Below are 116314 nucleotides of genomic sequence, written 5' to 3'. Positions count from 1 at the left end.
CTTAAAACTTTTCACTAAGGATGATGGATTATTATCATTTGTAGAAAAAATTATGTTCTTGAGTTATAACTACAAGAATATATAGGTAAAAATATATTTTGTTTATACAAGGAATATATCTTCCTATAGTTAAAACTACACTCTATAAAAATATCTTTTGTTACAGTGAATATAAAATAAGCTTCTTTTTATGCAAAGCTTTCTTGAAACTCTTGAAATTTTCAATTGGGTATTCTTGAAAGATTTATTGATGTCATCATATCTAAACATTTAAATAACGTGATTTAATTTATAAGAACATGCGAACATATACGTCAAATCGTCAACATAAACAATAGGCATTGTCTTAGTAACATATTTTATAATTTTCTTCCCATGAAAGAATCAATATTTATGGTGCAAATGCAAGTATTGGAGAAATACACAAAGTTCAACATGCGAACATATTCTACAATCATATGTTTGTATAGTATATTTACCTTCGACATGGAGCTATATATATATATATATAGAGAGAGAGAGAGAGAGAGAGAGAGAGAGAGAGAGAGAGATTGGTATACAGCCCGAGCTATATCCTTACGCATAGGGTATGTTCCTCATGTTTCCAAGATAGCCCCTCGAATCCAGTGACCACAACCAGGGTATCTTTCTGGGTTTCATTCGAACGGCGTCTCGTCAAGAGGAAGACGGACAATGGGGCCCATCACTAGTTTTATGTTTTCCTCCGCTCCCTCACCGAAACGGTAGGACAGTGGCGATATCTCGGGTCTTCTGCACCAATCGCTCGTTCTTACGTTCCATGGGTTTGATCTCGGATCTTTCGTCGATCCAGTAAAAGGACTCTTCCGATCCAATCACAGGTTCTGAGCACAAGGAGCGGCCTACCGGGGATGGCGAATGATTCACAAAACTCAGGTGATCTTCCTTGCTCCCCTGTTTTTGCTCCTTTTCCGATCCTTAATCATGAATTTCCATCGGGATTTGACTTGTAAAGGTCGCTCCTTGGAGCGGATTCAGGTCGATTAGGAAGCTTAGATACGGGTTTCTGGTTTACAGAAACAACTCCGATCGGTGTTTTTGAGCCATTTGAAAGCCCTAGGTATTTTGAAGAGGATTCAACAGAGAAGTAGCATTGCGGACTGCCCCAAGTTCTGACCTTGCTTGGTGCTTCATCCGAAGTCCTTCGTACATCATCTACACCAACCTAGATATATTATGATGAAAGGATTATAAGCTTCTTGTTTATGTAGAAAACGAAAAGCTTTAACAATCCACATGGGTGCTTCATGATGATACAATCCGTAGTTGGTCTTGTCAAGTGTAATTGGTTCAGTTATACATTTTCATCTTTTTATATAATCTTGTGGACATATGATGAATGACAAATTTCATGGAGATTCATATACAGGGGGACTGAATGATAGAATGCTTCAATATCTTAGTGACACAAATATCGTGTTTTTCCTTTAGATGGACATTCTATATTTTAGATCTCTCCAATTTTCCTTTTTTTCTCTTTAAATATCATTTTGTGGCTTGTAGAATTAATTTGGTTAAAGAACTACTCAATATCTAGTGATATGCAGATTAATGGAATAATGTCAATGTGGTCTTAATATCTGAATCCACAAGTGAAAATAACAAGGTTACCTTGCACATGGCTCTGGGTCTTGACAAGTTGTTGGGCTTCTAAAATAGGTGACTATCACATACATGGATTTGTAATTAGCCACTAAAATCTTTGAGTATGTTCCACTACTCTATTAGTTATTGATAATTTGAGCTGCTGCTGCTGCTGCTTATCAAATGTAAATTATCTATGTCTGTTTCATCATGGAAAGAAAACTGTCGATATTATCAATAACATAGTTTTCAATCTGTAGCATCTGAGATGGCCAAGATAGTGGATGATGGTGGACATGAGGTCAAAGGAGAGACCGCCGATGAACCTTCATCAAAACCAATTCATGTGATTCGAGAACCAGTGAGGGATGAACAAGTGCTAAATGCTGTTAAATTTTTGTCTCATCCAAAAGTGAGAGGTTCTCCAGTGATATATAGGCGTTCATTTTTGGAGAAAAAAGGCCTTACAAAAGAGGAAATTGATGAGGCATTTCGCCGTGTACCTGTAAGATGTCCAACATATCTGTTTTTTGTTCTTTTATTAAGTGTTTATTCCTCTTGTATGGGGAATGTAAATTCATCTAGTGCTTTTAGATGCAAGTGAGCATGCTTCATTGTCATTGTAGGATCCACCTTCAAGTGTTGCAGCTGTTGAGCCAACCACAACAAACCAAGGTAATACAACATGTTCTTACTGTGCCAATCTCTAATCTTTTTATTGCAAAGTTGTAGAGGCCGATTTTTGACAAGCTTTTGAAGAACCTCGATATATTTGACAATTTCCAGATTCTTTCACCTCATTTCTGGAGCAAAGTAATTGGCCTTGGAGTTCGGTAATGATATCATGGTATCATGGCATATTCTGGGGAATATGCTTTAACCATGCCTATGTAACTTCATTATGTCTTCTGCTTGGAAGAATTTGTACTTTTGAAAAGTGGACCTGTAGGCCATTAGAGCCGTTATCATTCACCCAATCCTTGATGAGGCCTTATGTCTACAAAGTTGTGATCCTATGTAGACACATTCCTTTTCATAACTTTTGATAAAATTGTTCGATATCATGGGAAAATTTGTTGTAGACACTCTTATTAAAAACTATTGATGCTTGAGTTTGATTTTGCCATTTTGGAGCTACCACATGAAGCAATTAATACTCGAGAAGTTATTTTTGCTTTCTGTGTGCTCATCTTTTCAGTTTTAAAAAATTGGTAACCAGTTTTACAAAGTGAAGTTTTAAATTGGAATTATAAATTTTTTTAAAGAAGTTATGGTTTAGGATTAAGTAAAAGTCATTGTAAATTTCTATGTACCTTCGAGTAGATGCTGCTTTCTTACGTTTTTTGGATGATAATATTTAATATTAATGTCACTTTTTGGGTTGCCTTAACATAGAAAATGTATCATGAAGATGATAAGAGAATGAGTTGTGTACTTTTGCTAACAATTCACCTCTAATTCAAGCATAAGTAGTGTTTATGATTCTACTTTAGTTTTGTATAATCTATCCATATTAGAGGGTCGTCTTGTCACAGACAAAGCTATAAATAAGGTGTTCGATGTAATGCTCGTGTATGTCAGTGTCTTTCAGTTTTGTTCATGCTTTGCAGCAAGTAGAGGGCTTGTAGTGGACTTGGCAGCCTTATTTTGGTTGGCTTTTGTGGCCATTTCAGGCTTGTAAACGCAGGTCATGTGTAGTCATCGTGCATAGACAAAATTACCCAGAAATAAGCCATTTAGACAATCATTTTGAGGATTTTCTAACTCCGCAAAGTGGTGCAGAGTGTCAACCAACACAACACTCAGGATCTACCCGGGTGGCACATGGCTGGATGGGCTTTTGGGGTAGTGTCTAGGGTTGGTTCGCTACCTTGTTCTACAGTAGTGCCATGTGGGCACTTGTGGGGACCACCTTGCACCTTTTGTTGTGCGGTTATTCAAAGTTTGTGAAGTCTATGTTTGTAATTTGTATTGCCTATCAAGTGTTTGCTAAAATGACTATTTGTGGGATCTCGGGTTAAACGCTTCCTCTAACCTATTTTTCTTTTACGGGTCTTTAAAGGACTATAAGAGGTTTTAGGGAGGTTGATCATTTGCGGACGGACACATAAGGGTGCCACACGACTTAGGCAAAACCAACTAAGACCGTGATAGATGGTATCACAGCGGGACAAGCACACTTAGAAACATTTGGCATGTAAACATCTGATCGACAAGTTAGAGGACAAGGCCGAGTAAGTGGACATTGTTATCATGGACGCAAAGGAGAACAGGATCGACGTGAGCTCTATAATATGATGGCGAAGGCTATGTATGAGAGTTGTAGTTTGTTTTTCCATCAAGGGGAATTGCTCTGAGAACACAGAAGTGTTGAAGCAAGTGGCCAAAAGGGGTGAAAACGTGACTATGAGTCTAGAGGGACTTAGCTACCCAAAATATAAATGTTGATTAGAATGGAGGTGGACTCGGAGGAGTGTTACGGAGCTGCAAAGGCAGATCTATTGATTGTGAAGAAGAGGATGCAAATTGGAGATGACGGATAGTAAGGTCATGAACATGACAATGCCATAGTACTGCAAAGGTGGGACTTTTGTGGAGTCGTCGATCCTTTGCTCTGATAGAGGAAGAGCGCTTGGTCATGAAAGAAGCCGAGGAGGTGGAGAATGCAAAGGTAAACTCCAAGTACCGAGACAAGGCTGAAGGGCCGATGCCAAGGAATTTCGTAAGACTGATGTCAACGGGCTTCCCATCAAAATAGCTGAAAGTGGAGGACTTCATGTTGATGCAGGAGCGCTCGACCAAGGAACAAAGTATGCAGTATACGGTGCTGTACCTTTTCTACTTATAGTAGTAGACAACAAAAATAGTGGAGAAGAAGGTACAATCCTATAGGTGAGTAAAACTATTGGAGACTTGCTCTAACTCAGAGTGAAATTTTGCTCTTTTCGTGCAAAACTTCTTGCATTCTAGAAGTTTGATAGCAATGAGAAAGCAAATCGCAGTAGCTAACTCAACGCAATGAGTGCAAACACATCGGGTGCTTTGGAAGCATGAGTAGGGTAGGTGAAGACTAGTAACTAGCTCGATGTATGGAGTACAACACTCGAGGAGACAAGAGAAGTCGAGTAATCTTTGCCTTCTCAACTCATAAGAGAATGAGCGAAACCGAGTACCCTAGTTTTTTTATTTATCTAACAAAAGAGCTCTGTATAGGTTCAAAGACCCTTTGAAGAAACTTAGTGGAAGACAACGATTGTCAAATCCTCACCAATGGTGATCGGTGCTACTGAAAGTAGACTATCTGCTTCATTTTCCAATAGAATATTAATCGAAAACGGAAGTGATGTGAACCTACTTGAAGGCGACAACTAAGTGGAAATAGAGTCGATGAGCAAATTTCGTGAAGGAAAGACTTCAAAAACTTCAAAGTATGTGAGACAATGCTTGTTAAAGCTCCAATAGGCATCAACCTAGTTCAAGCGACGTGGGACATTTTAGAGATTGACGAATAACAAGGAAGTTGTTTTCCTTTATCTAAAGGATCCACAGGAACTAACAATTATTAACACAATTAGACCGACCCCACACTAGAGTCAGAGTTATTGGTGAGTTGAAACAACATAGCGGATCAATGTTCAATTGCTCAAACAACACAGGGAATAGTTGGCAGCCAGGAAGTGCATTGCAACTTGAGCAGAAGTTGAAGGTTTAGCAAAGACGAGGAGATGCAGCATCCACAAAGGCTTTGACAAGGACGTCGAAGGAATAAGCGGAGGAGAATGTCACCGACAAAGCTGTAAACAGGATGTTCAATATAATACTTGTGTATGTCCATGTCTTTCGGTTTTGTTTATGCTTTGCACAGTATATGGAGGGCTTGCAGTAGGCTTGATAGCCTCATTTTGGTTGGCTTTTGTGGTCGTTTCAGGCTTGTAAATGCAGGTTATGTGTAGTCGTCGTGTAGAAGCAAAATTGCCCATAAATAGGCTATCCAGGCAGTCATTTTGGGGGTTTTCTAGCTCCATAGAGTGGTGCGGAGTGTCAGTCAGCACAACACTTAAGAACTACCCAGGGGGCATATGGCTGGATGGGCCTTTGAGGTAGTGTCTAGGGTTGGTTCGTTGTCTTGTTTCACAGTAATGTCATGTGGGCACTTGTGGGGGCTTTTAGCTGTGGCGAATCACCTTGGACCCTTTTTCGTATGATTATTCAGAGTTTACAAAGTCTATGTTTGTAATTTGCATTATCTATCAAGTGTTTGCTGAAATGGCTACTTGTGGGATTCTGAGTTAAACACTTCCTCTAACCCATCTTCTTTTTTGCAGGTCCTTAAGGAATCATAAGAGGTTTCGGGGAGGCTAACCCTTTATGGACAGACATGCAAGGGTGCCACACAATTTAGGCAAAACCGCTAAGTTCGTGATAGCCTGATGCATGAATGCTGATCGCTTAGCACACTTACAGGGAAGAGATGGTCTATTCGCTACACTCACATGTAGGGTAGAGGCGTTTAGGTTTCAAGGGTCACATGTCGATGGATTTGGTGTGGTTGGTTTCCTTACCTAGGCTCGAACTCGGTTCGAACCAAATTAAGCACTTGCCTAAACCGTCCGACAGTTGGGCTAAGGGGCACTCTTGGACCACGCCCAACCAAAGATCTTGTCTGATACTTGGGTCTCACCTCACCTCACCCGAGCGCTTAGGCGAGTACCTCAGCATCTATTGACATCACTATTGATGTTTAACAGTGCATCGACACATAGTACACCAATATGTATTGAAGTGTGTTTTGCGAAGAAGAGAACTTATGATCACGAGCCTTAATTTCAACCATTTTAATTGATTTTAATGGTTGATACATACCGTTCTAGGCAAAAAGTAGTTCCATGGTTTGTTTCACTATATGATGGCTTGTTTTGCAAACTATAATTGTTGAGATCTTTAGATTTAGTTAGCCAAAAATTGAAAACCAAAATTTGCTTTTACAATGTCTACTCCCTATGCAACTCATGGAAACCTAATGTGACTTCTTTGTCTTTATTGTTTCATTTTATGACTTCTACTCCCATGTGCAACTAATGGATATTTGGACAAGAAAATGTTTTCATTAATCATATCCATAACTCATTTTTTTGTCGTCTCTTCTTTGGAAAATTCAAAACATCATCTGTACATCCCTGGAAACCTAAATCCTGGTGGCAATAAATCTCCATGTCCTAGAAATAATGAATCCGCCTGTATATAGAGCTGAACGACATCCCAGATTTTACAGAGTCCAATAGCATCCAGATTTGTAGAATCCAAGTTGAAGTTGCAGGTGCTGAAAGATTTGGAAAAGCATTAGTATGGATAGCTGTTTGAAATCCTGATAACCCTTTTGAGAAATCTATACTTATATTATCTAGGTAAATCTGGTCTTCAATTTGCCTCAGCTGTTCTGCATGTCATAATAGGATATTCACATAAGAACCAGCAATTCAAATCTCTACCAATTGTTAGTCATCGATCACTGCATGCTTATTTAATGGTTATTGTACCTGATTTCTGCACAAGTTTGTAACTTGAGTCATTTGGACTTGCCTGCATTGTTTATCTTTCCAATGTTAACTGGCTTTCTCCTTTCTTCTGTTGTTAGCTGTCCAAGAAAAATCATCTGGAACCTTGCAGCCACAAGTTGCCAATCAAGTTTCACAACAAACGCCTTTTGCTTCTGCAACTACTAGCTTGCGTCAATCAAGATTTCACTGGAGTATGGCTCTTTTTGTTGTTGGACTTGCTGCTTCGGGAGCTGGAACAGCAGTGCTTTTCAAGGTACCAATTCATTTAACTGACATCTATTCTTTTGCTAGTAGTGTTCAAACTGCTGATGCTTTGCTGCCTGTAAGCATAAGCTAGCTTCAGAATCTTTCAATGATTCTCAAAGTTCTCTTGTACCATTTGATATATAGAAAAAGATTGTTCCGAAGTTGAAAGCTTGGATTCGGAAGGTTGTGGCAGAAGAGAACGATCTCAAGTTTAATAAAGTATCAAAATCTAACATAGCTGAAGGAGCAGCAGAAGCTGCAAAAGCGGCTGCTTCTGCTGCTGCTGCTGTTGCTATTGCAAGTCAAGAATTGTTGAATGCCAAAAATGAAGGTCATCATCTGTGAACTATTCTTTTTACTGATCTGTAGATCATATTAAATGTTTAAACTTTTCATTTTCTGGTTAGAGAGGAAATACTTTGAGGCTTTTACTAGAATGTTAGATGTTCAAGTAGAAGAGATGAAATCCATGGGCAATGCTATCCGCAAAATGGAAATTACAAGGAGGGAATTTTCAGAAGACAAAGGGATACAAGAATACATGCAATCCCAATCATGGAAGGGTAAGTTAATGGAATAAGCACTCAGTTATACTTTTTTCCCCATAATATTACTTATCATTTGGTGATCCTGGAATAATGACTTAGTGACAAAGATAGCTATTCATCAATTGCTTGCAAATTGAAATAAAATACTTTGGTTTTAAGAAATGAGAATCTTGCTTAGTGAAGTTGTTATGATTTTCTTTTGATATTGAATGAAGAATGATATAACTTTCTTGATAAAGGAAGTAAAATCTTTTGTTTTTATAACCATAGAATTTATTATCTTTATGAATAGTATGATGGGCCCAGAGTACTTTAGAAAATGACTGAAGCATATCTTCCATTTAAAAGAATGATCTGGTGATGCCTTTACCCAGTTGGTATTAACCATCTTCCTGGACAGAAGAGAAAAGCATCACACCAATTTAGCATTTTGCTGACTGCAAGTAGTAACCATGATCCATGTATTATTTATCCATCAGCTATCCTTATGAGACTTACGAGATCTGTCTATGAAGTCTTGTCTAGAAATAATGCATGTCATGAGGACACAACTGATGGCATAGAGAGGTCTTCTTCTTCCTCTTTCTTTGAATCTCACTCTACTGCAGTTTGTTATTACCACTTCTTACTTCTTTCCTTGATACTCGTTCTTTTGCAGTTTGTTATTACCACTTCTTGCATTTCCACAACTCTGAACTCTGAAGTAGGACTAACTTTGTTAGTGATGTAGTGATCTATGATAGGCTGATGAATATGCTGGACATTTATATTTAGATTTGCTGCAATTGGGAAATCGAACACATACAATGTGTAATATGGTATCTTCTATATGAGTGTATTTGGGTTGGGTATTTGTTTTTTGTGAAACATGTTACTGCTGATTTTTCCATCTCCAGGTTTATTTCAAATAATTCTGTCTGTTCTGGTGATAAAAGATCATGACTGCAAAACCTATTGTTGATGACTTGATGTTGGTTTAGGATTGATGTTTTCTAGTTGTTCATATTTTTGGTGTAGTAATCTGTCCATTCTTTTTGAAGCTCAAAAACTATAACATAAATGAAAATTCAAAATCCTGCTACAGCTATGCATAAAACTATATTTGGCATAGTAATATGCATTTTTCATAATAGATACCTTGATTCCCTCTTTGTATTAGATAATTTATAGCTGTAGCAAGATTTCTGATAGCTGTTTCTGAGTTGTAAACTCAAGAAGCATTATGGTCTTAGAACAATAAGTTAGGCATCTTGGTTATTGGGTAATTGTTATCAAGGTTTGACATCTTGGGTATAGTACCTATATTGGTCCCTGGTCGAACTGATGAATCTAGTTCGTATCAGCAATACTGATACACAGTCCGTTGGTATATGCTACAGTAGCAAAAAGTGAGGGAGGAGGAGAAGAGAAGAAGTACGACAGTCTGGCTAATGGTGGCAGGCAGCTGGTGGCAATGGCATGCTCCTCACTCTAGGGGTTTGGGGATTGATAACAATCGGGAGAGAGAGACATAGAGACAAAGGGAGATGATCTTTTACGGACGGACACGCAAGGGTACCACACGACTTAGGCAAAATCAACTAAGTTTGTGACGGTACGACATTATCTAGTCGTTCATAAAAAACAATCTTATGCTAAGCCTATATGCATTAGGGTGATGAAGGAAAGCAATGGGATGAGAAAAGTGACGGTGGTCTAGGGGCAAACCACCCACTTTTGCCTGGGCACACTCTGTTCCATTCCTTGATTTCAGAACCGAAGTAGAATGAGTGAAAAGACTAATCTTTTCGGATCATCATATAGTAGGTTCCCTGTGTGCTTTTTTCTTATGGAAAGCATCGAAAAGGATAGCATGTATGCTCTCGACCCTGAGACAAGCCTTTACTTTCTCTTTCTCTTTCTCCTTTTGACTGAAATCAATGTTTTCTTTCTTGGACCTTATGAAGCAATCAAATCTTTAAGACTGATCTCCTCAGAACACTAGCCAGTGGAGTGCTATCCTGTTTGTGCCCTTTCCATGCTGACTACTTGACCTACCCCGTTGGCTATTTCTAAGTGGTATTAAGAACTTGGTAAAATCTGTCAAACTTGGTTGGTGTTACAACAACAAAAAAGAAAACCTATCTATATGAGATGAGGCATGTTTATGAATTATAGTACTACTACAGTTGTCATGCTTTTTCGTGTGCAACTAATGATCATATACGACAACAACGACAACAAAGCTGTAAGTCTCGACTATTTAGGATTGACTCTATGGATCTTTTACCGTCATTGAGATATGTAAAAATCTATATGTCATATGTCATAGCAAGGTCATCAATTTCGAATAATACTGTCCGGTACGGGCGGTACATACCGGTCCGTCAGCAGATCGGTATATGGACCACCCGTTAACGGACGGTATATATATATATATATATATATATATATATATACACATACATATATAATACATATATATACATACATACATATATATTACCGATGTCGCCTTTCCATTCTCCCACGCGGGGCGACGTCGCCGAGGCGATGCAACATCGCCTTTTATAAAAATATTTATATATAAAAAAATCCTTTATATATAAATATAAATAAATAAATAAATATATATATATATATATATATATATATATATATAGGTGACGTCTCCTTGGGGAGAAGAGAGAGGCGTTGTCGTCGTCAAATTTTTATTTTATTATTATATATATATATATATATATACACTGAAAGATATATCGCTCAGTATATTGTATCGTACCGTACTGAACGAATGTCGAAACTCCAGTATGGTACGATATTTCAATCCTTGTGTCATAGTATCAAATATTTTTGTTTAATATGCATATTTGTATGGCAATTTATTTATTTTTATTTTCGTCCAAGTTGATTTTCCAAGATAAATGCTGTTAGCAATTATGAAATTCTGATTCATCGTAGATGGCTGTACTATTTATTTCTCTGCAATCCTCAGGGACCACCAACAATCCATGGAGAACAAATCAAGTGAAGCAAGCAACTTCTAATTTTAATTCAGGCTCAAAGGTTTGTTGTGACTTTTGCTATCTGTATTCCTTACAATAAATGTATGTAACACTAAGTTGCTATTTGAAATCTGTAGACAATTTTTTAACTAGTTCAATCATTCTTTTCAGCATCTGGAAGTAAATGGTTCTCCTGATATGGATTCTGGAATAGGTTGTCATTCAAATTTTGGTCACTTTTAACTTCCAATTTACCTTGCAAATTATGATTTTGTTCTCTAATTCAATTTGTATACAGCGAAGCCATTAACAACCCCTGCTTCCATGGAACCACCCCATCCCAAATCATACATGGAGGTAAGCCACTTGGGGTTACTCTGGTAAAATATTATTTGTATCCATGAGAGAAGAACTGCAGCTTTTTGGTGCATTAACTAAATGCAGCAAAATTTTGTGTTTTTTTTTCTCTGGTGGATATCCAGCAATATCTATTGCTTTCTCTTGTAACTAGTTAATTCTGATTTTGACTTTGATCTTCTCATTTCTTCTTCTCTCTTGCTAACACGTTTATGTGAAATTCATGCCTTGAACTTAATCATAATTGTTTGACTATTATCTTTATTTCACTTTGAGTTAAGAGACTCATCCTCATAGTCATTGCATATATTACTATCTCAGAAAGAAATGGTTTTAGTTCCATTGTGTGGCCACAAGTGATGCTAAATTACCAAGTGTGTTTTTTGGCCTTTTCTTGTATTGTTCACATATCATATCCATGGGACAGCTGGGCTTTTCTTTCACTACCTAAATGACAGTAAAATTTTGTGGTATTCTTTAGTGGATATCCAGCAATGTCGATTGCTTTTCTTGTAGCCTGTCAGCTATAATGGTGCAAGTTTGGTATCCTTATTTCTTTTCCTCTCCCGCTAAAACATTTATGTGCAATTCATGCCTTGACTGTATTCATAATTGTCTGACGAGTTTCTTATTTTGCTTTGAGTTGAAGGCTCAATCTTCATAGTGAATGCATATCTTATAATTTCATAAAGCAAAATCTCTGCTGCATCATAGAGTTTAGTTCCATGTTGTGGCCACATAGTTAATTCTAAATATTCAGTTGGGTTTTTTGGCCTCTATTATTTAGGAAAATATGGAATGTTCAAATAAAGTAGTTCTAATGATGTGTCAATGGAATTCTTGATGGGAATTACAATTTTTTATGACCATTCAGTGCATTAACATATTTGCAGTTTAGGTTTAAGGAATTATCTATTGACATAAAAAATATTTGCAATTTAGGCATGGTAGGTTTAGATCTTCCGATCAATTCTAGATCTGAATATTTTATGTTTCAAAAAGCTTAATTAATTAAGTCCAAGGTTTGCCTTATCGTAACATATCGCTCGGTACGGACGGTATGTACTGATCTGATAGGGCATCGGTATGGCCGGTACATTGGTGCGCCTCCATATACAATGCGTCGGTATACTCGGTATGACTCGGTACATATCGTACCGACAATTGATCGGTACATTGGTATGGATTGGTAAGGCAAACTATGATTAAATCCTAATAAACTGATATTTGGTAAGAGCCAAAATATACAATTCAGTGCTTAACTATAAGAAGCTTATAGGTAGTTAATTAAGGTTCTATTTTGCACTAACAAATCTAAGATATCATAAATTGGTTTTCACAAGTTAAATCTAATCCTGTGGGCTATGTCAAAGTTAGTGATTCACAAGGATGAGGAAAAAGAATCCAAAGCAAGTACATGCTATTATTTTTCTCAGGAAGGAAAGAGAAAGTTTAAATAAAATAAAATAAAAATTCTCTCTTTATGAGCCTTCATTTTGAGCAGTTAAATATTTTTAAGGTTAACTTGCATTTTTTATCTGTCAAATCAATGAACACTGTGTATGTGAGATTTATCGCTCTTTTGCTTCTAAACTTTTGTGCTTTGGTACATCATTCCTGGTTTGCAGATTATAGAAATGATACAAAGAGGGGAAAAACCTCCAAACATCAAGGTGCATTGCTTCTTCCACTTGTTATCTATGTTAGACTTGTTTCGTTATGAGTCATTTTTAAGTGTTTTTGCACTTTCATGTTACAATGAACAGGAGATTGATGACAACCCTCCCAATCCTAACCAGCCAATATCTAAACCTCTTCTAGCTCCTAAGCGCAAGGTTTGGACTTCAAAAATTCTTACCTTTTTATACTACCTCTGTAAGACTACAAGGTTATATAAGAAGAATGTGGTTATAGATGTTACATAGACCAAGGACTCAAATATAGGTCTTGAATCGAGATTTCAAACCTTGTTGACACAGACGGATAACAAAAATTTATATATTGTAATATGTGCTTGTGGATTTACACTGTACTAGTCATTTTTGTTGGATTTCCTATTTGGACTTGAGCCATTAGGTAACCAATTTTTGTATGAAGTATATTGTTTTCTCAACACTTGTGATATTATAACTTGTCTATTTGGTTCCGCTTGAGCACAAATTGTATAAGGACTAGAATATGAGAACCTACCTGTTATTTTAATTCCTAGGTTTAATGGTAGGATTCTCTTTTAGGGATGTCAATATTTTTGAATTAGCATAGATTTGTCATTTTGGATTTTCTCTACCTACAATTTTATTTATTTACAGCATAGTATCATGGCATTGGTTTTGTTCTTTTAGCTTATTTTACAAATTATCCACTATTACTGTCACAGCCTTGGGAAGTCACTCAACAAGCTGAGCAGAGACTCAGTTATGGACTTCACTCCCAAGCAAATGGCCAAGGACTGAATTCTGAGGTCCGAGAGACCAATTCTCAGCCAAATGGGAGCCATTCCAATGGCTCAGAGCCTTGGTGGAGAAAGAAAACCATTAAGATCTCTGAGGTCGAACCTGAATCAGAGGAGCAGTTTTATGATGCAATGAGGGGAAATGCAAGTCCGATGAAACGAGGATGGGTTCCTCCTCAGCCACCAACACTCCTGATGCCAGAAGCTGCTGATGCTATCAGACAACTAAAACCATCCATTCAGAAGCAGCAGTCTGTAGACGAGACCTTGACGGTTGGCCCTAGCAATGGAGAAGACCTTGATGCAAAAGCATCCGATTCAACCATTGAACCAGAAATGCCCGGCAGTACAGGGATGGACTTCAGTCAAGCAAAAGATCAGGAAAGGGAAGTCAGTGTAGAAATCAACTGAACAAGTATAATGGTTTTAACCGTTGTTAAATGTATATCGATGTTCTTGCACACTATGGAACAAAGTCTTTGTCAGTCTAAGTTTACATATTTTTGTAAGTGTCAATAAATAACAAAACCTTACTAGATGAGAAACGTTGGAGTGGATGGGTATGTTGAGTACATTGCTGAATGTTTACTGCTTCAGATTTGCTTCCAGTTTGATGGCAGAACTCTTATTTTTTTTGGGTTCTTTTATTTGTTACACTAGTAACTAATACGAATTTTGAAATGAGTCTTTTCCTACGTCTATGGTTTTTCTGGCCTCTATTTTCTTGTCGATGAAGTCTATGACATGTTTCCTAAATATTTTGGTTGTAGCATTATTGGTGTTTGATGCAGAAAATTTTCATTTTAGCTGCTTGCTGCAACTTAGAATAGCTATCTATGTATATGACTGCAGTGAACTAACTGGAATGTTTTGTAAAGACTTTTGTGTCATCATCATGATTGCCTGTAATGAAATTATCTATGATGAGTTTCTCATTAATACAGGATGCATAATTTTATGCCTATGATATCGTGATTTGAGAGTTGATAAATTACTATGATGGATGAGAAGTCTTATCATAGCACTAATACTTCAATTCACTCTGTACTATATAGTCCGAAGCATATTTTGTTATTTTCACGAATATTTAAAATGTGTTGATTCTTGTAGCTATCGGATCTTAAAAGATATGATGTTCAACTGCCATCAGGATAGGATGCACATGCGGAAAGATCATTCTCATAATTCAAACTTCAAACTTTGATAATAGATATAAGACATGAATATTCGAACACCATGTCATCGTCAGTCCGATTGCTACTCAAAACGCTCTATACATATCAGCTGAAAGTGGTTATTGCTTAATAGAAGTTATGATTCTTTTGTAATTAATACTATTTTTGTTTGCCTTTGTGTGAGTTTAGGATCCAGTTAAGGTTTATTTTAGCTCATGGTTTTGATCATACGTCTCTTAAGCTCTTATAATTTATTCATATATAAAATAATCTTTATATTTTTTAAAACGTAGCATATAAATCCTATAATTTACTTACGTGACATATTTACTTACTATAAATCATTAATATAATAACATATATAATTTAAGTTCTCTTAAAATAATAAGACCTCCACCAATGACGGGAGGTGGCGTCATCGTGGAAGCGACCACCAACAGTAGCACTGAGTCACTACTATATAACAGGATGTCATACGCACACAGCATCTCCCGCGATGATGATAAGCTTAGGAGTTTCCTATCATGCCTTAGGTGGATGTGCGTCGACTAATTCGATGCTACACATACAATGGTCTCTTGGTCCCTCTTCATCCTCCTAGGCGTCTTTATCCCTATCGCTTCCTATTTCGTCCTCTCCTGCACCCTCACCCACTATGCCTATGATGTAATAGTTTAGCTCTCGCTCACACTCGCCTCCGGTCTCTCTTACCTCTACCTCTCCGCCTTTGTCCGCTACTACGGCCTCTATCGCTTCCTCTTCCTCTTCCTTGATAATATAGTCGAGGAGAGCGAGGGGGTGTGGGAGGGTTATATGGACCAACTCAACTGCTCCTTCCACTTGCTCTTTGTCTTCATGATGTCGTGCTTCATTGGGGAGGTGTCTTATAAAGTATGTTGGTACTCGTCGGGATCAAAACTGGTGTCGTTCACAGTGGTGGGCGACATGGTGGCATGAGCCCTGGAGTTGGCGAGTTGAATCTACCGAATGTCACTCACCAGCTCCAAGGTGCATGCCACCATGAATGACACCCACTTTGATCCTGACGAGTACCATCATACCTTGTAAGTCATCTCCCTTACGAAGCATGACATCGTGAAGACAAAGAACAAGAGGAAGGAGCGGTTGAGCTAGTTCATGTAGCCCTCCCGCACCCGCTTGCTCTCCCTGACCAACTTATCAAGGAAGGGGAAATAACAAAGGTCATAGCAGAGGATAAAAGTGGATAGGTAAAAGTATGAGAGGTCGAAGGTAGAGTTTAGGAATAGATGGACCACCATGTTGTAAGCGCGACAAGTGGGGGTATAGGAGAGGACAAAGTGGGAGGCAGTAAGAATGAAGATGCTTAGGAGGAAGAGGGACCAAGAGACAAATGCATGCCTAGCATCGAATAGGTCGACGCACGTCCACCTGAGGCAATACCAAAAACTCTTGAGCTCGTCGTCAATGTGGGAGAGGTTATGTGCATACGACGCTTTGCTAGACAACAACGGCTCGGTGTTGTTGTTGGCGGTCGCTTTCATAACAACGCCTCCTCCCGCTATTGATTAAGATCTCAATTTAAAAAAAAACTTAAATTATACATATCATTATATTAATAATTTATTATAAGTTAGCATGTCATGTGAGCAGACTAACATATGTTAACTTAGACTTGACATAAAGGACTTATATGTTACGTTTTTTAAAATGTATAGGTTACCTTTAGATAAGAGTAAACCATAAGGGCTTAAGAGTTCAATGATCAAAACCATACAGGTTAAAATGAATCTTAACTCTAAATTATACATATCATTATATTAATAATTTATTATGAGCTTATCATCATGTTTGTTAATTCAGATTTGATGGAAATGACTTATATGTTTTGTTTCTAAAAATATAAGAATTATTTTAAATATGAGAAAACTATAAATGTATGATCAATCATATAAGTCAAAATAAACCTACACTAAGTTAAGCCAAATCCATCTACCACCCTGCCATTGATCTTGCGATTGAATTGGATTAAAACGGTTGGTTTGACACATTTGACGATCAATAACTACCTTAGCAATGATCATTTTATAGAATAAGAAGTAATCTTTACCGTGACAACGTGGCTCAGGAATAGCTTGAAACTTACATTTAACTCGAGAATAAGGTTGACTCAGGATTAGTTCCGAATTCGTCCAAGAATCAAACGGATCCAATCGCCACATCACGATCGTCCATCATTTGGGGTGTCTCACACGCCATCGCCGTTGGACCCAACAACGAGCTCGAATCGTCTTGTATCATATCCACATATCCATCAAATGGGCTCGTCCTCGGCCCATGAACACACCCCTCACTACACGTCGCACCACGACAGCCACAAACAAGGGGGATAAAACTCTCCTGGTGCTTGATCGAACACCTCGGCCTCAAACCCACACACCGACCGGAGGAAGCAAGCAAGCCGAAGCCGCCAAGGCGATGGCGCTCTCTCTCAACACCCCCTTCCTCCCCACCGTCTCCATGAAGCCCTCCTCCGCCAAGCTCCCGCTTCCCGCCCAGGTAAACATCTTCTTGAATTGGTGGATTGGTTCATGGGCCGTGGCAATCCCATAGGGTGATGACTGCTGTCGTTTGTTTAGGTTGGCGGAGGGAGATGGGTGTGCCGGAAGCAGGGCGGGGTGCACCCGGAGTTCTACGAGGACGCGAAGGTGTACTGCAACGGGGAACTGGTGATGACGACGGGGGGCACGCGGAAGGAGTACGCGGTGGACGTGTGGTCCGGGAACCACCCCTTCTACCTGGGTAGCCGCTCCGCCCTGGCGGTGGAGGACGACCAGGTGGAGAAGTTCCGCAAGAAGTACGGCGAGCTCTCCTCCCTCATGGAGATCCCCGTCCTCAAGCACGGCGAGATCGTCCTCCCTCAGAGGAAGAAGGGCTCTGCCAAGGGCAAGGGCAAGAAGTAGTAATCCCTATCGACCCAGTTGTTGTCTCTTCTTCTTGTTCTTTATGCTGGTTTGGCTTAATTAGAATGGCTTGTCGACATCTCTCGACGGACATATGCCTGAATGCTAATATCTCTTGATGGCTGTTTGGTTCACAAAGGTGGAACTTCTTTCGAGATTTGCATCCAAAACCCTGACTTTGATGTGTGTCAGGCTTGCGGGAGCTCGATGGTCTCATAATGGTCTGTTCTTGTGATTGATCTCGGTGCCGGTACATGCGCAATTGACTTGCTTAATTCTTTTTGTTAGATGTCAGTTGTTGTGTATCTCATGTTGTTATGCACATCTATTGCTTGCAAACTTCGTTGTAGTCTGTATAAGCATTCCTCTTAGAATTCAAGTAATCCCATCAGTTATGGTGATCCTCCATGGGGTAGCAGACATGATTGGCGAATGCTGCATGTTATATATCGTCTTTGTCTTCAGTTTGTAGGCAATTAAATCGATCCAAAAGTTGGTAGTATGTTAAGAGTTCAGTGATAAGCCTGTTCTGAGATGAGGGGGTGGGGGGGGGTTTGCGGCGGGGAAAGAAAAGGTAAAAACTACTAGCACTCATCTCATAGAGATAAGCTTAAGACACTGGTGATTCTATCTTGATCTTGATGTATGCTTGGCTTAATTAGGATAAATTTTTAATTTCCTTTTTTCTTGGTTAATATCTCTTGATTAACATGTGATGGCTTCCATTACCCTGTAAGCCTGAATGTTAATATCTAATCTCTTGATGATTGTTTGGCAGAATGATGTTCAAAACCCTAACACTGGATGTGTTGGGCAAAGCATTATTTGATCTTCTCATATTAGTCTCCTCTTGTTTGCTTTTTTAAAATTAGTCTATGTACTATCAAATGGCTCACATTTTTTTTCAGATGGAATTTTTGTTTTTTTGATAGTCTTATATTGTTGAGAAAAAAACATGGGGGTTTCTCCTCTTCCAGGTTGTAAAATTTTGCTGGCATAAAACTTCTATATAGTTTGGTCCTTTTCGTATAAGCACCTTCTTAACAGAATATCTAGCCAACCTCGATTCTTTGATTCATGTTGTCATTTTTAAGGAAAGTAAGATGTGTGGTGTGCCTTTGCCTGTTTCTGTAGGTATTTCATATTGATGCCACCTCTTAACTGATTGGTCGCAGAACTTACATGCCCACCAAACCTCAGCACGAGGCAACCTTGCTGCATCGTCCCACTTTTCCCCATCCTACATACACAAAAATGAAAATGAAAAATAAATCACTCTTCTTTTTAATGACATGGAAACTGTGACTGGGTAATGTTGTTAGAAAAAACAAAGAACGGTTTGTTTTATCGTAGATGTATGAGTCAAGATGATGATAGATAGGTAAGCGAAAAAGTGCAAGTTCTCATTATCTAAGCAAAGCTTGAGCAGTTGCCGACTTCCGATACCTAAGTTCTAGTGCTTTGCCGTAAGTCTCAGGTTAGAACTTTATTGTTGCAAGTTCTTAGTAATGTTTTCATGCGCCCGTAGTTTTTTAGTTGATTGTTGATTCTAATTAATTCATGAACTCCAGAGAAGATTTGCATACATACTGCTATCAGCATGAATCTTGTGCTCGGTAGGGTTCAGACATATTTCTAAACACTTGGTAGGTACCCGTTAGATCTTTTCCATACAATACGAAAAATACACAAGTGAACCCCTCTGCCGTTACAGCTTTAAAGCATATAGTTTTTTTTTTTTCATTTAGCTAATCTGTGAGTTACATACTTATGATCTCTTAGCTACTGTGCTATTATGGACATCCTAAGGCCTGTTGGATATAGGGATTGAGGGTGTATATTTCATTCAAGAAATCATTTACGGCCAAACATTGCAGGGTTATTTTGTGAAGAAAAGGAAATAGAAAAACTTCGAAAACAATCATGCCAAAATAAAAGTCCAACTATAATGTTCAGTATTTAATGGTTCAATTAATGGTCAATATCAGAATGGAAAGTTTGATATAGGTATGGTACTATATATTTTTTATCCTTGGGAGCAGGTGTTGGGCAATCAGATCAAAGTTATTCTCAACCAAGTACAGGATGGATACCAGAGTAAAAGGTCAATAGGTTGACCAAATGGTAATGGACCAGGATTTATATCCAGGTATCATGAAAGTGACTATGAGTAAATCTCAGACAAACAAATATTTAGTTAACATGATAAATAGGTACCAACAGCTGTTTAAACAATGTGCATGTGTGGTAGTACAAAGCAGAATTATGCAACTTCGCAAGGTACAGAGTATTCAGCCACAGGTATGCATCTTCAACCTAAATATTAGATATCTCGAGAGATTAGGTTGCTTTCCAGGTTGCATACTGAATTATACCTCTTGTCATCCACTCTACTATAGCATTCAAGCCTATCAAATCAAATTGTATGTATACATACACCAATACACCGGTCGATTATGCTCGTTTTAATGTTTCAATTTCAGTTTCTCCACACCTTAAATGCTGCTATTGGGGAGTTTATTTCAGAATAAGAAGACATCAGTCATATATATATGTTGTCCATCGAACTATGATCGCTGATAAATTTTTAAACGAGAACAGCGCGAATATATCAACCATAGGTAGGTAGGTCTTTGGTCTTTAATTTTCTGGAACGGTTATGAGGATTTCAAGTACAGTTCAGCCAACTACTGTGCACTAGATATTTATATAGATTCGAATGTATATAAATGAGTGTAAATTTGAGGTATACCTTAATCTATATCATAGCAACAACCTATTTCTATATCTTAACATTGTTGCGGGATGCCAAGCGGTGATAGATAGACTCGGGAAGCAAAGCATCTGAAGCTTTTTTTTGTAGTAAACTAGTTTTAAAATTGATAAAATTTGAAGGTTATGGATCCATCCCAGCTTTATGATCTTCAAAATAATTTTGAAGGTGGAAGAAATATGTGGAAAGTTGTTGGATCTCAAGGTTGAGAGATCTTAAGCTAAGCGACTTGGCAACTGACAATGTTTCTACGGTATTCTTGCCATCGACTTACTTCAGTGTACCTTAATACTTACTGAGAGTAAGGGAGAGTGATCAAGTGTTTTGAATTGTTGCTCAGATGAACAATTTTTATCCAAGCATCCTCTGAAGACCATCCAACAAATAGTATATGAACCCCAATATATTGTCATAAAAAGGTTTTATCCAAAGTCCAACCATATTTGGCGGTGATGATCACTATACTTCCTGCTCCACCCACATATAATAAATAGGTTGTGCTTTAGTTGATCTCACTTGCCTTAAGTTTAATAATATAACTGTCGGAGTCGATCGCAATCCAGTCAAGTTTTTGCATTTGCCTTGCGCTTGTTCTTCGGTAAGGTTGCCTAGAGGGAACTAAGAAATTGCCTATAGTGCGAGAGCGAGGAAAAAAGCACATCGTCAGAAAAATCCTGCGTCAGAAGTTGGATTAAGCGTAATCCATAACACACCCAAACCATAGAGGAAAAAAGGGACCATGTACGTAAAGTCTGCAAGTGGGAGCTGTTGTACCAAAGCATCGACGGTCTCCATTCGGTCACTCCAGTGCCAGAGTAAAACACCACTTCCAGTGCCAGAGAAGATAAGTTATTACAATGAAATAGTGAATAGGGAGGGGTACAGCTTTATGTACGTTGACCATATCAAACATAATCATCAGTCTTCGAGAACGGAGTTTATCCTTTTATTTTTTTTGCCTATGCTGCTGGTGCGAAGCCAACTCTCAGATTGCCATAGTCGAATACGGTATGATAAACTCCCATGAAGACATCTCCCAGTATCCTGCAGCAATTTTACATGTCAGAAGACGTTGCACGCACGATTCCACATAAATTTATATAATATACACACCAGAGAGGGCCTCGTGGTGGTGGAACATCCAAGGCTGTGAACCCGCTGATGCACTGTGCTGCAGTGCCCTGGCCAACCTTGAGAATGTACTGCAGGCACCAACGATGAGGGTGAGACGATTGCCAATGTCAACTAAAGCTGTCTATGAAGACATTAAAGCAAAATTATCTCTACATTTTTCTGCATCTGACAAGAACAATGATTGTCTCCAATTCTACACATGTAACTTTGCATTTTGTAATTTATGCATTCCACCTGATTAATTATGGTACTGAGTTCATATAATCAAGATTCTCAATTTCGGTTCGTACCAATATACCAAGTCCTGTTCGATACAGGGTGTACCGAGGTATACCGACAGTATATCGGGGCATATCGACGATACATCCAAAAAGAACTAAAAAAATCTCCAAAAATATCTGGAGGTAATGATCCAAAAATACCGGGACATACCAACCGATATGCCTCGGTAACAATCGAATTTTGACTGTTACCACCCGGTACAAATCTCGTATCGGTTCCGCCTAATGGAGGGTGGTCCACATATCAGTATATTCTTGGACTGATACATGCCACCCGTACCGGACGATACACATCGAAGTTGAGAACAGTGGAATTTAATCATATTATACAGGAACACAGAACTCATAAGAACATTCTGGAAAATTACTAAGAACAGGATCATACCTGCTCTGGTTTAAGCTCAAATGTCTTATCACCGATAGTGAAAGAGACACTGGGCATGGAAGCTACAGATGCACAATCCACAGATGATTCTCCCATCGGGCTAGGCAGTCGCTCACATAGCTGTAGGTAGTTCAAGACACAAGTAAAATAAATAACTAAGAAGTGAATATAGCAAATGGTTCAGAATAATCTGACCTCGTTGATGTAATTTAATATGCTTTCTTGTGTCTGGTTCAGTCTTAGCTGATTCTGCATCCATACAACTGCCATCTCACAAGCATGGCACATACCATCACTATGCAGACCAGCTGAAGCATCCTCATTCTCATTGATTACACTCTCAATGCCAATGCTACATAAATAGAATACAAATAAATACATAAATTATGTGAATAACAATCGCAAAAGAGAAGAAAATATTATCACAAAAGCTTACAAGCTTAAACAAAAAAAGTCCAAGAATAACTGCTCACCTAACTCCATGAGTTCCATCAAATGTACACAGACCAACCTGAGAGCAAATTTTAGATGGTTGTGTCTGCCAAAATAAACCAGGATTAACAGAATGTTCTTTTTCTGATTCACAAATTGATTTGTGCAAGATAGACAAAATAAATGTCTAAGGCATCTATAAGTTCATCCATTTCTTCAGACCTGTGACATCAACTTTGCAAGAATTTGTTGCCCATATTGAGCTACTACTGCCTTGCACTCTTGGGAAACCACACCAGAAGCTCCAATTTTTTGATTAATTTCTGTAATAACAGTCTGCAAAGAAGATGCAGTTAAATTTTGTCATCAACAAAGTCTGTTTTAAAATTGCTCTATAATCAGTGGTTCAAAATGCACACTTTTATCATCATTGGTGGAATGAATTGAAAGTTTATTGCACAAATTTTGACTTTGGTCATGATTTGACAAGCCCACAGCACTAGATTTTCACAGCCAGGAAACTTCGTGACACCAACATCACAAGTAACCTTAATAAGTGTAAAGCTTCCCAACCTGAATAATGTTTTTTAATTAAAAGCTAAAAAATAAAGGTCTATTTCATCCCTATTAAAAGAAGTAAGATAACACCAAATGGACCAGTGTCAAGTGCCTCTTTAGGGAAACTAACATGGGGTCAATAACATAACAATTTTGCTCTGCCTTTGAACTATAAGCACTTCATCTCCATTGGAGATGTGGACTATAACCAATATATGGATAAACAAAATTTTAATATGCAAAAGTCAATGCTAAAGATTAATAGATTGCAACATAAATAAAGTAGCCACTATGAGTTCCAAAAAAATATACAAAGTGTTAAGAGAGACAGTGCATCAAGCAAGAATGAGAATATCAGTATCAAGAACCGGCAAAGGTTCTTCTAAATATCAAAATTCTGTTTCAATTTAATCTTTAATTTAAATAACCTAAGCTGACTTAAGTTTAATCAACTTATTTCTTGGGGAAAAAGCAAGAAAACAAATTGTACTTTAACAAACTCAGCATGGAAAGAGTACTACAATAACAGTTTATGGGTTCAGAATAAAGTTATCCATCTACTAGGAGTACAATGAATTCTATATGTATATTTTGTTCACCCATTAAGTTAATGAAATTTGAGATGTAACCAAATCTCATATGAACAGAATCTGGAAATAAAGCTCAGATAGAAAGTCACTCTGAATGTGGTCTAAAACACTATAGTTACAGGGAAAATTGTCTCCATGTTCTTGGACAAATTTTTAAGGTACATCAGGAAGATTTCTTTCCTGAGAAGTAGACTTCTATAAATGTAGTGACCAAATGAAATCTCTGATCACAAACAATAACCCAACAGTAGACTATGCACATTACCTGTTACATATACATTAGTCGATGATGGTTGCTTACAGGTAATGCTGCCATGGAACTGAAAATGCAGGTAATTTTTTCTCTACAAATTATGAAGCTTCCAATCTTAGAGTAGATTCATTTCCACAGACTTGGTGTTCACCAAGCTATCAAAGATTTTGAGAGCAAATTCAAACACAACATTGGTTGTTAAAACATTAAACATAAGGCATCCTTGACTAGTGATATTTATAACAACATCTAGATTGCACACTACAGCTGAACAATGGACACCTTAACCAGACCATTTTGACAAATGAAAATTATTTTAAGCAAGTAGTATATTCAGGAAAAATCTTGAGTTGTGTCCCCTGAAATACTTTTCTGAAATCTGTCCAAACCTCAGAAAATGATACTAAGACCACAAGATGACAAAGAGTATTTTAGAAGCTTTTACGCCACAAATATTTTAGAGTATTTTAGAAAAAATCCACCACAAATCTCTATTTATATGACTTTAAACTTTAGATTCTACAGCCACAGCATTCAAGAGAAGATATGAAAAAATGACAATTTATGTAATATACAGACTTTAAAGTCATAATAAAAATTGAACCCAGTAAAGGTAAAATGGAGCATAACAAGAAGTCTTATTAGAAATTACCAACATAGGAGGACTAGAAAATTTCCATTTACAACAATAAAAAACTTAGGACATTAAGATAAATTAAGAGAGAAATTTTAGGCATATGAAGAATTCAAAACTATCAATGCAGATGGTCATCACATGAGTTTGCTATAGATGCTTCCATTAAGACATTTGGAACAAATAACAGAAACCAGGATGGACACAATATCAGAAAGTTGACACTAAGCATACTGTTGGACCAGCAATCAAAGATGTTCCAGAATCTGCAATTGCCGCACAACCACCAGCACAAAAACCTGATAAACAGATAAAATATACAAAAATATATCATGGGTTAGAAGAGGTAGAGAAAAAAATAACTGCTGACAACAGAATAAACCAGTCCACTTGCAATACCAGTAGATTCATCACCAATAAGCACATCTCCCATGTTAAACTGCCAAAACAATTATAGGAATAACATATCAGTTGGTAAAATCAGTAAATTCTGTAAGCTATGTGCATGAATCTGTATCCAATTAATGAAAACACAAGCAGAATTCAGAAATACCCACCTGCCAGTAACCTTTCTGTGTAACAGGAACATAGACATGATCACCCTCATAATGATTTGGGTCAACTCCTCCAAAGACAATTTCACCTCCTTCCCCTTCCTCAGCATTTCGGTTAAACCAGAATGAGAAAACAGGTTCTTTAATAAGACCTTGCTTGACCAAATTATACCTACAAGGTAGAATTTGTTAGTTGAGTTGACCAAATTAAACACTTCTTTCATCAGTAATCACACTATGAATACAGAAGTTCAACAAGACATTATCATTACAAAATTGGAAGAGAGCAAATTTATTCATTAAGCAAACAAAGTGAATCAGGTATTGTTCAACTCTACCCAACATTATTCAACAAGGAACCTTTCAAAAGCATCATACTTGATGCCATAAAGGACTCCTTGAAAGCATTTCATCTATGAAAATATAAGCACCAGGTCCTTCTCAACTTCGACATATCTAGTAAAAACACATGCTTATTTAATGTTCCATTGTCACCGTTAAGTAACCTGAACTAATGTGCACCTTCACTTTGGAGATGATCGGCTGATATTTCTCATTTTAAAGATGTTAAGAAAGAAGAATTAATTCCTTTTTGTAAAATTTTACAGTTAAACATAACTACAAGCTATCTTTTCAGATGCATCTAGTATTTCATCAGTTCTTGCTAGCAAACAACTTGCAGATTCACCACATTTTCCAGCAGATAAAATAGAAAAATTGTTTGCAATCACTCAGAAACTAATATAATCCATGGTTTTAGTTATATAAATTAAATCGAATGAAATTTCCAGAAAGAATGTTTTTTAACACAAGATTTTGTTGTTTTTCTGGAAACTTGCATGGATGATAGTCTTAAAGAAATTACAAATTCATTGTCTACAACTGATAGATCTAGTAATCATATGCCCAATTGTTAAAAGAAATCGTGATTCATGTATACACATTATATGGTGCTATGTCCAGCATGTAGATAACAAATGAAGGGCTGCTGAATAAGTTACAAAATCATACAAAGAAAGCAGTCTACTGTATATGCTAAGCTTGAATGCACTATGGAACTTCATAAAATTGTTACAAACCACATCCTCACCAATCTTCAACAAATCATCCTGTAATTTATTGGGTACATTCTGGCCTTATTCATATTGGTTGGGTGCCTTGAAGACCCAAGTTGGACCACATCCAATAGCTGTGCAGTTTGGTTGTCACTTCCAAGGTTTAAGAGTGGATTCTGTTCACTTTCAATTCTGGAGAGCTTCTTGTTATGATCCTATTCACAGATCCGAACTTGGCATCAATGTTTGCTATCATCATTTGGCACAGATTGTAGATGTGCCAGACAAGATTGGAACGACTTGTTTTACATTTGGTGGGGTTTCAGCCACTACATGAGCTCACATTTCCAGGAATACCTACAGCTAGGCGAATTATCTGGAAGGCCTTGGATCACATATATGGCTTTGTGGCCTTAAAATTATAAACAAGTCCGAGGCAAAAATTGACAGGTGAAACAAGGCCATAATGGAAACTTACTGGTGCTTTTTATGTATTTTCTCACCCTTTTAGTGGATATTGAAGAGTCTTTATAGTATAGTTTGGACTTAATTTGTGTCTAATAATCCTAATATGAGCAGAAGTTAGGCAACTTATTTTGCTATTGGGACTTGTATATTGAGAGTTAAGAGAATTAGGAAGTTACTGAACAATGGGGTTAGCTTTTCTCAAACAATTCATCCAAGTTAACTTGTAAGTCCAAGAGGCATAATTAATGTCTGATATTTTTCATTATTGCAATATAGCTATCTTCTTCCCTCTAATATATTTGAAGTTAAGAGACCTAATTGGTGTTTTAAGTATTATTTTTTGTTTTTATATTGGGTTGGACAGGATGACCCAAAACGGCGTGATCCGCGTACCAATCCACACTCAGACTAGTACGTACCACCCCTTTGATACTGGTTTGGGCAAAACAGACTTCTTTGCAAATCATAGTTATATTTTTTGCACAATAATACATGTTTCACCATAATTCACTAATTAGTTTTGCTAAAAGATATTTGGCAAATATAGTTGTACCTTTTTCACATTTTCTAGAAGTTATGATTTTAACTAAGCGAAAATTGACACAAGCCCTTCAACAATAAGTTTTATCAAAGAATATTGAACAGTTATGGTTTTTCTCTATTGACACTTCTGTTTTTATTATTTGGTATCATTTCAATATTTCAACTAGTTTATCTAGACAGAAAGTTCATATTATTAAAAAAAAACAGCAACAATTAAATGGTTCTAAGTAAAAAAAAAAAGAAACTATTCAATTTTACAAGCAACTATCATGAGAAATTATTTGGAATGGGAATAAAAACGAAGCAATAGTCAAGTACCAGACAGGTGTAACATCCCCAACTGATATTTCCTTAAATCCAAGTCCAAGTATGCCATCAAATTTTGCAGCAAGGAACGTGACCCCTGGCTCTCTGGTGGCTTCAATAAAATCCTGAATGGATTATCTCTTATAAGTCAATAAAATCCCAAAACATATAAAGGGCTACAACAGGAGAGTTTGATGTAGAAGAAATTATCAAAATGTATGACCTGATCTTTAACAACCAAGTCACCAAGAGCAACATGATCTCCACTAAAGAAACCAGAAATTGATCCAGTACCATAATGGATTTCTGCAGTCTTCCCTGCTCAAGACAAAAAAATGTACAATTAGAATATCTTCTTCAATATATAACAAAAGATATAACAAGCTTGAACAAGTTAAGGTAGATTTGCCAAGGAAGTTTGATGGTGTAAAGGGCAATTTGGTGATTCATGTGAATGCTTCTTGTAAGAAAGTCTTTTGCAAGTTAAAAAGAACTTCAGAAAGATACAAGAAACAAAAAACAGAAGATTGATATTGTAGATGCATCCTAATGAAGTACATGATATCAACATAAATACATTCAAATACCAGAGTTGAAGAACTTGATATTTTGAATACAGGAGTTGCTTTCAAATGGTGAAAATAAAGGTGTGTTTTAATTTTCAAGCCAAGAATCATGTCACATGGTAAAGATTACTAGTTGGTTCTCCCTGACAATCCTTTACACATTTAACATGCAATCCAACAAATCTCCAACATAAGTAGATTGCCACTGTGGCTACAATTAAAATTATGTCCATAATTCATTTTTTTGAAGAAGCTTAATGCTACATTTCTTTCATGCAACACATGAACCGTCCGAACATCAAATGTTAGACACAGAAAGGAGTACAGGAACTCAAAGAGAACAACGATACAAGAAATTATAATGCATTTCATGCCAGAGACAAACCATTCTTCTCATAGGTGCTTGATTGGCTCGACTTGTACTTGGAATGGAAATAGCAAGAAATCTACAAAACATAGTTAGAATATGAATTAGCCATCTCGTAAACTGAATAATATTAAATTTTATAACCAAAGAGACACAAAGCTCACCGAGAAGTAGCATTTTGAAGAAGGAACCCACAGGTTCGAGCTACCCGTGTCAAAAATCACGGTAAACTTCTGCGCAGGGGTACCAATGCCAATCTCCCCAAAGTACTGCGCGTTCATGTAGTTCTTGAGAGAAATAATGTCGGCATCTTCATCATCACTCTCAAGACCGCCTTTTAATCCGTACCTTGGCCCCATCAAAGCCTTCCCTTCCTTCTCCAAAAGTCGGCCAGCAAGCCGGCTGTTCTCATCCAATGCTTTTTTCCTCAACCCAATGCGAATCAAGCCATCGGCGGCAGCGGAGGCCGAGAAAACCAATGGAAGCACCAGGACCGATAGCAAGAGAGGAATCGCGAAGCCTCCACGCGCCGTCGCCATGATTACCTGAGATCACGATGACGAAACCCTAAACTTCCTCAATCCAGGCCATTATCGGAGAATATAACAAAATATCAGAGAACGACGGGATTGCGGTGCAAACGAGATCAAGAAACGGCAGAGAACAAAAATCCCTCAACTAATCTAGAAAGAAACAATTACAAAAAGATTCCGAGATCGAACATACCGATGAAGGGGAATGAGGTCGAGAGTGGAGGCGACGGGAGAACGGGAGCAGTTTCCTGTTTTAAAAGCAGAAGATGGCACAACCACCTTTCAAGACAACGAAGCTCCATTCGACCTACCGGTCTTTCGTCTAAAAAAAAGTCCGTAGACGACGGAATCGTGTACTTATCGTGTCAACCGTTCGATCCCGCCTCTGAAACGATTCGAACGTCCGATGAGATGCCAACCACAATCTGTGGCGGATCCTCTCCAATTATTGTACGGCAAGAAATACGATCGTATGGTTTAAAATTAAAGTTGCAACAGGTGGAACCTGTGGATCTCGAAATCGAAAGCTTCTCCTTTAGAACCATAGTTGGAAAGGATCCAATACTCTCTTTCTGCGGCAATACGACGTTCATGCTCCGTCGTGATGGTGAGACGCGGTTACCGTTCAGGATCCGACGGTTCAGAAACGCTCGTGGTCGGTTTCCAAGGCCTGAACGGCCATCGTTCGGGATGCGACATGGAATAGGTTATATTTTAAGGCGAAAATCTAAGGAAACTCGTTCCACGAACCATCTGTCATACCAGGTAGGTGTCGTGTGGGGTCACGCAGGCATGCGTACTAAGTGTCGTTTGCGTGTACCATGGACTAACTCACTTACAGAAGACAAAAGAATAATAATAGGATATCTGGGTCCCACCGCACGTCAGAGAGAAGGGAGACAAAGGGGACGTTTCGGGGTGCTTATCGAGACACGGAGTTTGGGTGTCGTACAAGCAAAGAATGGGATGGGGGAGGCCGCAAAGGACTCTACGAACGGAAATGGGCTCCGCAAAGGGCGGAAGCGTTGCGGTTGGCATGGGATGGAGGTGAGTCAGAGAAATAGACAGTGGATTTGTGAATTGCCGAGAATGACAAGTAAATTTTCTTCTACATCAATTTAAATCGACTAGCTGTGGGTAGCTCAAGTTCTTCCCAATCCAATTCGAGTACTTACTTGTCTATTCGAACTTATTTTATAGAATTCGATTATAACATGCATCAGCAATTGGTATCGTAAGGCAAATTGTATTCTATATGAATTTAAATGAAAGTTTGCTATTTGTATTTTTTTTATTGACAACTCTGGAGTTGGTAATTCTTGAAAAAATAATAAAATTATATTTTATTATTTACGATCCCTCGATTACTAATCTTATTATTTTTATTTGCAACAACACCTTAACATCGCTCATCGCTTTGCTTGAAGAGAGGACATGGTGAGGTCGCTAGAAGAGCAATGTGGGCAAAACTTTCCCAATCTCCTCAATCATACTTGTGAAGAAGAGAATGAGGTATTTTAGGAAAGAGGAGGAAAAGAAGAAAAGAAAAAAAAGCTAAGTTCATTTGTAAAAAGGTATCTTAGGAATATTAAAAATTTTAAAATTATGTTGTAAATAGTAAAGGTTCTTACTATCTGTCAAAAAAGTGTTTATGCCGAAAAGGAAAATGCATAGGATTTCTTCTTGATTTATTGCAAAAAAATAGATGATATAGAGAAGTTTGCCGATCCAAAAATACATTAGATTAGATAATCCATTAGATTAGATTAACTATAAATTTAATAATAAATAATGAATGTCTAACTATTCGTTCAACCTTATAAAGTTTTTAATTTTTTTTTCTTTTATCTCTTGCACTTAAGGTACTCATTGAATTTTATTTTTTTTTTACTTTTCTCTTCGTGAGATGTCAGGATTTGTTCATTATTCATTTTCAAACTAATCAACTTGTTATTTTACAGGTCTTTCGATAAGTTGGCGTAAAGTTGCTTCACGATTAAGGTAACTCCAACTAAGTCCGTGACAAATTGCTATAATGATGCCTCACGACTTAGACAATTCTAACTAAATTCATGACATTATCAGTTAAAACTGAGATTGACAAACTTTCACAAGGCATGCTTATAGTTATTTTTGTTTCACATCGTATCATTGGCTTCCATATTTTGATTTGTTGTAGATACAATTGCTATATAGGTGGCAACTCTTTATACAATTCCTATTAGAACATTTATATACTTAATATTAATTAAGTGTAACTAAAGAAATTGTAATCGATTATATCAAATTTGGATCGTATGTCCAAGGTAGAAGACTAGAGTCATACAATAATGCCGTAAATTCTCGGGAAGGACTTTGGTGGTTCTTGATGGGCTAAGAAAAATTAGAGAGGTGTAACAAGTCAGGGCAAGCCTTAAATGAACATGCAAAATAGAAAGAACACATCATACCTTCTCAGAGTAGAAGGTAACACAGTTTCCAATTTCCACCTGTATATAGATAGAAGAAAAGTAAGTGAGCATCTTCATAACTGCATAATGCCCCAAAATCTTATCAAACTTATCAGATCTGTAACATCGAGTCTATGCATCATCATCTCAAATGTATCGAAGACAAAGCCAGTGTGAGTTTCCCAGTTTTCACTAACATTTTCAATTGCCACAAGTGCTTACCTATTGATGAATCTCGTGCACCTTCTCTTTGAGAAAAAGAGAAAGGAAATCGCAATGGTGTACCATCTCAAACATCTACAGCATTTCTATGCATCCAGTTGGTTTCCTGCATGCTGTATAGGCTCAAATGTAGGTTCTTTGAAGGGGTCAGGCATCCACCAAGTCTTTCTCAGCTCAATGTCAACTCCATCCGATGCCTTGGGCACGCGCCACAGTTTCTCTTGGACGCTCTTCAGCGAGGTCGGCATCCAGAATTCTCCAAAAAGAAGAGTCATCTTCTGCAGGACACCTGCATTCATCAGCAAGAACTCTACGAAAGGAATCGACAGCGGCAGAATCCTGTCCAGGTAAAGAGTAGCTGTCCGGAGCCGATTCCCTACGCACTCCGGAGGCGTCTCCACATCCCAGAGATGTTCAAGGGAAGGTGCGGCGTAGGCAGTAATCTCCATCTGGTTGCCACAAATGCATCGGTTAAATAGCGAAACCATCATACGACATGCAGACAGAGTGGACTTACGACGATGGTCAGATCCTCTAAGTTGGGAGCGCTGCGGAGAAGCTTCACCATCGGGGCTGATCCTCTTTCCATGAATTGCAGCTTCAGAAACAGCTTCTTCAATCCTTCCAAGCGGCTTCCACCGGGCAAGCTCTTCGGTAATGACGCTCCAATCTTTCAATTGATTGGAAGTAATAAGGAATCAAAGTGATCGACGGAAATCGGTAGGTAATCTGATAAGGAGGATGAAAGTAGCCGACCACAGAGTGTTCCTTGGACAAGTCCAGCGTGAGGCTGGTGATATACTTCAGACCTCGGAGCAGCGCGACAAGCCACTCAACCGCTTCGTCCCTCTGATCCTCCGGTACGCCATGGTTAAAGCGGATGGCTACCTCGGCCAAGAGGGGCGCCCGCTCGATCAGAATGCGGAATGGCTCGTTGGTGCTGACCTTCAAGCAAGCAAGATTGTTGCTACGGATCTCCAACTTGTTCGCATAAACAGGATTGCTGAGTACCAATTCCTTAAGTGACGAGCAGCACGAGAGTATCTTATTGAAGCCCACGTCCAAGAAGAGGAATTGGACGAGCAAGAGATGTTGAAGGTGAGGGAGCCCCGTGAACGCCGACGGTACCAGCAGAAAGCAGCGCCACAACTCTATCTTCTTCAACGTTCTGCATGAGAAGATGCATTTGGGGATCAGCAAGAACACTGATCCCCTTTGGGAAACGGCGAGCTCCTGGATGCCCGTGGCGCTGGCGGAGTGTACCATCTGCCGGAACCTGCCGTAGTGTACGTCATTTGTAGTCTGCATGTGGAAGCTCGTCAACGGGCTGTCGCGGGTGCATATGATGCTGCGCACTGTTTCGAAAGTGGGAAGGGCGCCGGCTCGGCTGAAGTCGATGCGGAAGCGAGGAAGTGAGGGGAAGAGGCCCTTCCACCGCTTGGAGAGCACGGCCGTGGCGGCAGCGTCGCCGATTGGTAGCTCAGCAGAATGGAGAGGAGAAGCTCGTCGGTTAGTCCGCTGATACGATCGCTTCTTCGCTCCCTCCCCGCTGCGCGAGACATGCTTCGGTGCTCCCTCTCCCCCTCTCTCTCTCTGTTACGGAGACCCAACAACTTTGGACCGCTTGCAAAGCTGGGAATCGTTTGGGAATGGAGCAGTTAAGTTTGTTACATGCCAAAAGAAAAAGTAGATATAAATAAATAATAAAATTGTAAATATTCTAATATAATTTCTTTGGAAATGAAATATAAAAACATAAAAATGTAAAGTAAAAAAAAATCAAGAAATACTTATTAATAAGCACATAGACAACACGGGAATGCTAAAAAAGTAGTAGTGCGCTGACTCTCAAATACTTTTGATGGTGAGAGGTTACGTAACTTGAGTTGGTCGATGATTACGTAAGCCTACACTTTTGGTTCTCATATTTTCTGTTAGGTTCTTTGGCTTTATTAATTCAAGAGAATCACAATACCGAGTAATTTAGCACCGTTCATTGTTGGATTGTAGCAGAAAAACTCATTCACAGTACACTTGAGCGTATCAATTTGACCAAAATAGATTATGTTCATTATGTTAGGCAGAAAGAGATGTAAAAAGCTAGAGTAGATATCATTACAACTTTCAACTTACGCAGAAAGAATAATAAAAGGGAAGAAAACAGTAGAATCATACTCGAGAAGAGCACATCCGAAAGACTCACGATCGAGTGGAACAGAGGAGCTTGTATCAAGACTTCCCAGATGGTGGAGGAGCTGTGTATAAAGATCTTAGCTGCCTGTCTATGAGCTTACTGTGGTGTAGAGCCTGTTGGAGTTCCATGTCATCAGACCACCATTGCTCCAATCCATGAGCTTCAAGAAATTTCTGCGGCCCCTTGTTCATGACAAAAAGCTTTGCCACTACCTCTCCTGGACTGTTAATCATCTTGGCCTTGTCTGAGCTAACATCAGTAGCGACAACAGCACCAGAAGGGTCAGTGTAGTAACAACAGATATAGTCACTGTTATTTACATATAAATGTGGCACCCATTTCTTTATCTCATTGCAGAACATCTTCCCTCCATTTACAGGAGCATTCTCTTCGCCATCAACTGCAACTTGGACTTTTGAAGGCAAACTGTCCTTAATTTTCTTCCAGAGAAAGCCAGCTTTTTCACCGATATTTCTGAAGCTCATTGCTAATGACACCGAGGGTGGATTAAACAAATGGCACTCCACAAGAATCCCCTCTTTGGCCAATGCTTTTCCCACTTGTAGAGCAAAGCCAGCTCCCAAGGAATGCCCACCGATACACACATTGTTGCTCCCAAATTTGTCAACCATCACCTTAAGTGCTTCGAGAGCTCCATGAAACCTGACCGAACCTTTCAAGCTTTCCCATGCCAGGAAGCGGAGATCATCCTCTAAATCTCTTCTAATGGTTGGACTCTTCAGTAATGTCCCCCTGAGTGCCAGAACAGCCCTGGGTGCACCAGCTGGTCTCATCAATATAAGTTCTGATAAAGCGGCAGATCGGTCCCATTCTAAAACTGCACCGTATATGGAACCATCTCTCTTGTCCGTTAGAGTCTGTGTCAGCTTATACTTAGATGGTTTCCACCATTTTGGTGCAAGACCATTCTCTTCGGTTCTCTCTTCTTGTCTGTCAAGTTCCAGCAAGTAGACCGCCTGAACAAAACATGCTATCACCATCCTTTTGTAGTTTGGATCTCTCCTACAGAAAATTTAAGACCAACCGACTTAATGCATCAGAATTTTAAATTTTAAAGCATAAACAGCAGAGCCAGAATAGGTTTGAAGGATGCACACCAGGACAAGATCCAAAGAACAAGCCTATAAATGCAATGATCATCTGCAAATTTTATCTTGATATACATCAAATTCTTTTACTTTATCAGTAACAGCTAAATTGTTTGGAGGTAGTCAATTTTATGTTGGCCCATGATTGGCATTTGGCCTATAATCTGTATAGCTCAGTAAAAAGGAGACTAAGATTGTTTATAAAGCATTTGCTGATCAGAAGTATATTAACTGTTGGAAGGTAAAACAATGAATTACACAGAAAAAGAGACAACGTTGATGCAACACATAAATGAGCACCAACTATGTAATCAGCGGGTAATTACTTTCATGATCTTTACACAATAAATTGTTTGATGGTTTTTCATAAATTCTTTATGTGAGAATACGAACTTCATATATTAATTTCGGATCCCATTTGAACTATTAACATCTCCTATCTTCTAAGATAGGACAAACATGGGACAAAACTAGTCTGAATAGATTCTTTTCTAGCTGAAATGCATAAAGCTGATCCAGTATCTTGTTTTGATGGTAGGATGTCATAAAGGTGTCGGACTACAGAAAAGACACTTTATTTTACAGAAAAAAAGATGAATTTGTAGAAATTATTAGGTCAAACAAAAAATCTTTTGTTGGCTTTTGGCCGTCCAAGGGTGATGTCACCATATGCTGGGGCTCAGTGCATGCATATTGAGTGAAATATAAGAGGCACAAAGCAGCCATAGCAGAATTGGGATGCTCACTCTGGAAATCTTCTTGATTCAGGTCAGCTGGTGTAGAAAATTTCCGTATGTGAAACTAGGAAAAAACATACTTTACAACAGTAGGAGATTTGTGGCTCATTTGGATTTTGGATCATTGAGGTTTCATCTCTTGCTTTCTGTAAGGCTAAAGAGACCCACCTGTACTACATTGTTAAACCAATTAGACTTGACTGTAGAATAATCCTTCTACGATATGGATGTCTTAGCCCAATTCATTTAGAGAGAAGGAGGAAGATCGGGACAAAGGTCATGCTTTAAGTTGAAAAAGAAAAGAAAAAAAAAGGAAATCATTGACAACATCAGATTGGTTAAAACAATACATATGAGTATTATTTCCATGAAGTTTTTTCTTTTTAAATGCTTTCTTATTTTGGAGAAACTCAATCTTAGGAAAGAAAACAGTAGGATGCTTAGTTGAACCCAATCATCCCTTTTTTTAACATCACCAATTTGTAGATTCCAGTAAGGAAAAAAAATGAAAGAAATTGGAAGGGAGTAAGAAAATGGAAACCTATCTTGCTTCCTCCTCGTCCTCATCAACTCGATCTCATCCTTTAGGTCCTAAAGTTTTGCTTCTTCGTTCGTTTGTTTGTGGTGAAACATCTAATTTAGCCAGTAAATTGTTCGATTGTTTCTTGTTTAATTTGATGTTCCACCGTGAGAATTAAAGAAACAAACATAGAACTGAAAGAAATTAGAGGGTAAAAAGCTGGCAAGAAACTGCAACCAAGAACGACTCTAAACCCAACCTTCGAATACATCTCAAGAACCAAAAGAAATCACCAAGAATGCATCTCAGGAACCCCCAAAAGAAATCACCAGAGAGAGAGAAAGAGAGTGAGTGAGAGAAAGAGAGATGGGTACCAGCTGGAGCGAATGAGGTCCCTCCAGTTAGGGGAGGAGAGATTGCGGGGGCCAGACACATGGAAATCGTAGGGGTGGGCAGCCAACTCCGCCGCCTCGCTCTTCGTCCCCTCCCCTCCTCCTCCTCCGTTAACTGCTGCCTCAGGGGAGCCTTTCGCCATTGCAGCAATCTCTCCTCCTCCTCCTCCTCCTCTACGGATTCTGAATGCCACGAATTGATAGAGAAGATAAGAAAAAGCAGAGCAGAAGCAGAGAATAAAGCAAGGAGGGAGAGACAGGAACGCCCGAGGAAGAAAGACGTGGTTTTCCTTGTGGCCCGGTGGCGGCCATGTTCATGTATACACATGTATTTATTGTTAATAGCAGTAAAGGCTGCTTCGGGGAGCGCGTCATTATGAGCCCTGTCGCTCGCAACGGTCATATTTGGATTCCGTTGCCGCTAGTGGGATTTGACCGGAACGCGCTCATGTGGCGCTTTCGGATCCTTTGCGCGTATCACTCGCAACGTCAGTTTACAAGTCTCATCTCTACCGTCCCTCTCATTCGATCATCCTCTCTCTCTGTCACGTAGGAATGAGCGAAAAAAAATCCACAAATAAGAGTCGAACGTAATACTTATTTTTCTACCTTAAATCCACCAAACTAGCCTCCTAATTAAACATATTTCAAAAAAAAAATGTTTGCATTAATGTGCTTCAGTTGGCTCCCATGGATTAACATATATGTATAAATATACACTTATGTTTTAAGAAATAACATGAGTTGGCATGGGAGATGGCTCTCTCATGATGGCAAACAGTATGGCAATGTGAGCTGAGTTCTTCCGACTACAGTAACTCTGTGGTTTTCCATTTTACGAGGAAATAAAAAAAATTAATGTCTTCTGCTCTGTATGAGAGCAAATACTGTTTAATTCATAGTTATATTGTGAATATTTAGGATATGAACTAACAAAGGAATATTCATAAAGTAAAAATATGATAGTTAAAATAACAAAGGAGAAGAATATGATAGTTAAAATAACAAAGGACACCAAAACTGTTGTATAATTGGATATTTTTAAAATAAAAAAAATAAAAAAGTTATAAAACTAATAATATTTATGGATCTGAGTGTTGGATAATTAAAAAAAAACATATAAAATAAATTTATGTCGCTAAGTTGAAAATATTGAGAGGGATATATGGAGTTATTTGAAAATATAGAAAAAATATTTTTATTCATGAATAATTACTATCGCTTAGATATAGGATCAAATAAAAGGAAATAATTCAATGTAATATTAGCTAAAAGAAACATAAAAATTTAAGTATTACAAATTTAATTAAATATATAATTTTTAAAAATTCATATAGCTAATGATAAATAATCAAAACTTATGATTTTATTGTTATTGTTGTGTATAATAAAGATTTTTAGTAGTAAGTTGAAAATTATAAATAACCTAAAATTTTATATTTTATTATTTAATAAAAGATTATAAACTTTCATAGTTTTATAAGTATTAAATATATAAAAAAAATAAAAAAATAAAGACTTATCAGCTAATCAAAATGGCTGGTACAAACATGTAAATAATCTAAAAGAATAGAAGGCGGAGGACAAATAGAACCCCATTTTTTATCCGCTCCTTTCCGCCTCTCTCTCTCTCTCTCTCTCTCTCTCTGTCTCCCCCTCCCCCGCCCCCCCTCTCTCTCTCTCCCCGCTCCGAGGTTTGATCTCCGACGTAGAAATCTGAGGCGGCATATCGTAGCAGTTTGAGGTAGCTGGGGGTGATTGGTGACAAGAAGGAGAGGAATCGATCGTGTTTGTCGTTGGATTTTTGAAGTCGCTGTACAAATTGATGGATTCCGATCTCTGGATCTCTCGCCTCGCCGCCGCAAAGAGGCATTACTCGACCCGGCACCGGCAGAATATCCAACCAGGTCGCTCTCCGATCGAGTCCTTCGTTCGCGCCACTCTTTTTCCTTTTATGTTTTGTTGTGTCTAGTGGGGATCGTGGGAAATTGTTCGTTTGATTTGCGATCGTTCTTGTTTCATGGGAATCATTATTTGTATTCTTTCCGTTTGCTGAATTCAAGATTGGAACTTTCTAGACCGGCCGAGCATCGATGAGTTCGAGATGGAGGAGGAGGAGGAGGTCCGCCCGGATTTCCCATGTCCCTACTGCTATGAGGATCACGACATCACGTCTCTCTGCTTTCACCTCGAGGAAGAGCATGCTTTCGAGTCCAAAGCAGCTGTGAGCATCCATAACTCCGAGTCTTGACTGCTAAAGAAAGTTTCTTCTTTTCGTTTTCCCTTGAATGCTATGCGTATTTGATGACCATGCTGCGACTAGCCTAAATCACTAGCAGTTTATGAGACAACTTTGGATCAGAAACGAAGAACTATAACTTATTCATCACGTTAAATGAATTCCTGGGTCTCAATGTATACATTTCATGAACTTGAAAAGCTTCCTTGATTCTTAAATTGGATTTGTTGTCAGCACCTGAAATGTATTCTCATTAGGTTATATTCTAACCTTTTGAAAGAATGGATATCATTCAGTATGATTCTGGTAACAAATGGGCCCGATTGAAAGTACCCCGATGCCACATCATGTGTCTATTCATGCATGGTTATTGGAGGAGAATGTGAATAATGCGTGTTCTATAAAAGCCAAAAGTAGTGAGAAAAAAATAATGTAGTTTTAAAAATCTGTCGATAAATATCTTTGAAAAATTTGATACTATGAATATATTACCGTTGGCAATATGATAATAGCAAGAAAAAAAATTTGCTATGTTAAGAGGACATAATATGGCACCATCAGATCAAATTATTTTTATTCTAAGCTTAATACTGGAAGTTTCTGTTGCCTTTGTTTCTACCTTTTAAGTTGAGCAATTTGTTCTCCAAAAAGCTAGAGACCTGCTGTTCCTGATAATTGCCATTGTCAAGTTTTGATAACTATTGTCGACCCAAGTGAATGATCAAAGCACTACAATTCTAGTTAATCTTACTTGAGTACGAAGGCAGTGGAACCCACCGACTCATTCATCGCTGTTTCAGATTGTTCAACATAGCAGCATGCTTTTTCTTGATTCAGATATTTAGATCTGTTTCCTCTTTACAGGTTTGCCCTATCTGCTCTACTAAGGTTACAAAAGACATGCTGAATCATATAACCCTCCAACATAGGCACATACTCAAGATATCCTTTTCATTAGGTTGAAATTGTATTATCATGTGATCACAAAGATCTTATCATTTATTTCCTTTAACAAAGAGTTACCTGCAGCGACGTCAAAGATTTCATAGATTTGCCATGCCTAGCAGTCAGACACTCTCTCTTCTGAGGAGGGACCTTCGAGAGGCTCATCTGCAGGTGCTTTTGGGAAGTGCTGGTTACAGATCTAACAACAATGAAGAATCAAACATCACAGCTGATTCCTTTCTTTCATCACTTCTTCTGAATTTTCCAACATCTGACACAGATGAAACTTTGAAACGTATCGCTGATGAGAGCTTATATAGAAAAAAAGAATCACATGTTCCTGCTTGGAAATCAAGGTAATGGTTACATTTATCTTTCCTGTTTCATGAATGTAATTTGGTCTGTTTATTTGAAGGATTGATTATTCTTGACAAGATTTCTGGTCTGTTAGCAATATATTTTCTAGCACAAATTAAAGGAGGAAATTTAGGTTATGAACGAAGATATTTAGAACTTCTGACATTAGCAAGACAGTTACAAAATTCAGAGTTGGAGCTAGCTTTGTACTTCCTCTACGACTCAGAAGTTTGGGAAGGAATATATGATAGATATTGTGATAAATGGTACTTGAATTTAAAGTAGTTGTCCCATCTATGCTACCTGATAGAAAGGTCATACTGTATCTACAATGAGAAACTCCTTTCTTAACTAGTAAGCAGTAAGAAATGGATATATGTCAAATCAATTGCCTAGCATTTCCCCTTGTCTTATTTTATGCACTTGGTAGATCTGTTGTTAATAATTCATTGTTGAATGGCAGCAGAGCAAATGCAAAAATTGTACAAGTCTTACAGTAAGCTGACAGATATTTATGTGCCTTAACAGTATAGAAGGTCCAATTAAGAGATCCGATTGCCTATGTGTCCACGGAATAGAACTTAGACAGATTAAAGCATATAGAATTTGCACGACTTAATGGATAAGGTCATGTGGAGTGATTAATTGTTAAGATCATTTTATCAAACTGCACAAAAGCATGCTAGCTAGAACAACCTTTATGATAATTCTTGATGCCTCTTATGTGCATCAAATGACAAAACCAGGACATGCTGGTTAATTCACATAGGGAAATCATCCTGCAGAAATTTGTTCCATCATTTAGAAAGAACTAAAAATTATAAATAACAGACGTTCTTGCTATGGTTTCTTTTTTTATAGGTCCCAAAAGCAAGTCTTTCCCATTTCTTTGGAAAGTGCATTTATGGTGATGAGTTTAAATGCTGTGCACATAGACATGACCTTGTATGATGCATTAGGAGTAACCTAGACCAAAGAGTTGTACTCAGCACATGAGGTTTTCGCCAATGCAAGGACCATCGTACACAACCTTCTAAATATAGAGAGACCGGTTACATGGCTTGAACCCTCATTTCCTAGGCCGCAATTGAGCAATCTTACCATTATACCAAACTCACCCATAAGACTAACCTAAAGTTAGAATTTATTATTTGCTCCCAAAGGCTTCATGGCTCGTTCTTTGTCATAATATAACCACCAAATCTCATCATTTTTTTTCCTCTGGTATCCATCATATTATGGTCTTTTTGGTTCTTCTTACTGATGTGACATATTGTGAACTGTTGGATTTATGAATTGTGTATGTTGGCATCCTCTTTTTTTTATTCTGTGGTGCCAACAGAAACCATCCACTTACTAGCTTATATATTGGATGCATGTACAAATGCAGCCATCAGCTGAGATAGCTAACAGCCAAATTCATTTCATCTTCAAAATGCCATTTACGAAAATAATTAGCATGAAGAATGAGGACATCGGTCATGATTTTGTTTATGCTTTACTTGTAATATGCATAAGTTCTGGCCCGTCAGATTATTATGTGAATAAACCCAAAGAAGTGCACTAGTTTTGGAAAGCTAACATTAAAGATCTTGCAATTCTCGGTAGTTGCTGGTGGTACCTGCAAAAGATCATTGGGTTTTGATAATATGAGAAATAGACAAGGGATTTTTAGAAAATTAGCAAGATTATTAACTATGATCTAATTTCTTTTCATTACAGTTTGAACTCCTCATTGACACAAGAGCAAAGGGAACAACGGCGAAAGCAGGCGACAATCAGAGCAACTTTTATGCAAGATCTGCTCCTCTCCACTCTTTTTGGTGATCAGATAAGCTGATAGATGGAATATCAAAAATTCTAGTTGGTTAGAGCATAATTCTCTCGACAATCATGTTTAGATTTCTTGTGTCAAACAGTAGCTGTCTTCAATGGCTGAAGGTGCCAGACTGTGGAAAACTTGGTACAAGACTGATAAGCGTTATCTTGAGGCATTCTCGGTATAAGTTTCTTCCCTACATCTCAGAATAGAGATCAAATTGGACAAATGTAAACTCCCTTAATGTCCTTGGTACAAGATTGCTTGTTTATTCTGTGACAATACAATCTTAAAAGTTTTGACGGTAGTAGCTCTGTTTTCTCGCAGAAACGAAACGAAACACCGGATGCACTAGGATTAGTGCTAGTGTGGACGTATCTGTGTGTGTATGTGTATGTATGTATGTATGTAATTTATTTTGATTATAAATCATAATCAATATTTAAATATATAATATTATTTAAAAATTTAATTAATAGTCGAATGTTAATTAGCTTAACCATAATAACAAGAATATAAAATTTATATATGTGTGTTCTACAAGCGAGAACATCTCGACTATTTGAGACTGTTTATCCAAAGACGGGAAGTTTTGTCATGCCTAACAAATGATGAAAGTGAAGTCCCGTCTTCGAGCGAAACCCACGAAACAAAATGGGGGCAGTAGGGGTCATCTGATGCTCTAGTCAGAGAGTGCTCATGATAGAGGAGATGATAAGTTCATGGTGGGGAGGAGGCCTCTTTGATAAACAAATTCTTGGATTCTATCTACTCTTTATCGGGAGAGTGGTGGTAGAGGAGATGATGCAAGGGAATCATGGCATGTGGTCAAAGTGGATGCCGGTAACTTTTTTCTGACCGTAACATCTATATATCTCTACACCATATAATTTTACCGTTGGAAAGGTAAATTACAAAGCACCAAACTTAGATTTAGTTCATCAAATTGGCCTCACTTTGATGGAAGCCACCACCACGTAGCGTGGAGCAAACATCAGGTCATTCATTCTTTACTGACCTTTTCACAATAAATTCTCAAGGCACAATAGTTTTCAAACCAGCCGTATAGAAGGGAGGAAAACTGATCTCCAACTCCAAAATGTGCTACAGCCCATAAAGATTGATTTTTCATTTCAACCATCCTGTTTCAACAGCTAGTAATGTGTAAAGAACAACTCGATTGCGTCAGTAACATCCAGAGAATTATAGTATCCATAACTCACTAGCATCATCCAAGACTTGAAAGGGTGATAACACCGACTTGCGTTCATAAATATAAACTGCATTACATGTACCGGCATCAAACACTACATTTCAACACTAGTATCTAATCAGACTGATGGATATCAATTGATACCCACTGATCTGACTGGTATTCATCACCTTGTCATCCATCATCCACGGTGTGACACCAGACGATGAGCAAGTCGAATTAGTAACCACTACCCAATGCTGCAGCTGTTTTAAGGCCTAGTATAAACAAGAGATTAGATAAGCCAAAGAAACTCAAATAGAGATTAATTACAAAGCATAAAGTCTGATATAAACAAGAGATTAAATAAGCCAAAGAAACTCAAATAGAGATTAATTACAATGCATAAGCATCCTAGAAGAGAAGTCTCTAACACCCAACAGTAAGCATTCTGTTTCGCTGCCCATCATCAAACTTGGCTGCACAAACACTGAACTGAAAACATCTTGCTTATCGACTTGTTGCAACATACAGGAGTGGGACTTAATCGGTGCATGGGAAGCCCCGTCATCAGAAAATTGCCTGCCACTTGCTAGAATGAGTGTACTTTAGCAGAACTTGGTGGATCCTAATCTCGAGGTCCTCAGGGAAAGACGTGTGTTCATAGATAGAAACCGAGATAACTGAAAGAAAAGAAAGAAAAGCTCCAGGGAACGTTATGAATAAAAAATATCAACACCCACATCGTAGCTTCATTAGTCTAATAATTCTCAATTTTTCCAGATCTTTGCCAAGGAAAGCCTATTAGAACAGAGATGTCAAGTTCCAAATGAGAGACACACCATCCAATCCAAGGGAATACCAGCTCGATAAGATACAAAAGCAACAAATAACAAAGACCGCAGGTGTTTCCACCTGCAAGAAACAGAGACCGCTAGCCGTTCAGGAGTATCTCCGGTAACCAAGCATGATCATGATATATACCTGCATGAAACCTTTTCCGTATCAATAATTCATGATATCAAGAATGCAAAATCATACAGAAGCTTTCTGAAATCTCAATTATACTTTAAGAACATAATGTTTGCATTTCTCATTTTTGTTTTATTTCTATATTATTTCACCATTTTAATTTTTTTGGTTCTTTTGAGTTATTTTCCTGACAAATCATAATCACATCAATTTGATTTGATTAATCCTGTCAATCCCAACTATACTGTTTCTATCTAGTGCAGATCCAATTATTACCGACTCCACTAATGACTTGATGAAGCTACACGTGATTAGCTAGTATCACTTACCAACAGGTAGAGTCAAACATCACGATCACTAGCATCCCAAGTATGTCACAAAGCGACTTCTCAGATGCATACTCTGTAATCCAATCTGGTAAGGATCTGTTCCTGATGTATAATTTACTTATCACAGAGCTCCATTTCTTACCCATGTTGTCCCTTTGGTGTTTACCTGATTTTTTTTTTCTCTTTTTAATTGGTGACAGTTGCTTGTGCCAGAATAATAGTAGACCAGTCTGAACTAACGGAACATACCCATCTGCCAACAACAAAAATGTGGTATAGATGGGCATTTGAGTTCTTGATTGATGCCTGCTTTAAAAGGTTGACAATATACAAACTCAATAAAATTTTGTTAAGATATCTATTGATGGAAAAGTACTGGTTTTGAGTTGTGAGCCATCTGATACCCCTATATGGGTAGGAAAAGGTAATGTGACGGAAGTTATTTAACAGAGTAAGCTTTTAACATGCTTGCATAGACAAATTTCATAAAAAAGGGTTTATGATCAATTTGTGCAGGATAAGGGTGGATGCCAATCTATAAAATACAACAGAATATAGGATAAAACCAAAAAAAAACATATCGAGATAACTGATTTGGTAAAAAAACAGAAATGGTTCTGAGGCAATCCATCTTTTGGGAAAGATATGAATGAGATAATTTATAATGCCTTTTTTATTAGATTGAAACCTTATTTAAAATCAATCAGAATCTGTGTCTTGATTCTTAGATACCACAACAGTGTGGCAAGAAATAATTTCAGTAACAACCCAAAAGATCAAGAGAATTTATTTTTCAACAAACTACTGGCAATATAAGAACCTGCAACCAAGGTACCAAGGCTACTATATTCTGTAGTGGCACCAACTCTTTCAATGGTCTGAAGAGAATTAAGCAACTGAATTCATCATGCCAAGGTTCAAAACTTGACTTGGAATCAAGTAAAGCAACCTTTGAAACCCGATTCAACCAAGACAACTAGGTGCTCCAGATATGTGGAAGCCCTCTTTTTTTATTTTTTTGCAATAATAAAAAAGAAAAAAAAGAAGGTGCAAGTAATGGAAAAAAGTAATCTTGCACTCAAATGGTTGCCAGTTCATTAAATTTTTCACAATGAGAAAATATGAAAATCGAACAATCAATATTTGTAGTTACCAGTAAGAAAATCCTCATCATACAGTAGATTTAATTATCATATCAGAGGTGTGATACTAGTACAGTAAAAATTAACAAAGTGTCAAGGAGAACTGCATAGTCATGGTCTAAAGAAAGACAACATGAATACCGGCTGATTCAATTAGATGAACTAGCAATGACTTCTGAACCTAGTAATAACTTTAAAAAGAAAAAAACTAAAGCTTCTAGCTTTAACAAGAAGTCAAGACTCAGTTTCAGTGGTCTCAGTAGTCATGGACAACTATGCAAGTAGATTCAGAAGGTTTTCTACCTTGTTCTATATAGAATAGGTAATTTTCTAAGTTTTCATGTCAGAGAAAAAGAGAACAACAAAAAAAACCAATTTGCAAATGGTATTATTCTGAACAGAGATCCAAAATAACCTTGTACCTGACCAACTTACAAATGTTTTTTGCATTTAGGCATATGCATAATAAAAAGATTACATGGAACAGCAAAAAAACACATACAACGCAAATATGAAGTACCTCAAATTGTGTCCTGTTTTTTCCCAGTAAGAATTCGTGATATCTGGAGACCTCGACTGAATGCTTCATTAAAGAGAATCCTCGTCTGCATTTCCTGGAAACCAGGCATCCAGGACAAAAATGCCACTGGTGCCATCACAATCACCCCAAACAAGATGTCATAGAACCGAGCCATGGAAACCACAGTTTCCCATAGAGCAGTGGATTCAATAAATGGTTTGATCACTTGAGCAATTAATATTAGACCCCAACCGGTTGGAATAAATGCCAACAGGCTTGTAAAGATATCAATAAACTCAAAGGATGTGAACTCGAACAACAAAACGATCACAAGTATCACAAAGACTATTACGAAGGATTGGATGGCACGATATGTAATATGTTCCTTTGCAGCATATCTGTCTCGGGCATAATCCACAACAACAAAAATCCCAACAGCTGCAACAATACCAATCCATGAAAGCAGATACACAGAAACACTGTGGCTCCCACTGGCAATATTTAGCTGGTATACGATACCGTATTGGAAAAAGAAATATCGGAGATCTAATACTACCTCCAGTAGCTTTCCCCAAAGACCAGTTGTCCGAAGGTGGTCATTTTCTTCATTCCACCATTTCTCCCAAGACTGATCAGATGTTGCAGAAATGCGACTAGGATGCCAAATCCAGTTCATGAAATCATCAAAGTCATAAACAGTTTTCAACCAATCAAAACCAGATGGGTTGAATGCAAATGGAGCCATGATCCATGATACTACCAGAAACCAGCTCGAGATTGTCAGCACTATGTATACAAAAGTGTTCTTTGCAATAGCACTATAAGAAGCATAAACAGTCAATATTAATCCAAGTTCTATTGCTTTGATAAAGTGGCTACGCGCATAGAGTCTATAATTCTCAGCGAATTTCTTGTGCTCGACAACAAAACCACGTCCTGTAGCACGATACTTTGCACCACCATGAAGGATTGTACGCCCATAATAATGGGTCTTAGTTCCCATAGAGAAGGTATAGAACATGGATGCAAGCTGGAGCTGCATTGTGAAGAAGTCCCATATTGCAGGAAGAAAGCCATGCTCTAGGGAGTTTTCTATAATCATTGGCAAGGCTGTGAAAAGGCCTAGCTGGATAATGAACTGCTGGTTAAGAACAGTAACCAGAGCTGCATTATTCGTAGAGTCAGCATTGTTACTGATAGAATTCTCAAGACCACTAAGAGCCAGATAAAGTCGTCCCCAAACAAATGCATAAACAGTCAGTACCACCATCATGGTGTTAAAGTAGAACCCCACAGTTGTGTAGAAGAAAGAGAGCATTCGAAAGAAGTCCAACCTATGACCCAACCTATAAACATCTCTGCTTAAGGTCTGTTCACCATTGCCACTAGCAACCTTGGCTTCAAACATAGATATCTGATTCAAGCCTACGTCCCGTCCTTTACCCACTTGGATATATTCGTGGTGGGTAACATTACCACCACGAAGTGTACAATTAAAGCCTGCAAATATGTCCTCGCTAATGTTAATGACCCTGGAAGCTTTGCTAATGCCACCTCGACTCAGAAACCAAAGGCGATCAAAGACATCAGGATGGCCATAATGCATACGAACCTTTAAAGGGTTTGCCAAAACCCGCTGTCCAAGTGTGACAAAGCTTGTCTCCTGAGCAGACATGAACCAAGCAAGGGAAGAGACAGAACCAGTAAAAACATGTTCTCGGACTCCCAAGATTGTCGGTTTCCGAGAACCATACTTGTAGGAATACTCCTCCAACAGATTGCGCATTTTGAGGGCCTCTTCAAAGTAGTTGTCTTGATTCATGTCAATCGTCTGAACTGCATCACCCCTCGTAAATATGGAGGCATGGTTCTGATTCTCTGGCTTGCCTTCTCCAAGCTTCAGTGGCCCAGGCAACCTGACCCGGTATATCTCCACCTCTTTCTGCAATTGCTGATCATACTTTACAAGAACTGAATAATAGGCCACTTCATCTCTGCCTGACTTCACTTCATCAACATACGCCACACGAAGGGCCTCATTGTTCTTCATTAGATACAAAATATCATTGGCACGTGGATCATTCTTTGCTTTCTGGTTCCCATAAATCTGGCAGGCAACAACATAAGTATACTTCATTAGGGCAGTTCCATGCTCATGGCCTTTAAACAGCAAGCTGACGCCACTGCTAGCTCTGCTCAGGCTTCGTGATGGCGACTTGCCACCATCCTCTGAATCATCTAATTCAGTTTTCTGCCTCTTTGATGAACCAACTGAATGTAGCTCCCTCGACCCCTCCCTTATGTCAATCTCAGAAGCAGAATCAAGAAAGGTAAGCATCTTGAGAGCCCTGTAGTAGTACATCATCCCTCGCACAGTGCGTGATAACGTCTGACCCCTATATGAGGCCCAAAGCCGAAGATCCCTCGACCTTTTACCCCATAGCTCCTCTTCATCAGTCATTCCTTCTCTCCGCATACGTTCCAAAAAGTTTGACCAATCATCTTCGTAAATCTTCTGCAAATAGAATATGATAGAGATGCCATCTTCATTCTCTGACTGAAGCTGCTCCTTGCTGTACAAAATTTCCTCGTTGTAATATGGAGTCAGAACACTGAAGGCCCTCATCTTCTCAACCTGCGGAGCTCGTGGCATGTTCATGAACAATGAGTTGCTGAAGAAAGCAATACGCCTTCGGGCCTCCAGATTCTTTGGAACATTATTCATGGAATCCTTGGATGTAAGAATTGTATGCAGCCGCCTTACCTGCTTGTAGAAGTTCTCATTTTCTGCACTGGGCAATTCAACAGCATTCTCAAATAGCAGACCGCTTGACCCGGTTGGTGCCAACCCTGCATCTTTAAGTTGCTCTATGCTCTTCTTGTTCTTAGGAAAGTCGCGGGTAGCTATGTCATAGAGGGTCTGCAATGTGTTGACCACTTTGTTCTTATTCCTATTTGGCTTGACTAATGTACCCAGTAGGACAACCAGTTTGTCATAGATACTCTGCAAAACACCCATAGTATATTCCACCGAGAACTTCTCAACCCGAATGCAACTATCAAACTCCTCGAACAATCCAGCAACAATGGAGTGCTCCTCAGTTCCCTCCTTGATGATCTCCAGCAGAAAGTACTTGACACTGTCATAGGCCTCTATGACTGCACAGCGGCGATACTCATTCTTGCAAATCTTTCTCCAGTGTTTTCTGTCATCAGCCTTCAGTTCCTTTGCCTGGCCGAGTGCAAGTAACAGCTCATTGCAGAGTAACAAGCATGGCCACCTGATCACCCGGATATTCCATGTATAGGGTGGAAGCTCAAGAAGCTCCACTTCACGGTCGCTCAAAATATCCTCCTCTCTGAATGTCTGAATAATCTCATTCCATATCAATGCAAACCTGCTGGGACCCACTTGATTCGATTCGATCTTCTTGTATGGGCGCCCCAAGCCATACCTCAGCTTCAGCCGGTTGACAGCATCCCTGAACTTACTCCTCAGTGTACCATGCTCCTGGAATAGCTGCTCCTCTGGCAGCAGATTGAACTGCATTGCACTAGCGAAGAACTGAAACCTCAGCCTCAGCTGTTGCACATCACGAATCTCCCCAAGATGCGCAAACAGGCCAACCAGCGCCCCGACCAATGAAGAGAAGATTGAGTACCAGATCTGGATGTCCATTAGATAGATCAGGATGACAGGTAGCCACAAGATGAACACCGCAAACCGGTTTGTACGAGAGAAGAACTCATGCCACTCATATTGGACGTTTTGAAGGCGGAGTATGGCTTTGGTCGGGGTGACCATAGGCTTGATCTGCAGGAAGTAACTGAAGGAGAATTTCACAGCAAGGAGCACGACCCAGAACAGAGAGTACTTGACATTGTCGAATAGACCTTCCCTCAGTCCTCTACCAACAAAGGTACGGCTCTGGAACCACCAAGTCAGGATGTAGAAAATCCTCCAATTGGTCTTCTCGAGGAAGTTGCGGAGCCAAGGGATGATGAAGAGCACGATGGCGAGCAGCTCCGGGAGGACAAACACAGCAGCGGCTTCCAAAAAGTTCACCAGCCGCTGGTTTGCAGCCGTCGACCACCGCCGGTCGCGGTTGCGCTGGTCCCAGATCCGGGAATAGAGGACGGCGAATGCAACAGTCCACGCCGCAGCGGCGAGGCTCTTGAGCACCATCCGCACACCGAGCAACTTGGCGTCACGCGACACGAGGCCGTACTGGGTGCCGGCATCGAGGAGGGACTGGAGGAGGCGGAGGCCGGCCCAGGTGATGAAGATGGTCAGGACGCGTACCTGGGCGTCGCGAGTCTGGAGATTCTGCCACGGGTACGTGTCTCCATGCCACGCCACGAGGATGGCCGCCTGAAGGAAGAGGATGAGCACGACCCAGAGGCGATCGAAGCTGCGGTAGAGGTTCCAGAAGGAGCGCTGCTCCACGAAGCCCGTCTTTCCCACGCGGTTCTTCGTGGGCGGCGTCGCGAAGAAGTTCTTGGAGCGGTCGAGCGGCCAGCGGAGGCGGTCGAAGCAATGGTTGCTCCAGAAGTACTCGTTGATGTCGTCGTAGTTGCGCCAGGCGGAGTGGGGGGCGGTGCCGTTGTGGCTGGCGTCGACCTCGCGCTTGATGGTATCGTAGATGGGGGTGACGACGCGGGCGAGGAAGGCGTTCTCACCGGAGATGGCGGGGAGAGCGGGCTGCCCGGTGGCGTCGTCGATGTAGTCCTCGAGGATGCGGTTGAGGTCCATGGCCATGTGGTGAAAGATGTAGGAGAGGCACTCGGGGACAAAGCGGAGGTTGGCGGCCTCGCCCCAAATGAGGAGATAGAGGGCGGCGTAGAGGAGCTCGCGGCGGGGGTCGGTGGCGACGCGGCGGAGGCCGGAGTCCGAGATCCAGACATTGGATTTCCGGCCGAGGTAGGCGCACCAAGAGGTGTAGCTGTGGAGGAGCTTCTTGCGAACGCGGCGCACGACGGAATGGTCGAGGACGTCGATGTTGTCCGGCGGCGGCTGGAGGCGCATCTGGGCGTTGGCGAGGAGGAGGACGAGATGCTCCCGCTGGTTGCGGACGTTGTCGCGCTGGAAGCCGAAGAAGGCGCCGAGCCAGTCGAGGAGGTCGAGGCCGTCGTGCCACCGGGAGAAGGGCGGCTTACGGAGCTCCCCGACGGTGCGTAGGGCCGCCATGGCAGCGCGCACCTCGGGGAAGAGGAGCGACGGGTGATCCGCGAGGAGGTTGTGGATGGGGATGATGTTGTAGACCTCATCCTCCCCCTCTCCGGCGACAGGCGGCGCGGCCGCGGTGCGGGGCGGCGCCGCGGGACCGGCGCCGGGGCCATGGGTGGCGCCCGGGCCGGGCCGGGTGGGGCGTTGGCGGAGGCTCATAAGCGCATCAGATCTAGGAGTTACGCCCTTTTCCTTCTCCCTCTCCCTCTCCCTCGCTCCTGTCTTCTGAAAAATCTTTTGATCTGCACGAAGACGGATGAGATCGAGCGGCCCGCAGGTCTCAGTATTTTAAATTTTCTTTTCTTTATCATAATTTTCTTTACCATTATTACATCAAAAAAGCGGTTTTTCATACACCATAGAAACTAAACTACTAATTAGAAATTATCTATTAAAATACCATTAATACTTTAGGATAAACAATGTGAATTAAGTGCTAACAAACAATTGAATCGACTAACGAAAATTAACTGCGTTTTGACAAATCCACATGTACAAGCAAAATTTATAGTTAAAGAAGCAAAATCATATATGCAAATGGGTAAATATTAGAATGGAGTTACTTAATTAAACTTTCAAGGGAATAATAGTTTTCTTGGAATCTTTTAAACCATTAAAAGCGGCTTCACATGATTCGTACCAATCCGTAAGTCAAATATCGACGCCAGCTTCGAGGCCCTGAAAGTCTTTTTTTTTTTTCTTTTATTTATTTTTTTCCCCGCTCGAAAGAAGTTCTTCATTCTGCAACACATTATTCGGAAACCAATCATGGCATCCATTCATCGCGAGCCCGGTCTACCCGTCAATCCGGGCCGTACTTCATGTGGACCCCGACAGCCATCGTGAGCGAGGCGGAAAATTCGGGCGCGGAAGCCCGGGACGCATAAGTATCGAGAATCGAACCACCTCTAGTCCACCACTGAGCAACGTGTAGAGCCTACGCGAACGTGAGCGGTTCGGGATGCGAACCCGCGGCCACGGCACGGACGACCGGGACGTCGACTTCGGGAACGCCGTGCTGGTCCAGCAACGGTCCAAAAACGAGGCGGTGAGACAAGGCGAAACACACGGCTTCGAAACCTTACCCAGTAAGCAAGCGAACGTCGACCCAAAACTATTGACCTTCCCCGACGTAGAAGAAGACAACACTCCTGACCTTCCCCGAAGAAGAAGAATTAAGAGTTCGCTTTCCATTTTAGCCAGCTCTCACGGAGGTTTTGCAATCTCTCTCTCTCTCTCTCTCGTTTATTTCCTCTTTTCTTCGTTAGTAAGGAAAATAAAAGGAAACCTAGTAAATCGTACCTGAAAGAGATTGGAGCAGCGAGGCAGGAGATTGGGTGTAGATCTCTTCCAAGACGAACTTCCGTGGAGAAGGAGAGGACGATGGGTAAACCGGAGATGCGGATGAGCAGGAGGAGAAGAAGAAGGGAGGGTTCTGTGCGCGACAAATGAAACTTCGCCGTGGCCGCTAGATTTGAAGCCCTACGTGGGGAGATGGAAGAATTGCCCCTTTGGGCTTCTTCTCTTACCCGGTGATATTGCTACCCGCCCGGATCCCTGCGTTACGTTTTGGCTGGGTCCCGATGAGTCCAATCGAGGAAACCGGCGCGACCGGTGACACATAGACAAACGTTGGCCGCAGAGGACTTGCCAGTGCTTTATTGGATAACCCACCCACCACCAACCTGCCTTTTTTGGTTTCAGGTCCCACCGTCACGACCAAGTGCAAAGCAAGTAGTAAATGAGACGGGTGGGCTATCAGCGTGCCGAAAAGGATTTGATCATGGGACCCGCGGGACGGACCTGCATGTGTCCGCGTTGGACAGATGGGTGGATCCGGGGAAGTCGGCAAGCCGAGCGCCGCGCCGTAAGTTTCGATCCGGATCGGCTTAATCGATGATACCGAGGTAGGTCTGAACAAGATAGGTATTAAATTTGATATTCTCTGAATTGAAAATAATTTTTTTATAGTTCGCCTATACAGTTCAAAACTAAAAACTTGTCACTCAAGAATTTCACATCAAAATAATTAATATGATGGTGATATAGTTAACTCACATCTAAATCAAGAAATAAAAGGCAACATCACAATAGTGACTACATAAAGAAAGCTAATATATAATACTTTAGATAGCAGCGACAGCTACACAGCAAACTGAGTTCAAATGTAAATCTAATTCCGGGCTACAATTAATATGGTACGCTAAAACCATACGGTGAACACATCATCAACATGAAGGAAGTTGAACGAAAGCATGCTGTACTAACTCTTAAGAAAAAGATGAAAAATGGAAATATACGCACACATCCAAGAAAAAAAGGGTAACTTTGAACGATAACCAATGCAAGCAGAATAGAATAATTTAGATGTAATAAATCACATATGGAATAGGTTTAAACAGCTTGTATTCAGAAACGACAAATCACCAATAGAGACATTGTGAGACAACATTTTTGTCCAGGAAGAAGATGTGAAATTGTTAGAAAGTGTACGATGATAATGAAAAAGCATTTTAATGACAAAAATATACCCAATTCTGATATTTGACGACAAAATCCAGCAAACTAAACATGCCAAATATGCCTGCATAATGAGGCACCCGAGTCAGCAACTTAATCACAGATCAGTGAGAACATGGTATCAGACGGATAAGAGATTTAGCTGATGGGAGATCTCATGATGGAGTTAAAGCTAATGAGACGGGTCAACTGCTTGTGGTAGTACAAGTTCATACAGAAAATAACCAGATATGCCTGAACAAAATGTGGATCACAAGGAATATATAACAGAAATACGGGTCTGTGCTTAGCATGTCAGTTCTGATACTACAGGTACTACAGAAGTCAGAAAGGAATCAAAATGCCTGTGCTACAACAAATGCAAAAAAGTATAGAGGAGACTTAAAACTTGATAGAGGAAGCTAAGAAACTACATGCTCCATACATGCTCCATCTTAGTGGTCAGGGCATGAACAGGAGTAAATCCACCATTGTCAAATAGAATCTAATATCATTTTAAGTCTCGGAATATGGGACTATCAAAACTTTAAAAAGGATTTTTTAAGGGCTGATTGAAACAGAATATGACAAATACCAGACACATTTGATTATTTTTCTTCATACTCTTTGTATCTTTTCAAAGCAGAATAGCATGAGAAAATCACATGTCACGAGCTGTTTCTAAAGGAAATACTCATTCAGGGATCAGGAGTTCATAATCAATATTCAATGTAAGTTCCAGTCTCCGAATATTGTATGGCAATAGGAACTAATGAGGATAAAGCGACATCAAATAAATCGGATTGGAAGCAGGCAAATGCTTTCATAATATTGTGGGAAATTAATTAAAATAACCTACAAGAATCTTACAAATCTTTTGCCGACACTTCAGCAGAGATTGTAGGCAGAAATTTCAAAAACATGGCTGGCTACTTATGAAGCATGACACTTTGATTTCATCTTACTCAAGGTCAAAGTAATAAAATCTTTGATTTTAACAATGGTTTTAAATTATCCAAGTAATCAATAATTTATCATTTTTATACCACAAGATGTTCATAAGTTTGCTATCCCAAAAGGTTTTCTATTATTCAGGATAAACTTTCATAGTCCCATGTATAGGGATTTAAAATCTCAGGATTTCTCAAAACGAAAAAAAATGCTGAGTAAATATCCAAATCCCAAGTTTATGCAAAAAAAAAAAAAAAAAGAATCAAATTTTGTGTTTGATTGGGAGATGTCAAACATGGGATGCATGAGTGAGAATCTGTATATTCTAGAATTTGAAAATTCATTGGTGCAGTTGGAACTTGTGTCCCAGAATGTGGAGAGAAGAATTAAGAGATTGGGATTTTGAAGATGAAATTTTGAGAGTGCTTGGTTCAATTGTATGAAATTGTCATACTAAATAGGCTATGGAGCTTAAACAAGGGTTTTGGAAAGTGGATTTAAATAATGAATATAGAATATTAAGGATGAAAAATTCCTGGGTGGAATTTCAAGGGTGTTTGGCCCCATGAATTTATAATGAATCTCTATGAAATCCTAGTATTTAGCAGGGCACCATTATTTTTGTTTGTTGATGATATAGTTGGAACTGAGAAGAATTTAGTTGAGATTAATTTTAAAATTGAGTTAAAGTGACAAATCATAGAAATTATGAGTTTTAAACTAAGTAGAGCTGAAAACTAATGAAATACATTCAACTCTAGAAATATAGCATTTAAATTCATAACCGATTACTCTTCGAGATCAACCTTATAAACTACTGAAGAAAAACAATGTCCTGGCAGCTGTCATAAGATTGAAGCATTCCTCATATTACATGCCAACACTTGAAATGTAGCATCTAAATTCATAATCTACTGCTCTTTGAGATCCCCTTGTGAACTACAAAAGAAAAACAATATTTTCTTGGAGTTGTCACAAGATTGAAACCAAAAGCTGCTAGTGTTTCTTCCATGAAAGAACATTTGGTTCCACAAAAACATACAACATGCCTTGGTCTGATGCCAATGATTCCACTACATATTTAAAATTCAAAGCTTCTAGCAGAAAGTCTACTTAGATTTTAAATTCTTTTGACATTATAACAGTAGCAGGTTTTCTGTTAGTGATTTGACACATCAAAACAACACATATGCAAAGTTGAAGAGCTACCAAAAAAATCAGCATAAATGAATAACCAATGACAATATTCCAGTGGTCAAAACTGCATTCCCAACTCTAGCGATCATATCCACAGCCACCAAAGACTTAAAATTGTGGTGGAGGAGGGAATTCAAACAAGATATCTCTCGAATTAAATCAGAAATAAACAAATACCAGTTCACATGAGGAAATGAAGATGATTCTGTACCTCTCCTCACTGTTGCAGCGTATCTGCAACGAAAAGAAATCGAAATTTATCTTATATATATAGATTATAAACAGGATAAAAGGAGATGTGTGGCTCACCAGTGTCCGATCGCTTGACACGCTTTATCTTCGCAAGCTGCACTTGTGAATCCATGGAAATCTGCATCTGTTCCAGCACCTTAACAAACTCCATCTTCTGGCTTTCGAGTTGCATCATCTGCCTCTGCTTTGCCTCCTCTACCCTTCATTGATCTCAGCAAATCTCATGATCGCCCGAGCCCGTTCTCGGATCCCATTGCCCTCTCCTTCCCTCCCTCACTTCCACCCCCTTCCTGACCTCGAGGACGACCTTGACAGCGACCGCAATACCTCCTCCTCGTCCACTGCGGCCGCGAGCCTGAAGAACCGGCCGTCCCCCAGGAACGTAGTGGAGAAGGCCGGCCGCTTTTCCCTCGGGGGAACACTTGCGATGGAAAGAGAGCGTCAGCGCGAGCAGCGGCGAGACGGAGGCTTCTTCGCGGCCGAGGTCGCGCAACCGATGAGGGCGTCGAGGCGGGAGAAGGGGGGCCACTGGCTCTTGGCATCGCCGCCGGCAATGCGAACCTCTTCGACCCAGTACTTGTTCTTCAGGATGTCGATCCGGTTCTTGCACTGAACGTCGGTGCGGTTCCAGCGGCAACCAGCACCACGGCCGGAGTTGACGCCGTCGACGATCTTCAGCGCTTTCGCTGGAGGTTCCCGCGGTTCAGGTCGAGGTAGCGGTCAGCCCAAGCGCCGACAATCGCCGACGCTTCAACTCGCTCCAGCAGTCCGGCAGAGCCGGTTTCCACGGTCTCGACGGCGCCGCCCCCGTCCCTTCCATCTCCCGATCCAATCTAAATTCCCTTCTCCTCTTTCTCCCTCAACTTGTTCGCGTCTTGTTCGATAGCCACCTTTAGGGTTAGGGTTCGAACGAGAGAAAACGGGATGGGGCAGGTGACATGGAGCGGCGACAGGCGCCGGCTGAAGGGGCGATGGGTGAGCGAGGAGCGCGTGAGGTGGCGCCGGGCGTGCGAGTTCGCCGGTGTTGGCGAGGAGCCGATCGACACGGAACATCCCGGTCGCTGGTTTCGTGGCCGCAGAGCGTCCTACCAAGCCCAGAAGCGGAGAAATAACAAGTTCGGCGCCGCGTAGTACTGCTTGTAACGTGTCGTTCTTAGTGACGACGGTGTGAGTGGAAGGAATAATTGAGTTACAAAATTGCCCCTAAAAATGAACGCAAACCGGAGAGAAGTGAGGGGTAAAGCGGGCAATGCGTCGAAAGAAACGTACTTATTCCGACCCTCCGCGTCCTCGTCTGCCAGCCTGGTGCACCGAGGCAGAAACGGCGCAGCGCCAAGTCCGGGACCCGCACGCTGCCTCCAATGATGTTTAACCGTAGCACAGTGCCATTAGTATCCTTGTTACTTTTAAGATGTAAGACAATCCGTTCCTGTTGCAATTTTTTTTATATATCGGATTATTTCAAATCAGACCGCGATCCAATCGGATTGGTTTTGATTAATTTTGATCAAAGAATGGGCGAGATCGGAAATAGTTCTCGACGACATCAGCGGTGCTTAAATGGGACCCACCCCACATTCTAGTTTAGTTATGCGTTGGAGTAAAAGTGATGATTCGACGTATTTGATGATCGGAAGTGATCGCACTATCGTGGCATCTCATTTAATATAATATTGAAAATGAAAAAGATGAATGTGATCATATGTATTGCAAAAGGACTCTATTATTGTGAATTTAAACTTAATATAGATCTATCAAGTTAATGGATCAATTTAATATTTATCTTATATTGCAAGTAGAAAGATGAATGCGATGGTATAAAAGAGATCGAGATGAACCAGCATAGCAACATTCTGGCCTTGTTTCATAAAATGATAGTCTAGTTTGTACAGTTAACAGATAACTAACCAATGTGTCAGCTCTTTTTCCTTTTTGGAACATTTAATTCCCAGCTCACCTCTTCTTAGTTGATCTAATGCTGCATGAGATACATGGCATCAAACTGATTAGTCTTCTTTGATCACAAAAGAATTCATCTATTTGATACATGGCCAAGTTGACAGCAATACGTTTGTACTGGAACAGCGGATCAGCACTTCGTACTCCCAAGAATGTTTTATGGCCATCTTTGTCACAAAACTAGACACTGTCACAGAGAGAGAGAGAGAGAGAGGGGGGGGGGGTAAACAAAAGAAGAGATTTGTATATCTACCACCAAAGACCATTCTTTTGCATGAGAGAATTATACAAAAGAAAGAAAGAAAGGGAAAAAAAAGAAAAAGGCACCCCACCTGATGAGAAAATAAAATAAAGCAAGAGAAATCCACTCCCTGCAGCTACAACACAACAGCATGCAGGATGAAGCATCTAGGAACAAGTTTACTCGCATGCAAATTTTGTTCCGAAGCTAGTGAGGCAGATGGCAAATGCTTGGAAGGCCGAGAGTGGCTGACGGAAATCCATGGTAAACATATCATCCCCAACCTTACCAAATTGTAGCAGCACCGTCTCCTCGTCTCCGATCCCCGACGGTTGGCTGGCATCTGCGGTTGCCACCAGCTGAAAGTTCTTGACGGAGGCCACCGTGACCCTGCCATGGAAGTTCAGGCACCAGCACTGCAGGTGCTCGTGCCACCGAGGGGCTTTGTTCCTCAGGATAGTTACCCCAGGGTTGTGTGCCTTTGGCTTTGAAGAATCTTCCTCCGTGGTGTCCGGTGCCGCTGATGGGCACTGCAGAGTGCAGTGCATCCTTCTAGGCCCTCTTTTGAGAAGGTTAAATTTGTAGGAGACCTGCCCGATTATGAAATTACCAGCAGGGACCTGTGGGCTGATTTGTTTGCTTGCAACACGCCTGCTCGCTCGGCTACTTGACACCTTTGCACCATTGTATGGAGGCCGGCTATCGTAGATTTTAAATTTTGTGCCAAAAAAGTTAGACCTGCAAGGAAAATATGGGAATCACTATTACACATCAGGCATGCTTTTGGATATGAATATATATGTCCGGGCAAGGTTATGTATGCACAAAGTACAGTTCAACCACATAAATATATTATTTGTCATATCTTGTAAAACAAATAACATGTTATCTTCATCAGTACATTCACAAATTGTGCACCACCCAATTTCCATACAAAACAAGTCCCATATCACTATATCTACCAACAAAAAGCATATTAATTTCCATCAAATATGTAAATATTTTGGTAACCTCCCTAAAAGGCATGAAGTCTATGTATGCTTGGACCATTACTAGATCAAAAAATGAGAGCAAGAATTTATAATCTAAATACGGTGCTCGAAAAGGAAAGATTTGAATCAATTTGATACACAAAAAAGTGATAGAAGGTTTCAGCAAATGATTCTAGAATAAGCACAAAAATGGAAAGGTTTAGCCCCACAAACAGGAAAAATGGATCATAGGAATGAAGTTAACAAGGAAAAATTAAAGATGAGAACTAAATAAATCTTTTTTTTTCAAAGATCGCAGAGCACTCTAGCTTTTTCAAAATGTCTATGAATTGTAGTACCTAGTTGTATGGAGCTTGGTTGCCGGTATATTGCCGTAGAAAAGTTTCAGCACATAAAACCTCCTATATCTGATAATATTTATAGGAATCAATGATATGTTTTTCAAATATAAATTTCATGAAAGGACATGGACCACTTCATTAGCTGAATGAAGCTGAATTGACCAAATTCAATGAGTTTTGTTCTCTTTGAGCAATTTCTTTCTATGTCTGGGACTTAAGTTCTTCATCCCTGTGTCTCAACACATCCCTCCAACCGTCGACCAGAGACAAGGACAGAGATGATGGTTCAGATGATGGCCACTAAGGGGATCAAGGTATGTATATTTCTTCTCTTACCATTTCAATCTAGGGTAAAAATTTTCTTTTTTGACCCTTTTTGTCATATCAGCATACGTTTATCAGTAATAATGGCATACATGACTATGCCATAAACACAGTCTCACCAACTCTGCTACATATATGTTTGTCCGATTATTTCTAATCTTGAATGATGCCAACATTATGGGTCGGGACACCTAATAGATACATATGGTGAAGAATAAAGCAACAACTTGAACATATTTCATTATTCACAGACTTATTGGTGTATATACCAATCACAAGTGTCACGACCTGGTCCAATGAAATTACTTCTATTACTTTGCTAAACATGAATCATTTAACTGAAATGCTTAAGCTTAAGACTCATCTATTGCTAATGGCCAACTCAAACTTTCTCCCACTTCCCATACGATGAACTAAACCAGGGTGTTGCAGTCTCTCCTATTTAATATTTAATGTCCTCATCAAGACCTAAATAAAGGCCAAAATTGAACCATACTTGGTACATGTGAGACCCTGACTAATGCTGATTTCACAGTCATGTGCCTCTAGCCAGATTCATAGGTAGCTCATTGTAACACCCTAATTTAGCGTACTTCCATTAACGTGGGTTCAAATTTTTTTGGATCAATGGTTAAAGCTTATCATGTTACTGTATCAATAATCTAATTGGACTAAGTCACAACTATTGGTATTAGCGTGGATCAATATTGAGTTTGTGTTGTGCATGGCTAGAAGTCCCAATAAGAAAGGTTTACACGTTGACGAGGTTTAGATGCACATCATAGGATGAAGCAACATGTGAATCATACTAGAACGATTTTGGTATAAGGCCTTTACGAGTATAGAAAGGCGCTTAAGTGAGAGAGATCGTCATCCAATTTATTTCTATATTGGAAGTGAGAATAAATTAGTTGATCTATAAAGCTAGAGTGGGTCTATTATCATTAGCTTGAGTTTAAGCATTTTGAGCTAATACTTTGGGTTAATCAAGTTAATGAGTTAGTTACCCCTGTAACAACAAGATACTCATATTTTTGTATTTATAGAAATGAGCCATCAATTTGAACTTTTATAATTAACATATTATACTTAATTTCTATATCATATATTATAAATTTCTATATATTGTAAATAGTTAACCCTGCTGGAGATAAGACCAAGAAACAAAGATAAACAAATTTAAGAAAAACAGGATTACATATGTTCTTTAAATGTATAAGAGGCATGGCATCAAAAGAGAAGACTAACCTCAATTTTCCTATATATGCATTACTTCCTTGAGATAGATCATCAGCATCGAGCGAGATAATATACTGGGTATGAGCTCCATGCTTAAATCGTCGAGCAGCCAAAAGGAACTTTCCCTTATCTGTAAAAGCTGCAAGAAGAAACCAAATAATGAGCAATAAGTCAACAGAAATATATGGCATTATTAATGGCCCCTTTACGTATTGTCACGGTTAGAAATAGACAAGACTTTCTGTATCATTTATGGAAAGAATAATGTGAGAACAAAATATCAAATTAACGTATCACCAACCTATAAATAGAAGCTCAGCCTCAACAAATCTCTATAAAAGAAAATCATATAAGAAGGTTAGGTGATACAATATCAAAGGAAGGCCCCAATACAAGCTTGATGGATCAACTTTGGCCTCCACATGATACTCAAGAATCAAGATCACATCAGAAAGCCCCAGGACAAGCTTGAAGGATCAACGAACTTTGCCCTTCACCATCATACCCAAGCCAACAACTATCTAAAAATTAATGCCAACACAAATTTGTTGACAATGTACGTACCTACATGCAGAACTACATGGTTTTAGTGTCATGCAAGACCTATCACTTTCATTTGCTTACTAATATTTTTTTCTAAGCTAGTGACCTTTAAAGATACTGCTAGATATCACAGATCAGCCTAATCACTGTCGGAAAGCACTCATCAGATCAAACATCCACGAAGTTGATGCATGCATGCTTTTATGTGCATTAACCTACGGAATCTGACACCTATGTATTTGTCAAGGTGATCTAATGCCTGGAATAACCAAAAAACAGGAATTTTAATACCAATCCCTCCACCAAAATAAGAGGAAAATACATTCCAACCTGTCTCTCTTTTCATTGCGCCAAAGCACCTCTGTTTTTAGCTCCTAGATAGAGTCAAACACCAACCCTGATGCCAGTTATGGTACCAAAAACATGGACCAATGTCCAAAGCAGACCCCCATGCCTTTTGCCCCTCAATTTTCCCCTAAGATTCTAGTTTCAATAATATTATGCATAAAGGTTAGCTGGGTTTTCTTCATGTCCTAAAAGCCAAAATTCATGACAAATGCAAAGTTTTTCTTTTTTGGCATCATAACATGTATAAGATCCAGACCTCAGATATTGAAGGAACATAAACAAATGGAATTTTGAAAGTTACAGAAAAAAAAAGATCCCAATATGTGCAAGTGATGTATTGTACACTATGATGGGAAAACCTGAGATGGTTGATGGCGGCATCTACTTACATTCTGTGAGGCCAAGATAGAGATAGAAGGTGGAGTTGTTCTTGTTCCTCCTAATGAAGCATTGGATCGGAGAGTCCCTCGGCCCAGGCTGCATAGCATGCTCAAACATCGTTCACATCGTAAATCAATACACAGAAAGATCGAATAGATATCTAAAACCGTATTGATTGGTAAATATTTATCAAATGCCCTAATAGAGAAAAGAAAACCAGATCTATTCCAAATCCCTAAAGACAGAGAGAAAGGCAAAGGCAACGGAAACCCTAGAACTAGAAAGATCAGGAGAAAACAGAGAGGAACACCTCTTTGATGGAGGACGGGAAGGTGATGCTGCCGGTCTCACACGGGGGGCGGACAATCGCCCGAGCCGCCTCCCTCCACCTGCGGCAGGCGCCGGCGCACGCCACGAAGTCCTTCCTCTGCGGCCACCGCTCCCCGCCGGCCTCCACTCGCCTCACGATCTCCCCCAGCAGCTCCGGCAGCATCCTCCCCCACCTCCCCTCCTCCTCCTCCCCTTCCCCCGTCTCCTCCTCCGCCGTCCCCGCTTCCCCTCCTCCCTCCTCTATCTCCTCCTCCGATCGAATCCCTCTCCGTCGAAACATCTCCTCGATCCGCTTCTCTCTCTTTCTCTCCCCTCTGTCTCTCTCTCCGGTTCGAGGAACAGGAGATATAATATATATATATATATATGAATAGTTAAAAATGTGTTCAGTTGTCAAAACGGAAAAAGAGAAGTGCTTTCGCTCTTTGGTGGCAGCACATTTTTACTTCATAAACTTCTGTTGCCAGCCCCGAAAAACATGTCTGTTGCTAGGATGTTTCTGCTTTTGTTTTTGTTACGAAATGTATTTGTTGCTCGCCAGGGTGGAATGGGCAAATGGAGGTGGATCGTGATGAGGTGGACTGGGTCTTAGATATATTTAGGTTTGGTATATATTTTGTTTTTAATTTAGGATTTATTAAAGATAATAATGAATCTAATTAGGCTTGTGAGATGATAGGATGGAGAGGAGATGAGGTGGCAAGAACATGTAGGGCTACTTCAAGATTTGTAGGTCAAAGATTTCTTGATCCGCAATGTACCAAGCTAAAATATAACTGTTAAAGGTTCTTAGGTTGGTATAGGAAGGATTTTTTTTTCTTTTTTTACCTCTTTTTAGGTAAAAAATATTTTGACACGGAGGATAAGGGCCAAGGAGGTATCGACGTGGAGGATAAGAGCTAAAGGCGAAGTCACTCCCTCGATTGGCAACAACCGGGGGAGGGTGCGTAGTAGCTTATCGACTCCCGTGAATGAGGCCGTTCGAACTGATACTGTCGACCTCCGTGGACAGTGGTCCCCGGATGATCATTCATGTATGTTTCCCCTTAATCGGCCTCCATGGACGACAGTTCGCAGGAGGCTATTCGAGCATATTGTCTTCATGGGCAAAACGTCAAAGGGAGGGAGTTATGACGATTACAGATAATCCCCTCTGTCACCCAGATATAAAAGTCAACCCTTGGAGCTTGCCAAGGGGTTAGACTTCTCTCCAAAAATTCTTCATATTCTATATAACCTCAAAAAAGGGCTAACTTGAGCGTTGGAGGAATCGGGTTGGGGAACTCTCCCTGACATTAAACTTTGTACAATAACTCATCGAGGATATCGAAATCCACCTTAGCCCAACTTTGGGACCACCTCGGCTTCTTGGAAACCACTTCGAGGACCACCTTAAACATTTCGGTGTTGCATCAACTGCCTCGCAAGATCGCCACGATGGTTCCTCAGATGCCCTTGCTCCTTCAGGTCAAGACCAGGCCAGGCCGACTCACGAGCAATGGCACTCTCCCCATAACATTTTGGTGCTAGAAGGATAGCCTTGAATATCGCAAGAATATTCTCTTGCAAACCTTCTTAACGAGCACTCTAGTGAGAAGGTGCCACCCCTCATCCACAATATGTTCGTGCAAAGAGGATAGCTACCCTCATTTCCTCATGCAGATGTGTCCACCTTAGTTAAAATACTCGGGCATTACTAGTGCTTGGTCAACAACCTCATACTCTCACCTCTAAGGGCGAGTATAAGGCACCTAGTTGTCCATGCCAAATCCTTTTTGAATCTCACACATTAGGTGTAGACTCTTACGGGAATGATGCAAGCCATCACCCCATTTTTGCCTTAGTTGGCTCAATAGGCAACGCCGCTCTCATAGTTGTGGTTAGTGTCTCAACCACCATCGGTACCCGCGCCCACTAGGGTTCCCTCAACTGACCCAACGTCAGTAGCCCAGGATTGCACTGACTAGTTGAAATATCGATTGGAGCACCATGCTCCCCGATAGTAGAATTCAACGTGCCTCCATACCATGGGTCAGCCTTAATTGAGTCGGAGACCTATTTGACAGACTCAATAGATGATGACCCTTTAAGGACCCAAATACGAGAAATGTTCGAGGGCGGGGCGGGATAGTTCGATACAAAACTTATGCCTAAGCCACCATCGAGAAATGTTCGAGGCCGGAAAGGGATATAAAAATCACTTTAAAAAAAGAGGAGACAGAGTATCTTAACCCGAACTATGATGACTTATTAGTGGTCTCCATAATGGTAATCAATGCTTGAGTGAAAATGGTCATGATCGATATAAGTAGCTTCGTCGACATACTTTATTTTGTTATAGTTCAAAATTTTGGATTGTCAACTAACGATCACTCCTCGATGGCATCTTCACTAATAGAAATCACGAGCGAGTCTCATACTATATTTTGATGTCTTTCAAAAAATTGGATTGTTAGCTAACGTCCTCTCCCGATGGCATCTTCACTTACGGGATTCATGGGTGACTATATGTTCGCTCGAGATTGTGAGCTTACACATCATATTCGACGAAGAGCCCTGCTCTAAGACATCGATGACCAAATTCATTGTGGTGGACATTCCCTCAACCTACAATGTAATTTTTAGCTGACCCACTCTCAACCCTAAAGGCCATGGTATCTACATACCAAATAGTGATGAAGTTTTTGATGAGAACTAGCATCAGAGAAATAAGGAGCAACCCAAAGGAGTCTTAATAATGCTACCTGATAGCAGTGTCGTTGCTAGAGAAAGCCAAGTTTGAGCCATCGTCGATGGATCCTAGAGATCTTCGTAAGCCTCTGTCGCACTCGGAGCTGATGGAGCAATTAATTGAGGCACCATTGGACAAGATCCAACCTGATTGTGTTGTTAAGGTCATAGCAGCACTCCCCAAGGAGGTGCGCATACAACTAATCAACTTCCTCATGAAAAAAGTTGAGGTACTCGCTTAGTCACCAAAGGACATGCTGGGCATTGATCCAGATTTCACCCAACACCATTTGAACATCCTCCTTGAGGTTGACCTACAAGCAGAGGTCTCGTAGGTTCGCTTTCGATCGCTAGCAAGTGATTAGTGACAAAGTTGATTGGTTGACGGGAGAGGGATTTATTACTTAAGTCTAGCACTCTCGATGGCTTTCTAATGTTGTACTAGTAAAAAAAACTAATGAAAAGTGAAGAATATGTATTGATTATACCGATCCAAACAAAGCCTATCTGAAATATAACTGTCCTCTCCCTTAGATCGATCAACCGATGTATGCCACCTCAAGTCACAAACTCCTTACTTTTATAGACGCATTCTCATGCTATAATCAAATTAGAATGACATCCCAAGATCGGAAACGCATCTCCTTCATTACCGACCTAGGCGTATGCTGCTATCAGGTTATGCCTTTTGGGTTGAAGAACGCAGGGGTAACATACTTAAGAATTATGAATAAGATGTTCAAGTATCAGATCACGAAGAACATGGAAGTATATATGGATGATATGATAGTCAAAAGTAAAACGATCGATATGCACTTAGTGGACTTGGCCAAGACGTTCCAAATCCTAAAAAGATTCAACATGTGCCTTAACTCATCCAAGTGCACCTTCAGGGTTAGTTCAAAAAAGTTCCTCGGATTCATCGTCCACCAAAGGAGAATAGATATAAACCCCAAGAAGATCCACGCCATAAGCGAGATGCACCTACCTCGGTCCGTGAAGGAGATGTAACAACCAATGAGATGATTAGTAGTGCTCAACTATTTCCTATCTCAATCATACGATAAGTACCTACCCTTCTTCCGAGTCCTAAAGGGCTTCCTTTAGGTCAAAACGTGTCAGGAGACATTTGAAGGACTGAAGCATCACCTTGCCTAGTTGTCGCAACTCTCCTCCTCCATCTCAAGCAAAGTGTTGAGCTTGTACCTCACGGCTATTAGCCAGGCCATTAGCTCGATGTTACTACAATATGATTTGGAAACCCAACAATCCATATATTATGTCAGTCGTATGCTAAGCGGCCAAGTGAACGCTAGCCTCCCATTAAGAGACTAGCGTTCACTTTGGTATTGACAACAAGAAAATTACGTTTTTATTTTTATGGGTGGTTATCCACTGACCACCACAATATATCCTCTACGATTTATTAATAATAAGATATTTACGATCATTTGATAATATAATTTCCAATCTAATGAAAAAGGATTTCTTGCGTATCTGCCCAGGTGGCAGAGTTGTATGAGTCAGCATTTCTTTTGCAACCCTAGTAGAGCAGATAGGGCAAACAGCTGCTTTGGCCTCAAAAGCATGCTCTTCCTCGAGGTGCCAACAGAGAAAGGTGATGTATCCTCATAGCGGTAGGGGCAACGGAAATCCGGCAGGACCTCCTCCATCGCAAACTCATCGATGCTCAGCGGGTCTGGTTGGATGTTTTGCCGGTGCTGGGTCGAGTAATGCCTCTTTGCGGCGACGAGGCGAGAGATCCAGAGATTTGGGATGTTCCTGTTCTACGCCAAGATTTGGGATCAGGTTGGATTGTCTCTATAATTTAGATTAACGATGGAGTGTAGATTTCAAGAGACATAACGACAAATGGAGTCATTAGATTCCTAGGAAGAGATATATCTTGTAAGGTCTTCTTCAAGCTTTACTCTAAATTACCACCCCCATCTGCTTCCAGGAAACAAGAACACGGTGAAGCTAAGAATTGAGATCACTACAGAGTGCAATCCCTGCAGATGAGTTTCCAAGAGCAAGCAAACAGGAAGGAGACTAGACTACCTCAAGAATTTTCCTTTGAGACTACACTCAAAGATCAAGAGTTACAAAATACGTTCCTTATTCGGTTGGCTTGGCCAGTTACAGCACAGAAAATGAACAGAACTAGTCTTTCTCAACAATGATATATATATATAAGATATGCATGTAAATTACAATAAACTTAGTGGAGCTACACTGGATCCACAAAATTAATTTATACAATGACGAGGTCATGAACAATAATTATCCCCCCATGGAATGGCCACCACTGAGATTGCTTTACGTAGTAGTCACAGTGTGCCAGCAGAAAAAAGCTGTGTTGTAGCTTCTAGTTTCACTAAGGAGAACAGCGTCAGTTTCTTCATCACAATTCCATGAAGTTTTCCAACAAAAATGCTGCATATAGAACATGGATAGACAATCATATCTACACAGTTTCTATGTAAAGAAATAAGAGGAACAAATTGCATTATCTCAATATGTACTGAGTAGGGATCATATTGATTTTTATGTCTGGACTATATTTAGTCCGCATGCCTCAATGCAGCTTAAGGTAGATTCTGATGTGAATTAGACTTTAAATTGCGACTAGTTAACACTTGTAAATTCATTAAAATACAACTACAAAAATGTGAATTAGACTTTAAAGTCACTCGATTAGTGTTTTCATCAGTACCACTCGTTGCTTTATGAAAAAGCAGCTACGAATTCTTAACTTCTTTTACTCATTGAAAATAACAGAAAATTTTGCAGACCTCAATCTAGCAATTAATATGTGATCCACATCTTATCAGAAGTATTAATCTAGCAATTAATAGGCTGCAGAGACTTACTCCTGCTGGGTAAAGTTTTACCTTAATTTGGAAGTTTAGCAGACAACCAACATTTTCACTCAAATTTGGCAGTCAAGAGTGCGGGCATTGGTGAAATTAGAATATCACCATAGGCTTCTTCTTGTCTCACATCAATGAGCCCATAATTCTTCAAAACCTACAACAAAAAAAAAAAAAAAAACAGCATTCAGAATAAACAAGAGAAAATAATTAAGTCACTTTGTGACAGTTTAAAATATAAAAAAGGCATCATCCTACACGTGAGTATGAGGCTGATTGCCATTGCAATCAGAGTCAAAAACAGATTTTTCTGCCAGTTTGTAATTGTCCTTCAATTACTGATCTACACAAGATCTCTGTGATGCATGCATAAATTTCTAGATAAAAATAAGAGAGAGAGAGAGAGAGAGAGAGAGAGAGAGAGAGAATGTTGGACTCTCCAACAAGTGAGGTTTGCCTATTAAGCAGCTCCATTGTAAGGATTGAATATCCGGAAGTTTTCATAATATGCTATGATATATGAATGGACAAAAGTGATAGAAGAGCTAGACCTTTACATGCTATACTCTTCAAGGAAGCTAAACTAAAAAAATTCAAGAGGCATTTAGTTACCAAACTCTCGAAGAACATCCTTGCACATTGTTTTCTGGATTTCCCTTCTAAGATGTTATTCATACTAATAACTCCTGGCAAATCATCTTGACTCTGAGATGGAGAGTGGTCTTTAAGATACTGTGCCACAGCCCTGCACCATGAAGAGTTTTCCATAACCAAGCATGTTTTAAATGGTTAAAACATGCTGAACTAGTAGTAAATGCACCTTACAGATTTCTTTTACCTGGTCCTTGCAGATAAACTTCCAGGTTCATTTCCTTCATGGCCTATATGAGAAAAATCTATACAATTATTCTGGAGTTAAGGTCATATAATCAAAACATCCAGTCATAGAGAAGGATTGCTAAGCACCAGGTGGCAAGTAGCAAAAATATGTAACATACCTGATGATGCATTACTTGCTTCCAGAAAAAATAAGTCCTAGAAGGAAAAAATAACATCAGGAGTTGAAATATTACTTTTTAGCAGGAATTTAATCTTTAAATCGTATGCCAAACTTGTGCAAAAAATTAAAGAACTGTTACTACAAATTTCAAAGAACTAATTGACTTACTTCCTTCTCTGCGGATCTCAGCAAACTAGGAATTTTTGGCGTGTGATCTTGTGGTGATTCTTCCTCCATAGGAAATAACCTAGCCTCAGGCTCATAGCTAACTGGTTCAGTCATTTCCAAAGTTGGCAATATCTCTGTCTCAAAAGTTCTTCCAAAGTCTGATCCCGAACCTGCTGTTGTGGTGTTAAAGGGAGTAATATCTCCTACGGCAGATGGAGATGGTATCATTTCATTTATGTTTCTTTCAATATGCATATCAAATCGAGGCTGCTCAGGTTCCATATCCAAGTCATTCAAGGCAAAATCAGATGATGCATTTCCAGGTCCTGGTGAAGTTTCCATGTTGCCAGAATCATTGCTTGAAAGAGGAAAACATCTTTTAAAAGACTCCTGGAGATTATAACACATTGCTGTGGAGAAAAATGATTCCACAGTGAGACAAATTATAGCATCAATGCAAGAGGCATCAAATGCCAACAAAAGGAAAAATTAGCTCACCAGATAGCAAGGGTTCATAAAGAATTTGATCACTGAGGCATTTTCTATGGAATCTCCAAATATCAAGGTGTGAACATGGGAGCTTCCTCCGTTTGCAAACTAATTTGGTAGTGTCTTCAAGTTGCTTTTTGATTTCTCTGTTAAACATAATGTAATTTTCATAGAAACAACAAGAAACATACAAGGGACATTAACAAGATTCGAGAAACATCACCAACAAATAGATAAAATTACTAGAACCACCAGAATCTTAATGCCAAATTGTTACCAAATCCAATTGGAAAATAAGCAAAACAATGCTATTCAGTTTTTAAAAAAAAGATAAAAACAGGAAACAAGAATTGGAAAACCCACTGATTAATCTGAAACTCAGAAATATTCAAATCTGTGTATGGCTTACAAATGAAACACCAGATTTTCATTGAAATGAAAAGAACAAATTCAACCTTTGCTTTTGGAACTCAATAAACAACTTATAGCCCAAGATATTTTTAATTATTCAAAAGCAGAACTCATCTGTTCTACAGTTTTTCTTTCCATGTGATATTGGTATCTGTAAGTACATAAAATAATTAAAATGGTCTCAATCAAATTCCATATATTATGGATCAGTGACTCAGAATACTTAAATGACTAGAGATTCATGAAAAGAGTTAGCCATGGATACTCGTTCTCGAAATGCAAGGTTTATTGAACTTAAGGTGCTCAAAATCAATGGGACATCCTAATAATTCTTCATGTAAAGGTATAATCACATTCCAGCCGCATAATCACATCTGACAGGCATTACACCTCTGAAAGATTCAAAACTGGGATGAGAAAACATATTCTTGTGATCTATTATGTGATCTTGGAAAATCATAGGAAAGATCAAGTAAATCATATTAACCATAAGTACTTCGTAAAGAAACTCAGATATGGAACTTCATAAAGAACTAATCTTCTACAATAAAGTATCCTTCAACATGGCCCTCACCGAAAGGATGAATTCAGGGTAAGCTAGAGTAACTTTTAATCATCCCAATCTATGGCACTGTTTATAATTTAAGAACATAAGAATTCTCATAGATTGGGATTTTCAATATTATACATAAAAGTTAGACCATCAAGTAAAATGATTATTTTTACATGACTAAACAAACATAATTTTCATATATCACTTATAAATTAAAATTTAATGTCATAATTGCTTATGGTCATTTGTGTCACTCCCACTTCATCACAACTCCCATGTCATAACGCAAGAAACCCCTTTATTTGAGGGAAGAGGCATGCTTCAATGATTCAATCTACACTGGAAAAGTATACCGAGGATCCATTCATGATGAAACAGCTGCCAACAAATAAAGACTCAAAGCTAGCTCGATTTCCAACTTCCAAATATAGGATATTATGATGTTAGATCCACCCATATATGTTTGAGATAAAGAACAAAATTACACCCATGTATCCATCAACCACAAGATCCTATTTATTGATAATCTTATTTACAAATATTAGCCATATATATTTACAGCAAATACTTTTTTGAATCTAACCTTCAGGATATTCATGTGACAAAAGAAAGACATTACAATTGCCTGTTCAGCAATTTGTATAACTAATGATATTTTCACATTGAGCTTATGTGCTAAGGTCAATGTGAGGTAATGCAAGATATGACAAATACGGAATTTCAACATAGAAAATTAAAGATTGCTTAGAAGGATGATACTTACACATTACTCAACACTATTTTCTCATCATACAATTGTTTTCTCTTTCTTCTTTTTGTGTTTTGCTCCCTGAAAGGAGGTGATGGTTGCAGCTCCAAGTCAGGCAAGGGCTGATCTATCCAAGAGTCAAGAAGGATAGAAAAAATAAGGTGCTGTAAAAGCATCACCATTGACAAATACTAATAATGATGATTTGCCAAGTTGTTGGGCAACAAAAAATAATAATAATCACATAACAATTAAGACATGGGCAAAGACTAACCTAAAGAAACCTCTCCATTAAACAAATTGGAATTGTCTACTGATGCAACAGTTGGTGCTTTGGCATGAGTTGGTGAAGGCAAAGATTCCTCTCCAGAAGCCAAAACATCTTCCAGTATAGGGGAAAGACTGTCTTTTCTCCTTGTCAAAGAAGCAGAATGTTCACTAAGTCTACCAAGATCATTGCTGGTATCATCCAAATCTAAAAGGCTTTCTGGTCCAGAGTTATGTACGGCTTCACGCATAACCTCAATATCAGGAAATTCTTGAGCTTTGCTTCCATCAAAAGTCTGGAAGGAACTGTTTGCTTGATTATCTGAACCGGGATCCATAAAAGATGCAGAATTAATAACTGGGGTAGACATAACATCCAAACCAACATCAAATGGTGGCAGCACACTGCATGAAAAGACACTGTCAGAAAAATATACAAAATAGTTTCAAATAAAACAAAGTCATAAGACCATACTCTTCCACCATGGGTCCAGCACCAACATTTATTGTCCCTTTCTGGGTTGATGAGTCGGTTCTGTTACCCTAGTCCAAGAAATCCAAATGAGAGTATGAATATCTGGACTTCTAAAATAGGAAGAAGGGCGATTAAGCATATGAAACCTAAAAAGCCAATACCTCATTGATATAGAAAGCCACGTACTGATCTTGTCCCAACGAAAATTCATCTAGTAACATAAGTATTACCATGTGAGCAAATTCCAAATCTCTGAATATACTGCCAGTTTACCGAGGAGGAAAAAGGTGAGTAACAACAAACCTGTCAAGGTTATTTGCTCATAATCTTTCCGGTGATTGTCAGGGCCACTGTTGTTAAGCATAAGAAGAAGCTTGGTTAGAAACAGCTGACACACACTTACCATGTATATAGATTGCAGAGAAAAAAAATTCCCATACTCTATCTGGTAAACCGATTCATCTAATTCCAAGGCATCAAGCTCGAAGGTCTCAGGCAATGTCACGGACTCAAAGGGAGCTCGATCTGCATCTACCAGCAGATTGACCTGAATCGAACTGACCGCTATCCTTATATCAGTCAGCATTCTGTTGCAGTCCCGGAAGAGGTAATTGACCTTCCATGAGTATATTCTGACGAGACCAAGTAGAAGATGTCCCGACAATCTCAGAGCAATGGGAACTTCAGGGAACATAATGCACTCTATCAAAACGCATACAACACAAGACAAACAAGCATTAGATATTAAAGTATTTAATTTTCAAAGCGGATGTTTGTCTCATAGAACAAGAAAAATGCAAAAAAAAAAAATCATAAAGCAAGAGAGGGACTAATGTATACCAACACAGGATTTCTCCAAAAAACAACTTTTAGCCTATCAAAACAAACAATTTATACTAACAATTCAACAAGGAAGAAAATAAGAGAAACAATCTTTTCTTCACCAATATATTAACTCATTATCATCCTACGGTTGCTGTGAATCCCTCGAAGCTCAGAATTCTGAGCTCAAATAAAAAAATTTCAACGGAAACAGAGAAGTCACTTTAAAAAATAAAAAACCTTTTTTTCTGTCTAAAGATGCCTTTCTTTGGATATTTAATCTATCTTAGAGTTCGGTTTCAAAGGACCGGCTAACAAAACACGCAGAAGTTCTTCTCATGAAACAGGAAAATACGTCAAAATCAATGTTTCTTAAGAATGCAGTGAGACTAACGTATACAACACCAGATTCCCAAAACACAACTTTCAAACCAATGAAAATGCTCAATTGTTCACAATCCAACACTAACATTTAATCAAGGAAAGACATAATAGAAATCAACCTATTACCCTCGACATATGAATTCAATCTTATCGGAGAATTTACCACACAAGTTGAGAAATCACATTAAAAAATCCCCCTTCTCTCCAAAGATGCCTTTTTTTCGGGAAATTTAATCTATTTGCTACAGAGAAGCGGGTCACAACGCATACAGAAAGCTAGTCCCAGGCGAAGAACTAGAATGGGTATCCCTAGGATAATCTCAGAGAGAGAGAGAGAGAGAGAGAGAGATGTGCACCGGCGTAGGAAGGGATGTCGATGGCGTCGATCTGAGGCTTCTTGATCCGCCTCTCAAGGTGAGCGGCGATCCACACCGTGCCCAGTGGACTCTTCTTCGCGAGAAATGTGTGCGAATAGAACATCTTCTTTTCTTCTTTCTCCGCCCGTTATCCTCTCCTCTTCGCCTTCCTCTTCCTCTTAGCGTCCCACCTGATGGTAACCGTGGACAGAGATTGGAAGAGGCCTCAGAGGATTAAAGAGAAAGGAGAAGCCAAATGGAAGTGGCGGGAAAGGGAGGGGATGGCGGGAGAATGAATCGTGTGAAACAAGCAACCAGGAACCACAGTCTGTCAAATTCACAGATATGCCATTCCCGAGACTACTTAGTGGACTACTCCCCCACATGTATATATCGGTCTTTTTCTCTCTCTCTCTTTTTTCTGACATTTTGATCCCTAAAAAGGATAAAAATAAGGAGCTATCCTTATGGAAACATCTTTCACATATATTCCTCACAAATCTATTTGCATATATCTCTCCTAAATTAATTGTTTTTTTTTTTTTGTATTTGCACAAAACTTGTTGAGTGTCAGCTTATTAGTAACTCTTTAAAATTATTTATTATTATATTTTATCCAGCTAATTGGAAACAATATCAAGAGCATTTAGGTATTTAAAATTTTATATTACTTATAATTATAATTTATAATTATAGTGACTCGGGTTATTGAATGGATGCTAACATGAGTAACATATTTAAATAATTTAAATGATAGGGAATTAAATTGAACTATATTAATAGTTCCGAACCGAGTAGAAATCTGATTTCGACGACGATTCAATTATGAACTAATTAAGAAAAAAATAAAATGATCAAATGCACCTCCAAATTATGAAGTTACTACCCCTTTCGACAGCTTAATAAATAGCTAACTGGGGGGATATTTTATTAGAAATAAAAAAAATGAAATAGAAAATTCCAATTCAAAATTAAAATGGTGAATCAAAATGGATTCCGATTCCAAACTCGACCGTACTAGCTTGGCCCAAATGTTGTGTACGTCAACTCCCAACACAACATAAAGCCCAACATGAGGAGATTGGACGTCTCCTCCATAGCCAATCTTAACTCGATCCGAATGTAGAGAGCTCTTATGTTAGATCGTTTTGTGACTCGATGCCCGTCCATCGTTTACATAGGATTCATGAATTCGATACATGTCAGGTTCAAATCATTGGGAGCACAAACTAAGTTACTCGTCGACGTCACATTAACATTATGTAGCAAGAGAGAATGGTATGGCGAAACTCTTTCTATCACCTTCTTCTTCCTTCTACATTAGTTTTTCTTCTTCTTTTTTTCTGTTCATTTTTAGTCTACATTCTTTCCATCCTTCGGTCTTTTTCTTGTAGATTTTTTTTTTCTTCCTAGAAGAAAAAGCAAAATTAAGAAAACTTATCACTTTGCGTAAAATTTCAATTATTAGTAAATGATGAAAGATAGACCATTATATTAGAGGTTCTCTCGGGCGGGAATGTGTAGTAGGTAAAAATTGGAGACTTTTAGGATGGTTACACTTTTTGCGGAATCCATTCATAATTATGGGCCAACAAGTTTTATTTTTATTTTGTTAGCATTATTGGTGTCTTCATCAGTCACTCACTTAAAGAGCATATTGACTACTAAAATTTAGTTCACGATAGAAACATAATTAAATTTATTTTTGTCTAATAACATAAGACATTCAAGGTGAAAATAACATTTTCTTCGAATAAACTCATTAGAATATGAGTCATGACAAATTGATATCAGAGCATAGGCTTACGATTAATGCAGGTGATGATCCATTGCAGGCACCGATTCAGGATCCGGAAAGGGTCATGGTGTATAGGAAGCAAAGAAGAGTTTCTCCTAATCAGAGCTACACTGGTCACAGTACAAGCTAATAATGTAACTATTTTGCAGCTACGTTTGATGCATTTTTATCATTCAACATAGCCAGTCTAGTAGTTGAAATGAATTATAGGAGACGATTAGTTCATATCACGTCCAAAATTCACGAAACCATGATCTCCTGATGTCTACACACATTCTAATCCTACTGAAAGTTGCAGTAATGCTAAGTCTGCGCATACAAATAAAGTACAAGTAAGCCATCAAGAAGGGCTCCATGTTCTTCGATCATGATGAGGTGTGAGCTCCCTTCTCCTTTACTTTTATGAAGACTAAGCTTTTTGTTTTCAGCTCACCGGAAACCCATTCCGAAGTTATGAGCCCAGAAATCAGCTCCATTGTGGTTGCCAACATCTAATATGAAGGATACTGGCACCAGGCATAATCCTCGACTCCTCAAGTTCTTTGGCTCGTCGTCAGCATCCTGTTGATGTAGATGATCATGTCGGAGATGGCATTTTAGTGATGGTACTCATGGAATTAATATTATAAAATCATCTTATTCTGAAATGTTGATGCTCTTGATGAAAGATAAAGCTGCTAGTGTTAAGCTCATATGATGTATATAGTATTTGCTGCTATCTGCCTATGTTCTATTTGATAGATTTTCTTGATGTTTCTTTGGAAGAGGTGGAAGGAAGGGATAATAGCATTGGGAAGAGTGAAGGAATGGTCCATGTTGGATGCTTACGGTCAGTGTCGTGTTCCTTGATCCAGATCGCAGGTACGGGGAGCTCAAAGCCTGCATGAAAGAAACGCTGGGTAAGAGTATAATTCCTGAAACACATGACACCACAAGACATCAATAACTAAAAGATGGCCATTTCAGCAGCTTTTATCGCATGCCAGCTCTCAATCACACACACACACACATAGAGGACCTCGATTTGACTGTGGAGGAATCTGATGTAGCCAATGGCTTCCAGGAGTACAGACGCAGTGTCAGTCTGCAAAAGGAGGGATGTCAGAGCTTCTTTTTCTAATCATCAGGAAGAATAACTTGTGGATTAATGTCATGGAAAGGGAAGTTGAAGCAGCAGAAAGAACACGAACAACCAGGCAGTGATGATGCATCTTGATCTAAGGAGAATGTAATATGGTACTACCTTTCCGAAAGGAGAAACCAGTTGATGAAGAGCTGATATCCTATCTCCCAACTTCTCCTTCCTAACCTGAAGCCAATACAGATAAACCAGTATAAACACTTTCTCCTGCCGTATCGGATACAATAAGATTTCCCTTTTTAGAGAGAGAGAGAGAGAGAGAGCAATTATGATGATCACACAAATGAGAACCTTGAGAAGAGACTGTGCTGAGGATGCTTGAACTCTAGCCTTCTTGAGAGCTACACCATCATTGCTGTTGCACTAGGCAAGCAAAAGAAGAAAGCAGAATAAGAACTTGCACACGTGCTGGGAATCTGAGGTGAAGAAACTCATGAAGAGGAAGAGCATGGAAAATAATGCAAAGATCAAGCTAGCCAAAGTGTGTTAGGGTTTAACAGTCAGGTTAGCTGCTTGGTGAGCAAGCAGTATCGCATGAAATTATAGTTAATGAGGATATATAATACACAGCAAAACCTCATCTTCTTCTCCTCCTCCTCACCTCAGCCGAGTGGTCGAACTGGTGATGCTTTCTCTGCCCCTTGCAATCTGAGAAGAACTCTAACATGTTGCTGCTGAAACTTGTGGTGACACAAGACCGAGGAGAGGAAGCTGGTACTGCCCGACTCCATGAAGAGCGAGCTGCCTGAGCTTCTTGATCTTTGCCATAGTGATAGGCATGCCCAGTTTGTGCATCCTCGCGTTTGACATCAACCATATGGGTATTTGTGGATGTGTACAGGGTTTGATCCTTCCAGTTCTCCATCCTCTTGGCCGAGTAAGGAGTGTCGGTGCACTTATCCTCTTCCTCCACCAATCCCCCAGTGTAAGATCTACATCCACCATAACAATCAGAAAACTAGAGTATATGTTCACATAGTCATGTCAACACTTCTACTGATCCGCAAGAAAGAAAAGCACTTCATGCATGCAAACAACAAAAACCACAGAGACAACTAGAATTTTTGTTCATATAATTCAAGAGACAGTAAAAGCCATCAAAAAACTTATACTGATCTGCATAAATGAAGAAGCACTTGAAGCATGCAAACACCATAACACACCCACCAACACGGACACATATATACAGAAAACACGAAAATTCTCTCTCTCTCTCTCTCTCTCTGTATATATATATATATATATATATATATATATATATATATATATATATATATATATATATATATATATATATATATATACAGAGAGAGAGAAAGAGAGAGGAAGAGAGAGAGAGATATTTACAGCAACAGTTGGCTCCATGACACAGGCAGGTCTTGGTTTTCACGGCAAGGGATCACGGGGATGAAACTAGCTGGCTTTGAGCATTTAGGAATCACCAAGGAGGACAACGAAGAAGAAGAAGAAAGAGAAGAAGAAGTGGAGGAAGAGGCAAATACGGCAGACATCTCCTGAGATGGTGGCATCAGGTTGTTCAAGGTCCACAAACTAGGGCTTCCTCCCATCATTCGTTGCACCAAGGATATCTGATGACTCCCTCCATTCATGCTTAAAAACTTAGGGTTTGCGCACTCCCCATCCTCCTCTTTCCTCCCCGCCCCTCTTCCTGTAGCCCAGGTCAACCTTTAGACACTTTGCTTCTTTTCTGCTTTCTGGCTGAGGTTTGGAGAAGAAAGCACAGGCCTTTGTTTAGAGGCATGGATACATGCTTTGAGAAACCTTTCCCTTTGTTTACCTTCCTTTCCACCCATCATTTATTTAACATTTTCTTCTTCCTTTCCTTCTTTTCCTTGCTTTTTCTTCCTGCTTTTGCTTTATCACAAAGCAGGCAAACAAAAGATAGTGGCAGATTCGAAGTGAAAGTATGTTTTGAGGGATATTAGTTCTTAATTGTGGTAGAAGCTATTTTTATGGTTAGGGTTAGACCTAGGAGTATAGTTATCATTCTTTAATCTATTATTGGAGTAATGACAAGAGATAAGTTGCACCCAGAATGAGAATAAATTAGACTGTTAGGTTAGAGGATATGGACCAGCCACGTAAATGACATATCCTAGTTAAGAATAGACTGTTTTTTCTTCTGGACCAATCTGTTGCTTATGATCAGTCGATCGTTCATTATGTTGTGTCTGTCACAAATCATAAGAGGCAATCAAAGCATGATGAAGAGCACACAGTCTTAAAACAAAAAGAAAAATCTGCATGTTGAGAATTATTTCCTTGGCCAATTAAGCTGGATGCCCTGAAAAAGGAGTTCAAACATTTTCTCCCAGGCAGAAGACACAGTTGAGATCCACAGTATCTTCCAATTAAGCTGATGGTTGATGCTAAAGCTAAGGAATTATACTTGTTGCTGGTAAAGCTAAAAGACTATTCTCGTTGCTTGATTCTGTCTGAAATCTATCTGCAAAGTTGATATCCACAGAAATGAAAGCTACAGTTGTCATCACCACTCGAGTTAATGCAAAATTGCAATAACAAATCAGAAACTACTTCTGTGCACAAGACATCAACTACTGCTCCTCTTTTTCATTCCCTGGACGAAACAATTCCAATCATCACAGCTTATGCCTACGTTGAACTCAAATCTGGTCTTGAAATTTGAATTTGATTCAGAAACTAAGAACAGCAGAGGAAACTTGTGAAATCAAGCAAGGATTGTTTCCAATGACGTAAGAGGATACAAATTCCAGGATCAACTCCCCAAAAATAAAACTGCTCGAATAATTCCATCGATTTGGATTTAGCTTGGGCCTAGCTTCAGAGATTGCCACAGGTTCAATGTCAAGAGACGAGGGATTTGGCGAATGAGTCCTTTGATTAGAAAAAAAACAAAAAATTCCGATGCTTGAAATAGTAGAGATTCAATGGATTTGAAAATGATAAGAAAGTATTTTTCTCACAGGGGGAAGCCTTTTAATGATAAGCTGAGAGATCATCGAATTGAAGCAACGGTTAATTTGTGAGACGGTCACACGAAGTCATCGATTGGTATTATGTATGTGCATCGAATCACTGGACATCGCAGTTACGATGCACTCCCTTATGCTAACATAGGGCGTAAAGATGAGTCAATCTCCATACTAACGCTGAGTTTATAGAATCGAAGAATATTTTGTAAAAGGAATAAATTTTATTGGTTGAAGAATATATGAGTATTTATATAGATTTTAAGGGAGAGATTGTTTTTAATTAATCACTCAAATCATACAATTAAATCAACCATTTAAATATACGATTAATCCTTAAATCATAGATTTATTGAGGATATAAGAAAGTAAGAATGTTATTCCATGTATGTCTATATTATGATCTTCTATCATAATTTTTTATAATGCTATTGTAAGATTGATCTTTTGTAAATGATGCAAATCTTAGATTGATGTAATTAAAATATCTTACAGGTGAGATACTTTGCCAAGGAATCTGCTAGTTGATTAGAAGCATATACATGAGAAACACACATAGTTTATGAAGTGGAAGTCGATGACAATATATTTCGTGAGTGGAACATTAGATTGACGCACAAATAAGTGGCACTAACATTATTATAGTATATTGCAGGAGTGGATTTGAAGGTGATGTTAAGTTCCTATAGCAGATTGGTGACCCAATTAAGTTCTACAGCGTTGTGGTGATGACTCGATATTTAGCTTCAATAGTGGATCTTACAACTATTTTCTTTTTCTTGAAACACTAACTGATTGGATTTGCTCCAAAGAAGATAATATAAACTGACGTAGATGTTCTATCATCAATGTTGTATATCTAGTCAGTATAAGGCATGAAGATGAACAAATAAGTATTTACAAAGAAGAAATCCATGATTAAGAGTATTTTTTAGATACTACGAGACTCGTTTTATTACAGACCAATACGTAATAGGCGTACCCAAACGAATACATTGATATATGATTATTGGAGTGGTTCATTTTGTTGAAGGCCCATGATTTTAGAAGGAAAAAGTAGACTCAACAAAAATAATATGACATGATATAAATACTTTTTGAGTTTTAGGATTATAGTACCGGAAAGCATTATGTTCAATGGAGTACACTAAAAAGATACAAGGCTGGATCTTAATGTTAACTTATGTAAGAATAGAGGTGTAGCTAGGGATAACATAAAAAACTAAATACTTTGAGTTTTTAAAGATTAGGATGGAATAGTTTTTCAAATGGTGACTAGCATTGTAAGACTAAGGTGAGTATACAGTTAATAAGGTAGATCATAGTTTGAAAGGTTACTGACCAAAAGATTGGTAGCATGAAGGCTTAGTGTAAAAGGATAAGACCAGTTTTAACTATATATCGATACTTAGTGTGAAAGGTGAGTATGCTTTCATTCGACTAGTGATGACTTGAGATGTTGTATATCGTAGGATGAGAAGTAGATTCTTAGGGCTTAGTGTTCACCTTCTCCATTATAGTAAAGTATTTTAGTGGTAGAGTGAAAGAAATTCTGGATCATCTATCTAAAGTGAGTAAATATTATGGTGACTTCATATTTATATTTGAGAGGGTATAACTATATATAATTTATAAAAATAATATAAAATCTAAAATTGTTAAAAGAAGTGGTAGGGGTAAGGCCTTAGATATCGGTATAAATAATTTCAAATGGTTTGGCGTGAAATATATAAGACGTGCTAGTCATAGGTGCCTTACAAGCCAATAACGTGAGTGATGATATGTGTGATAAGTTGTAAAGTCTTTTGATTATTATTATTTATTAGTATTTTCTCACTTTATGTTGTCTATTGTATATATTGTGATATTCATAGATATATGCAATGAGAATCCGATCGTGATAAGATCACGATAATAAGACTGATTTACTTTTAAATATAGACTTTAAATAATCCTGATTATATGTAATTATTGTTGAATGATGGATGACCAAGATGATGATGTTATACATCGATTGGATTGGCAATTGAAATAAGAGCGATTGACTAAGTGATTTGTGAAGCCGACAATCGCTCATAGATGTTGTCTTTATTCTAGTCTCGGATCAAAGATACCTCCCGTGCTCAAATTTTTTTTATGAGAAACAAGTTGAAAAAAAACTCAATTTTTTATTGTTGGGATGCCAGAGATGCTAATAATAGTAGCGTAAGTTATTTCTCGAGTTATTTGAGTTGAAATTGCTACCATGACTTTACATGTTATCTCACATGTACAAGAGGTATCTTATTTGATATTTTATTAAAAAAATTATTATAGAAAATTATTCTTTCTTTTAGATTTTTTTTGACTAACTTGGCTATCTTATCATAGTATTGTCATTTTTTTTTCTCTTTTCAAATGTGTTTAATAATCAATCAACTTGTTAAATAATTCTTCAAATGATATATGTGAATCTGATGTTAGAATTGATCATCTTATAATTCTTAAATAATTCTTTCAAATAATATATATATATATATATATATATAAATCTCGTGATCTATCTTATAATTCTTTTATCATGATGTTTTTTTTATCAAAGTTGATATTATCGTAGGATGGTATCTTACTTGTTGAGGCTCATGGGTGGTGCACAACAGGGCACACCATCGGATAGGCGAAACCCTATATATTGCTAAAATCGGATCTTCCTTGTCTTTTGTTGCTAAAATCATGGTGGTTAAACTAATCTCATTTCGGTATTCTTCGAGTCGTAGACTTGTTCGAGGCTCCAAGTGAAAGATCCATTGAAGAAGCAAGTATCTTAGATGGGAGTTATTATGTTTGGTTTCCCTGGCTGTCATTCTGGACCTCTGGTCGAAGAGCTGCAGCTATGATTGCAAAAGCCACACCACCGATGGGTTCTTCTTCTCTAGAAACAGAAATCGTATGCAGCTTTAGCTTTTATCTTTTTTTTTTTGGGGTTCCTTTCTTAACTGTGAAACAAAGTTCATCCTTTTGCTCAAAATTTTTGAGTCCTCATCCTTTTACACTTTCTCACTTTTTCTCTTTCACTTTTCCTCTCCTTTCGTTTGCAATGCTTTATATTGTTTATGATTTCGATGTCATGCCGTGTATTGAACTAACTCAATGCAAAAAGGAGACTCAAAATTGCTAGTAACACCATTCTCCGATGCATGGGAAATGATAACAACTTCATATATGCAAAAAAATTGCATATTTCCTTTCGATCGACGTGTTTCTTTCGTTCACGAGTACTGCATGCTCGGTCGGTCATTGGATTATCGAACACGTATCTTTACAAGCTTCTCTGCTTTATGATCCACCTTCGCTACTTCCAACAAAGATCCTACTCTACTTAGTGGTCCTTGCTCTCTTTATTCCAGCACTAGAATTGAAACGAGGGATCTGTTGGATTTGAAGAAATATCAATATCGAAAGAGATAAAGACAAGGAGGTTGATATTATTAGTCAAGATGCTACGAGTCTTGGTTTTGTATTCTATATAATCCATTGACCCATTTCTATGATCTGCAGAGATATGATCGAGATTGGTGATAATTTCACATGTGATTCCTTGTTCTTGGCAATTGGTTGTTTCACGGAGTCAACCCCTACATAAACGACACCAGTTTAGAAAATTAATGATGGAGAGAAAAATGTTTATGAGTTGCTATTTCTTCTCGGCACATCATTTTTATTGTAATGACAAGAAAATAAAAATCAAAGCTCTTTTTTTTCTTTGGATTACTGTCATCGATGCATATATATATATATATATATATATATATATATATATATATATATATATATATTAATATTATTCTTATCATTCATTAAAGCAACTAATCTATTGCTTTATTTTTTGACGAATTAATAGTCTTGTGGAGGAATTAATAGCATTATAAGCGTTTTACTTATTTGAGGTGGACTATATACAACTTTTACAGTATTTTAACTCTTTCAAAGAAAAAGTATCACTAAGTGAAACTACAACATCAAATTGTATTTTTATACTTCGTTAAATGTAATGAATGAAAACTATTTTAAAAATATATCAAATTATATTTTACTTTTAAATTTCTTATTTATCACAAGTTTTTCCCAAATGATTAATCTTAATTAATCCATCTCATTCAATTAATATGCTTGTGAGCCTCTTTTGAACATGTCTACCCTATCTTAAATGAGTTTTTCCCCACAACACCAGTCATAATTGATTGAAATTGCTTTTTTGTTTTCATTCAACTCTCGTATTTAATTGATTTTGTTAGAGATTTTTGGAATCATCGATTGTAGGCATTTGTTTGTATTTTCCTTTTCATAGATACATCATTTACACCACATTATGAAATGTCTCACAAAATTGAGATGCCAAGGTTTGAGGTAATTTTCCTCGGGCTTTCGTCATGAGCTTGTCACTGAAGAGTGTAAGAAAGAATCTATCTGATTCAGACAAAGATTATATAGATGGAAAGAATAAGAATACCCCACACGGAAAGCATTGAATCCGATGCAGATATATGCAGTAGATGCAAATCTCCCATGATGCATCCAAGTGGACTCTCTTCCTTGTTCTTGTTTTATTCTGCAGATGAAAGGCATGGACACATTTAGGCATGCATTTTCACCGATTCCACTGATTGATAATAAGATTTCAAATTATACAAGGAGTTTGAATCAAATTGGACAGAATAAATATGATGAGATCGGACAGCAATGCAATTCAAAAGTTGTCTATTAAGATATAGATCGAATTCAATATATGGCTTGTGGTTCCCACGAGTTTGATTCATTCTCAACTGATTTAAAATTTTAAAAGATGTACTTTCGGAAAGAAGAGACATACTTAATCTTCAAGCGGGTTAATTACTTTAGTATCTCGATCTCTATACTTTAAAAAGTTATATTAATATCCATGTAGTTACAAAAGTAAAATGATTAGATCAATTTACCTTAACGACATTAGTTTTATTAACAGAAATATAAAAATAAAAAGTAAAAAGATAATTTTAACATTAAGTGATGGTCAACGTCGTCGTTGCTGGCGTTAGTGGTGGCAGACAACGATGCTGTTGCTGTGGGTATTTTAATTTTAAAATCCATCGTAAGCTTTTTAAAATCAATAAAAGTCATATAGAAACCTTTTTTCCTCTCTATATATTCTTTTATTAATTATCTTAGTACATAGATAGCTTCCACTATTAGTCTTCCATACATTAAATTAAATTAATTTTTGGAGATAATTTATTTCATATCTTATTTTCTTTATGATTAAAATAGATTTTGAATGTCACCCTTATCCTTATAGTTGTGATCATTCTTATAAGTAATTAAACATTCTATCTCCCTCTTCATTCATTTCCGCTCTTCTTTTATATTTATCGTTTCTTTTCCGACTATTCTAATTTTCTTCGATTATAATATTTTCATATATATATATATATTATATCATATCATTTAAGTTTTATTATTATTTTTATTTGACCAGCTAATCCAATTTGAGAGGCATAAGTATATATAAGATTTAAGACATATTCTCCTAAAATAATATTTTAAATCATACAATTACTTCTAACACTGTCGGTAAGGATAAGATCCTTATGTGCAACAATATCTATACTAGTATTTCTATGTTTAAGTATGTCAAGTTCTTAAATCTAGTGCTATTAATCTTTCTAGATTTTTTTTCCTACTTCTTTTAGTCTCTTCTCTTGTACAAAAAAATATTAAGTTGCTTACCTAAATCTTTATTTTTCGATTAACTTGTTCACTTAAATTGATTCATGGAAGCACTATGCTTACTATCAGTGGCACCACAAATAATCTATCACATGCTATCCTCTTCTCTCATAGACAAGACAGATCTACATGAAGAAACTATTTTGACACTATTATAAACATTTTTATTCGAACGATTAATAATATTAAAAATTTAAACCATTAAGAAGTATAGAATTTAATTAAAATTCTGACACAGACAACATGCATTCATTAAGGGTATTCCAGTCGACAGCTCCACCAATAGCAACATGCATGCCACTAAGAATCATCTATGGTGGTGCAAAAGAGGGTGACAGAGGGAAGAAGAGTGAACAGCCCACATGGTTGTCGATGTCAGGATGGATACTTTCAATCAATCTTTTCTTCTTTTTTCGCTTTAGTGAATCATCATCAATGTGTCTTTAGAGTTTGGAACTTGTTGTTTGGGTTTCCATCAAACAATAATGAGTAACTGTGACTCGAACCTTTATTTATTTCAGCAGTGAGAGGAGAATTATTGTGATATATAAAGTTCAAAGAATCTGCTATTCATGATTGTGTTTGGGAGGAGAAATTTGGACGAGAAAAGTACAAGCAACACAATATATCACCACAAGAATATGAAGTAACCTAAATACTAAAGAAATCTTAGTGAATTCCATCCTGTTACTGATATGAGAAATACGAAGAGATATTATTTAGAAGAAGAGAACAGGAAAAAAAAAAAATCGTAAATAGATGAACAAGAACAAAAGTAAGTGTCGTCGTCATCATAAAATAAAGATGGTAAAGAAAAAGAAAGAGTACTACAATGATGCCTTCTTTTTTAGGTTAGAACTTAGTGGATGAGCTGCTGAGTTGCCATCTCGGTGGTTCTCGGGTTGGACCGAAACCAAGTTCGCTTCTGTAAGTCATCGGTGAATCTACTATGGTGTATACTGACTGTCTGTCTATACTCTTCTAATACCTTATGGTTGCTTAACCAGTGCTCGTTTCAGGGGCGTCAAGCAGCTTCCACTTATTGTTGTTGTTGTTACCTATTCTATTTCGTATGCTTTGATGTCTATAACTTGCTTTCTAAACCTACTTGAATTCTATCTCATTAAGTATGATGACTCTTGGACTAATAATGGGGATGGGTTTCTTGGTTTTAATATGAAAAGAACCTAAATAATTCAGACATCCTAACATATAATTAGAAAAAAAATAAAACGGAAACAGAATATCCTAAATGCATAAATTGTCATGAACACCTAAATATTTTAGGACAGAAAAAGATAATAATAATAATAATAATAAACTTAACATGCGGTGGTAAGAGAGAGTTTACAAATAGAAAAGGGAGCCTAAGATGAGAGGGGACATAATTAAATGCCACCAACAACAACACCACCACCACAATGAGACTTAAATATTCGAGTACCGGAAAAGAAATAATAATAATAAAGCAAAAAAAAAAACTTTAAATAGATTCCATGTTGTCACAGAGGCAATAATAGTACGCGGCACACACTCCTAGACACGCAAAAAGAAACCAAAATAGGTGAAAAAGATATAACTAGGAAAATAGAAAACAAAAAAGATCTACGATCTAATATCGTCGACAGCAGGATTCGAACCTGCGCAGGCAAAGCCCAACAGATTTCGAGTCTGTCTCCTTAACCACTCGGACATATCGACTGATGCTGTTTGGTTAGGTAGTGACATATATAATAACAAATAAAAAAGCCTTTTCTTTCGAAACAATTCATACTTAAAATCCTAATTAATATTCAAGTTTTACATCCCCAGTTAGCTATTCTGCCTAATATCTCTTCCTAGCTAATCTTTACAAGTCTTTGGACGAAAACCATTAATAACCCTAATCCGAATTAGCAATTCCAAGCAAAAAAATAACGCTAGATCCTAATTAACGTTCACAAGTTAAATTTATATCACATGTATAGATTATATAGTCCTTTTATTTTTCCTTCGTTGCTATATGTTAAATCTGATATATGTTACGTTCAAGAAAAACTAAAGGCCTTCATCATATCACAGATATAGATTATGGGCTTTTCTTATTTGTTGTTACATGTTGCCAAGTATTTCTCTGGTTTACATTTAACAATGACCTAAGGGCTTCATCATGACACTTGGAATCATTAGATAGATGCAATGGGATGGTAAAAAATCTCGGGCAAAAGTTACATGAACTGGCGAGGCAAATCAATCAATCTCTATGCTGCAAACAGCCCTTCTTCTTATCACCGAGATATAGTTCATATCTGTGCCAATATATAATGCAGATTGCAAATAAAACGACCATCCAAAATGAGTTAAAACGAGTAATTAGCTGTGAAATGGCAAAGATACAGAGAAGAGTTGAAGCAAGAACTATAATCTTGATTCGATCTTGTTATACAACGTCGACAACCATCAATCCTTGGTGTAGAAAAAGTATGCTGCTGATTAGATTCCTAGCAGAATTCCATATTCTTTACCTGCTGAAGATTAAACAGACTTGTGTGATACAGAGAGCTGCAACAGCACAACGAGGAAGTGTCTGCTCCTCGGAATCAAATAAACCATAAACTTGCTCTATTTTCACAACTGGTCCACCTTAAATAACTCATCTTCATTGCATAGTCCATAATATGTCCTCCAAGGATAAGAGCCCCTGCAATTCTAACATTAGCACGGTGATGAGGACATATCCATCGTCACATTCGCATGTAGATGACAGTAATAGTAATTGAGGATACCTACGAGCATATATATTTTCCCACGAAAAAGCAATTAAAGGACGCTAGAGCCTCAGGTTGCTAAGCTACTTTTGCCATCTTCCATGAGCACAACAGGAAAGTGATTCACAACAAGACAAAAAAGAGTTCTCTCTTCTGTAGCAAATATCACTCGTAACAAGACCTAGCTACATTAGTAATCTTTATCTAGTTTTTCAGAGCTGTATCCACTTATTTGCACTCAATGGAGACCACCTTGAAAAGTACCATGCCAAGAAATAGCATTAACCAGCAATATTTAAACCAAATTTCCTTAGATGAAAACAATAGCCATTGTAGAACATAGATTGCTGGAAAGAAAATAAACGGTCCCAATAAACCAAGGATACAGGATAAACAAACATTAAAAAAGCCAACATTATCGAAAGATATACAAATTTAACACATGAAAAATCAACAGGAACACAGAATACATTAGCAATAACTACAAAATTACAAACCATTAAGCTAATTCCCAGATGGTACAGCAAGACAAGTCGATGAAAATTCCAATGGTGCATTATACCTAATATATTTCCACTAGGAAACAGATATAATGGAGAATAAGGCATTTCTTGTAACAATAACTGTTCTCAATATTAACCAACGATGATAGAAAAGATTATTGTGAGAGCAACTTGTATTGAATTTATAAATCAGAGTAAACCACCACCCAACATAACAGATAGTGTTCAATGATGAAACATAAAAGATATATAATGACTAATATGTTAGGAAACAGATTCTACATGATTTTACTTAAATGTCAATTAAAATATGATGTAAAATGGATATTTCCTCCAAATGCCAGAAAAGAGTCATAAGGCGAGTTAAACAAAAACAAGAAATGAGACACATGGTTTTGAATGCCATAATGCCCACATCGCGTGACCCACCATCACAAGAGATGCTTGAGAATTAGTTCTGAGCAGAAGTTGCCGGATTGGTAGTGGCAAATGGTGCAAGAGTTGCACTATTTTCAGCATCGGCAGCATCTGCACTAGCATGTTGAACAAACTCTCCAGGGGACATGTGATACCCATGACAAGCACAAACAATCTTTATCTGGTTTTCAGTGTACTTGTAGGTAACACCAGATATGGTTCTACCGTTTGGGCCTGGCCCAGTTGTTGAAACCCATGGGAGATCTGGATATGAGCCACATCCTCCAAATTTCACATTTGGTGCAGCACCTGGTCTTATTTGGGATCCTTCATGGCCTTCATCAGGGTTTGCTTTATTACTTTGCCAGAAAACAGTATTTATTCCCTTGGCTTCATCTTCCACATGCGATGAGGAAGATGTGCCAGTATCAATAACATGCTTACCACCTTTTGTGGAATTTGTCGATCTCCTCTCCAATGCCAAGGCTGATGAGGAACCATGGGGTATCCGAACTGAAACAGCATAGCATGATAGAAAGCGATTAGGGCAATCTGTAATCTTTGCAAGCATACATATTAAGACATTGTTAAGCCTCTGGTGCTTGCAGTGGGTTTGATTGCAAGCAATATTGCAAGGAAAGAAAGTCATGAGATGTGGCATTAGGCCTCTTCAGGAGGTGAAGAGGGATATCAGAAATTTTTATTTAGCATGAAAATTTTTCAGGACAAAGTCAATGCATACTCCAATTACTGAGGTTGTACTCTTTAAAAGTAAGACATCAACATGATGCATCAAAAACATGCAGACATCTCTGGTCCACATCTGTCCTAGCATCTGATGTTAAATCATGTAATTAGATAATTTAGATTTTCTGATCTTGCAAACAAATGGTCCTAAACAATCTCAATCGTGTCATTAAATCTGGATCCCATCAGATCATCAGTAGCAGGTTAATGTTATGTATTAAAAAACATCAATATTTGATTGCTTCATCTTTTTGCAGTATAAATTTGTTTTCATAATTTATTAGAAACTTTTCCATGTTTTAGAATAAGTTATTGACAATATTAAGTATATGGAACATTAAAAAAACTGAACAAGTTAATGGACTTTTTATGAATAGAGTAACTTCTTTATAGGTAGAGTATTGGGTTTTATTTTTGAGAAAGTTCCCAAAGCTTTGGCCAAATGTAATTTGTTGATACTATAAAATAAAGTAAAAAATTGTTTTCAAAATTTTACATTTGTGGATTGTTATTACATTGCAAAGTTGTCACATGTCCTTAAATTATTATGCTATAAAGTTGACAGGTCTCCTTCAAATCATATGGTATTAGTCAAATCTCTTAAATGTCTATATCTTTAGTAATTGCTTGATACATTGCACAATACAGAGTATATTTTAAGCAAGCATTGCTTACAACTTCTTAAATTATAACATTTATTATTAGTTTAACAGAACCTACAAAATAACACAAACCGCATAAATTATGTTTAAAATTTTAAAAAAGATTCTGTACATGGCATGGGTCATTTGCTAGCATGTTAAAAAATTATAAGGATTGTGATACTCATATATTTCCTGCTGTCTTCATAAAATCTAAATGTCAAGTTCATAAATTAACAGTAAAACACATCAAGAAAAAAAAAACAAAATTATGATTTGTGATCCAATCACCATCTATCATTTATGATACAATCCCAATCCTAAAAGCAATCCTAGCATCAAAACTCAGCATAAATACAAATTAATGCATCCAAATGATGCTTTAGGAGTCTGATTTTAAGACACTAATTAAAGCATAGATGAATTCAGCCCTATCATATAATTTATATAAGAAATATTTTTAATGACTGATTGTACTTGTGAGTCAAATATAGCATCATAATACTGGGCAACAAGATGAGTAAGTAAAATTTTCGAGTCTGATATTGGAATAGTACACACAGAGCAGCAAATTCATGCAACAGAACAAGTAAATATAAAAAATAGGTGCTAGACGAAAGTCTCAGGATTCAGAAACATAATTCCAGAAGTTAGAAGAGTGTCAGTGAAGAAATATTCAAAAGAAAAAAATGTATATAATATATGGTCTGCTAGACAAGGAATATAGTTTATTTTCCACTCACGATCACTATGCAATCTATAAAAGCTTAGTTGAGCAACGTCTACTCTAAGTAGGGACAACAAATTCCTATGCCTACTTAATTAAAGGATCTCCTACAGCTGGGTAACTCTTAAATGTAACACTAAGCGTTCTTTTAGATAGATTTGTATCCCTTTGGAAAGAGGTCCAGCATGGCATCACAATAAGGTTTCTCTTTTACGAACTAGATGATCAGGATAAGTCATAACTAGAACTAGTGAGCCTTGTGCACTGGCCACCTTTTCTTTTTAGTCCTTTTGAGACTGTCAAATAAAGAGAGATACCGAAGACTATCTCTTGTATTCTGAGTCACCTGGTCCTACCTAAACATGATAAAGGCCAATAACATATCAAGATTGACCATTTTAAAAAAGAAAAAAGTAGAATAAAATGCAGTGACTTTGCCCAAAAGAGGGGGGGGGGGTGTCCTACTTTAGACTGTCAGACGAAAGATCAGCACAGCTTGATTCTTTGATTTGGCTTGATATGCATCAAATGATCATCCTGAAAGAAAATTTGCTAGTTTCTTAGTTTTGAGTCCAATGAATCTTAATTAAAAATGAGCATGGACTTCCAAATTTTATCCATTCATGTAAAATGAGTTGCTCAACACAGGGTGAATACAAGTTATTTAGCATTCTTCACTTGAATAAATACGGTGCCTTTAACAATGAAATATGAGCTACCTACAAAAGAAACTCTAGTTCGAATCAGCATGGATATTACTATTATCAGAACAATGCAGAAGTCGAAGAATAGAAATTGACCATGAGGTTCAGCATGCTGAGAATCTGGCCCTCCATCCGCATGGTTTTTAGTTGTAGAGGAAGAGACAAGCTGAGATTGAGAACCAAATGCCCAGGAAGAATTTGTTTCTAGTCTTGGGAGTTGGATAGTTGAATATCCAAAAGCCATCTGCGAGTTGTTAGTGTTCACGGCCTGGACCACAGGCTGTTCACTGTTTGCAACAGGCATCAGTTGCATGACACAAGGTGAAGGATAAGCTACCGTGTTAGGTACACTAACGGCAGGTGGTACTTCAACTGGTATTGGGTAAGGCACAGTCATGACAGTTAGTGGTTGAAGTGATAATGGAATTCCATGTGCAACTTTCCCAAGTCCAGGATTGGACTCATTTCCTGAATAAAGTTGCTGCTTCTGCCCTTGATGGCTGATTCCAGATGAGGCACTCTTGTCAGCACCTTTAGGAAGGTCCGAGTGCTTAAAGCTGTCCTCACGTTGAGAAACCAACCAAGAGTTTGATCCTTCTGCCTCTGACCCTTCTACATCGTCATTTTCACCAGAGCAACCATCATCTATGGAAGGTGTGTTATGTGATAATTTGACAAAAGTATCACCAGAAGGACCCTTGCCTGCTATTGCAGAATGGTCAACCAACGACACATGCTTCTTTTGAAAATTCATTTCCTCAGTGGTCAATCGACGTTTCTTGGCTCCTGAATTGTCTTCCTCACTGTTTGTTGACTTGCTATTTGCTATAAATGGCTCTTGATTTCCCATGAACTGCAATTGGTTACTCCGTTTATTATCAGAACCATCTGATACTGAAACAGTAAATTTGTTCAGGTCTGTCCAGAAGTTTTCTCGAGGTTGCGGAACTGCTTGTTTCCCACTGTGCTCCTGATCTTCAGCGTTAGTTTGGAAGAAGTTCGTAAGTGGTACATCAGAAGCAGCCATGCTGCTGCTACCCACCGGTTTCACACAACTTCCTTCATCTATCCTATGATCTAAGCTAACATCTCTGCTTTTGGATTTGCCTGAGGATCCTCCAAAAGAAAGGCCCAAACTTAGCTCAAGCCCATTCTCGTCCTCCATATTTCTAAAATGAGTTACAATGGCATTTGTTGTCTCTCCTCTCTTTCTAAGAACTCTCAGCTCTTCATATATTTATTTCCCATGTGATGAATGTGCATCTCTGAGGATTAGGTAGATATGCAAAGTGCATGCAATGACATCAGTAAGGGAAAGACAAGAAAAACAAACTTGAGGAAATACTTGAAATTCTAGGAAGAATATGACAAACAATATAAATTAAAAACACTAAAAAATGACTCAGTGGAATACATAAAAAGAAATAACATCTCAAAAAGGAAATGATGATGCATCTGTGGAGATGTTTCAAAATCTAAAGTCAAATCATTTTAGTACTCTATAACACGACATTGACATTGTTTCCAGTATAAGCAACCATAAAATAGAATAAACATAAAAAACTATGAAAGAAAAACACAGGTTTCTGGACCCTAGCCCAAAAGATCACTTTTAAGTAGTAAAATATATTCCGACATGAATTAGACACTACAAATTGGATGACGGTTGGTCTTGATATCTCATCCGGGAGGTATAGAACAACTGTAGCTTTAAATTCCCTATATATCATTAAGGGATGCAACATTCCATCAAATTTCATCAAAATATACAGGTGACTTACAATTTATAACTTTCAGAGCAGGCAAATTAAAAAAAAAAAAAAACCTACCGAACATTATCAAGCCCTACATTAAGCAGGAGTTAGCAATAATAAACCAAGACGAAGATCATAAACGATGAAAGAAAAAAATCGGCTGGAAAGCTTAAAGAAGCAATTTTTCATAGATCTAATAAATGGCCAATCAATTCACCCATCTATCAATTTAAAACCAAGTCCCATGTCATATAGATGGACTTTGGTTTCAATTATCTATCTCCCCAAGTTCTTAAAAACATATGAACAAAAACACAGCTTTAAGAAAATCTATGAAATTCGGCCAGAATAGATGAATATCCAGGGCATGGGAAACGGGCATAGAACCAAGACTAGAAAAGAGCAAAGTTTAACTAAGAAAAGAACTATTTATCTGCATACCTCGAACACAGTTTCTGAAACTGATCTCCAGAGAGCAAAGGCTCAAACCGAGTCTGCAAGGAGGAGAAAGAGAAGGGGGTTGTTTGGTTGGTGTCTTCTTTCTTTTATTCCCATGTGACTTGCATTTTGGTTGTGTGCGGTAGCGATGGAAAATGGAAAAGGATTGAAGCTAGAGGAGTTGTTTGGTTGGTCTCCTCTATTTTATATTGTTAATTTCCTTTTGGCATGTGCTCAATCGGTGGCTTGTGTCATGTGCAGTAGACTGACCATGGGGGGTGACGGAAACTGGAAAAGGGTGACAGTCACTGTCCACAAACCCTAACCAACTAGCCTCTCTCGCACACCAGGAGCTCCGTTTTCCTTGATCCAAAGCGGAACAACCCAGAGATAGAATGTAATTCAGGTACTAACACTAGTCTCGGTATGAAAAATGACTGATTTCCATAAAGCAGGAGATCATGGATTTTCGCTATGGTCAATTAATGGTCGTCAATTCGCAGTCAATCGCATATACATGTGAAAACTTGTTAGCAATTAGAAAACGGAGAAGGATGGCGATGCAACGTACGGAGCGAGGCGGAGAGGCGGGCGGCGCGGAGAGCGGCTTGAGGCAGAGCGAAGGGTGGCGCGGCGTTGGGCGGAGAAGAGAGCGTGAGGCCGAGACGTCGAGTTAGGGTTAGGTTCCCGATGGTAACTCTTTCGTTTTAGTTAATTTAACGGAGCAACATTAAAACGAGGGTGATTTAGTCCGAACTGGTTTAATTTGGAACCGAACCAATTCTACGAGTCACTTGCAAACCAATCGGTCGAGCGGTTGAAGTTTCGCGGGTCGGACCGCGACAAAATGACCCAAATGCCCTTAAAATAATAGGAAAGAACATTTAAGTAGAGGATATTTTGGTCATTCTAACGTTATAAAGTGTTTACTTCGCATGATAATTCAGTGAACTTTGTAGCTACTGACAGATATAATATGCCGCAAGAACTACATCGAGTCACAACAATTAAGTTGATCCAACAAAATAAAGTTTTTGTGAGGGGCTTTGCAGAACGATGTTCTACACCTCTCTTTAAGCCCTATTAATTAATTTGTCTATTGTGTTAGATGAAACAGGGCTTCAAATTGCTGTCTCAAATAAGTGCTCCAATTGCATTAGAATTGACGATTTTGAAGACCCAAAGCATTTTCCATGTGATAGTTGGGAAGTTAATACATGACAAGACACAGCCTTTCAATTTCGATGTCTTAAAAGAAATCTTTTAATGATGTCCTTTTTCTTTCTTGGGGCTTTATATTTTCTATCATTTTCCCAACAAGTCGTATTCGTTAAGCTGTGAGCGTCCTCACTCGTAGATTTAAATATAATAATATTCATAAATATAATAATTCAAATAAGGTAGGACCAACAAATCATATTCATAAATAGAATAATTCAAGGGTGAGATCATAGTTTGTGGTGTATGAGATGAGCTGTTTGGAGTCAAATTTCACGCTCATATTCATATATATATATAATATTTTTTCCTTTTACAAACAAGAAGAACGATTTCCAATCTCACATGCTTGGGTTTGAACTTGAAGTTAGATCCTGATCTAGTTTTAAGCTATTGGTAAAAATGGAAGCATGGATCATAATAGCATTAATGTTAGTATTAGAATTTTTATTTTTTGGAATCAATCTCTGTTGTCCCTACTTTTAAGGTCTAAGTTTGATTTTTTAGTAATGTAACCTCTTTCTATCTTATAACAATAAAGAGATGGAACAAAGTATACACATCTTTCTGGATGTGCATTAGATGCTGCTATATGGTAATTCCATTCATAATATTTTCTTATTTTTCACACAATAATTTTTTGATAAAATATTTACATCATGTAGTATAGTATATCCCAATCTCCATTGGGAAAAAAATAGCAAATGTCCAAATTTAGTAGGATATTCCATCACAATACATCAACTTTTGTTATTCATGCATGATTGATTATTGCACAAACTCGTCCATGATAAATACAAGGGCTAGTTTGGTTGATGCTTTTTATTGAACTAGATAACATGATTCAAAATCGATCGATCCAAGGGCTAGTTTGATCTAGTCATAATCATGGTTTGGGTCAAATGAATTTAGGTTAGATCTTGTGAAGTGGATTGAGTCAATTGGGTCAAATGAATTAAGATTTTTACCGTTGGTATTCATATAAAAAGTCTAATATAAATTGATTTTGATTCTTAATTTTGCTAAATTTTCAACAGTTATGACTATACGAACATGTCGATATATTTATACCATCTCATTATCTTGATATCTATGACTATGGAGATGAGATTGAGTGAGTATTAGTAACTAGAATGTTATCCACTTAAGGTTATAGTTGATAATTATTATATACACATTTGGAGATATAAATATATTTTCGATAACTATTATATACACATGTTGTGTTAGTGTATTAAGTGTTTAACTCGACAGCTACTACCGAGTCTTATCTACTATCGATTAAGAATATCGAGATAGAATAATTTAATATTTTTATTTATATATTTAAAATATATTATTTATTTAATATATTAAACTATTTGCAGGACACACATGCTGATGAGAATTAAGAATGTGCCGAGTATAAAAAGAAAGAAGATAAAATCAAAAAATTATAAAAGATACTCAAAAATCATGGAAGATAATTCATTTGGATCCACTAATGATCTATTATTTTCTATAGTGTGTTCTACTACACTTAAAGATCAAGGGCTACCCCATCAATAGTCCGTAGATAGCATAGGTTGAAAATATGTTAGACCCTTAAGATAACTCATTTTTTTTTAGGAAAAACATATTATTTAAAGGATTTAGGGACAATAAACCTAAGCAAAGGAAAGTTTGATGATGGCCTATGTTGTTATATAAATTGTTTGACAACGTGATGTATTTTAAAAATGTGATTAAGATAGCTATAGAAAATTGATAGATTTGAGGAAAATTACTTGAGTTACACTTGCGTCGAACTAAGGTTATACTCGAGTTACACTATGACTCTATAACTATCATAATATGATTCTAGTATATTTAGTATCATTTTTTTTATTTTAGGGTGATTAATTGATCAAATAGAAAATTTATGTTTTGAATTTATGATCTAACTATAACTCGAGAGTAACACGAGTGTAATGCAAGTGTAACTAAATTTTTTTTTAATTAAATCTATCAAAACTCCTCTATAAATATCTTAATATAATTCTAGTATGATTAAAATTATTTTTTTTAATTTTATGGTGATTAATTGTATAAATAAGGGATTTATATTTTGAATCTATAATCAAGTGTAATACAAGTGTAACTCAAGAAAATTTCACCAAACCTATCCAAACTTATATATTACTATCATAATATGATTATAATATGTTTCATATCACTTTTTTTTATTTTTATTTGATTTTTAGATGATTTTAAGGATTAAAATGTTCAAAAAGGGTATTATGGTTCTAGGTGATATTATCGCCTAGTCTAAGGCTACTGGATATAAGCGATACTATCACTTATTTAGTGGTAGTATCACCATCGGGTAGTGTTACATTGTGATCGAGTGTAACTCGAGTGTAACACGAGTATAACTCGATTTAAATTTAACTAAATCAATACAAACCTTTTCCACAACTATTATGACATTATTATAAAGATGATTAAAATTATTTTTTATAATTTTAGAAGATTTTTATGTATTTAGTAAAATTTAGCACGTGCTGATTGGAATGTCATATTGTAATTGTATCCAATTGAAAATTAGCAAAATGGTAGCATCAATTAAACTTAAATATAAATACAATAAGGATTGTAACATCAATTGCAAAATGGTAACTTCACATTCAAAATTAGCAAAAGTTTAAAATGTTTCATAATGTTGTAGCAAACTTGCAGAAAAATTATATAGGTATACTTGTATATATATACTATACATAAAAAAACTACCTCTCATAGCCAATTTAAATAACAAAAATGGACCAAAACTATGATATACAAAAAGATTGAAGATACCACATTGTTTTATATTTGATAATGTTGACTTATACAAGTAGTGTAAATTTGCATAATCATCAATTATGATCTAATTATTGATACCTTGAATACCTTATAGTGTATTCATCTCATACAAAATAATTTTTTATTATTATAATGAATGATTCGACAATAGAACTAAATGATGGGTCAATGCGGTCGATGCTTTAGGGACATTGTAAAGAATGATGTCGTGGCTTCAATGACACTACAAATGCTTTACGAATGTAATGATTTGTTGTTTAGCGATTCAACGAGAGTACACAAAGCTAAATAGGGTTGCGACGATGAACTATTGATTGTCTGACTCCACAAGACTTCATCAATAATGGATGGTGACCCGTTGACGAGGACTAGGCTATAGTTCTATTAGTTCATTGATTATCAACAACTAACCATGAAGACGGTTAGTAGGAATGCAAACATCCTATTAGCAGGGAGGTGATGATGACCTCTTGCCTTGTTGGTGACGTCGATGGCGACATCCTACCCTGACAACGTTGACTGCGACCATCAAGGCTCAATGGGAAGGTGATGCTGACCTCTTGCCCTAGCAATGGTGACCACAACCACCAACGTTCATCAAGATTACTTTGATCTCCTATCCCATCGGCAAAGGTCACTATAACCACTAAGGCATAGCGAGAAGGCGACAATTATGATTCCTTCAACCATTAAGTCGGGCGATGATATTCCTATTGACGATGGCAATCATAGCCACAACCTATGATAAGGTTGGCAATCTTTAGCGTTTTTGTTGCATTCATCAATTGACGAGATAATTTGGAAGAAAAATAAGGGTCAATCTAGGCTTAAATCGAACAAATCAAATAGTTGATTTATTTTGAACTTGTCTAACTTCATATCAAACAAATTGATTCGTCCAAAAAAAAAAAAAAAATCCAAAGTCAAGTAGGGTCAGGACATTGTTTATCATTATTTGATTTTCTAGAGAATATCTGGTTATAGTATGAAAAAGGATGCTCTTTAGTAAAAATCAAATATGGGGGCATCATATAGTAAAACCCTTGAGTTTTTTTATAGATAAAATACCTAAAATAAAATTATAAATATTTTTTATTTTTAATAATATAAATAAAAAATTGATGATTCGAATAGGCCTCGAGCAATTAGGTTTCAATTCTTGGTTAAAAAAAGTCAAAACAATTGGTTTCGAAATCGAAAATCGTTGATTCTGAAACTATTAACTATTCTGAAATCAAGATAAGAACTATCCATGTCAACATATTGTGCATGCCAGTGTAAATTCCTTACCATGCTTCGCTTTACCATATTAACACATAATTTGATCAAGAACCAAATAATTTTAAAGGTGGACAAGGTATCCAAAAAATAATTTTAATTCATGAGGGACAAATTGATCAAGAATCCTCCGTTTTATATTTGACATTAATTAACTAAAAGATAAAAAGAGAATGAATAATAAAAGAAGAAGATTTGGAAATTTGGTTCTTTAAAAATATCGTTGCTTTAAAAATATTAATATTGTAGATTAAATTTACTTTAGACAAGTAAATACAAAAAATAAACTTCTTGCATAAGGGTATTATTATGATAGCTTCAGCAATAAATAAACAGTAGCAACACAAGCACGCCTCGCATCGGTTCCGTCTTTATCTTTATAAAAGAACGCGCGCGTATCAACGCCATCTCCGCCTCGTAACGAACCCAACCAGGTGCGACAGGCAGAGGGAACGGGACCACGTGCTTTATTTTGGACTTAAATGACCATACTGCCACTCGTCCCCCTAAATTATAACGTAAGCGAATCGTCCTAAATGACTATTTTGACTTTCTCCCGTAATTATCACTGTAGAAACCACGAATGACCGGTCCAAGTGAACCCTACCCTTTAAAAGGCGGAAACACCCCCGACGTGACGGGTGAACTACTTGAAGCAGCGCGCTCCTCGCTCGCTCTCTCAGATCGAACGATCCAAGATGAGCACTCAGGTCTTCCGATCGGCTTCGAGGACGGCGAGGGCTTTCCTGTCGGCCTCGCGGACCGCCCCACTCCACTGGCGTCAGTTTTCTCTCTCTATCTCTCTCTCACGCACAGTTTTCAGATCAAACCTTTCTTTCTTTGCCTTTTCGTTGGAAGTTTGTACAAGTACATTATATTTCGATTGGCGGTAATTTAAATTAAAGACCTATTCAACATGTGTGAGATTGCGTGCGTGTGGAAGTGCTTGTACTATGTTTCCACGAAGATGTGGAATTGATTGCTTTCAGATCAATTTCTCTGGAAATTTCTTTTATATGTTTTATTATCTTTCCGCTTTGATTGATTGTTCCGTAAAGTGCGCATCTGACGAGAATGCTCGTTCTCGTTTCTGTGTTCTTCGAATCGGAGAATCTCATGTTGGGTCAAAATGTGTCGAATTGATAGGCTTTCAGATTTGTTTTTTTTTTCTTTGGCACCGAAAATTTATATATTTATATATTTTTTTTTCATTTTATTATTATTTTTTTGTAGCGAGGATCTGTTAAAAATTCCATTTTTTTGGGTATTTTGATCAGAAAAGCTCGTGATTCGTATACGTATGTTGGAATTTGATTGTGACTCGGCGTGAGCTATAATTATCTCTCTATCGAAGTAGAAAATTTGACAGATGGGTTAACCTCTGGTTTTACTCTCTTTTCCCCTGAATCGATTCAGGCCACCCTAATCTTTTCGGAACTAATTCATATCACATTCAGATTAAATCTCGGCATCAGTTCTTTGGATTTTGTTACACCTTTAAGCGGAATTTAAAAAATACGTTAGACGAATTTCTCCAAAACAAACGAATTTATCGGGTCAGTGCACAACTTTATTGCAACTTTTGTACTTCCATTAGGCCGATTTCTTGTCATCAGCTGTAGCCATTTTGGCAATCTTTGTAAAACACGAGAACCCAGTCCAAGTTTAGGCATACAGCGCTGTCCTTTAGATTGAAATAATTAGCATCAAGGAGTCCCTTTCTCTTTATACTTTTCTGCTTTTCGGATATGTTGAAGAAAGGAAAGAGAATGGCTTGAGGTTATGGTCTAATCTCCACGCTCCGAGGAATCACGTGTTTAACTTTTGATAAATCATGGCTCATTGCTTTTGTGACAATATTAGCTGTTTGCTTCCTATCTCAATAATTTCAACCATATTTATATATAAAATGCTGAATCGAATTATTATATTTATGCTCCTAAAGATTTCTGTTAGTAATGACTTAATTTTAAGGAGCCTATATATCATGGTTTCTACTAATGATATTTTATTGCTCTCAAAATGAATGAATTCCGCATTTCCTCCTTTTGTCATCGATTCATTGGCATTCTAGAAGACCACCATCACCAGCTCTCACTCATCTTGGTCATGGTAGATTTATTGGCTAAAGAAATATTTGTCGATACATTGATAGGTCCCCTTCTATATGTCAGTTACTTCTTTCTTATTTTCATTTCTGTCCGTTGCAAGTCCAGTGTCGATGACCCTGCTTCATGGATCTAATTCCTGAATCTATCACGGATCACTGCCACAGCTGTTTGAGAGTAGGACACAGATTGTTTGCAAAATTTTCCAAACAAAGTTAATGAAATGACTTGTTAGCCGTGCCTTTTGTTGTATCATAAATCATTGACAATAGTATGTGTTTTGTATAGAGTGGCGCACTGCAGCGGCAGTCACGGCAACAGTGTTCAGAGGGTCAGCGCGCTCTCTGTCTTCATATTGTGAAAAGGCTGATTGCAAAAAGACCACATCAAGAGGATGGCTGTATGGTACTCTTGCCTTTCCTGCCGCAGGTCAGTTGTTGAATATGCATCGATTTCGTTTATCATGAACCTTCCAAGTTTCCTCTGCATTTTACATTATCCATAATGTAAGTGATTCAATATAAGAAGATTCTCTTCCAGTTCTTGTTTGGCACTATCAAGATAATGTTTCTCTGATAACTCTTTTGTTGCACATATTGCCAGAGTTTTTGTTATTAAAAAATTCGACAGTATTGCAAATTATGTGCTTCAGGAAGTGATGATATCTCAAAACTTTTCTGATAGCTTGTTTTGCTATTTATAGTTGGTGGAATGTATATAAATATTTGTTTGCATATAATTTTTATTTTTGTTGGCAGTATACTTGCTTCAAGATCACCAATTACACGCAGCAGAGGTACAAATTTCAGATAAAAATTTTCAGCTAAAATTTCAAACTGTAACTTTCGATTTTCTGATCATGGTTTTTTATATGCTTAAGCTGGAGAGGACATTCATTGCAATAAAGCCTGATGGAGTGCAAAGAGGGCTGGTAAGTTGGTCCTTCATATATCACAGATATCTATCGGTAAAGCAGTTGATATTTTACTTATTTGTAAATTTTGAATATTGCATAGATTTGTTGCACTACCTTTTAAATTTTTTTAGTGTTCCTCATCCTGATCTTTCAAGGAACAATTTCTTTTTAAATCCCATGATGTCTGAGCACTCCACTTTTCAACACTAATCAGCTTTCCTTGCCATTTCACAGAGATGTGGTCTGTTTTCAGACTAGCAATCTTTCCTCCTTTGAAGTACATATGGAATTGATGTGCTATCTCAAATCATAAAAGATGTTGGCTCAGAAATAGTTTAAAGTTTATAAATTATAAAGAAGAAGATTGTTTTGTGGAAGAAAAGTAAATTTCCATCATACCTATGAACTGATTCCACAAGTTGAAGTAAGCTTGATAATACAATGTTTATTAAACTGAACTAGCTGTTAATTTTTGTTAAATGTTGTTTGTTAATGCACATTCGTTAATTGTCCTTGAAAAGATCTTTTTCCACCGGGACAATTCTCTAATTCATTAATTCATTCTAATGCACCAATGATCACTGTGTTTGTATGATTTACAGAGATTACTGAGCTGGGCTCTTTTTCCCTCTTGCACAACATCTATTTTAGTAAACCTGATAACTTTTGTTCTTCAGATTGCAGAGATTGTATCCCGTTTTGAGCGAAAAGGTTTTAAGCTTGTGGCGATTAAGATTGTGGTTCCTTCCAAGGAATTTGCTCAGAAACACTATCATGATCTAAAAGAAAGGCCATTCTTTAATGGCCTCTGTGACTTTCTTAGCTCAGGCCCTGTGGTTGCTATGGTAAGATAATACTGTGTGATGTTACCGAGAAAAAAGATTTGATAACTTCATATGTTTACTTTATTAGTTACTAAATTGTAGGTTTGGGAAGGGGAGGGAGTCATAAAATATGGTCGAAAATTGATTGGTGCTACTGACCCACAAAAATCTGAGCCTGGCACAATCAGAGGTGATCTTGCTGTTGCTGTTGGAAGGTATGTCCTGGAAACATTTTTATCTTAAAGTCTGTTCAATAGATCTTTGTAATATAAGCAGGTTTTTGATAGCTTATAGGCAAATCGAGAAGGTAATAATAATCTGCAGGTAGTGTTACGCACAAACATTTCAGATGATATATAACTGGTCAGAAACAAAGTGCATCTACATTATCCAATAGATCTGCAGTACATTAAGTGTTGTCATTTCTTTCTTATCTGTTCATTAAGGTTGAATTTTATTAAAAATGTTCCAAATTGTCTAAATAGATGTCTTATCATATGTAAATATTATGATGAATTTGTTCATTAAGATTGAATTTTTTTATTTGAAATTTCCAAAGTTCCCAGATGGTTGAAACCGTGGAGAATAAAAGGAGTAAGGGAGCCAGGGCAAATAATGGAATCATGAATATATATATATATATATATATAATTCATTGAACTATACACAACATCTTTTTTTCTTTTTTCTTTTTATTTTTTACAAAGGATAAGTGATAATAATAGTGATAGGTTTTGATCTAGGACCTTGTAGTGATCTAACTAGGCCTAAACTAACTATTATCTTCTAATCCTTGGTTAGCGAGTCTAATATACAGCATCAAACAAATGCTTTTAGTGTAAAAATTTATCAGATAAAATCTTGAACCCTTAAACCTTGGTAAGTACGTATGATACATCACCATCAAAGTTATGTTCTAGATATGAAACTTAGATGAGACCTTTGATAATAAGTGAGTTTATACGGAATACTTGACAATTTAGTAAATGTTTTACCAATATGCTGTGTTCTTTGTCGACACTGATAGCTTATTCTTTTCATTTCTTATTACTAATTAACGTTGTAGAAACATCATCCATGGGAGTGACGGGCCCGAAACAGCCAAGGATGAGATCGCCCTATGGTTCAGTCCTATTGAGTTAGTCTCTTATACGAGCAATGCCGAGAAGTGGATCTATGAAGTAAACTGATCGGCCCTTCTCATCTCTATTTTTCTCACATTTTGGTGGACTTTTTAGATGTTGCAGGCAGTTGCAATTAAAATTATCGAATGTGTCAAATAAGTAACGTCATCCTGAGATGAGTTCCTGATGCTACTGCTGAAATCTCTTGTGTGGTTGTAGAATGTTAATCTGGATATGAAGAGCTGCTTCATTGTCTTCTACATGATATTGGCTCTGCAGTCTTAGCTATGTTCTTGTCCTGTTCTTACCTCTACATATCTTATAAGCATATTTGCATTTAGTGTGACCAACTCACATAATTCTCAATTATTCATTTTGCTTTTTGATCCATTAAATGGGAATAAATTTGTAGTTCATGTATCTACTTTGCCTTTGGAAGAGGGGTCTTGGAGACCCATTAGATATCAAGTGATCTGATGCAATGCGAAGGACATCTTACTCAAGGATCACAGTTCTGATTTTGGGACCCTGGGTTTATGGTCAACAAACCACTTGGGATTTAGTTGGTTCTGTCATACTGTATGAGTATGTCAGAACATGTAATGAAGAAAGAAAGAGGAGCGGAAGAGAAAAACTAATGAAGAAGAGGAAGGAGGAAAAGAAGGAAAAGAAGAGAGAGAAGGCATGAAGGAGAAGAAAGCTTAGCCGGTAAAATATTAACATATAAGAGAAGAAAAAGGAAAATGAAAGGAGAGGAAAAGAGGAGGAAGAGAAAGCATGAAGGAAAAAGGTCGGCACGATAAATATGGATCAAACAATATTAGCAAAACAATAATCTTAATTTACCAGAAACTAAGAAAATTTGCTGATTAACTCCAAGGTTTGTGTGAATGAAAGAATTGACGTTTTGACATCATAATAAGATTATTCTTTAGCAACATTAGAAATGACCTTTTGGGCTTATAGGGGTGTGTGAGCATTGCCAAGAATTTGAGTCTTCCCCAACTATTTAAAAGCAAGAACAGAGATAACATAGCCATGCATGTAAACAGCCGACATCATCTCTGGAACACAAGTGTGTATGCCACATAAACTACAAATTCAATGTATTTAAAGCAATGATAGAAAAATATAATTGAGAAGAACATCTATGCAGATAAATGCGGCGATAAAAGCAGAGTCCACTAACCCTTTGCATATCTTTGCCACTCACCCAAATTACCTGAAGTGAACAAGCCATGCTTCGAGTGCCACATAAATAATATAGTTTGTTGATACACTTGAATTCTTGTTACTTGACAATGTCACCTGAAGAAAAAAGAATAGGCCGAGATTAGACACGGCAAACTGCTATAATTTCCGGTGATACCACTTTTGTGAGAACAATAGGATTTGTGAAAGCATTACAAGGTTAGTTCAGATATGCACTTCTGCACAAAGTTAATACTGAGGCTAAAACATATGCATCCATTGTATCATAACATACTAGAGAAAATTCCAGGAATTAAGTCCCTAATCCTTTTGCAATAATTGAAGTTATAGCTGCAATTGCTTTACAATTGCATTTACAAAATCTTGTGCATGAGAGTGAATATCAATCTTATTGTAGATTTGTTTTTGCACAAAGCATAGCTCTTGAAATATTCTAACCATGTACTGAAAAATTACTGATTAGAATACAATTAATATTTGAACAAAAATAAAGTTGATGACAACGTGTTTAGAAAATATGTTTACAACAATGCCAACAATAGTTGACAATTTAATGCTTTTTTAGACACCTGATGGAGCATCTAAATTGGGGCAACAGAACCTTGACAGCAGATGCAAGCAACCAAGATGCCGAGAACAGCCCCGGCAAATACTTGCGATGGCGTGTGACCCAGGAGCTCCTTTAGCTTTCTTTCACTGATGGGATGCCCTTGAAACAAGTCCTCGATGATCTTATTAAGTACCTAAATGGCATAAACATTTTAGATTGGTAAATGTCAGGAATAAAAAAAATATTCAAGGCTAACACACAAAAGAAGTCCATTGTATCATCAGCATGAGTCATCAAACATGTAAGCAAAGACATGTCCAAACAACAACAAAAAATCAATTTTACATGGAAACTAAATACACATCTCATGTCTGTTTTTAGTCCATGTGAAATATAGCATATTATATATACGTGATTTGTATCGAGGCTTCCACTTAGGTAAAAATGTTCATCTTTTTCCACATCAACATATACAAATTAATCAGGGAGGATAGCGTATTTACGGATGACAAAAATCTCATATGAATTACTTCAAAGTTCAAAGTATATGACACAATGTAGTATGGAAGATGACTATAATGGTTGACAGCTCTCTCAAAGGACACATCCGATAAACATAGTATGAAACACATCGACCAGCAAAGATTCATTCATATGGAAATCATTAGAAGAAACAGTACATGTATCGGTAGGTTGACCTGCATACTAGTATATCAACAATGTGCTGATGTTCAAAGTTCAGTGTAGATTCTAAAGCATTATATATTACATTAATTTTCTGATGCAGAAAATAAATCATCATGGTTATCATTCTTGTCCAAGTCTCACAAGGGTTCAAGGCTTTAAGCTACAAAAAATCAACTAATCCAACTTATTATCAACAAAGAGCTTATTATTTTCAGAAAGATATATTTTAAAAAAGAGTTTAGGAATGCTATATACCAATTAGGCCCTATTAAAAGAAAGATGAACTGCTTGTGGTAAACCAAGCACACCAGAATTAACATCTGCAACAGGGCTTCACAAGAATTTCCAGACTATCAAAAAGGTAACACGGCAATATAAATTATAAACTAATCAGAGTTAAAGCCAAAGACAGTGTTGCCAAAGAGCCTAAAATTGATGGTGCAAAATTTAGATGACTTGACTTTGCTAGATAAAAGGAAGGTGCCAATGCTTTTTTTCTCACAGTATATCTTATTCACTCTCATGGAGGAAAAGCAATAGTCCACTCAAAGCCATTGATAAACTAATTAAGGCAAGCCATGCAAAATGGCCACAAGCAATCACCCTTTTTCGTGTATTAAGTAGAACTAAATAGTGTTGCAAGTTTTCATCTGGTAGAGCTTTCATGTTTTAGTTTCACAAAATAGATTATAGAGATCTTGTTTCACTCAAATTGGTGATTAAATAGTGCAAGCATGTTACTATATTTTTCATTATTTGATATAATTAAACTTGTCATATATTCACTCTCTATTTCTGAAGCATGTTGTATGAGGAGATAGATCTATAGCAGGTTCATATAAGAAAGAGTTCCTTTGCATGCAGAATCTCCTTTGTTCTAACACTTTCTGACATATTCTCAGCTTTCAACCCAATCCACATCCAATTGCCTTAGCAATATTGGACAATCTCCAAATATTGATGAGAAACTGATGACCTGTACCTATAACAAGTTTGTAGAATCAACAAACTCTACTATATGATTTGCAAAGTCCTTGCTTTGCTACTTAATGACGTATATAACTTTTGAAGTTTTTGATCATGTAAAGTAAGAAACGGCACCGTGGTTTTGCCTTGCACACCATGCATGAAGCATCATATATTCAAACCAATAGCCAGAAAGAACTTCAGATATAAATCTTCACTTTTGTAACTGCATGGCTTGTGTTAGACATCTTTTGTGCATATGGGAATAATGATCCAAACTAACTTTTAAAAAAAAGCAGAAAATTCGTGTATGCATGCTTGTCTAGAATGTTTCCAACAATGCCTATGATCCTAGACATGGACCGTCGTATTGTGACGACCGATGGTATTGATCCATGGGTGTACCATATTTATATGGTGCACACACTATAAATATCATACTGGCATACGTACCGTACGTATGCTGCAAATACCGTACACACGTACAATATAAATACCAAATGAACATACACTATAAATCATATAAATACCTTCTCCAGTATGTCGGAACATACTGGTTTTAAAAAAAAGGCTGAAAATGGCCAAAAATTCACAAAATATTTTTTTTAGGCCTTTTATCCTAATTTAATAGTAATTTTAGTGTATTTAACTAAGAATAGAGTGTACATGAGACAAATAAGTGCATAAGACTGTGATTAACACTAAATACCTCCAATTTGGGCCTAAATGTAAGACAATAGACCTAATTGTTACTAACAAGATAATGAGCTTAATCATGTTTAATCTTTGTAAATATGCATTTATACGCCTCTAATTAAATGGAATGATAAATAAAACATAGAAAAAAACTAAATACCTTCAAATTTGAGAGAAATTCCACTGGATCTCGAATTCCAACCCCTCTTTTATCCAAATCAACAGCTTAATTACCACTAATCACCAACTACGAACTATGATCACAAGCGAGAGTGAGAGAACGGGTGAGAAAGAGTGTGAGAATGAAAGTGAGTGAGAGAAAAGAGGCCCCAATGGTCAATTTGACTGTTGGGATCAAACTTGACCCGAATGGGGTCGATATCAGTCAAATTCCAACTGGAACTAATCCATATCAATTGACACAACATGAGCTTCGACCGTATCGGCTGATACATCACCCGTCTTGACCGATATCTGACCCGTTTCTGTATATCTCCTGAAATGGATACCAGTCAGCTGGTGAACCAATACATACTGCCCGTTTCGTATCAATTTGGGTGGTATGTCAAACCTTGATTCTAGATATATGAAAGTTCAAAAGTACTTGTAGAATTATTCCTTAGCTATATTTACAAGTCAAGTCATATTGATTTTTTACAATATACTTAAGGAAAAGCCCAAATGTATCAAAGCAGTAGCATATGCATGAGCTTGAAATTTAAAAAAGTATTAAACATTTCTTCACTTCTTCATAACTTTTTGTGAACATGGTTACCCCAGAATAACATGCTAGGTTAGAGAAGTGGAAGAGTTGGCTTGGTGACTCAACTAAGTCACATATTTCATAGCCCATCTAACTAAAAGAATGATGAAAGTCAGGGCTGTTAGGAAAAATGTGACTCTGCCTGATTATTATGAGTGGAGTGACTTGTTGATGAATGAATCTTCTGAAAAATCGGCCGAGTCTGAGTTTTTTTCTGGCATTGTAGCTGATTTGCAACTCAAATGGCCCAGTTTATATGCAATTTTCTCTTTATTTGGAAGAATAAACGAAGACATCATTCAACAAGATGTGTTGCCCAATAATGTTAGAAGCCACAAACATGTCATATTTTCAAAGTTCAAAACCTTAGTCCAGTGTCGACAACAGTTGATGGCTAACTGGAATGGTTCCAGTCTGATTTGGCATACTGACACTTAGTACAAGTACAGGCTGATGTACCACACTCGGTATATCAAATGATGAGATGCGAAGGAGCAGGAGGCAGAGAAAGATGAGAACCAATAGGAGGAGAAAACGGGGACCTCAACAAGGAAGATGACTGCAACAATGTGGTGGGGTGGATGAGGTGGTGGCAGTGATGTGATGGGGAAAAGAAGGAAACTGTGGCGAAGGAGGGGAGAAAGAGAGATCACACGAGATGTAGAATGACAACATGATATATATATATATATATATATATATATATATATATATATATATATATATATATATATATATATATATATATATATATATATCAGACAGAGAGAGAGAGAGAAAGCATGATATTCAGAGAACAGAAGAAAAAAGAAAAAGAAAAAAGGACAAACATCACTGCAAGTGTAAATGATAATAATAAAAGATTAGAGGTACTGGATGTAAACTTACCATCTGGTAAGCATGAGCTTATTGGATCATGCAACTCATACTGAGCAAAGTCAGACTTTGTCATCCAGTCTATGTTTGAGTTGGCTGTCAGACCAAATTCCTGCTGATACCAACCGCTACACCTGATATTTGATCCCCAGTTTCTTTTACGCATGTTCTCCACGGCTGCACTATTCCCATGAGCATGTAGGAAAAGACCACCTCTCTACTGCCGTTTATTATATGCAGGGAAGACAGAAAACAAAGTACATAGACGATGGGGAAAAAAGTGATATCAGGTTAGAAAATTTTCCTCCATCTTTTTGTCTTATGGGCTGACTCGCCAATCTTTCTCTCATACTATCTATCCTTTTTGTTCTATTTTTCTGTTTTCTTAAATGTGTTTAATGTTATGCATCTTTCATTTCATTTTTTTGGTTCTCTGAGCTTGATTTCTTCTTTTTTGACCATTTATTATTGTCATCCTGATTCATGATGCTGATTTGATTGACTGGTTCACTATGATCTTTGTTAGAATGTTATTTGATAATGAACTTGCTCTGTCTAAACTGCTTATGCTGCTATGTTTCTCATGTTAGACAAAGAGTTTCTCATATAGTTTTAATAATAATAATCATGCATAGATGCTTATTCAATAAAGACCATAGACAGGTGCCAACACCTTGACTCAAAATGCATATTGTTTTAAGATGGTGAAATTGGAAATGGCACACATCACCTGTGCTATGATCCCTATACTTACAGTAGAAGTGAAGTGTTATGTGAAATCCTTCGTAACTCAGGTCAACCATGTATCATGTAAGCAGACTTATCAACAAGTTCTCCTTAATGGCTACGAGAAAACGAAGACAAAAACCAGCTAGATAATCTGAACATAAGAGCAGAATCATGTGTGTCAAAAGTATTGTGTGTTAGCTCAACGATGAAAACATATTAGTTCTGTTGCACTGAAAAAAAATCTATTTTTGAAAAAACTATGCATACATGAGAAATAAAAAAAATTGTTGATCTATGGTATGATAATAGCCGACAGTGTAAATAGAGCAGTCTTAAGTTTCTATTTATAATAAAAACATTCATGATAAACAATCACAAATATCAAAGCCTAAAGACAATCTAGTCCAACAAATGTAAGTTTGGCTCTTGACTTTATAATCTACAAGTTATTGTGCAACCTCATATGAATACGAGTACTAGAAACTTGCTATACAAGGCAGCAATATAAGAAAAAGGTTGTCCAAGACCAACTTAAACAACATTTGAAAACCAGAACTCATTTGTATAATTGTTGAGGCACTAAGCTTGGATCTGCAGAGCTATAAAGTCGAGTATTACATGGAGAAGATCTTTTAGAATCAACTCATGAGATGCTAAGCTCTAAGATTGATATCCCAGCCTAAATGTCAAAGTTTTTGCATTAAGAATGAAATTCATGGATTTCACAAAGCACTGATCTGTCATCTCGTGTATTGACAAATCAAATGGTTGCCTTTGCACTCAACTCTGATATAGTGGCATTTAACTAAACTACAACAAATAGGTGGGTACTAAAATGGCTATACAATACTGACAGAAAAAACAACTCAACCTCCTTGTAGAAGCAACAAACTATCCAACAGTACAATGACCGTAGCAGCAGAAGACTAATGGTAATAGCATTAAGAGAAGAGGAAATGTAAGCTTCTCTTGAATCGTTAGTTGGAAAAGATTCAGCAACTAGTTCTATATGTTTGAAAAAAATTGAATTCTGATTACACAACAAAAATATAGTTATGTAGATGAATTGAAACGCAAAGATAGGAAAAAGGAGATAAGCCTATACAAATAAATGCTAAACTACTGTCTCAATGGCACTATCCTAAAAATTTAAGTTTATGTTAGAGCATCCACATATATCGTTCTTACTATTATTGCATGGAGAAACTGGTAACAAATAGATAACCAACAGAGGCAAAACACTCTCACCTCAGCCTGCATGCCGGCATGCCGTCTGACGCCAATCGCATCATACATGACGATGAGGCTGAAGCCAAGGCACACGGGGAACAGCGAGTCGCTCACTCCATGGCATAACGCCACCGAAGCCGTGAGCGCGGTGCAAAGCGCCGAGTGGGACGACGGCATTCCCCCGCAGCTGAACAGCATCCCGAGGTCCCACCTCCGCTCCACAAAGAAGTTGAGGAACATCTTTATGGTCTGCGCCAGGGACCAGGCCACGAGCCCCGACACGAAGGTCGGGTTCCCGGCCAGCGTCCACAGGAAGGGGCTGACCCGGGCCTTGGACACCGCTGCGGTGGTGCTCATCAGCAGCGTCCCGATGCTGCCGCAGCAAAGGTAGCCGTCCTCCCCGTCGCGACCATCGAGGCCGCCGTGCAGCCAAGATCGCACCTTTGGCAGCCGGGAGAGGACGAACCCACCGAAGGAGTGGAGGATGGGGAGGAGGAGGCAGAACGGGTTGAAGCGAGGGGAGCTGGAGACAGATCGGGCGGCGACGGTGGGGGGTGACCTCCTGGCCGGGGAATCGATGGAGATGGAGACGGGCGAGGGTTTGGATCGGGAATGATGGGAGAGGAGCGTGGAACGGGAACGGGTAGGGTTTTGATGGATATGAGAAGAGGGAGGAACCCTAAAGAAGGGTTTGAGGCTGACGACCTCCATGGCTGCTGCTCCGCATCGCTCGCGCCCGCACCTCACGGGGGAAGAGGAAGGGATTGGGTTATCAAAATTTTTGCTGATGCGAGCAACAATGAGGCTGGGGGCGATCACGGCCGTCCATAATGTCCGCGGATGCGAATATTGATGAAGAGTTTGGCGGGGGCTAAATAGGAAAATTCGAGAGGGATATTACTCGGAGATTCGAGGGCGTGAGGCGTTCAAAGATTCGCAGGCAGAGATGGATGGGGGAGAGAGAGACTACAAGAGGAGAGGAGGAAACGTAGCGGCGCTGCGCCATGCTGCTGCACTTTGGCTTCGACAAAACACCGACACGCTTCAGCTAATAATATGAAACGATTATTTGTTGTTATTTCCAATGTGATTTTATTTTACTACTTCCACATATATAAAGATGCAAGTCTTTTAAGTTAGATATAATAAGCATTACATATAGACTATTTTCAATGTGATTTGAAATACGACTCATAATTTTATGTAGCGAGATATTACATATAGAACTTATTAAGCTTCCAAATAAAAAAAATATAAAAAATCTAAAACTAAAAAAAAAAAAAAAATTTGGTATAGAGAGCTTACATCATCTTGTATCGAGTAATATAGAAACTTGATACAGTCATAGTCGTAAACAACCGAGTCCGAATAGTAACGACGTCCATTGTCGTCACTAGTATAAATGGGCTTGGATTCAATGTGGTTCGAATGAATGGGATAATTCTAAATCAAATTAGAATCGGACTTGATGGTTCGATTTTGACATTGATTCGACTATATTAATTTTAAAAATAAAAATAAAATTTTAATTTGATCGTCGACGGATCATTGGACTAACAACCTATCAGTCATACTCGACTCTTGGAATATCAAAATAATTATCAATTCTAATAATCTTCCCCTTAATGAGTATTTATATACTTTTATACCTCTTAAAAGAGAAAATATATTTGCTTTAAACTTCTTTTAATTTTTATTGAATCATTAATCATTGGACCTTTTCAGCTCTAATACTTCTTTATTGGGGATGGAGAGAAAAAAAAATCAAAACTAAAATAAAAATTCAGAGATCAACAATTAAGAATATATAGAAAGTAAAGTTGACGTAAGATTAACATGTTTCAACATTTTCTGATTATATCTATGGAGAAACAAAATTGTTTATCATGAGATTAATTATAAAACACTTAAGTTATTTATTCGAACACAATATATTGTACACCTCTTATGTTAATCTTGAAAAATTCATATATTTTTTCTCATCCTCTCTAGAAACTAGAGAGTGCCCACCCTATAGATAAATTCAAGATCATACCTAACATTTTTCTCTCTCCTTAACAAAATCGAGAGTTACATGAGATATTTATAGAAGATTCAAACTCTAATTTTTTAACTTTTTTTCTTTCCTTGGGACTCTTTGTTATAGTTGGATTGTTTAGACACTTGATTTTAAGAATCTCAATACTTATCGATCCCAAAATTATGAATTGTAAGGTGTGGAAAAGCATTAACTGATGTATGAGAAAATATTTTTTTTTGCCTAAAACTACTTACAATCTCATGTGATAGGTATATATGTGTAAAGATAATTATGTTGTTTATATTAATTTTATATTCAGATATTAGTTCAACAAATTTGATAAGATTTGTTCATGACATATCAAAGTTGTACAATTGATCAAGATAAATGAGAGTTTGGGCACTACTATTGATTGCATGGTTCAAAATTCGAAGACATTATAAAACACTGCATATACATTGAAACTACAGCAAACGAGATTGCACAAGTTTTAAGATTTTTCATAATATTTCTTAGCCAGAAGAAGAGTCCATAGCACCTCCGTAAATAGAGGGTTAGCATAATCCTTTAGACATAATAGGAGAAAAATATAGAGAGATTCAAGATTCGAGATATTGTGAGTTATTATGTTCAATAAGAGATTTTAGTTTTGAAGTACCTCTATTCTTTTTTTTATTATTATCAGTTATCTTCGATTTCTAGATGTTCATCATCATTTCAAGATACTTTTAATTTTTTTTTATCCTTTCTATTCTCTCTTCCTCCTTGTTTATCTTTTTTATTATTTCAACTGGTTGCACATTATCAAAGTAGATTTTGGTGATGCTGATTTGAAACCAAAGTCTTAATCCATGTTTGTCTCAGTGTGAGGTGGTGTTAGATGTGAAGATTTTATGGTTAAATTTTGGAGAACTACGTCAAACCCTACAAAATTATGTTTGGAGTATTTTTAATAAAAAATCTTTTAATACTTACGTTAGTCTTTGAATTAATGGATTTGATTAAATGTTGAGTTTGTGAGGGGGCATATATTAGGAGAGAGTCTAGTGCGGTTTAGGATCACTGCGCTCAAGATTGTGATCTAATATCGAGAGTGGGTGTCGTATATCATATAGCAACAAATCCAAGGAGCGTGATATAATTGTGAACAGGTGTGTTATATAAGGAGGGTAAGGTTGTGTTAGTCACGTGATAGTGAGATGTCGATCATATGTCGATGAGGTATTAATCATATAATTACAAAGTGATAAGGTATCAATAGTCTTCGTTCATGTCTACCCTAAGATAAATAACCTCAAAAAGATTATTATATTAGATTTCTTTGTTTTAGATTCAGATTCTTGAATTGGTGTTAGAGTTAGTGTGACATTTTTTTGTGATATTTAATAATAAATTATTAGATGACTTTTG

At 37.8% G+C, this 116314-nt stretch overlaps 12 protein-coding genes, 2 non-coding genes and 1 pseudogene across 27 annotated transcripts; 4 read left to right on the top strand and 11 right to left on the bottom strand.

Moving 5' to 3' along the window:
- The first annotated feature begins 718 nt into the window (after window positions 1-718).
- Window positions 719-14376, top strand: LOC103980367 (peroxisomal membrane protein PEX14). 2 transcript variants are annotated; one of them, XM_018824731.2, is made up of 12 exons: window positions 720-915; window positions 1884-2128; window positions 2250-2298; window positions 7259-7434; window positions 7572-7758; window positions 7835-7990; window positions 10950-11020; window positions 11131-11173; window positions 11258-11316; window positions 12945-12989; window positions 13083-13151; window positions 13694-14376. In XM_018824731.2, exons 1-12 carry the CDS (start codon window positions 891-893, stop codon window positions 14177-14179), a joined length of 1611 nt encoding a protein of 536 aa, XP_018680276.2. In that variant the 5' UTR covers window positions 720-890; the 3' UTR covers window positions 14180-14376. The 2 variants fall into 2 exon arrangements, with proteins under 2 accessions (XP_009395025.2, XP_018680276.2); XM_009396750.3 differs by lacking the exon at window positions 13083-13151 and having other exon boundaries at window positions 719-915.
- Window positions 14377-17318: 2942 nt separating this feature from the next.
- Window positions 17319-18040, top strand: LOC135583372 (large ribosomal subunit protein bL31c-like). The gene is made up of 2 exons (XM_065155056.1): window positions 17319-17481; window positions 17562-18040. The coding sequence occupies exons 1-2, from the start codon at window positions 17401-17403 to the stop codon at window positions 17883-17885; spliced, it is 405 nt and encodes a 134-aa protein (XP_065011128.1). The 5' UTR covers window positions 17319-17400; the 3' UTR covers window positions 17886-18040.
- A 3386-nt stretch (window positions 18041-21426) lies between these two features.
- On the bottom strand, window positions 21427-29625 carry LOC135640525 (aspartic proteinase oryzasin-1-like). The gene is made up of 14 exons (XM_065155047.1): window positions 29511-29625; window positions 28949-29329; window positions 28803-28863; window positions 28075-28169; window positions 27864-27976; window positions 25483-25651; window positions 25325-25364; window positions 25160-25224; window positions 23113-23226; window positions 22932-22996; window positions 22654-22810; window positions 22459-22578; window positions 21772-21860; window positions 21427-21702 (listed from the first exon to the last, which is right to left on the bottom strand). The coding sequence occupies exons 2-14, from the start codon at window positions 29321-29323 to the stop codon at window positions 21618-21620; spliced, it is 1548 nt and encodes a 515-aa protein (XP_065011119.1). The 5' UTR covers window positions 29324-29329; window positions 29511-29625; the 3' UTR covers window positions 21427-21617.
- A 2186-nt stretch (window positions 29626-31811) lies between these two features.
- On the bottom strand, window positions 31812-34300 carry LOC135640515 (F-box/LRR-repeat protein At3g58980-like; annotated as a pseudogene).
- LOC135583338 (GDSL esterase/lipase At4g10955-like) lies at window positions 34031-37243 on the bottom strand. 2 transcript variants are annotated; one of them, XM_065155002.1, is made up of 3 exons: window positions 37200-37223; window positions 36924-37124; window positions 34031-35206 (listed from the first exon to the last, which is right to left on the bottom strand). In XM_065155002.1, the coding sequence occupies exons 2-3, from the start codon at window positions 37082-37084 to the stop codon at window positions 34219-34221; spliced, it is 1149 nt and encodes a 382-aa protein (XP_065011074.1). In that variant the 5' UTR covers window positions 37085-37124; window positions 37200-37223; the 3' UTR covers window positions 34031-34218. The 2 variants fall into 2 exon arrangements, with proteins under 2 accessions (XP_065011074.1, XP_065011067.1); XM_065154995.1 differs by having other exon boundaries at window positions 36924-37243.
- A 1333-nt stretch (window positions 37244-38576) lies between these two features.
- LOC135583319 (protein DEHYDRATION-INDUCED 19-like) lies at window positions 38577-42611 on the top strand. Of its 3 annotated transcripts, none has more exons than XM_065155029.1 (5): window positions 38577-38848; window positions 39005-39165; window positions 40045-40122; window positions 40204-40481; window positions 42205-42611. In XM_065155029.1, exons 1-5 carry the CDS (start codon window positions 38767-38769, stop codon window positions 42320-42322), a joined length of 717 nt encoding a protein of 238 aa, XP_065011101.1. In that variant the 5' UTR covers window positions 38577-38766; the 3' UTR covers window positions 42323-42611. The 3 variants fall into 3 exon arrangements, with proteins under 3 accessions (XP_065011101.1, XP_065011111.1, XP_065011105.1); XM_065155033.1 differs by having other exon boundaries at window positions 38580-38848; window positions 39020-39165; XM_065155039.1 differs by lacking the exon at window positions 40045-40122 and having other exon boundaries at window positions 40210-40481.
- A 1182-nt stretch (window positions 42612-43793) lies between these two features.
- On the bottom strand, window positions 43794-53185 carry LOC103980372 (callose synthase 12). Of its 3 annotated transcripts, XR_010497349.1 has the most exons (4): window positions 52986-53184; window positions 46457-51925; window positions 44795-45047; window positions 43794-44477 (listed from the first exon to the last, which is right to left on the bottom strand). XR_010497349.1 is itself a non-coding variant. In XM_009396761.3 (3 exons), the coding sequence occupies exon 2, from the start codon at window positions 51840-51842 to the stop codon at window positions 46458-46460; it is 5385 nt and encodes a 1794-aa protein (XP_009395036.2). In that variant the 5' UTR covers window positions 51843-51925; window positions 52986-53184; the 3' UTR covers window positions 43794-44477; window position 46457. The 3 variants fall into 3 exon arrangements, 2 of the variants coding, with proteins under 2 accessions (XP_009395036.2, XP_065011060.1); XM_009396761.3 differs by lacking the exon at window positions 44795-45047; XM_065154988.1 differs by lacking the exons at window positions 43794-44477; window positions 44795-45047 and having other exon boundaries at window positions 47685-47956; window positions 48069-51925; window positions 52986-53185.
- LOC135672725 (small nucleolar RNA J33) lies at window positions 48753-48832 on the bottom strand. Its single transcript, XR_010513081.1, has one exon. It is a non-coding gene; the product is annotated as a small nucleolar RNA J33 (small nucleolar RNA).
- A 5580-nt stretch (window positions 53186-58765) lies between the features above and the next one.
- Window positions 58766-63597, bottom strand: LOC135640496 (tubby-like F-box protein 1). Its single transcript, XM_065154971.1, has 4 exons — window positions 63261-63597; window positions 62959-63046; window positions 61688-61817; window positions 58766-59520 (listed from the first exon to the last, which is right to left on the bottom strand). Exons 1-4 carry the CDS (start codon window positions 63558-63560, stop codon window positions 58962-58964), a joined length of 1077 nt encoding a protein of 358 aa, XP_065011043.1. The 5' UTR covers window positions 63561-63597; the 3' UTR covers window positions 58766-58961.
- Window positions 63598-68312: 4715 nt separating this feature from the next.
- Window positions 68313-74757, bottom strand: LOC135640487 (sister chromatid cohesion 1 protein 3-like). Its single transcript, XM_065154962.1, has 14 exons — window positions 74557-74757; window positions 73435-73696; window positions 73298-73344; window positions 73156-73205; window positions 72995-73062; window positions 72527-72924; window positions 72268-72379; window positions 70550-70686; window positions 70052-70461; window positions 69882-69918; window positions 69722-69764; window positions 69496-69628; window positions 68905-69040; window positions 68313-68446 (listed from the first exon to the last, which is right to left on the bottom strand). The coding sequence occupies exons 1-13, from the start codon at window positions 74678-74680 to the stop codon at window positions 68939-68941; spliced, it is 1923 nt and encodes a 640-aa protein (XP_065011034.1). The 5' UTR covers window positions 74681-74757; the 3' UTR covers window positions 68313-68446; window positions 68905-68938.
- Window positions 74758-76424: 1667 nt separating this feature from the next.
- On the bottom strand, window positions 76425-79244 carry LOC135640481 (transcription factor bHLH68-like). 2 transcript variants are annotated; one of them, XM_065154949.1, is made up of 7 exons: window positions 78843-79244; window positions 78097-78427; window positions 77787-77858; window positions 77598-77663; window positions 77364-77438; window positions 77183-77233; window positions 76425-76915 (listed from the first exon to the last, which is right to left on the bottom strand). In XM_065154949.1, the coding sequence occupies exons 1-7, from the start codon at window positions 79103-79105 to the stop codon at window positions 76784-76786; spliced, it is 990 nt and encodes a 329-aa protein (XP_065011021.1). In that variant the 5' UTR covers window positions 79106-79244; the 3' UTR covers window positions 76425-76783. The 2 variants fall into 2 exon arrangements, with proteins under 2 accessions (XP_065011021.1, XP_065011026.1); XM_065154954.1 differs by having other exon boundaries at window positions 77373-77438; window positions 78843-79242.
- Window positions 79245-87828: 8584 nt separating this feature from the next.
- Window positions 87829-87910, bottom strand: TRNAS-CGA (transfer RNA serine (anticodon CGA)). Its single transcript has one exon. It is a non-coding gene; the product is annotated as a tRNA-Ser (tRNA).
- Window positions 87911-88544: 634 nt separating this feature from the next.
- LOC103980376 (protein NINJA homolog 1) lies at window positions 88545-95584 on the bottom strand. Of its 4 annotated transcripts, none has more exons than XM_018824735.2 (4): window positions 94891-95449; window positions 92792-93960; window positions 89889-90389; window positions 88545-88897 (listed from the first exon to the last, which is right to left on the bottom strand). In XM_018824735.2, exons 2-3 carry the CDS (start codon window positions 93858-93860, stop codon window positions 89911-89913), a joined length of 1548 nt encoding a protein of 515 aa, XP_018680280.2. In that variant the 5' UTR covers window positions 93861-93960; window positions 94891-95449; the 3' UTR covers window positions 88545-88897; window positions 89889-89910. The 4 variants fall into 4 exon arrangements, with proteins under 4 accessions (XP_018680280.2, XP_018680279.2, XP_009395041.2 ...); XM_018824734.2 differs by having other exon boundaries at window positions 88545-88889; XM_009396766.3 differs by lacking the exons at window positions 88545-88897; window positions 94891-95449 and adding an exon at window positions 95459-95584 and having other exon boundaries at window positions 89689-90389.
- A 5276-nt stretch (window positions 95585-100860) lies between these two features.
- Window positions 100861-105509, top strand: LOC135672270 (nucleoside diphosphate kinase 3-like). Its single transcript, XM_065180730.1, has 7 exons — window positions 100861-100983; window positions 102600-102740; window positions 103070-103107; window positions 103192-103242; window positions 103905-104072; window positions 104154-104266; window positions 105118-105509. The coding sequence occupies exons 1-7, from the start codon at window positions 100902-100904 to the stop codon at window positions 105239-105241; spliced, it is 717 nt and encodes a 238-aa protein (XP_065036802.1). The 5' UTR covers window positions 100861-100901; the 3' UTR covers window positions 105242-105509.
- A 674-nt stretch (window positions 105510-106183) lies between these two features.
- On the bottom strand, window positions 106184-113726 carry LOC135583128 (uncharacterized). Of its 4 annotated transcripts, none has more exons than XM_065154920.1 (3): window positions 112903-113718; window positions 106989-107130; window positions 106184-106483 (listed from the first exon to the last, which is right to left on the bottom strand). In XM_065154920.1, the coding sequence occupies exons 1-3, from the start codon at window positions 113593-113595 to the stop codon at window positions 106467-106469; spliced, it is 852 nt and encodes a 283-aa protein (XP_065010992.1). In that variant the 5' UTR covers window positions 113596-113718; the 3' UTR covers window positions 106184-106466. The 4 variants fall into 4 exon arrangements, 3 of the variants coding, with proteins under 3 accessions (XP_065010992.1, XP_065010984.1, XP_065010978.1); XM_065154912.1 differs by having other exon boundaries at window positions 106957-107130; window positions 112903-113717; XR_010497340.1 differs by lacking the exon at window positions 106184-106483 and adding an exon at window positions 111680-111805 and having other exon boundaries at window positions 106991-107130; window positions 112903-113726.
- Window positions 113727-116314: the final 2588 nt, after the last annotated feature.

The sequence above is a fragment of the Musa acuminata genome, chromosome BXJ1-4 (genome assembly GCF_036884655.1).
Source record: "Musa acuminata AAA Group cultivar baxijiao chromosome BXJ1-4, Cavendish_Baxijiao_AAA, whole genome shotgun sequence".
Classification (NCBI taxonomy): Eukaryota; Viridiplantae; Streptophyta; class Magnoliopsida; order Zingiberales; family Musaceae; genus Musa; species Musa acuminata.
This window is presented reverse-complemented; position numbering and strand designations above follow the sequence as displayed.

What these genes read in the sequence shown, in the direction of transcription:
- LOC135583319 (XM_065155029.1), top strand. Translation starts at nt 38,767, where the DNA reads ATGGATTCCGATCTCTGGATCTCTCGCCTCGCCGCCGCAAAGAGGCAT. An exon ending in CCGGCAGAATATCCAACCAG is followed by an intron (nt 38,849 to 39,004) that starts GTCGCTCTCCGA and finishes GCTGAATTCAAG; the next exon opens with ATTGGAACTTTCTAGACCGG. An exon ending in AACATAGGCACATACTCAAG is followed by an intron (nt 40,123 to 40,203) that starts ATATCCTTTTCA and finishes ACAAAGAGTTAC; the next exon opens with CTGCAGCGACGTCAAAGATT.
- LOC135672270 (XM_065180730.1), top strand. Translation starts at nt 100,902, where the DNA reads ATGAGCACTCAGGTCTTCCGATCGGCTTCGAGGACGGCGAGGGCTTTC. An exon ending in TCTTGCCTTTCCTGCCGCAG is followed by an intron (nt 102,741 to 103,069) that starts GTCAGTTGTTGA and finishes TTTTGTTGGCAG; the next exon opens with TATACTTGCTTCAAGATCAC. An exon ending in CTTGCTGTTGCTGTTGGAAG is followed by an intron (nt 104,267 to 105,117) that starts GTATGTCCTGGA and finishes TTAACGTTGTAG; the next exon opens with AAACATCATCCATGGGAGTG.
- LOC135640525 (XM_065155047.1), bottom strand. Translation starts at nt 29,323, where the DNA reads ATGGCGACGGCGCGTGGAGGCTTCGCGATTCCTCTCTTGCTATCGGTC. An exon ending in CTTTGATTGCTGGTCCAACA is followed by an intron (nt 23,227 to 25,159) that starts GTATGCTTAGTG and finishes TCTTCTTTGCAG; the next exon opens with ACTGTTATTACAGAAATTAA. An exon ending in TTGAGCTTAAACCAGAGCAG is followed by an intron (nt 21,861 to 22,458) that starts GTATGATCCTGT and finishes TGGTGCCTGCAG; the next exon opens with TACATTCTCAAGGTTGGCCA.
- LOC103980367 (XM_018824731.2), top strand. Translation starts at nt 891, where the DNA reads ATGGCGAATGATTCACAAAACTCAG. An exon ending in GCCAACCACAACAAACCAAG is followed by an intron (nt 2,299 to 7,258) that starts GTAATACAACAT and finishes TTCTGTTGTTAG; the next exon opens with CTGTCCAAGAAAAATCATCT. An exon ending in TGATATGGATTCTGGAATAG is followed by an intron (nt 11,174 to 11,257) that starts GTTGTCATTCAA and finishes ATTTGTATACAG; the next exon opens with CGAAGCCATTAACAACCCCT.
- LOC103980372 (XM_009396761.3), bottom strand. Translation starts at nt 51,842, where the DNA reads ATGAGCCTCCGCCAACGCCCCACCCGGCCCGGCCCGGGCGCCACCCAT.
- LOC135640487 (XM_065154962.1), bottom strand. Translation starts at nt 74,680, where the DNA reads ATGTTCTATTCGCACACATTTCTCGCGAAGAAGAGTCCACTGGGCACG. An exon ending in CGACATCCCTTCCTACGCCG is followed by an intron (nt 73,697 to 74,556) that starts GTGCACATCTCT and finishes GCGTTTTGATAG; the next exon opens with AGTGCATTATGTTCCCTGAA. An exon ending in AAAATAGTGTTGAGTAATGT is followed by an intron (nt 70,687 to 72,267) that starts GTAAGTATCATC and finishes TATGTTTAACAG; the next exon opens with AGAAATCAAAAAGCAACTTG.
- LOC135583338 (XM_065154995.1), bottom strand. Translation starts at nt 37,084, where the DNA reads ATGGCGAAAGGCTCCCCTGAGGCAGCAGTTAACGGAGGAGGAGGAGGG. An exon ending in GACCTCATTCGCTCCAGCTG is followed by an intron (nt 35,207 to 36,923) that starts GTACCCATCTCT and finishes AATTTTCTGTAG; the next exon opens with GAGAGATCCAAACTACAAAA.
- LOC103980376 (XM_009396766.3), bottom strand. Translation starts at nt 93,860, where the DNA reads ATGGAGGACGAGAATGGGCTTGAGCTAAGTTTGGGCCTTTCTTTTGGA. An exon ending in TCAGCATGCTGAACCTCATG is followed by an intron (nt 90,390 to 92,791) that starts GTCAATTTCTAT and finishes ATGCTGTTTCAG; the next exon opens with TTCGGATACCCCATGGTTCC.
- LOC135583372 (XM_065155056.1), top strand. Translation starts at nt 17,401, where the DNA reads ATGGCGCTCTCTCTCAACACCCCCTTCCTCCCCACCGTCTCCATGAAG. An exon ending in AGCTCCCGCTTCCCGCCCAG is followed by an intron (nt 17,482 to 17,561) that starts GTAAACATCTTC and finishes TCGTTTGTTTAG; the next exon opens with GTTGGCGGAGGGAGATGGGT.
- LOC135640481 (XM_065154949.1), bottom strand. Translation starts at nt 79,105, where the DNA reads ATGAATGGAGGGAGTCATCAGATATCCTTGGTGCAACGAATGATGGGA. An exon ending in TCATGGAGCCAACTGTTGCT is followed by an intron (nt 78,428 to 78,842) that starts GTAAATATCTCT and finishes TGGTGGATGTAG; the next exon opens with ATCTTACACTGGGGGATTGG. An exon ending in CAGCACAGTCTCTTCTCAAG is followed by an intron (nt 77,664 to 77,786) that starts GTTCTCATTTGT and finishes TATTGGCTTCAG; the next exon opens with GTTAGGAAGGAGAAGTTGGG.
- LOC135583128 (XM_065154912.1), bottom strand. Translation starts at nt 113,595, where the DNA reads ATGGAGGTCGTCAGCCTCAAACCCTTCTTTAGGGTTCCTCCCTCTTCT. An exon ending in ATGCCGGCATGCAGGCTGAG is followed by an intron (nt 107,131 to 112,902) that starts GTGAGAGTGTTT and finishes TATGCCATTTAG; the next exon opens with GTACTTAATAAGATCATCGA.
- LOC135640496 (XM_065154971.1), bottom strand. Translation starts at nt 63,560, where the DNA reads ATGTTTCGACGGAGAGGGATTCGATCGGAGGAGGAGATAGAGGAGGGA. An exon ending in TCCCGTCCTCCATCAAAGAG is followed by an intron (nt 63,047 to 63,260) that starts GTGTTCCTCTCT and finishes CATGCTATGCAG; the next exon opens with CCTGGGCCGAGGGACTCTCC. An exon ending in GCATATATAGGAAAATTGAG is followed by an intron (nt 59,521 to 61,687) that starts GTTAGTCTTCTC and finishes TTTTCCTTGCAG; the next exon opens with GTCTAACTTTTTTGGCACAA.